Genomic DNA, 144,179 nt, shown 5'->3' with positions numbered 1-144,179 from the left:
TCAAACAAACAACATAATACAATCTTATTTTTGATCGCAATAAGTATTTTTACCAAGCAGGCCGAGAAGTGAAGCGGGGAAGCGACAGTTTACAATAGTGTTAGTAAAAAAAGAAGAATAAGAGGAAGGCAAACGAAGATGAGTGCGTTGTGCGTAACCGGAGTGCGTATGCCAACAAAGCAGTGACAGCCAATCAAAGTACACAAGTAGTAGCACTGCTGAGCACATTGGCAACTTCTAGCATTGGCAATGGCCCTCCAAAGCCAGAGTGCATCAAGTTGGGAAACATTTGGTTTTTTTCTTTCTTCGGCAGCATCTGCTCTCGGTGTGCGAAATCGAGGCGGTGACGCTGCCGCGAGTAAACAGCACAGCACAAGAACTATGATATGATAAAAGGGCTACTGTCATTTACAACAAAAACCCACAATGTAAGCCAAGGGAAAATGTGAAGCCGGTGGGAGAAACCCGAAACGAGCATGAAATTGTATTCCTTCAATCTGTATAGCCGTAGCCATGTAAGGTCTGAACTTTAACGTAATGTGTCCTGCTGCTGGGAGCGCTTAGACGAGCAAGGTCTCTTCAGCTGGCAGCAGTAGACCACTTGTACCATAGCTGTATATACAACGGGAGTGCAGCAGCACCCCCAATTCCACACAATACACAATACTGTGTGATCATCGCACCGATCAAACCAACAATAAGCCGAGCGCGAGTGAGAGAGAGAGTTTCATGAAATCGATGGTGCGTATTTCTACGATCGTAGCGCGTCGCCATCACAGCAGCAAACATCGTCATTTGAAGTATGTGAAAATAGGCCAAACTACTGCATGGTAGAAACCACCCCCCACCCCCAGCCCCTCACAAAACCCGCATCTGTTCCCGGTTCCGTCTCCGTCAACAACCAACTACAAACACGCAAGAGTTTTAAGGGTAAACATAGGGATGATTTTGTACAACAACAGCAGCAGCAAAAACAACAGGCTTTAGTTTACTACTATTTCATTCCGCAATGAACAATAAGCAGTATCGACTACCAGCCGACAGAATGTACAGAAAAACGGGAAACAGGTGGAAGAAGACGGTGTTGCGTTTGCGACACACACACAACACAAATGGCAAAAGCGAAGCACAATATGCGTATGATCATCGTTGTAGCTGTGAAACATGAACATACCGATATTTCCGATCACGCTCAAGTCACCAACAAACAAACCACAACCGGACTAAGACGACGAACCCAATCAAGACAACAGGGAACTTCGAGGTTCTCTGGGACCTAGGTTGATGCCTAGCAGGCCCAATAATGCGTACTAGACGCAATCGAGAGCAAATCAAGCAGAATCTCCAAACAAACAGAGAGAGAGAGAGAGAAAGAGAGAGAGAGAAAGAAAGAGAGAGAGATAGAAACATGAAACTCACCAAGCAATAGTCACAGTTCTCGACGAGTTGTCGAATTGTGAACCAGAAGGCAGTAGAGGGCTCCGTACCTCGACCGTGTATAGAACTAGAGCCACCCTTCCTTCCCGAAAACTACCCCACTCCCTTGATTCTTGTAATCCAATCCCAACTACCCACTTTTCCGTTGTATTGTCCGTACCGCTAGCAGCGATCGAGCCTTGTCGAGGATGTGATGTTTCTGTCGGCCAGTCAGCGTCGTAACTACAAACGCACAAACAATTGGAGGCAATTCGCAGTCGTTGACTCTACCGGTATATACAGGCAACGTACATATGGTTGTACAAAACAAAACAGAAAAGAAGAAGAATTACTCGCGCACACACACACACACACACACACACAAAGAGCGCGCAAAGAGATTTAAACCAACCGAATCCGGTGCATGAGACTATCGAATGGGAGTAGACTATTCTCATAAAACTTCAATAACTATATATAAATATACACAAACAAGCACAAATGCATATAAGCTTCCGGTGGCGTACTAGCGGCGGTGGAAATTCCGGGACGTTCGAGCAGGGTTTGAGATGGGCACCTCGAACTACACCAAACAAACAAGGGTATCAGATCCGCTCGACGGTTCGACTTCTCGCAGTGCGACCTACGCCACTGGGGGTGGAGAAGAGATAGGAAGAAGCAATGGGAAGCAGCTATGAGGCCAGTGCAAGACCAACAGCAAACAACAGCAACTGCTAGGTGCTGGCTGCTGGTTAACATACACTATCTGAATGATGGAAAAGCAAAACAATCGTTTTTTCAATGCCGGACATGAAGGGAGGATGAACATGACGGACAGCGCGCGGCTGAGAGTCCGAGAGTGAAGTTTAGTGGATGATCAAGCAAACCGATCATACTAGCGAAACAAACAACACACAACACAAAACACACCCATACACAGAGCAGAAAAATACACACCACACAAGCATACAGAAATAAATAGCTTCCCATCATCATCTTCATCTCGTGCCGAACACGGTACAGGTAACAGCCTAGCAGCGAAGACTAAAGTCGATCAAAGTCGTGGAAAAGGGGGCAGCACGAACTACTAGTAATGCTAGAGACAGAGCAGAACCGTAACCTACGGATGATTTCATTTTCAACTCACCTCCACCTTATTTAGCACCTTTCGCGGGGCTTTCCCACGCGGAAAATATTTGTCGGGATGCGCTTTACAAAACAATCCCAACACTGTGCGTGGTGAAGCGTTTATGAAGCGATCTAGAAAACCTCCTTTTCGTCCATTCGGAGCGACGCGCTTTATACCAGTTAATGTGTAACGGAAAAATCGAATCGAAGGGCGTGTTTCATGGCGATCATGTGTTTACATTCTTTCTTAGAAGAGGCCACGTTGCACCAAATTGCTAATAAGATACGATTCCATTTTACTTATGTTTTTGCAACATGAAAGCAGTTTGAATCGCGATGTTTATTGTTTAACCTTTCGTAAAACATTTCGTGAAATCTAAAATCTACCTCATATTAAGGATATATTTTTAAGCGAATGGCGATACAACGCCGACGAACGGATGTAGCAGCAAAAGTGAACTACTCAAAAACTACTAAAGCGATAGGCGCGAGAGGCGGCGCGACGAACGGCGATGTCATGGCGCCGCCAGCGTAATCCAAAAAAAAAGAACACATAAGAATGTTGTAAAGAAATTATATGGAACAATATTTTTAACAGAGCAAATACGAGAAAGGGAAAGAATCGCAACAACAGCAAAAATTCAAACACTACCAACATCAAGTACCAGATATTTGGAAGATTTTGAGAACGTATATAACAAACATTGAAATGCATTTCGACGGCTGAGTAGTTTACGGGGACTAAATTAATGCCAGATTTTGGACAGCGAGCGCTCGAAATTTAACGCGAGAGAGGGAGAAAGAGATATAAAGAGAGAGAGAGGAAGATTAGCATTACCTTCTGCAGCACGCTAGCATACTTTAGACACGTTTAGGCTTCGTTATACAAACTTCAAAAGCATCACGAAATACCAAAACAAAAAAAAAACAATCGAATTCGGTAACATTCATCTGAATCCGTTTAAAACGTTATTCGATCGGCAAGTGTTTACAAAAATTATGTAACTATCTGCATTATGAATCTGAAGATTATTAAGGAATAAGAATTGAAATGAAAAACCACTATCGGAATAAACTGAGTTCGATCGGTAACGAATTGGAACAATTCTTTTCTGGAAGATGTTTGGCAAACTTTCAGCTCGAAATTATACGACCAAAAAGAGCGTGCTGTGAAAGCTACTCGACAACAATGCGCACGAAAGCAGCTACTACAAGAGGAATCAGCTTTAGTTAATCAAACGCAACCACCCCTAGAAACAGGAATCCAAATTCATTACACAGTGCAATTCAACGCGAATCGGTAATCATATGATTTCAATGCAGTAATGGCGAACATCAGCACGGGCAAACATCAATGGGACGGCGAATGAATCAATAGAACAGAGAAGACAAACAAACCGCAAGAAACAAAAAAAAAACTATACCGAACAATCGTAACATACGTATACAAGCAACGTAAGTACAGCGTAATTGAGCAACTCTAGCGAAAATCGGAATTTTCAAAATGGGTTGTTTGGTTTAATGTTTAGTTGGACGGCAGCATGGGAACAAACATCCTCTCCAGTGGTACGTCACAGTTTTTCATAATTTAATACCGACCATATTCACAACAAAGTAACTAACAGAGAATGGCAATTGTCTAATTGTCACATTTTGGGCCGTCTGTTTGGAAACCATTATCACAAAGAAATACTTAATGTATATTATACTATATCTCTATAAACCTTTACCGGGCATTTGAAACAAACGGTGACGATTTTCGTTAGCATTATGTTTGTGGAAGAAGCGTTTAGGTTCATGATTAGATAGACTTTCGTTTATTACACACAACTACACACAAGAAATAAACAATTTGACAGCAACAAAAAGAAAAATACATGCAAAAGCAAGCAAGGCAATGAAACAAGAAAAATCAGTTCATTACATCATACGAAAACGGCAAACTGGTAACAATTCGCATACAGAAACAAATCGAAAAGAAACAAACAAAAAAACCAATAGCTAATGGCAGCGAGCAACAACAAGCAAATAGAAAAACCAAGTCTGTGGTGAGGTGCTTACAAGAGATGAACAATCAACAAGCTTACCCTTTTCGGTGACAACAACATCAACAAAACTAAACAACAACCACCAGGAGAAAAAAAGAGAGCAAGAAAGGAAAAATAAGCTAAAAGCGGTTCAAAATTATAGTCAAAATTCATACAAAAAAAAGGGCAAAATTTTAATGGAAGACGAAAAGTTGGAAAGCATTGATTATTGTTGATTTGCTCAGAACCAAAATTTTAACCAAAAGCAAAAAAAGGCAAAAATTACAGAAACGATAGCCAACGATGCAGTTAAAGAACAATCTCGCACGCTCCAGATAGATGCAATGTTGAAGAGGAGGTATCTCTTTCGGCTGTTGTTCAGGCTGATTTAAAAAAATATATATTCTTCAAAACAAAGTCAACACAATGTTGGCTAAATGTCTATTCGGACCTTGACAATATCAAACTTACGGAAAAATTCTTACAAATTTTGAATAATTAAGATATTTTTGTGAGAGTAACACAGATATCAGAGAGTTTCACAATAAATTTTACCTAAATATAGCTATAATCAGCTCAAAATATTCAATTAATTCGAAGTGTACCCGAAACTTAACTTCAAATTCAAAACTCCCTTCCTATATAAACTAATCTAACCGTTTCAAAGATCATCTCAGCATCACGGGGCACTATCTGGAAGCGTGCCTTGGACCAAGCGTAGGTACAGAAGGGGCTAAACTTTCGTTTCAAAACTTCCCGGTCTCTTGTTTAGGAGTATTCTAGGACAATATGAAAAAAGAACTAAAAACACACAAACAAAACAAAAATTTCATGCAGCAAAACAATGATAACAATAGAAAATCGAAGCTGAAGGGAGGCGAAGATAGACGATCAGCGCAAGAAGTGGCAGCAGCAGAAGGCAAAGAAGAAAATACGTTCTCGGCAATGTTTTTTGGGATTTCCGGTCTAAAATAAAGATATTAGAAGAAGCAGCAGCAGCAGCAGCAGCAAAAAATATCACGAAAAAAGTACAAGCTTATTTGAAGCACCTTCGCGCCTTATCTTTAAAGAAAAAAAAATAACACACTCACACACAAAATAAAATGTGAAACAAATCTTAAGAAAATGTAATTAAGAAAACAATTTTAAAAAGCGTCAAAGCATCAAACAGAATGGGACGGTAGCGGCGAACTATTCAGAGAAAAAACCAATACACGGTAACGAACGAAAGGCTAAATAATGTATGAACTGCGTGTGAGACAAAAAGAAACCAAAATTCAAACGAAGGCACAAGTCAGAGTGCTACAGTTTAAAACAGTAACTTTTGGGCATTAAAAAACAGTCAAGGACGAGCGCACACGAGCGAAACCTGCGCGTATTTGAAGATGAAAAAAAAAACAATTGTGTGTAATTTTACCAAAATCTGCCTTAACTTATATTTTCTTATATACAAAACGAAACAAAAAAAGGAAACAAACAAAAATTAAAATGTGAAATATTGCGGTTAGAAAACACAGAAACTCAATAAAATGCAAGAAACTGCGGCGAAAAAACAAAGAAACAGTAGTAGTTGAAGGGTTTGGTCGTAAAGAGGTTCGGAAACGGCGGAGCGAAAGTGAAGAAATTCTATATTGAAGGGAAGCATTGTAAAAAAAGGGAAACAAATTCAGGTCTCAAACGTGAGTAAGATTCATATTTTGACTACCTTAACGATGGGAAAGGAATACAGAAAAACATAAAGTAAACACGTGTTGTATGATGCTACGAAACAATAAGTGGTCAACACGGCCAGTACACATCGCAGCACGACATCTTTTTCAAAGGTGAGCTACAATTTCTCGAACAACAACAATGTAACACGTTCATCGCGTAACATGCGAACTGGTAATAGCACAAGCAATCTTTTACGGTGTTACTTTCGTTATTTCTCCTACAAAAGCAAAAAAAAAAACAAAAGTAAGAAACGTGATGAGTTCTTGTTTGGAAGAATTTACAAGACTTTGCTGTCAAAGTTTGGCACAGTGTAAACTCGATCGATTCGTTAATGGAAATGCAATAGCCGTAGTTATGAGCTGTACAGCATGAGCACCTGTTAGTGACGGGCTGCAGTCCTTCTCTTGCGAGCTGCACGCATCCATCGGTAGAGCGAGATTTGAATATTCCATCCCGGAAGCTATGAATTCATGTTAAGTAAAATGAGGAATTATTGAGAAATCGGAGCCAGTTACTCAAAAGTAGGGAAGGAAGCTACCTACGAAACCCACTGCACCCATGAGAGAGTCATGGGTGGTGAAATGAGCCCAAGAATAATGTAAAAACAAAACATGAAAATTAATGGAGCGGCCTTGAAGCTAAGGTCGACCATATCTGGCACCCCCCCAATATCCACCGGAACGATAATCTGGAAGGTTTTGTTTTTCCGTGTCCCTGGCGCCTGGCCGATGTGTGCCGCGGAAGGGCGTAGATTTATTTACAAAAGGACGTTCAGCGAAGAGCTTCCCCAAAACCATTTTAAAACACATTTTCCGAACGCCAGCCAACTGTGCAGAAAGCTTATTTCATTCGTGCTCGCAAAAGCTAACGCATCATAGCGATACGGGGAAAGGTAGACGAGTAGGGCAGAGCAAGGGCAGGCAATGTACGTTTTAATTTTCCTTACATCGTGGGATGTGTAGCATAATGTGTAAAGTTATTGGAAAAGGCATACAAAAACGAAACAGTCACGCGTGCCCGAATATGCTCACAGGCAAGTTTTCGACGGAAAAGTGCACGACAGAAGATGCACTCGTATGGAGGAAGATGCATCGAAGCGGTGCACAAGCAGCAAAAGCGAAGAGCGAAAGGTAGAATGCAAACAAAAATACACATGACTATTAAGAGATGAGAGCAAGAGGAAACCACACACACGTGTAAGAGGGAAACGAATTGAGAGAAAATAACAAAAAACCATTGTAATTTTATTCCTTAATAATGAAAAGTAAATCCCAAAGTAAGATAAATCAAATACTAGTAATTAGCAAGAAGAGAAGCGGAGAAGAGCAAAGAAGAGATGAGAAAAACCACATTACCAAAAACAAAACCAGAAGTAAAATTGCAACAACCAAAAAAAAAAACTAAACAGTCATGGTAGCGGTTATTTCTAAACTATTTAAAACTTTAGGCCAACGTTAGTGAGCAACAAGCAGCACCAAAGGAAGGCGGAAAACGAAAACATGGAGATCAAACAAAACTGAGCTGAACAAAAGGACAAAATCTTCACAAAACCACAACCCCCCAAAACCACAACCGGAACCCCAATTGCCATTGCAAGCAAGAAATTGTTGATTGCAATAGTCACCCAAAACTGGGCCATTATTGCCCAAGTGTATCGATTTCAGTTCCATTTCCGGCATACCGAGCCGACGGCCTGCGTCGCCCGAGACGCTCCCGAAGCGTCCAGTAGGGCGGTACAGGTTGGCGGCAAGTAACAGAGAGCGAAAGAGAGACGGGAGAGATGGGAGAGATAGAGATCGTCGATATAGTTTTCCTTTTACGTAGACTTTCGTTTCGGAGAAACTGGTTTTCGGTTAGTTATTGCATGTACCCACAAACAGGAACTACTAAATACTACTACTACTACTACTACCACTACCACACACAGGCAGCCGTGGGTCACCCAGCAGATGGGAGAGCAGCTAGCCGGAAACCATCATGGCGTCAAAAGCAACTTTTTAAAACGGGGGGCGCCCCTTCATTGCCCTCTGCTGCCGGTGACCCCTTCAAACAAGAGAAATAATATTTGAGATTTATGATTTACAGGATACTTAACTACAATCACGCATTCATCAATGCACACACACACACATCACAGACAAGGCACACACATACACTCCATAAACATGGCAATACAACGGGCGGGGGCTTCTTTCTGAGTGACGCCAAGAACTCAATATCCTGAGGACACTCGACTCACGCGCTCAGTCGAGTTGCTGATCTCGAGCGCTTGCTCGATCGATCCGTTGCGATCTTCAAGAGCCGTGTGAGTTTGGATATCTCGACAGGACGAAAGAAGGTGGCCTGCCTCTTTTTGTACTTAGTTAGTAACAATCCTAAGTTTGTACAACAGCAGTAGGAACCTTTTCGTTTCGTACTTTCGAAACACACAAGCGAACTCATATTTGAAAAACATTACGAATGTCCACCGGTACAACCGATTGTGAATCTTCCACTGATGCTCCTGATTCGATGGCACTGCGCACTATTTTGTACTGGATAACCCTGCGAAATGGTGGAGATCGGATCCTCAAACTTGTTCAAAATTTTAAAAAACAAAACAACAAATTGCAGTGAAAATCAAAGTAGGCCTTTTTTCATGCACCTCCACCACGAGATGGTGAACGCAATTTTTCGGACCACCAGTTTCTTGTTTGGCCATCATTAATGTGGTTCAGGTTCTCCAATGTAATGGTACTTGTATATTGGTAACCAGTTTGTGAATCTTCATCCACAAAATTGAGTATCACACTGTGCGCGAATGGATGGAATGGCCTGGCGTGTAAAAGTGTTTCGCGATGGATAAATTTAATTTTCTACAATCGATTCCTTGGAGAATCGATTCGTCTTTCTCACCGACCAAAAGTTGTTTCGGATGTACAGATCCACCAGCTCGCGCTTGTACCGACCATTTTTGGAAGTCGAACTATTTCTGGAAAAAGGCGTTGAAAATATATTGCAAAACATGGGTTGGCAACACACGGTGTGATAGCGGCTGAAAACCGAGCATAATTCATAATCGTTCTGGACGCATATTTTCAATATGAATGCAACCTTATCTATCACCATATCGCAATTCAAATACACACACACACACACACTCACACATACACCAAGACACCGTACACCAGGAAGGAAAAGCACATCAACAAAAAGGGGATTAAGTTGTGATCGTCGGGCGAGTAGCCGAGCATTCTCAAAACTGAAATAGCCACGTTTTTTAATCTCTGACATAATCCAAAACCGTTCTTACAATAGCAAACGAAGGCATTCAAAACAGAAATAAAAACGGAACATTTAGATATTTGAGTTTCTTTTTTGCAGTCTGCTGACGCCATCGCCTGCCGTTTTCGAATGGAGGCGCCTGGTAGTTCATGTTGTTGCTGTCGCGAACGCGTACAGCATGCAACAGAACAACCCACAAAAATGGCAAAGCAAACGTCAAACAGAAATTACATCCTTCTGGCGTAAAAATAAAACATCTTTTGGCGATACTAACGACGGTACGTTATGGCTGCAAACATCTACCAAAGACAAAACGAGGCGCGCTAAGACTACTTTACCACCATTTCGGTCAAACAGTTTGGCAATGGCGATGGACGAGAAATCTAAAAAAAATTAACACAACATACCAACACTGGGAATCAAAAACAAAAAAAAAACAAAAACAGACACGAAACTACCAATCAAGACACACGGTACACATGTACAACCATTTGGCACAACGGAAACGGAAACGGACGACGGAACAAAACAGTTTGGACAACAGCACGATAACAACGCGAAAATTTTTGCTAGCGCGCCCGAAAACATCAAACAAAAAACAAACAACAAACACATTTCAAACCGGCAATTCAAAAACATACACAACAACAAAAAAGGTAACACTTGGGCCACCACGTCCGATCTAAAGTGCCTTCAAAAAGAATAATAAAGTAATAATGTTGATTTTTACAAAAAGAAAAAAATGGAAAAGATAACTAATTAATAAGTTTTATATACGAAAAAAGAGAGTAAAAAATGAGTAAAAAAAAAAACTGCGACAATGATGGAGCAAATGAATACGACGAAATGCGGAAGCAGGAGGAAGAATAAACGGGCCCTTTAATAGACTTCTCGCCCCACCAAAGTGCTCGGCTACTCGGGCGCGATCTTGTGTAGTTTTTTTTCTGTTCCATTCTACCATCAGGAGAAGCATACAACGGGAATATACAACAGCAAACAAGAGTATAATACAACAGCAAACAACCACCACCACCACCACCACAATACAGAGTATACTGCTGCAGCAGAACGGCAACAGTAACAATAAAACAGCAAAGCCAATACAACAAGATGCAATAGAACTACAGGATCACTATTTTTTGTTTCGAACAAACCTCAACAAAGCACAAACCACAGCAGAAGACAAAGCAAAACAATGCAGAAGATAACAGTTTTTTGGAAAGCTCAAAACCGTGTTTAGAAAACGAAGGATGAAGGCGATGAACCCAAGGTGATGCCACTTTTTCGTGTATGAAGTAAGTAGCGCAAACAAGCAAATAATCAATAAAACAAAAATTACCAAAAAAAAAAGAAGATATCTACAGAAAACCTACAGGTGCGAGGCTATGGATAGTAACGGGCATGGGTAGCGAAGGAGGAAGACTAAATTTAAGTTTAATAATATATAATTCAGAACATGATGATGATAATATATCACACAAAAATGCAAAAGCAGCAAAGCAAATCATAAAACCTACACTGTTACGGAGCTGAAAAAGCTACAAAGGAAGCAGAAGAGAGAAAGATAAAGAAAAAGGCAGGAAGAGAAAATTAACAAAAAAAAACAATTAATACACTTATAAAGGTAAGAACTACTACCATGAGAAGATTAGCCTATCTAAAGAAAACCAAAATATCAACCAACAAACACACACGCATATGGAAGCAGCTGACGTCGATGTAACGATTTCGTGGGGAAGCAATGAAAACTGAAACCGGAACCCAGAACATGAACTCATGTGAGCGCGCACGGTTCAGATTTCGTTCTGGAGATGATTCAAGAGAGAATGAAGCAGAGAGCAGGAAAAGGGGGGCAAAAAATTAAACAAAACACACTAGTACGTAGTAAACTGTGGCAAGAAACACTGAGCATAAAAGCATACATCTAACGCATCAATTCAAGATGGCCATACTCTATGACAAAACAAGGGGATGAACATAAACCAAATATAAATCCCATTAACATGCAGCAAAACATGCAAACAAACAAAACCGTAATGAAATGTATTAAGATGCAAAACGAAGGAGATGAAGCGAAATGGGAAAAAATCTACCAAATTATCGTTTTTCAGTTTTGACAACACTTTTCTGTTGATACGTTTCGGGAATGATGTCTAGTTCCGTTTTATTTCGATGCCCGCGACACAGCCGTAAGTTTGTGCCGTGGTGTCGCGTATCGTATAGGTGACCACTACTGTCATGCTTTTCCTTTTTAACAAAGCAAACATTCGCAACAACGGTTTTAAGCGAAACAACAATTTATCCAATATGGAAAAGCAAACCAAACAAGAAAAAAAAACAAAGATAAATAAATAAAAACAAACACTTTACACAATACAAAGCTCTCACACACGCATATTCTTTAACATTAAGCAAAAACAAACCCCCCCCATTGCAGAATTGAAGAAGCAAATGCATTACTAATAAACAAGTAACAGAACTCAAAACCAATTAAGCAGAGGCATCCATCCTAGCAGAAGAAAATTTCCAAAAACTTATCACTAAACGAACATAACGAAAAAAAAAAATCATATATAAGCGAAGAGGTGTCAAAAGGGGCGCAAACTACTAAACACACACTATTGTTCTACTGAGGGACATCCACACGCACATCCACACCCACACAGAAACATGCAAGCAGTGGCTGAGATTGGGTACGGGGATAAGCAAACCAACTCCTAACCATGTTCCACAAAATGCTGCTTACTTGGGTATTGTCGCTGATGTTTCCATACCTTATACAACACTTTATGATCGTGCTTAGAGTGCGTAGCGCAAACGCTACTGATGTCCAGTTTAGCATGGTTTGACTGTATTTTTCCCAAGATTCCCCAACGACAAGACATCGGAAGAGGGACGAAACGAGCTCTTCCTCTTTTTTTTCGGGGGGCGCGTTCGTTCCCAGTTACGAAAACGCTTTAGTTACGAAACATTGCAAGAAACATCAGTTACCATCAGTACACTGAGGGTTCGGTGCGTTCCCGCAAGAGCTCGTGAGCTCGTGTACTATTTATCACAACCATGCGTATAGGTATATTCCTTCCGACTGACTGTGCAAGGCTAACAACGTGATTTCTGTTTGAAGCGAACCTACCGCTGTGTGATTGGTTGCGTTTCGGAGCCCGAACCAGCTGCAACCGAACGACACGTCACGCCAAGCAAGACAAGTGTTTGTAGAACCTTACAACAGCAGTACGCGTAGTATTAATCACAACATCGGGAAGGAAGGCACGACGAAAACATCATCCGCTGCATGACGGACAGTCTGAATTTTTAGGTTACATTTGATTCCCAATTCCAATTTCTCAAAGTACGCTAAGAAATATAATACAATGCAAGCACTCAAAGCAAACAACAAGAAAAAAAAAACCAACAGAAGAATAGCAGCCAACCTACATAAACTAAACGAAGCATGGAGTGAAATGGGAAATGCAAGTGGATGAAGGTGAAGCAAGCAGAAGAAAACGGAGGAAGAAAACACAATTTAACTATAAAACAGATAAACCCTAATACAGCACCAGTGCAGATGAAGCTAGGAGTATGAAACAAAAGTGGAAAACAAAATGCATAAAACAACCCCTTCCATCAACCGACCCAGTGAGCTTTGAGGCGAGCGGCCAGGTCTGGGGCCGGACAGGGTCATCAACTATTTTTTCTCGTAGATTTAAGTGATTGTATTGAAGCGTTTAACGGGCTTGGGGATGAGGTTGTTTGGGGGCTGCGATGCCGACCATGGCATCCAGCCACGGCAATTTTATGAGGTGTGTTCTACGGTTCCTACCGTTTCTCGATGGCGTTGTTTCACAAAGGAGCAGTACCTGTCCAAAATTCAACCCTTCCCGAGTGTCACTCACCTAGGGGGCCCCCGAGCACGGGGACTATTCGAGATTAGCAAATTTATGTCTGGATCGTATGTTTGGAGCTACGAACGAAATCTGCGCCTTTTTCGAGCGCGCGCTAGAAGTAAAGAAATTCAACACACGTTTGGGCGAACGTTTTTTCGAAATGTACACCTGCACTCTCCTGCAAGGATTTGTCTTGCGCTTCGCTGGGAAGAACGGACACCCGCGGACGGGCACACCGCATATGTATACTGCTTGGGGATTGAGCAAAACGGTTGTTCGTTGGCTCTTCGTAAGAAGGGCTCTGATCGTACAACACATTGGACTGATAATTGATGATTCCTACTACTTGCAACAGACTTCTAAAAACACGCACACAAACACGACCTCACCACATACACAAACACACACACACACACGCGGATCCTTCCGCCCAGCGGCCGAAGCCGCTGCGCCGTTCTCGGTCTGCGGTCGGTATGGAGGGGTATAAACTTATTTTTTGTAATCTAATTTTAATCACACAAACACACCACAAGCATATTGTATTTATTCTCTATTTAAATGCAGCAAAACAAAGCAAACAAAAAAAAATACGAAGAAACAAACATAATGAATGAATGAAAAAAAAAATAAATAAACACAAACTCACAGTAAATAGTATCGAAATAATCAGAGGTATTCAAAAATTATTTCTCAAGCAAGCAAAACGAAACCAACCAGCAGGACAGCAAAGAGATGCAAAGATACGCAACAACAACAAAAAAAAAGAACAACGTAATTTACCAATTCCAAATGACAAAACACTTAAGACAAACATGCAAAATGAATTAATTCACTAACTAACTAACTAACAGCAGCAAACAACAAAGAAGAATGGAAGTACATACGAAGATCATCAGCAGTAACTTGAAGTTTGATACCAATACCGATCAAATGAACCGAATCTGGAATATCCATAATTTTCAATTGAGGCAGAGCGTTTCTTGGTGGCACCAATTCCCCCCTCTGGGGATGGTGTCCTCACTGTGTACGGTTTTCCCGGGGTGGCCGTCGAGGGCCCCGGTTATGTTTGGGGCAAACATCCTGCCATCTGTTGGCCATTTCGCGATCGATCGCTCCGGTGCAAAAGAACCCGGGAAAGAAAACCCAAACAGGCCAGTGGCAGCAAGCACGTGCAATAGTATAGACGAAGAAAAATCAAAACAAATACTACATGTGAACTAACCACCATTCTCAATGCCACAGCAACCTTTCTCCGAAGGCAAAAACTAACGGAAACTGCACAAGAAACAATCCCAATAGTAATTACCAGCACCGCGAACGCGAATTCGATTATTACGTCCCTATTTGAGCTAACTGGTAACTCAAAATCTTCACCATACCTTCCCAAACAAAAAAGAAACCCCCAACACCACCACCACCTCCTTTTCATCATCAGTTTTATATCGTTTATTTCTGTCTGTCAATTTACACCCTTTTTCGGAAGCGTTAACAACCGTACAGAGCAAAAGCAAAAGATCCAAGTTTAAAACGTAACGTAAACTTTTGGCACAATTTTCGCGAATGATCAATTGGCTCCTAATGAAGCAGAAGGAGAAGAAGAAGAATAAAAAGCACAACTACACACACCCACACTAACACACATACACAAAGAAGAAGAAAAAACAAAATGGTGCAGAAGAACGCTGTTGCGAAACGAAACGAACGCGAAGGAAATTGTCTTATCCCTTACAGTGGATACCAGGGAGAGAGATAGAGATAACGTAAGAAAGAGAGATAGAGAGGGAGAGAGAGAGAACGGGAGGGTAGTGGGGTAAAGAAAACCCAACCCCTTCTTCCCTGCCCGTCTCCCATCAAAACCAAAGCCAACAATCCTAGCAAAACAAGGATACTTTCGGTACTTCTTGGGAGTTTCATTGTCCTTTTGGTTCTGTTTTTTCGCAATCCGTAGCCAACATAGTTGAGTTTGTCTTTTGTCGAATGTTTGGTGAGATTTCTGCCCAGACCGGATGGGTTTTTTTGAAGAATTGAGAGGATGGCGAACATCAACAACGAACACATGCACCTAGCAGAGGACCACATCCGGGGCCAGCAACACACGAAAAACCCGCAAAAGTCCCTTTGAACGCGTGGCTGGGTATGCGTGAATCCCACAACAACACAAACAGATAGCAAAACAACAACACTTCTACTTTGTAACCAATGCACAATAGACCAGAACGGACGCATCGGACGTCATCCACGGCAACGGATGGACGGTACGGTGCGGCATTTCTCAATAATTTCCTTATTTTCATCTCATTTGACTCTCCAACTCCGAACGAGTTCGACACATCAAATGTTGTCAAACAACGAACACACACACACACACACATGCGCACACTTACACAACCGCACCGGCACACAATCACACACACACAACAACCAATCCACACCGGCAGCAACAGCAGCAGCAGCAGCAACAACAGCAATTAGAACAGAACCTAATGTTGGGCCCTCCACACTACGGGGCGAGCCCAACAGCAACCAAAACAAGGAACAGAAACAACCCCCAATATGCATTACGGTGAAACAATAGTCAAACGTTCGGACAGGACAAAACCAATAAACCATACCACAATCTGTAAAATAGCGAACTCGAACCGGTTCCATACAAACCAAACCAAACCACCCCGCAGGCAGGCAGTCAGAACTGAACGAGTGTGGAGTTAGATGTACATACATTAAACACACCGTCTTTTGTTTCTCGGATCTTTGCGTTCGATTTACGCGGTTTTCAGTTTTCCATTAACCTACCGGCAGTCGAGGAGGACTGCCACAAGCAGCACAATAGCCCGGGCCCGGATTCATGGGCTCGGATACCCAAATACCTGCCGCCGGTTTTCCGCCATCGCTTTTGGTACGTCGCCCGCTCGCGTGTACAATGTTTTACAAATAATCTCGTCCGACGATTGGCGATGGCGCGAAGGAATGGCACTCACGTGGGTGCTGGCGGATTTATCGGTGGCGGTAGCAAAGATGTATTTTATGTTGAAATAGGATAAAGTACCTAACTAAACGAAACAAACAAAGCAAACAAAAGAGACAAAACGATGCGAGAGCCAAACAGTATACTTCAGCAGCACAGACGGCCAAGGACACTGAGAGAGGGCGAGATGTAGCGAGTGGCAAGGCAATGAAGCCTGGACAGGGTGCAAATAGCGAAGGATTTCACAGATGCACACACACACACACAGCACAGCAACAACAAAAAAAAAACAGTTGAAGAGATGATAGTTTTACCAGCAAAACAAATAGCAGAACTACGGAAGAGAACTTTTTCACAAGACCAGCAAGCAACAGCAACAGAACTTCCAAGAAACCGATAAGAACATACATAAGTAGTCGCAGCAGCATTGGGTCACACAGAAAACGTACACGGAGGACATATTACACAAAGCGGAGGAGAAGAACAAACAAACAAATTGCGAAACAAAACCGAAACATTTGTGCCAAAACTTTTCGATTGCAAAACACACAATACACAAACACCCAAAAACACACAAAAACACACACACAGTAATAAGCGGTAAAACTTAATTGTAAAACCCAACAGCTACATCCGCTGCAGCGCCTTCAGTGTGCTGAATCCAGCGGTACCACTACTACCACTACTACTAATACTACTACCACTACAGCTGTGTCAAGCAGATCAAACGCGCAACAGTATATTTAACAAGAAAACCAACCAACCAACCCAAAACACTTGGTAATAATGACACGCTTCACGTGCGAAAATTGCGCACAACCCACTTCTCCATTCCAGGGTTTTCCGTTTAATTTTCCCGTTTAAACACCCCGAATGGCGAATAAGTTTTGAATTTGGCACGCGCCACAGTGAGGGCGCTGCAGGTAAATCACACAACCAACTACTGGAACGTTTCAAGTTTTGCTCAGTTTTCTCGCGGACCCGGCAAGGTCGCGGAAACACTTGGACTTGGACACAGGGTTTAGGGATTTTGTTTTTCCGCGGCTTTTTGGGCGAACTCGGCGAACCTCTCGGACGGAAACGTGTGAACTTCACGCAGATCTCTTGCTTCCTTCACCGTCCATCGTACCGAAGGAAGGGTCCGGCAGGCGAGAGTTCCCCGAAACGCGGAGTTTCAGTTCAATTTTCACCATAAACACAGGCAGACAAGGCATGTAATCGAAAACAGCGGCAAACATCGAGTGTAGTAGGGCGGGGTAGGGCTTACCGCCCCATCCCTCCCCTTCACTACCTTGTGCGTTAGTGCACCGTACCCGTTCCGGCGCCGAGTGTGGCGAGAACACTCCTACTACCAGGCCGGTGCGCGGTTCCGTACGCACACTGTTCCCTATTTCATCGACTACTGGACAAAATTCTCAACATCACAATTGAGGCGAAATTTCCCGAATTTTTCGAGACGCACAGCTTTACCACAACGATCGGAATTCCGACATCCGTGTGGGAGCAAGTTTTCGGTTCTTTACGCGGAGGATCTCCTTACATCACATTACATCACGTAGAGAAAGAGCGGAAGTGAGATACACATATACTGAAGTGATCTGGTATCGATAATAAATTCCACAGTGCAACTAAGAGAACGCAAGCTGGACAGGCTGCCAGGTGTCCAAAACAACAACAACAGAACAAGACCACATTGGGGACCGAAGGGCAAGAGTTACATCACTACTATCAAGCAGCAAAAGAGCATGCAGCATCAAGACATACACAAGAAATAGATGGGTTGAAAGTATTACACTCCACCACGTAGATGCAGCAACAGCAGCAGCAGCAGCAGCAGCAGTAGTCACCAACAACATCACTGACACGCTGGTCTGCTGCATTCGGCAATAGAGCAAACAATAGCAAACGGTTAATTTTGTGCACCTCCATATAGGCGCTGACAGCGACGGGGCGTCTCTGGACGAGCGTCTCGACGAGGGGACACATCGAGGAGACGCCCGCGTGGCCAGCGTTTGACCTACCCAACCAAAGCAACAATAGACAGGTTAACAATAGTACACGGTTTACTCGAACACACTGTAACGACGACTGTAACAACCTTGGCACACCAACTGGCACGAGTACGAACACGAACAGAATTTTTTTCGGGAAGCGATGCGAAACCCTTTCGGACCACGAACCTTTGAGAACACTTTTCGGGAGAGTTAGCATAGCGAACATACCACAAACACACACACATATATTATAGGCAGAGCAAGACAGCAAACGGAACGGCACTCAATATCAATTTTGGATATTCCTAATGCGCAATTTATACACCTTGGCGTTGACAGGAAAAGCAAGAGAGACTAGTGAAGGGTGACGATTAAGTGTAAGATGCACAGCAGACGGAAAGCAGTACCATGTTTCGGTCATGAAGGAAGTAAACAAACCAACCAATACAAGCAAACGGAAGCGGAGGAAAATACTATTTCGAACCACCATTTTCACACACTTTCGTAATCTCGTTCACGCGGCATCGAGTTGTGTTTATCATTTATCATCATCATCATCATCATCATACTACAACAGTAGACAGTAGACGGAAGCGTTTCAGTTCAGCTTTTCAGTTCAGCATGGTTCAGGATAATCGTGAGCAGAAAGCATTTATTCGGGAAAGGACAACGACACCGAGGAGCGATAGAACATGATACCCTCAATATCACGGAGAACATCCTTCGAAGTAGGAACCATCGGGCGGACAACATCGCACGCCTGAATGTTCCGCATAAAACAAGCGACAAAAGTAGGAAAAATCTAAAACATCAGACGGACTGTAACAACATCATGCAGAGAGAAAAACAAAACAAACAAACAAACGAACGACGTAGCGGTTATGTTTTTGGAAATTTTTGGAAATATATAACTAATGAAATAAAACAAAACAGCGCAAACCAAATCACATCCACCGAACGATAGAACTGGGCAATAACGCAAAACGCAGCAAAATAGTCAAATCAACCGGGCAAAGTAACAAAAACGAACACAAAACAATGGATAAAATTAACCAAACAAAAGCGAACGACTTTACGTTGAACGTGTTTCGAAACTAAAACGAGTGCGAGAAAAAAAAAACTAACTTTTCGGGTCTGATTTGGAACGTTTAGCAATGTTTTCGATGTATTAGTTTGATAAAAAAATATAAAACAGAATGTTAAATTAATCTTTTTCGGTCCACAGATCTTGCCTATACATAGCGTAACACCTACGTGTATAGGACGAGGACTGGCACAAAAATGGTAGTAATTTCAAACGGGAGATTTAGACAATGGGAGATATTATCTGAGACAACAGCAAGATAAGCAATGGCATGAACAACTAATTGCGCTTACAAACCGAGCAAAAAAAGGAGATGCTAAAATCAATGTTTCGAACGACATGTAAACAACAGTCAAACGAAGACGGAATGAACTAGAGTAAGGATGCGTCGAACATCACAAAGCGAGCGAATCCGGCATCGAAATCGCCAGGCCGTTCCGGTACGTTATGCGGTGGAACGACACCTCCGAGACCTCTCGCTGCTAGCTGCATGGCAGTGTAGTATTTATCTAGGCATACAGCAAAATTTAATCATAATCAAGAACTCTCGAGAAACATTTTGGACAAAGCAAAACAAAAGGTGCGAGAAACGAAGCAGAAATCTCTGTATGAACAGGAGAAAAACCGGCCCCCACATTTAGGCTAGCACCAAGCGTAACTTGTAAAGAAAATGGTAACGAAATTTTACACTTTTAGGCATTTTGTAACGGAAGAGCGTTGTACATAAAAAGGGCACCGATAAACAAAATGGCCGGGGGTTCCAAAATAATCCGTACCGGGCAGAGCCTGGCACCCGAGCAAGGGGAAATTCTCTGCCGGAGTTCGTCAGCACATCCGCTACCAGCTCAGCTAAAACAGAGAGACAGACAGAATGATGCTACGTTTGGAGGTAAAAGTGAAAGAAGTTTTCATTGCATTCGACACAAAAAGCAAGAGAAAGAGAGAAAGAGAGAGAGAGCAAACAAAAACATCCAAAAATCGGAACAGTCATACCAAAATGTCCTGTGGCGGGACGGTATACCATACCAGAGGCTGAACGCGAAACTCACACACTCACATTGACGAAGGAAAATCCGCATCTCATAACCTTCACGGGGATGTCACGCGGACGCACCATTAAGAAGAAGAAAAAAACAACAACGGTGCAGCAGCAAATGTATTTACCGATTAAATTAAGCAAGCAACTTTTGATAGCCAAAAACAGCACGCCACACCTTCTCGAGATTATTGGAACAAGTTTCTAGTCCGAATGCAAGAAAAAGCGTTACAGAGGTCAGCTAATACAGGAGGGGCCGTAAATGAAAACGAAATAAGGAAAAAGAAAAAAACTCGACCCCCTTCTAAGGCCAAATCACACGTAGATATAAAAACTACTGAACTAGCAAGCTAGCGATGGAAGGATGAATGGTGACGTACAAAAAAAAAGACGACGATTTTGTGTTTGGTTTGTGTTTAGTTTTGTGCAAATCGCAACACAAAAAAAAAGAATACACACTGTAAATCGCAAAACACGCGTACGAGTTTTAGACGTATAAAACAAAACTAAAATAAAAAGAGAAACGGGTTTAAAAACGGACAAGCTATAGGCTAGAAGAGTTTTATAATGCTTGCGTTTGTTTTGATTTCGGTTTTTCATTAGTCGTAATCTTAAGTCAATCTTATTGTATAAATAAATCACACCAAAAAGTGGAAAAACTAAGCAAAAAACGAAGATGAGCAAAAATTGAACAAACTATCCGCGCACTGCACTGAAATCACGAACAAAAGAAAACAAACAAACAAGAAGGTAAAAAGTGACAAATGGAAAGCGAAAACGAGAGAGAAAACAAAAACGGAAGAAAGCAAAACACGAACTAGAAAAAAGTCACAAATTGCAACACACAGAGACAAACTCTAGAAAGAGAGAAAAAGAAAGAGGATGCAAAACACTGTTTCGGAGGCTAGAATGAAACCTTTTCTTGTTTTGGTTTTGGTTTCGGAACAAAAAAGGAAACAAACTATTAAAAAAATCACTAACTCCACTTTTGTAGTGCAGGAAGTAAACAAAACACTGTTCGGACTAGGAGGCACGCGAAGGTTTTATGGTTGGCAGCGAACTGGACCGACCGGCCAACGATTGTAAGTATTGCAACAATGGCTGAACGTTTCACGCAACTGCAACCAGAGAGAAAAAAAAACCAATGGGATCGAATATGTTAATGACATATATGTGTATAAACGAAAATGAAACACAAAAGCGAAAGCAAAACACGGAAACGAAAGTTTTATGTTTTTGTGCCACGCGGAATAAAAAGGACCGTCTCCAAATTTCTATCTAAATTTACGGTTAAAATTTAAGACGACTACTAAACCAATGCAAAACAATTATCGACGAGGTTGGAAGAACGAACGGCAAGAAGAGAAAGAGAAAGAGAGAGAAAGAGAGAGAAAACACTCTGAATCTAGTCTGATGCGAAAATAAAAAGCAAAGCGAAAGTAAGGAAACAAAAGTCCCGAAAACAAGAATATTGAGCGTTGTGGGAGAAAGGGGTTGGTACGGGAAGAAAAAATAAAACGAAACAATATTACCTTAAATTTAAATATGGATATGTCAGAGGAAGAAGGTCAAAAATGTAAAAACAAAGCTAAAACAAACACGAAAAAACGATACTAAATCTGTAAGATATTTAAGCGACTACACTAAGGTCGATTTTTAGAGGAAATGCATGACCTGCGGTTAGGAGATGGAAAAGAAACAAAAGAAGGAGAAAAAACGCACACTCACACGAGTCCCAAATTTAAGTGAAAAAGGAGATAACAAAACAAGAATACCAAATCTAGGAACAATGACGAAACGATCACGAGCAAACAAGTAGAAGAAAGAGAAAACATGCAAGGAGAAACAAACACAACACAACGGAAACGATCAAAGAAACAAACCCAAAAACGTTGACGGAGTGAGTGAACGTGTTTGCACAAACTGTACGATGTGGTTGACGCACATTAAAAACCGTTTCAATCCCTAACCGTAACCAACCGTGAACACGGACACACCCACACACATAAAACACTCTAACTAAAGGCACCGCCCGACGCCGGGCAGTAGCACGAAGAATACTGCAGAAATGGTATCAAAGCACAGTAAACGTACCGAAACCGTATTACGTGGGAAGGCACATGGCCGACGCTCGTCCGGCACTATGCTGCCGCGATCTGCCGAACTAAACGAAGCATAAGTAGTAGAGCAACACCATCTGGCAGCTGTGACAGTGCGAGCAGAACCGAACAGCTGAAGATCAAGAATACGAACGCCCAGTGATGTAAGCAACATGCACGGATGTAAGCAGAACTGCTTCAACGCAACAAAACGAACATAACATCTGACGAAGAGGGAAAACACAAGTGGTACTATTCATGTAATTATATACTTACGAAGAGGAAATAGGTAAGAGAGCAAAGGAAAACGCGTGAGCCGCATAAAAATGGGGAAAAGGGTGAAAGGTGAAAAACACTTAAGAAAAATTATAAGACAAAATCACACTAATTGAAAAAAAATCTACATTTTGCATAAACAAGAACACAAAAAAGGATATTTATGCTTATTATTTTATCTCTGTAACAAAGCGTGTCATTGTCCATACATGTTATTAGAAGTTTCAACTGTTTGGTGTAATAAAAATTAAAACTAATGAATAAAGAAAAGTAAAAATTATTAATAAACTCATGTACGTCTGTGGTGACTCGAACTGATGACATTCACTATCCTATCTTCACTTCAGGGTTTCACTTGGTAAGTAGCAATGGCGTGAAGATTATTGGTTGAGAAATTCATAACTGCTTTTATTGTACGAATGAACAATAAAACTAGATGTAGAAAAGTTCATTGAGTTCAACATGGAGGCGCATGGTGTTTCATAGAATACTTCCGTTTGTCTATGAACACGTGGGGATTAACATGGAGACGCCTGGTGTTTTATCGTGACTATCTTTATCAATCATCGAATTCGAGATGGACAGTATAATCATCACGCTATCTTATTAGACTATTCAATTAAAGTTTATTTAATTGTTGATTTTTCATTGGTGGGAAAATATGATGTGTTGATTAACACCAAAAGTATCCAGTCCCCTTGGCCGATTCCTCGAACAGAGTGGCGTTCTTATTTAAGAACTGAAGTTGGAGTGATTTTTTTGCTGAATTTCGTTCTTAAATACAGTAAACTATTTCTATGTTCAGCGATTACTGGGGAAAGAATGGAAAGAATAAAGGACTGAGGGCGTTGTTTTCAATATGTTATCAATACGATCCACACTGTCGGATGCTTATCTTTGTTCAGGATGCGAGGATTCTAAGGATCATTTAAGGGTGTGGGCACTATTTGGCTAATGTTTACAACACAATCTATGACATTTAATGATGTTGATGTACTCGTTGATCTAGTCTACTAGACGTAAATGGCGATATATGTATCCCTAGTCTATGTTTTAAATTATCTGTAGTGTGTGGTCTACATCAAACGTGGTCTTAAAAACGATACAGGCGTTTGCTATGCAACCTGTGTGATAAGTTTTCTGGAAACGAGACAAGAGTTATAGTTTTTATTACTGCAGCTAACTTCAATTGAAATACCATCATCAAACTTTATTGTCTAAGTGGTCTGTTACGAACGAATGAAAAATAAAAGTATATTGTTTTTGTGCTACATCAAAGTGGATAAAACAGGAAAGTGGTACAAATTGTTGCAACTACCAGGACGTCTAAATGTTCTCCTAGAGCAAGGAAACAGAAATTCTACGCGGGGTTTGCCCAAGAAGAGGAGCTCCAAAATGCAGTGAAGAGTGTGTGTGTGTGTGCGGTGCATCGTGTTTGAAAATGTGCATCACATAAAACAAAAATTGTTGCATGCTGCGTTTCTATTCACATGCGAAAACAGCTGCTGTAGAAGCGCAGTCGTTGTGCGAGACCGGTTCCACCGGTTGCTGTGCGAGAGAAAGAGAGACAGACACCCGCGCCGCCCCTCCTCATGCCTTCCACAACCCATCGATGGGCACAACAATCCTGCTGTTGAGCCTAAAAATGAGCCAATCATGAGCCAAAAATGAGCGTAGCGGAAATGAATCTTCCGCTCCGTGCTACCTTCACACGGCGGCGGGTTGAGGCGAAACCGAATGTGTGTGCAAGATAGCACGCAACAAGTGATGCATTTGTATGCAAGAAACCTGAAATGTTTCACGCCGTATGTTAGCAATTGGTATTGCATACATTTCAAGCAACATCATTTTCACATCAAGATTCAAGTTGCATACATGCAGGCGCACAACTTTTACGTCGGTAACGGTGTGATTTTCACATGACTGAATTGGTCAAATTATTTTTTTTAATTGCGAATAAAGTAAACCGGTGGTGGGTTTATTAATTTTATATAATTTGTTTTTCAGCATACAAGGCTTTCATCGTTTAATGTTTTATTATCTTCCAATAATTGTTCAAGCGTATAACAAATACTCTAGCGGTACATATTTATTAATTCTGCGTTCAAATAATGGGCAAATCACCACAAATGGTAACAGCGGGCTTTTCAAAACAGGAACACAATTGTAGAATTTTTTGATAACATTGTTATATGAATAAATCGTAAAAGATAAATAAGTAATTTTCTATGGGCAATTCAAGCAGTGGAGGATCAATCCCCTTGGTGGCCCAGGGCGGAGGGAAGGGGAACAATGAGGGGACTGACTTGAAATGAGACAAGCAGCGGCGGATCAAACGGAAGGCGGTTGCCTAGGACCTCGCTGTGTTGGGGTCCCCAAACAATTTGTGCCGATTGATTTGTGCAGTATTCGCCAGCTATTGCTATTGCGATACTCGTGGTGTGGTATTGTTTTCTCTCACCGATTGAACCGAATAAATGTCCTGCCTACGTGTTTCTGAACAGTATTGTGGTGGAGTATTGTGTTTAGTCTTTCGATTGTCACAATTTCTGCAAGTTTGCAAGCCGGTAATGATGTTATATCCGACACAATCTGTCAGTGTACTACGACATAGCTAGCATTGTCATAGAAAATGAATAAAATCTTTTTGCAATCATTAGAACTCTCTTTTCTGTTTGATTATTCATACCTCATGGTTCTTGGAATATCATTTCTTTTCTTTTATCCATCCCAAACTGTCCAAACACTTCATTATATCCCCGTGTAGAATACTGTTCAAACTACAATGTTGTAATCTCGGTAACATTTGCATCGTTGTTAGACTGGAATTGTTCTAAAATTTCCAATTCTAAATCCATATGGTTGAAGATCATCATCGCGAAATCGTTAATCTAAATAAAACAAACACGAAAAAATATACTTGAAGAAATCAAGTATGCATTGATATAAAAACGATGTATTCAGTGAAGAACCTATCATAGTAGTCTTGCTAAAACATTGTTGGCGATATCGTGCGTGCTGAAATCGGTCTCGATTTTTTGCATTGAAAACTCAGATTGTTTGAGAAAAATTAGTGAGTGCTTTGTGGTGTTGTAAACCTATAATTTGCTACTGACTATCAAATTGTGCATGAGGAGCACGTGGTGTATTTCATACTGATGTAAATGTGACGAAATGATCGCAAGTGTCTTCACAATGACCGCAGAGATCGGCCAAGTAATTCTTGGATTTCTTGACTCACGGACAACCGATCTCCACTTGAAGCATCAAATTTAATACGCGAAAATCAAGCGAACAATCGAAATTCACATTAACATTTGCAGGGCCAAGAGAGTTGCCCTCACCACAATGACCAGTTTGTCAAGCTCTGATACCAGGAGAGTATCCAACGCAGGAGGATGCTTTTTCCGTGATGATCGAGACAGAGAACTCACCAAAAATGACCAGTTTGCCAAGCTCTGATACCAGGGGAGCATTCAACGCAGGAGGATGCTTTTTCCTTATTGATCGAGACAGAGAACTCACCAAAAATGAACAGTTTGTCAAGCTCTGATACCAGGAGAGCATTCAACGCAGGAGGATATTTTTTTCCGTGTTGATCGAGACAGAGAACTCACCAAAAATGACCAGTTTGTCAAGCTCTGATACCAGGAGAGTATCCAACGCAGGAGGATGCTTTTTCCGTGATGATCGAGACAGAGAACTCACCAAAAATGACCAGTTTGCCAAGCTCTGATACCAGGGGAGCATTCAACGCAGGAGGATGCTTTTTCCTTATTGATCGAGACAGAGAACTCACCAAAAATGAACAGTTTGTCAAGCTCTGATACCAGGAGAGCATTCAACGCAGGAGGATATTTTTTTCCGTGTCGATCGAGACAGAGAACTCACCAAAAATGACCAGTTTGTCAAGCTCTGATACCAGGAGAGTATCCAACGCAGGAGGATGCTTTTTCCGTGATGATCGAGACAGAGAACTCACCAAAAATGACCAGTTTGCCAAGCTCTGATACCAGGGGAGCATTCAACGCAGGAGGATGCTTTTTCCTTATTGATCGAGACAGAGAACTCACCAAAAATGAACAGTTTGTCAAGCTCTGATACCAGGAGAGCATTCAACGCAGGAGGATATTTTTTTCCGTGTTGATCGAGACAGAGAACTCACCAAAAATGACCAGTTTGTCAAGCTCTGATACCAGGAGAGCATTCAACGCAGGAGGATGCTTTTTCCGTGTTTACCGAGACAGAGAACTCACCAAAAATGACCAGTTTGTCAAGCTCTGATACCAAGAGAACATCTAATGTAGGAGGATGCTTTTTTCCGTGTTGACCGAGACAGAGAACTCACCAAAAATGACCAGTTTGTCAAGCTCTGATACCAGGAGAGCATCCAACGCAGGAGGATGCTTTTTCCGTGTTGATCGAGACAGAGAACTCACCAAAAATGACCAGTTTGTCAAGCTCTGATACCAGGAGAGCATCCAACGCAGGAGGATGCTTTTTCCGTGTTGATCGAGACAGAGAACTCACCAAAAATGACCAGTTTGTCAAGCTCTGATACCAGGAGAGCATCCAACGCAGGAGGATGCTTTTTCCGTGTTGATCGAGACAGAGAACTCACCAAAAAAGATCAGTTTGTCAAGCTCTGATACCAGGAGAGCATCCAATGCAGGAGGATGCTTTTTCCGTGTTGGTCGTGACAGAGAACTCACCAAAACTGACCAATTTGTCAAGCTCTGATTCCAGGAGAGCATCCAGCGCAGGAGGATGCTTTTTTCCGTGTTGATCTAGACAGAGAACTCACCAAAAATGACCAGTTTGTCAAGCTCTGATACCAGGAGAGCATCCAACGCAGAAGGATGCTTTTTCCGTGTTTACCGAGACAGAGAACTCACCAAAAATGACCAGTTTGTCAAGCTCTGATACCAAGAGAACATCTAATGTAGGAGGATGCTTTTTTCCGTGTTGATCGAGACAGAGAACTCACCAAAAATGACCAGTTTGTCAAGCTCTGGTATCAGGAGAGCATCCAACGCAGGAGGATGCTTTTTCCGTGTTGATCGAGACAGAGAACTCACCAAAAATGACCAGTTTGTCAAGCTCTGATACCAGGAGAGCATCCAACGCAGGAGGATGCTTTTTCCGTGTTGATCGAGACAGAGAACTCACCAAAAAAGATCAGTTTGTCAAGCTCTGATACCAGGAGAGCATCCAATGCAGGAGGATGCTTTTTCCGGGTCAATCGAGACAGAGAACTCACCAAAAATGACCAGTTTGTCAAGCTCTGATACCATGAGAGCTTCCAACGCAGGAAGATGCTTTTTCCGTGTTGATCGAGACCGAGAACTCACCAAAAATGACCAATTTGTCAAGCTCTGATACAAGGTGAGCATTTAACGCAGGAGGATGCTTTTCCGTGTCGATCGAGACAGAGAACTCACCAAAAGTGACCAATTTGTCAAGCTCTGATACCAGGAGAGCATCCAACGCAGAAGGATGCTTTTTGCGTGTTGATCGAGACAGAGAACTCACCAAAAATGACCAGTTTGTCAAGCTCTGATAAAATGAGAGCTTCCAACGCAGGAGGATGCTTTTTCCGTATTGATCGAGACAGAGAACTCGCCAAAAATGACCAGTTTGTCAAGCTCTGATACCAGGAGAGCAGCCAGCGCAGGAGGATGCTTTTTCCGTGTTGATCGAGACAGAGAACTCACCAAAAACGATCAGTTTGTCAAGCTCTGATACCAGGAGAGCATCCAACGCAGGAGGATGCTTTTTCCGTGTTGATCGAGACAGAGAACTCACCAAAAATGACCAGTTTGTCAAGCTCTGATACCAGGAGAGCATCCAATGCAGGAGGATGCTTTTTCCGGGTTGATCGAGACAGAGAACTCACCAAAAATGACCAGTTTGTCAAGCTCTGATACCAGGAGAGCATCCAACGCAGGAGGATGCTTTTTCCGGGTCAATCGAGACAGAGAACTCACCAAAAATGACCAATTTGTCAAGCTCTGATACCAGGAGAGCATCCAACGCAGGAGGATGCTTTTTCCGTGTTGATCGAGACCGAGAACTCACCAAAAATGACCAATTTGTCAAGCTCTGATACCAGGAGAGCATCCAGCGCAGGAGGATGCTTTTTTCCGTGTCAATCGAGACAGAGAACTCACCAAAAATGACCAGTTTGTCAAGCTCTGATACCAGGAGAGCATCCAACGCAGGAGGATGCTTTTTCCGTGTTGATCGAGACAGAGAACTCACCAAAACTGACCAGTTTGTCAAGCTCTGATACCAGGAGAGTATCCAACGCAGGAGGATGCTTTTTCCGTGTCAATCGAGACAGAGAACTCGCCAAAAATGACCAGTTTGTCTAGCTTTGATACCAGGAGAGCATCCAACGCAAGAGGATGCTTTTTCCATGTTGGTCGTGACAGAGAACTCACCAAAACTGACCAATTTGTCAAGCTCTGATACCAGGAGAGTATCCAACGCAGGAGGATGCTTTTTCCGTGTCGATCGAGACAGAGAACTCACCAAAAATGACCAGTTTGTCAAGCTCTGATACCAGGAGAGCATCCAACGCAGAAGGATGTTTTTTCCGTGTTTACCGAGACAGAGAACTCACCAAAAATGACCAGTTTGTCAAGCTCTGATACCAGGAGAGCATCCAACGCAGGAGGATGCTTTTTCCGTGTTGATCGAGACAGAGAACTCACCAAAAATGACCAGTTTGTCAAGCTCTGATACCAGGAGAGCATCCAACGCAGGAGGATGCTTTTTCCGTGTTGATCGAGACAGAGAACTCACCAAAAATGACCAGTTTGTCAAGCTCTGATACCAGGAGAGCATCCAACGCAGGAGGATGCTTTTTCCGTGTTGATCGAGACAGAGAACTCACCAAAAATGACCAGTTTGTCAAGCTCTGATACCAGGAGAGCATCCAACGCAGGAGGATGCTTTTTCCGTGTTGATCGAGACAGAGAACTCACCAAAAAAGATCAGTTTGTCAAGCTCTGATACCAGGAGAGCATCCAATGCAGGAGGATGCTTTTTCCGTGTTGGTCGTGACAGAGAACTCACCAAAAATGACCAATTTGTCAAGCTCTGATTCCAGGAGAGCATCCAGCGCAGGAGGATGCTTTTTTCCGTGTTGATCGAGACAGAGAACTCACCAAAAATGACCAGTTTGTCAAGCTCTGATACCAGGAGAGCATCCAACGCAGAAGGATGCTTTTTCCGTGTTTACCGAGACAGAGAACTCACCAAAAATGACCAGTTTGTCAAGCTCTGATACCAAGAGAACATCTAATGTAGGAGGATGTTTTTTTCCGTGTTGATCGAGACAGAGAACTCACCAAAAATGACCAGTTTGTCAAGCTCTGATACCAGGAGAGCATCCAATGCAGGAGGATGCTTTTTCCGTGTTGGTCGTGACAGAGAACTCACCAAAACTGACCAATTTGTCAAGCTCTGATTCCAGGAGAGTATCCAACGCAGGAGGATGCTTTTTCCGTGTTGATCGAGACAGAGAACTCACCAAAAATGACCAGTTTGTTAAGCTCTGATACCAGGAGAGCATCCAACGCAGGAGGATGCTTTTTTCCGTGTTGATCGAGACAGAGAACTCACCAAAAATGACCAATTTGTCAAGCTCTGATACAAGGTGAGCATCAAACGCAGGAGGATACTTTATTCCGTGTTGATCGAGACAGAGAACTCACCAAAAATGACCGGTTTGTTAAGCTCTGATACCAGGAGAGCATCAAACGCAGGAGGATACTTTTTCCGTGTTGATCGAGACAGAGAACTCACCAAAAATGACCAGTTTGTCAAGCTCTGATACAAGGTGAGCATTCAACGCAGGAGGATGTTTTTTTCGTGTTGATCGAGACAGAGAACTCACCAAAAATGACCAGTTTGTCAAGCTCTGATACAAGGTGAGCATCAAACGCAGGAGGATGCTTTTTGCGTGTTGATCGAGACAGAGAACTCACCAAAACTGACCGGTTTGTTAAGCTCTGATACCAGGAGAGCATCAAACGCAGGAGGATGCTTTTTCCGTGTTGATCGAGACAGAGAACTCACCAAAAATGACCAGTTTGTCAAGCTCTGATACCAGGAGAGCATCCAACGCAGGAGGATGCTTTTTCCGTGTTGATTGAGACAGAGAACTCACCAAAAATGACCAGTTTGTCAAGCTCTGATACCAGGAGAGCATTCAACGCAGGAGGATGCTTTTTTCCGTGTTGACCGAGACAGAGAACTCACCAAAAATGACCAGTTTTTCAAGCTCTGATACCAGGAGAGTATCCAACGCAGGAGGATACTTTTTCCGTGTTGATCGAGACAGAGAACTCACCAAAAATGACCAGTTTGTCAAGCTCTGATACCAGGAGAGCATCCAACGTATGAGGATACTTTTTCCGTGTTGATCGAGACAGAGAACTCACCAAAAATGACCAGTTTGTCAAGCTCTGATACCAGGAGAACATCCATCGCAGGAGGATGTTTTTTTCGTGTTGATCGAGACAGAGAACTCACCAAAAATGACCAGTTTGTCAAGCTCTGATACAAGGTGAGCATCAAACGCAGGTGGATGCTTTTTCCGTGTTGATCGAGACAGAGAACTCACCAAAAATGACCAATTTGTCAAGCTCTGACACAAGGTGAGCATTCAACGCAGGAGGATGTTTTTTTCGTGTTGATCGAGACAGAGAACTCACCAAAAATGACCAATTTGTCAAGCTCTGATACAAGGTGAGCATCAAACGCAGGAGGATACTTTATTCCGTGTTGATCGAGACAGAGAACTCACCAAAAATGACCAATTTGTCAAGCTCTGACACAAGGTGAGCTTCCAACGCAGGATGATGCATTTTCCGTGTTGATCGAGACAGAGAACTCACCAAAAATGACCAGTTTGTCAAGCTCTGATACCAGGAGAGCATTCAACGCAGGAGGATGCTTTTTCCGTGTTGACCGTGACAGAGAACTCACCAAAAATGACCAGTTTGTCAAGCTCTGATACAAGGTGAGCATCAAACGCAGGAGGATGCTTTTTGCGTGTTGATCGAGACAGAGAACTCACCAAAAATGACCAGTTTGTCAAGCTCTGATACCAGGAGAGTACCCAACGCAGGAGGATGCTTTTTCCGTGTTGAACGAGACAGAGAACTCACCAAAAATGACCAGTTTGTCAAGCTCTGATACCAGGAGAGCATTCAACGCAGGAGGATGCTTTTTCCGTGTTGATCGAGACAGAGAACTCACCAAAAATGACCAGTTTGTTAAGCTCTGATACAAGGTGAGCATCAAACGCAGGAGGATACTTTATTCCGTGTTGATCGAGACAGAGAACTCACCAAAAATGACCAATTTGTCAAGCTCTGATACAAGGTGAGCATCAAACGCAGGAGGATGCTTTTTGCGTGTTGATCGAGACAGAGAACTCACCAAAAATGACCGGTTTGTTAAGCTCTGATACCAGGAGAGCATCAAACGCAGGAGGATGCTTTTTCCGTGTTGATCGAGACAGAGAACTCACCAAAAATGACCAGTTTGTCAAGCTCTGATACCATGAGAGCATCCAACGCAGGAGGATGCTTTTTCGTGTTGATCGAGACACAGAACTCATCAAAAATGACCGGTTTGTTAAGCTCTGATACCAGGAGAGCTTCCAACGCAGGAAGATGCTTTTTCCGTGTTGATCGAGACCGAGAACTCACCAAAAATGACCAGTTTGTCAAGCTCTGATACCAGGAGAGCATTCAACGTGGGAGGATTTTCCTGAGGAGCACATAGTCTGTTTCATACTGATGTAAATGTGCAAGTGTATATGTGATGAAATGATCGCAAGTGTCTTCACAATGACCGATTAGATCGGCCCAGTAATTCTTGGATTTCTTGACTCACAGACAACCTACCTAAAATTGGAGCATCTCACTTAATACACGAAAATCAAGCGAACGATCGAGATTCACATTAATATGTGCAGGGCCACGAGAGTTGGTAAAATGCTGACAAATTTTTCAAAATTGGCAACAAATTGGTGCTGGTCAACTGTGAAAACCACTATACGGTAGCCGCGCACACAATTGTTTTCAGATTTCCGATACCAGGAGAGTATGTTTTTCAAGAGGTGGAATAAATTTGCGCTGCAGGTGAAATAACCTGCAGCGTGGAATAAATTTGCCCATCACTATTGCATTGCATACTATCATACCCGTGAGAGCGTTCACTAGTTTATGGAAGATGGATGAAACGGAGAGCATCCTTCATTTCGCTCAAACTTTCCGTCGCCTGGTACGAAATTCCATATAAAACCAGCTGTTTTCAGATTTCCGATACCAGAAGAGCATCCACGGAAGAGGTAGCACCTAGTACAGCAAATTTGGTCGAAAACCGCCGTAAGGTATGCAATTTTTATACAATAACTTTCCCGTTTTTCGTTAAAAATTTCTTCGAAAACTACCAGTTTTCGAATGCATAATACCAGGAGAGCATCCACGGAAGAGGTAGCTCCTGGTACTGCGCCGGAAGGTATGCAATCAACTTGCAATGCAATGCGCCGTAAGGTATGCAATGTTTAAACACTAATTTTTCATACCAACCAGCTGTTTTCAGATTTCCGATACCAGGAGAGCATGTACTTCAAGAGGTGACCCTCAGCCACTCAGGCACTCATGAGTGACTGAGTGACCGGAACTCATGAGTGACCGGCACTCATGAGTGACCGGCACTCATGAGTGACCGGCACTCATGAGTGACCGGCACTCATGAGTGACCGGCACTCATGAGTGACCGGCACTCATGAGTGACTGGCACTCATGAGTGCCTGGGTGCCTGAGAGCTGTCAATTAGCCGTCGATTAGCCGTCGATTAGGCGTCAATTAGCCGTCAATTAGCCGTCGATTAGCCGTCAATTAGCCGTCCATTAGCCGTCAATTAGCCGTCAATTAGCCGTCGATTAGCCGTCAATTAGCCGTCGATTAGCCGTCAATTAGCCGTCAATTAGCCATCAATTAGCCGTCGATTAGCCGTCGATTAGGCGTTGATTAGCCGTCAATTAGCCGTCAATTAGCCGTCAATTAGGCGTCGATTAGCCGTCGTTTAGCCGTCGATTAGGCGTCGATTAGCCGTCAATTAGCCGTCAATTAGCCGTCAATTAGCCATCAATTAGCCGTCGATTAGCCGTCGTTTAGCCGTCGATTAGCCGTCGATTAGCCGTCAATTAGCCGTCAATTTGACGCTTAATCGACGGCTAATTGACGCCTAATCGACGGCTAAACGACGGCTAATCGACGCCTAATCGACGGCTTATCAACGTCTAATTGACGGCTAATCGGCGCCTAATCGACGGCTAATGGACGGCAAATGGACGGCTAATCGACGTCTAATCGACGGCTAATTGACGGCTAATTGACGGCTAATTGACGGCTAACAGACGGCTAATTGACGGCTTATCGACGCCTAATTGACGGCTAATTGACGGCTAATTGACGGCTAATTGATGGCTAATTGATGGCTAATTGACGGCTAATTGACGGCTAATTGACGGCTAATCGACGCCTAATCGACGGCTAAACGACGGCTAATCGACGGCTTATTGACGGCTAATTGACGGCTAATTGACGGCTAATCAACGCCTAATCGACGGCTAATCGACGGCTAATTGATGGCTAATTGACGGCTAATTGACGGCTAATCGACGGCTAATCGACGGCTAATTGACGGCTAATTGACGGCTAATGGACGGCTAATTGACGGCTAATCGACGGCTAATTGACGGCTAATTGACGCCTAATCGACGGCTAATCGACGGCTAATTGACAGCTCCCAGGCACTCATGAGTGCCAGTCACTCATGAGTGCCGGTCACTCATGAGTGCCGGTCACTCATGAGTGCCGGTCACTCATGAGTGCCGGTCACTCATGAGTGCCGGTCACTCATGAGTGCCGGTCACTCATGAGTTCCGGTCACTCAGTCACTCATGAGTGCCTGAGTGGCTGAGGGTCACCTCTTGAAGTACATGCTCTCCTGGTATCGGAAATCTGAAAACAGCTGGTTGGTATGAAAAATTAGTGTTTAAACATTGCATACCTTACGGCGCATTGCATTGCAAGTTGATTGCATACCTTCCGGCGCAGTACCAGGAGCTACCTCTTCCGTGGATGCTCTCCTGGTATTATGCATTCGAAAACTGGTAGTTTTCGAAGAAATTTTTAACGAAAAACGGGAAAGTTATTGTATAAAAATTGCATACCTTACGGCGGTTTTCGACCAAATTTGCTGTACTAGGTGCTACCTCTTCCGTGGATGCTCTTCTGGTATCGGAAATCTGAAAACAGCTGGTTTTATATGGAATTTCGTACCAGGCGACGGAAAGTTTGAGCGAAATGAAGGATGCTCTCCGTTTCATCCATCTTCCATAAACTAGTGAACGCTCTCACGGGTATGATAGTATGCAATGCAATAGTGATGGGCAAATTTATTCCACGCTGCAGGTTATTTCACCTGCAGCGCAAATTTATTCCACCTCTTGAAAAACATACTCTCCTGGTATCGGAAATCTGAAAACAATTGTGTGCGCGGCTACCGTATAGTGGTTTTCACAGTTGACCAGCACCAATTTGTTGCCAATTTTGACCAATTTGTCAGCATTTTACCAACTCTCGTGGCCCTGCACATATTAATGTGAATCTCGATCGTTCGCTTGATTTTCGTGTATTAAGTGAGATGCTCCAATTTTAGGTAGGTTGTCTGTGAGTCAAGAAATCCAAGAATTACTGGGCCGATCTAATCGGTCATTGTGAAGACACTTGCGATCATTTCATCACATATACACTTGCACATTTACATCAGTATGAAACAGACTATGTGCTCCTCAGGAAAATCCTCCTACGTTGAATGCTCTCCTGGTATCAGAGCTTGACAAACTAGTCATTTTTGGTGAGTTCTCTGTCTCGATCAATGCGTAAAAGCATCCTCCTGCGTTGAATGCTCTCCTGGTGTCAGAGCTTAACAAACCGGTCATTTTTGGTGAGTTCTCTGTCTCGATCGACACGGAAAAAGCATGCTCCTGCGTTTGATGCTCACCTTGTATCAGAGCTTGACAAACTGGTCATTTTCGGTGAGTTCTCTGTCTCGATCAATACGAAAAAGCATCCTCCTGCGTTGGATGCTCTCCTGGTATCAGAGCTTGACAAACTGGTCATTTTTGGTGAGTTCTCTGTCTCGATCAACACGGAAAAAAATATCCTCCTGCGTTGAATGCTCTCCTGGTATCAGAGCTTGACAAACTGGTCATTTTTGGTGAGTTCTCTGTCTCGATCAACACGGAAAAAGCATCCTCCTGCGTTGGAAGCTCACCTGGTATCAGAGCTGGAAAAACTGATCATTTTTGGTGAGTTCTCTGTCTCGATCAACACGGAAAAAGCATCCTCCTGCGATGGATGTTCTCCTGGTATAAGAGCTTGACAAACTGGTCATTTTTGGTGAGTTCTCTGTTTCGATCAACACGCAAAAAGCATTCTCCTGCGTTTGATGTTCTCCTGGTATCAGAGCTTGACAAACTGGTCATTTTTGGTGAGTTCTCTGTCTCGATCAACACGCAAAAAGCATTCTCCTGCGTTTGATGTTCTCCTGGTATAAGAGCTTGACAAACTGGTCATTTTTGGTGAGTTCTCTGTCTCGATCAATACGGAAAAAGCATCCTCCTGCGTTGGATACTCTCCTGGTATCAGAGCTTGACAAACTGGTCATTTTTGGTGAGTTCTCTGTCTCGATCAACACGGAAAAAGCATCCTCCTGCGTTGGAAGCTCACCTGTTATCAGAGCTGGAAAAACTGATCATTTTTGGTGAGTTCTCTGTCTCGATCAACACGGAAAAAGCATCCTCCTGCGTTGGATGCTCTCCTGGTATCAGAGCTTGACAAACCGGTCATTTTTGGTGAGTTCTCTGTCTCGATCAACACGGAAAATGCATCTACATACATTGGATGCTCTCCTGGTATCAGAGCTTGACAAACTGGTCATTTTTGGTGAGTTCTCTGTCTCGGTCAACACGGAAAAAGCATCCTCCTGCGTTGGATACTCTCCTGGTATCAGAGCTTGACAAACTGGTCATTTTTGGTGAGTTCTCTGTTTCGATCAACACGGAAAAAGCATCCTCCTGCGTTGGATGCTCTCCTGGTATCAGAGCTTGACAAACTGGTCATTTTTGGTGAGTTCTCTGTCTCGATCAACACGGAAAAAGCATCCTCCTGCGTTGGATACTCTCCTGGTATCAGAGCTTGACAAACTGGTCATTTTTGGTGAGTTCTCTGTCTCGATCAACACGGTAAAAGCATCCTCCTGCGTTGGATGCTCTCCTGGTATCAGAGCTTGACAAACTGGTCATTTTTGGTGAGTTCTCTGTCTCGGTCAACACGGAAAAAGCATCCTCCTGCGTTGGATGCTCTCCTGGTATCAAAGCTTGACAAACTGGTCATTTTTGGTGAGTTCTCTGTCTCGATCAACACGAAAAATGCATCCTCCTGCGTTGGATGCTCTCCTGGTATCAGAGCTTAACAAACTGGTCATTTTTGGTGAGTTCTCTGTTTCGATCAACACGGAAAAAGCATCCTCCTGCGTTGGATGCTCTCCTGGTATCAGAGCTTGACAAACTGGTCATTTTTGGTGAGTTCTCTGTCTCGATCAACACGGAAAATGCATCCTCCTGCGTTGGATACTCTCCTGGTATCAGAGCTTGACAAACTGGTCATTTTTGGTGAGTTCTCTGTTTCGATCAACACGGAAAAAGCATCCTCCTGCGTTGAATGCTCTCCTGGTATCAGAGCTTGACAAACTGGTCATTTTTGGTGAGTTCTCTGTCTCGATCAACACGGAAAAAGCATCCTCCTGCGTTGGATACTCTCCTGGTATCAGAGCTTGACAAACTGGTCATTTTTAATAAGTTCTCTGTCTCGATCAACACGGTAAAAGCATCCTCCTGCGTTGGATGCTCTCCTGGTATCAGAGCTTGACAAACTGGTCATTTTTGGTGAGTTCTCTGTCTCGATCAACACGGTAAAAGCATCCTCCTGCGTTGGATGCTCTCCTGGTATCAGAGCTTGACAAACTGGTCATTTTTGGTGAGTTCTCTGTCTCGGTCAACACGGAAAAAGCATCCTCCTGCGTTGGATGCTCTCCTGGTATCAGAGCTTGACAAACTGGTCATTTTTGGTGAGTTCTCTGTCTCGATCAACACGGAAAATGCATCCTCCTGCGTTGGATACTCTCCTGGTATCAGAGCTTGACAAACTGGTCATTTTTGGTGAGTTCTCTGTTTCGATCAACACGGAAAAAGCATCCTCCTGCGTTGGATGCTCTCCTGGTATCAGAGCTTGACAAACTGGTCATTTTTGGTGAGTTCTCTGTCTCGATCAACACGGAAAAAGCATCCTCCTGCGTTGGATACTCTCCTGGTATCAGAGCTTGACAAACTGGTCATTTTTAATAAGTTCTCTGTCTCGATCAACACGGTAAAAGCATCCTCCTGCGTTGGATGCTCTCCTGGTATCAGAGCTTGACAAACTGGTCATTTTTGGTGAGTTCTCTGTCTCGGTCAACACGGAAAAAGCATCCTCCTGCGTTGGATGCTCTCCTGGTATCAGAGCTTGACAAACTGGTCATTTTTGGTGAGTTCTCTGTCTCGATCAACACGGAAAAAGCATCCTCCTGCGTTGGATACTCTCCTGGTATCAGAGCTTGACAAACTGGTCATTTTTGGTGAGTTCTCTGTCTCGATCAACAGGGAAAAAGCATCCTCCTGCGTTGGATGCTCTCCTGGTATCAGAGCTTGACAGACTGGTCATTTTTAATAAGTTCTCTGTCTCGATCAACACGGTAAAAGCATCCTCCTGCGTTGGATGCTCTCCTGGTATCAGAGCTTGACAAACTGGTCATTTTTGGTGAGTTCTCTGTCTCGGTCAACACGGAAAAAGCATCCTCCTGCGTTGGATGCTCTCCTGGTATCAGAGCTTGACAAACTGGTCATTTTTGGTGAGTTCTCTGTCTCGATCAACACGGAAAAAGCATCCTCCTGCGTTGGATACTCTCCTGGTATCAGAGCTTGACAAACTGGTCATTTTTGGTGAGTTCTCTGTCTCGATCAACACGGAAAAAAGCATCCTCCTGCGATGGATGTTCTCCTGGTATCAGAGCTTGACAAACTGGTCATTTTTGGTGAGTTCTCTTTCTCGATCAACACGGAAAAAGTATCCTCATACGTTGGATGCTCTCCTGGTATCAGAGCTTGACAAACTGGTCATTTTTGGTGAGTTCTCTGTCTCGGTCAACACGGAAAAAAGCATCCTCCTGCGTTGGATGGTCTCCTGGTATCAGAGCTTGACAAACTGGTCATTTTTGGTGAGTTCTCTGTCTCAATCAACACGGAAAAAGCATCCTCCTGCGTTGGATACTCTCCTGGTATCAGAGCTTGACAAACTGGTCATTTTTGGTGAGTTCTCTGTCTCGATCAACACGGAAAATGCATCCTCCTGCGTTGGATGCTCTCCTGGTATCAGAGCTTGACAAACTGGTCATTTTTGGTGAGTTCTCTGTCTCGATCAACACAGAAAAAGCATCCTCCTGCGTTGGATACTCTCCTGGTATCAGAGCTTGACAAACTGGTCATTTTTGGTGAGGTCTCTGTCTCGATCAACACGGAAAAAGCATCCTCCTGCGTTGGATACTCTCCTGGTATCAGAGCTTGACAAACTGGTCATTTTTGGTGAGTTCTCTGTCTCGATCAACAGGGAAAAAGCATCCTCCTGCGTTGGATGCTCTCCTGGTATCAGAGCTTGACAAACTGGTCATTTTTGGTGAGTTCTCTGTCTCGATCAACACGGAAAAAGCATCCTCCTGCGTTGGATACTCTCCTGGTATCAGAGCTTGACAAACTGGTCATTTTTGGTGAGTTCTCTGTCTCGATCAACACGGAAAAAAGCATCCTCCTGCGTTGAATGCTCTCCTGGTATCAGAGCTTGACAAACTGGTCATTTTTGGTGAGTTCTCTGTCTCGATCAACACGGAAAAAGCATCCTCCTGCGTTGGATGCTCTCCTGGTATCAGAGCTTGACAAACTGGTCATTTTTGGTGAGTTCTCTGTCTCGATCAACACGGAAAAAGCATCCTCCTGCGTTGGAAGCTCTCCTGGTATCAGAGCTTGACAAATTGGTCATTTTTGGTGAGTTCTCTGTCTCGATCAACACGGAAAAAGCATCCTCCTGCGTTGAATGCTCTCCTGGTATCAGAGCTTGACAAACTGGTCATTTTTGGTGAGTTCTCTGTCTCGATCAACACGGAAAAAGCATCCTCCTGCGTTGGATGCTCTCCTGGTATCAGAGCTTGACCAACTGGTCATTTTTGGTGAGTTCTCTGTCTCGATCAACACGGAAAAAGCATCCTCCTGCATTGGATACTCTCCTGGTATCAGAGCTTGACAAACTGGTCATTTTTGGTGAGTTCTCTGTCTCGATCAACACGGAAAAAGCACCCTCCTGCGTTGGAAGCTCTCCTGGTATCAGAGCTTGACAAACTGGTCATTTTTGGTGAGTTCTCTGTCTCGATCAACACGGAAAAAGCATCCTCCTGCGTTGGATGCTCTCCTGGTATCAGAGCTTGACAAACTGGTCATTTTTGGTGAGTTCTCTGTCTCGGTCAACACGGAAAAAGCATCCTCCTGCGTTGAATGTTCTCCTGGTATCAGAGCTTGACAAACTGGTCATTTTTGGTGAGTTCTCTGTCTCGATCAACACGGAAAAAGCATCCTCCTGCGTTGGATGCTCTCCTGGTATCAGAGCTTGACAAACTGGTCATTTTTGGTGAGTTCTCTGTCTCGATTGACACGGAAAAAGCATCCTCCTGCGTTGAATGCTCTCCTGGTATCCGAGCTTGACAAACTGGTCATTTTTGGTGAGTTCTCTGTCTCGATCAATACGGAAAAAGCATCCTCCTGCGTTGGATACTCTCCTGGTATCAGAGCTTGACAAACTGGTCATTTTTGGTGAGTTCTCTGTCTCGATCAACAGGGAAAAAGCATTCTCCTGCGATGGATACTTTCCTGGTATCAGAGCTTGACAAACTGGTCATTTTTGGTGAGTTCTCTGTCTCGATCAACACGGAAAAAGCATCCTCCTGCGTTGGATACTCTCCTGGTATCAGAGCTTGACAAACTGGTCATTTTTGGTGAGTTCTCTGTCTCGGTCAACACGGAAAATGCATCCTCCTGCGTTGGATGCTCTCCTGGTATCAGAGCTTGACAAACTGGTCATTTTTGGTGAGGTCTCTGTCTCGATCAACACGGAAAAAGCATCCTCCTGCGTTGAATGTTCTCCTGGTATCAGAGCTTGACAAACTGGTCATTTTTGGTGAGTTCTCTGTCTCGATCAACACGGAAAAAGCATCCTCCTGCGTTGGATGCTCTCCTGGTATCAGAGCTTGACAAACTGGTCATTTTTGGTGAGTTCTCTGTCTCGATTGACACGGAAAAAGCATCCTCCTGCGTTGAATACTCTCCTGGTATCCGAGCTTGACAAACTGGTCATTTTTGGTGAGTTCTCTGTCTCGATCAATACGGAAAAAGCATCCTCCTGCGTTGGATACTCTCCTGGTATCAGAGCTTGACAAACTGGTCATTTTTGGTGAGTTCTCTGTCTCGATCAACACGGAAAAAGCATCCTCCTGCGTTGGATGCTCTCCTGGTATCAGAGCTTGACAAACTGGTCATTTTTGGTGAGTTCTCTGTCTCGGTCAACACGGAAAAAGCATCCTCCTGCGTTGAATGTTCTCCTGGTATCAGAGCTTGACAAACTGGTCATTTTTGGTGAGTTCTCTGTCTCGATCAACACGGAAAAAGCATCCTCCTGCGTTGGAAGCTCTCCTGGTATCAGAGCTTGACAAACTGGTCAGTTTTGGTGAGTTCTCTGTCTCGATCAACAGGGAAAAAGCATTCTCCTGCGATGGATACTCTCCTGGTATCAGAGCTTGACAAACTGGTCATTTTTGGTGAGTTCTCTGTTTCGTTCAACACGGAAAAAGCATCCTCCTGCGTTGAATGCTCTCTTGGTATCAGAGCTTGACAAACTGGTCAGTTTTGGTGAGTTCTCTGTCTCGATCAACAGGGAAAAAGCATTCTCCTGCGATGGATACTCTCCTGGTATCAGAGCTTGACAAACTGGTCATGTTTGGTGAGTTCTCTGTCTCGATCAACACGGAAAAAGCATCCTCATACGTTGGATGCTCTCCTGGTATCAGAGCTTGACAAACTGGTCATTTTTGGTGAGTTCTCTGTCTCGATCGACACGGAAAAAGCATCCTCCTGCGTTGGAAGCTCTCCTGGTATCAGAGCTTGACAAACTGGTCAGTTTTGGTGAGTTCTCTGTCTCGATCAATACAGAAAATGCATCCTCCTGCGTTGGATACTCTCGTGGTAACAGAGCTTGACAAACTGGTCATTTTTGGTGAGTTCTCTGTCTCGATCAACACGGAAAAAGCATCCTCCTGCGTTGGATGCTCTCCTGGTATCAGAGCTTGACAAACTGGTCATTTTTGGTGAGTTCTCTGTCTCGATCAACACGCAAAAAGCATCCTCCTGCGTTGAATGCTCTCCTGGTATCCGAGCTTGACAAACTGGTCATTTTTGGTGAGTTCTCTGTCTCGATCAACACGGAAAAAAGCATCCTCCTGCGTTGAATGCTCTCCTGGTATCCGAGCTTGACAAACTGGTCATTTTTGGTGAGTTCTCTGTCTCGATCAACACGGAAAAAAGCATCCTCCTGCGTTGAATGCTCTCCTGGTATCAGAGCTTGACAAACTGGTCATTTTTGGTGAGTTCTCTGTCTCGATCAACAGGGAAAAAGCATTCTCCTGCGATGGATACTCTCCTGGTATCAGAGCTTGACAAACTGGTCATTTTTGGTGAGTTCTCTGTCTCGATCAACACGGAAAAAGCATCCTCATACGTTGGATGCTCTCCTGGTATCAGAGCTTGACAAACTGGTCATTTTTGGTGAGTTCTCTGTCTCGATCGACACGGAAAAAGCATCCTCCTGCGTTGGAAGCTCTCCTGGTATCAGAGCTTGACAAACTGGTCATGTTTGGTGAGTTCTCTGTCTCGATCAACACGGAAAAAGCATCCTCATACGTTGGATGCTCTCCTGGTATCAGAGCTTGACAAACTGGTCATTTTTGGTGAGTTCTCTGTCTCGATCAACAGGGAAAAAGCATCCTCATACGTTTGATGCTCTCCTGGTATCAGAGCTTGACAAACTGGTCATTTTTGGTGAGTTCTCTGTCTCGATCGACACGGAAAAAGCATCCTCCTGCGTTGGAAGCTCTCCTGGTATCAGAGCTTGACAAACTGGTCAGTTTTGGTGAGTTCTCTGTCTCGATCAATACAGAAAATGCATCCTCCTGCGTTGGATACTCTCGTGGTAACAGAGCTTGACAAACTGGTCATTTTTGGTGAGTTCTCTGTCTCGATCAACACGGAAAAAGCATCCTCCTGCGTTGGGTACTCTCCTGGTATCAGAGCTTGACAAACTGGTCATTTTTGGTGAGTTCTCTGTCTCGATCAACACGCAAAAAGCATCCTCCTGCGTTGAATGCTCTCCTGGTATCCGAGCTTGACAAACTGGTCATTTTTGGTGAGTTCTCTGTCTCGATCAACACGGAAAAAAGCATCCTCCTGCGTTGAATGCTCTCCTGGTATCCGAGCTTGACAAACTGGTCATTTTTGGTGAGTTCTCTGTCTCGATCAACACGGAAAAAAGCATCCTCCTGCGTTGAATGCTCTCCTGGTATCAGAGCTTGACAAACTGGTCATTTTTGGTGAGTTCTCTGTCTCGATCAACAGGGAAAAAGCATCCTCATACGTTTGATGCTCTCCTGGTATCAGAGCTTGACAAACTGGTCATGTTTGGTGAGTTCTCTGTCTCGATCAACACGGAAAAAGCATCCTCATACGTTGGATGCTCTCCTGGTATCAGAGCTTGACAAACTGGTCATTTTTGGTGAGTTCTCTGTCTCGATCGACACGGAAAAAGCATCCTCCTGCGTTGGAAGCTCTCCTGGTATCAGAGCTTGACAAACTGGTCAGTTTTGGTGAGTTCTCTGTCTCGATCAATACAGAAAATGCATCCTCCTGCGTTGGATACTCTCCTGGTATCAGAGCTTGACAAACTGGTCAGTTTTGGTGAGTTCTCTGTCTCGATCAATACAGAAAATGCATCCTCCTGCGTTGGATACTCTCGTGGTAACAGAGCTTGACAAACTGGTCATTTTTGGTGAGTTCTCTGTCTCGATCAACACGGAAAAAGCATCCTCCTGCGTTGGATGCTCTCCTGGTATCAGAGCTTGACAAACTGGTCATTTTTGGTGAGTTCTCTGTCTCGATCAACACGCAAAAAGCATCCTCCTGCGTTGAATGCTCTCCTGGTATCCGAGCTTGACAAACTGGTCATTTTTGGTGAGTTCTCTGTCTCGATCAACACGGAAAAAAGCATCCTCCTGCGTTGAATGCTCTCCTGGTATCAGAGCTTGACAAACTGGTCATTTTTGGTGAGTTCTCTGTCTCGATCAACAGGGAAAAAGCATTCTCCTGCGATGGATACTCTCCTGGTATCAGAGCTTGACAAACTGGTCATTTTTGGTGAGTTCTCTGTTTCGTTCAACACGGAAAAAGCATCCTCCTGCGTTGAATGCTCTCTTGGTATCAGAGCTTGACAAACTGGTCATTTTTGGTGAGTTCTCTGTCTCGATCAACACGGAAAAAGCATCCTCATACGTTTGATGCTCTCCTGGTATCAGAGCTTGACAAACTGGTCATGTTTGGTGAGTTCTCTGTCTCGATCAACACGGAAAAAGCATCCTCATACGTTGGATGCTCTCCTGGTATCAGAGCTTGACAAACTGGTCATTTTTGGTGAGTTCTCTGTCTCGATCGACACGGAAAAAGCATCCTCCTGCGTTGGAAGCTCTCCTGGTATCAGAGCTTGACAAACTGGTCAGTTTTGGTGAGTTCTCTGTCTCGATCAATACAGAAAATGCATCCTCCTGCGTTGGATACTCTCGTGGTAACAGAGCTTGACAAACTGGTCATTTTTGGTGAGTTCTCTGTCTCGATCAACACGGAAAAAGCATCCTCCTGCGTTGGATGCTCTCCTGGTATCAGAGCTTGACAAACTGGTCATTTTTGGTGAGTTCTCTGTCTCGATCAACACGCAAAAAGCATCCTCCTGCGTTGAATGCTCTCCTGGTATCCGAGCTTGACAAACTGGTCATTTTTGGTGAGTTCTCTGTCTCGATCAACACGGAAAAAAGCATCCTCCTGCGTTGAATGCTCTCCTGGTATCAGAGCTTGACAAACTGGTCATTTTTGGTGAGTTCTCTGTCTCGATCAACACGGAAAAAGCATCCTCCTGCGTTGGATGCTCTCCTGGTATCAGAGCTTGACAAACTGGTCATTTTTGGTGAGTTCTCTGTCTCGATCAACACGGAAAAAGCATCCTCCTGCGTTGGAAGCTCTCCTGGTATCAGAGCTTGACAAATTGGTCATTTTTGGTGAGTTCTCTGTCTCGATCAACACGGAAAAAGCATCCTCCTGCGTTGAATGCTCTCCTGGTATCAGAGCTTGACAAACTGGTCATTTTTGGTGAGTTCTCTGTCTCGATCAACACGGAAAAAGCATCCTCCTGCGTTGGATGCTCTCCTGGTATCAGAGCTTGACCAACTGGTCATTTTTGGTGAGTTCTCTGTCTCGATCAACACGGAAAAAGCATCCTCCTGCATTGGATACTCTCCTGGTATCAGAGCTTGACAAACTGGTCATTTTTGGTGAGTTCTCTGTCTCGATCAACACGGAAAAAGCACCCTCCTGCGTTGGAAGCTCTCCTGGTATCAGAGCTTGACAAACTGGTCATTTTTGGTGAGTTCTCTGTCTCGATCAACACAGAAAAAGCATCCTCCTGCGTTGGATGCTCTCCTGGTATCAGAGCTTGACAAACTGGTCATTTTTGGTGAGTTCTCTGTCTCGGTCAACACGGAAAAAGCATCCTCCTGCGTTGAATGTTCTCCTGGTATCAGAGCTTGACAAACTGGTCATTTTTGGTGAGTTCTCTGTCTCGATCAACACGGAAAAAGCATCCTCCTGCGTTGGATGCTCTCCTGGTATCAGAGCTTGACAAACTGGTCATTTTTGGTGAGTTCTCTGTCTCGATTGACACGGAAAAAGCATCCTCCTGCGTTGAATGCTCTCCTGGTATCCGAGCTTGACAAACTGGTCATTTTTGGTGAGTTCTCTGTCTCGATCAATACGGAAAAAGCATCCTCCTGCGTTGGATACTCTCCTGGTATCAGAGCTTGACAAACTGGTCATTTTTGGTGAGTTCTCTGTCTCGATCAACAGGGAAAAAGCATTCTCCTGCGATGGATACTCTCCTGGTATCAGAGCTTGACAAACTGGTCATTTTTGGTGAGTTCTCTGTCTCGATCAACACAGAAAAAGCATCCTCCTGCGTTGGATACTCTCCTGGTATCAGAGCTTGACAAACTGGTCATTTTTGGTGAGTTCTCTGTCTCGATCAACACGGAAAATGCATCCTCCTGCGTTGGATGCTCTCCTGGTATCAGAGCTTGACAAACTGGTCATTTTTGGTGAGGTCTCTGTCTCGATCAACACGGAAAAAGCATCCTCCTGCGTTGATTGTTCTCCTGGTATCAGAGCTTGACAAACTGGTCATTTTTGGTGAGTTCTCTGTCTCGATCAACACGGAAAAAGCATCCTCCTGCGTTGGATGCTCTCCTGGTATCAGAGCTTGACAAACTGGTCATTTTTGGTGAGTTCTCTGTCTCGATTGACACGGAAAAAGCATCCTCCTGCGTTGAATACTCTCCTGGTATCCGAGCTTGACAAACTGGTCATTTTTGGTGAGTTCTCTGTCTCGATCAATACGGAAAAAGCATCCTCCTGCGTTGGATACTCTCCTGGTATCAGAGCTTGACAAACTGGTCATTTTTGGTGAGTTCTCTGTCTCGATCAACACGGAAAAAGCATCCTCCTGCGTTGGATGCTCTCCTGGTATCAGAGCTTGACAAACTGGTCATTTTTGGTGAGTTCTCTGTCTCGGTCAACACGGAAAAAGCATCCTCCTGCGTTGAATGTTCTCCTGGTATCAGAGCTTGACAAACTGGTCATTTTTGGTGAGTTCTCTGTCTCGATCAACACGGAAAAAGCATCCTCCTGCGTTGGATGCTCTCCTGGTATCAGAGCTTGACAAACTGGTCATTTTTGGTGAGTTCTCTGTCTCGATTGACACGGAAAAAGCATCCTCCTGCGTTGAATGCTCTCCTGGTATCCGAGCTTGACAAACTGGTCATTTTTGGTGAGTTCTCTGTCTCGATCAATACGGAAAAAGCATCCTCCTGCGTTGGATACTCTCCTGGTATCAGAGCTTGACAAACTGGTCATTTTTGGTGAGTTCTCTGTCTCGATCAACAGGGAAAAAGCATTCTCCTGCGATGGATACTCTCCTGGTATCAGAGCTTGACAAACTGGTCATTTTTGGTGAGTTCTCTGTTTCGTTCAACACGGAAAAAGCATCCTCCTGCGTTGAATGCTCTCTTGGTATCAGAGCTTGACAAACTGGTCATTTTTGGTGAGTTCTCTGTCTCGATCAACACGGAAAAAGCATCCTCATACGTTTGATGCTCTCCTGGTATCAGAGCTTGACAAACTGGTCATGTTTGGTGAGTTCTCTGTCTCGATCAACACGGAAAAAGCATCCTCATACGTTGGATGCTCTCCTGGTATCAGAGCTTGACAAACTGGTCATTTTTGGTGAGTTCTCTGTCTCGATCGACACGGAAAAAGCATCCTCCTGCGTTGGAAGCTCTCCTGGTATCAGAGCTTGACAAACTGGTCAGTTTTGGTGAGTTCTCTGTCTCGATTGACACGGAAAAAGCATCCTCCTGCGTTGAATGCTCTCCTGGTATCAGAGCTTGACAAATTGGTCATTTTTGGTGAGTTCTCTGTCTCGATCAACACGGAAAAAGCATCCTCCTGCGTTGAATGTTCTCCTGGTATCAGAGCTTGACAAACTGGTCATTTTTGGTGAGTTCTCTGTCTCGGTCAACACGGAAAAAGCATCCTCCTGCGTTGGATGGTCTCCTGGTATCAGAGCTTGACAAACTGGTCATTTTTGGTGAGTTCTCTGTCTCGATCAACACGGAAAAAGCATCCTCCTGCGTTGGATGCTCTCCTGGTATCAGAGCTTGACAAACTGGTCATTTTTGGTGAGTTCTCTGTCTCGATCAACACGGAAAAAGCATCCTCATACGTTGAATGCTCTCCTGGTATCAGAGCTTGACAAACTGGTAATTTTTAATGAGTTCTCTGTCTCGATCAACACGGAAAAAGCATCCTCCTGCGTTGGATGCTCTCCTGGTATCAGAGCTTGACAAACTGGTCATTTTTGGTGAGTTCTCTGTCTCGATCAACACGGAAAAAGCATCCTCCTGCATTGGATACTCTCCTGGTATCAGAGCTTGACAAACTGGTCATTTTTGGTGAGTTCTCTGTCTCGATCGACACGGAAAAAGCATCCTCCTGCGTTGGAAGCTCTCCTGGTATCAGAGCTTGACAAACTGGTCATTTTTGGTGAGTTCTCTGTCTCGATTGACACGGAAAAAGCATCCTCCTGCGTTGAATGTTCTCCTGGTATCAGAGCTTGACAAATTGGTCATTTTTGGTGAGTTCTCTGTCTCGATCGACACGGAAAAAGCATCCTCCTGCGTTGGAAGCTCTCCTGGTATCAGAGCTTGACAAACTGGTCATTTTTGGTGAGTTCTCTGTCTCGATTGACACGGAAAAAGCATCCTCCTGCGTTGAATGCTCTCCTGGTATCAGAGCTTGACAAACTGGTCATTTTTGGTGAGTTCTCTGTCTCGATCAACACGGAAAAAGCATCCTCCTGCATTGGATACTCTCCTGGTATCAGAGCTTGACAAACTGGTCATTTTTGGTGAGTTCTCTGTCTCGATCGACACGGAAAAAGCATCCTCCTGCGTTGGAAGCTCTCCTGGTATCAGAGCTTGACAAATTGGTCATTTTTGGTGAGTTCTCTGTCTCGATCGACACGGAAAAAGCATCCTCCTGCGTTGGAAGCTCTCCTGGTATCAGAGCTTGACAAACTGGTCATTTTTGGTGAGTTCTCTGTCTCGATTGACACGGAAAAAGCATCCTCCTGCGTTGAATGCTCTCCTGGTATCAGAGCTTGACAAACTGGTCATTTTTGGTGAGTTCTCTGTCTCGATCGACACGGAAAAAGCATCCTCCTGCGTTGAATGCTCTCCTGGTATCAGAGCTTGACAAACTGGTCATTTTTGGTGAGTTCTCTGTCTCGATCAACACGGAAAAAGCATCCTCCTGCGTTGGATGCTCTCCTGGTATCAGAGCTTGACAAACTGGTCATTTTTGGTGAGTTCTCTGTCTCGATCATCACGGAAAAAGCATCCTCCTGCGTTGAATGCTCTCCTGGTATCAGAGCTTGACAAATTGGTCATTTTTGGTGAGTTCTCTGTCTCGATCAACACGGAAAAAGCATCCTCCTGCGTTGAATGCTCTCCTGGTATCAGAGCTTGACAAACTGGTCATTTTTGGTGAGTTCTCTGTCTCGATCAACACGGAAAAAGCATCCTCCTGCGTTGGATGCTCTCCTGGTATCAGAGCTTGACCAACTGGTCATTTTTGGTGAGTTCTCTGTCTCGATCAACACGGAAAAAGCATCCTCCTGCATTGGATACTCTCCTGGTATCAGAGCTTGACAAACTGGTCATTTTTGGTGAGTTCTCTGTCTCGATTGACACGGAAAAAGCATCCTCCTGCGTTGAATGCTCTCCTGGTATCAGAGCTTGACAAATTGGTCATTTTTGGTGAGTTCTCTGTCTCGATCGACACGGAAAAAGCATCCTCCTGCGTTGGAAGCTCTCCTGGTATCAGAGCTTGACAAACTGGTCATTTTTGGTGAGTTCTCTGTCTCGATCAACACGGAAAAAGCATCCTCCTGCGTTGGATGCTCTCCTGGTATCAGAGCTTGACAAACTGGTCATTTTTGGTGAGTTCTCTGTCTCGATCATCACGGAAAAAGCATCCTCCTGCGTTGAATGCTCTCCTGGTATCAGAGCTTGACAAATTGGTCATTTTTGGTGAGTTCTCTGTCTCGATCAACACGGAAAAAGCATCCTCCTGCGTTGAATGCTCTCCTGGTATCAGAGCTTGACAAACTGGTCATTTTTGGTGAGTTCTCTGTCTCGATCAACACGGAAAAAGCATCCTCCTGCGTTGGATGCTCTCCTGGTATCAGAGCTTGACCAACTGGTCATTTTTGGTGAGTTCTCTGTCTCGATCAACACGGAAAAAGCATCCTCCTGCATTGGATACTCTCCTGGTATCAGAGCTTGACAAACTGGTCATTTTTGGTGAGTTCTCTGTCTCGATTGACACGGAAAAAGCATCCTCCTGCGTTGAATGCTCTCCTGGTATCAGAGCTTGACAAATTGGTCATTTTTGGTGAGTTCTCTGTCTCGATCAACACGGAAAAAGCATCCTCCTGCGTTGAATGCTCTCCTGGTATCAGAGCTTGACAAACTGGTCATTTTTGGTGAGTTCTCTGTCTCGATCAACACGGAAAAAGCATCCTCCTGCGTTGAATGCTCTCCTGGTATCAGAGCTTGACAAACTGGTCATTTTTGGTGAGTTCTCTGTCTCGATCAACACGGAAAAAGCATCCTCCTGCGTTGGATGCTCTCCTGGTATCAGAGCTTGACAAACTGGTCATTTTTGGTGAGTTCTCTGTCTCGATCAACACGGAAAAAGCATCCTCCTGCATTGGATACTCTCCTGGTATCAGAGCTTGACAAACTGGTCATTTTTGGTGAGTTCTCTGTCTCGATTGACACGGAAAAAGCATCCTCCTGCGTTGAATGCTCTCCTGGTATCAGAGCTTGACCAATTTTTTCATTTTTGGTGAGTTCTCTGTCTCGATCAACACGGAAAAAGCATCCTCCTGCGTTGGAAGCTCTCCTGGTATCAGAGCTTGACAAACTGGTCATTTTTGGTGAGTTCTCTGTCTCGATTGACACGGAAAAAGCATCCTCCTGCGTTGAATGCTCTCCTGGTATCAGAGCTTGACAAACTGGTCATTTTTGGTGAGTTCTCTGTCTCGATCAACACGGAAAAAGCATCCTCCTGCGTTGAATGCTCTCCTGGTATCAGAGCTTGACAAACTGGTCATTTTTGGTGAGTTCTCTGTCTCGATCAACACGGAAAAAGCATCCTCCTGCGTTGGATGCTCTCCTGGTATCAGAGCTTGACAAACTGGTCATTTTTGGTGAGTTCTCTGTCTCGATCATCACGGAAAAAGCATCCTCCTGCGTTGAATGCTCTCCTGGTATCAGAGCTTGACAAATTGGTCATTTTTGGTGAGTTCTCTGTCTCGATCAACACGGAAAAAGCATCCTCCTGCGTTGAATGCTCTCCTGGTATCAGAGCTTGACAAACTGGTCATTTTTGGTGAGTTCTCTGTCTCGATCAACACGGAAAAAGCATCCTCCTGCGTTGGATGCTCTCCTGGTATCAGAGCTTGACCAACTGGTCATTTTTGGTGAGTTCTCTGTCTCGATCAACACGGAAAATGCATCCTCCTGCATGGGATACTCTCCTGGTATCAGAGCTTGACAAACTGGTCATTTTTGGTGAGTTCTCTGTCTCGATCGACACGGAAAAAGCTTCCTCCTGCGTTGGAAGCTCTCCTGGTATCAGAGCTTGACAAACTGGTCATTTTTGGTGAGTTCTCTGTCTCGATTGACACGGAAAAAGCATCCTCCTGCGTTGAATGCTCTCCTGGTATCAGAGCTTGACAAATTGGTCATTTTTGGTGAGTTCTCTGTCTCGATCGACACGGAAAAAGCATCCTCCTGCGTTGGAAGCTCTCCTGGTATCAGAGCTTGACAAACTGGTCATTTTTGGTGAGTTCTCTGTCTCGATTGACACGGAAAAAGCATCCTCCTGCGTTGAATGCTCTCCTGGTATCAGAGCTTGACAAATTGGTCATTTTTGGTGAGTTCTCTGTCTCGATCAACTGGGAAAAAGCATCCTCCTGCGTTGGAAGCTCTCCTGGTATCAGAGCTTGACAAACTGGTCATTTTTGGTGAGTTCTCTGTCTCGATTAATACGGAAAAAGCATCCTCCTGCGTTGAATACTCTCCTGGTATCAGAGCTCGACAAACTGGTCATTTTTGGTGAGTTCTCTGTCTCGATCAACACGGAAAAAAGTATCCTCCTGCGTTGGATGGTCTCCTGGTATCAAAGCTTGACAAACTGGTCATTTTTGGTGAGTTCTCTGTCTCGATCAACACGAAAAAAGCATCCTACTGCGTTGAATGCTCTCCTGGTATCAGAGCTTGACAAACTGGTCATTTTTGGTGAGTTCTCTGTCTCGATCAACACGGAAAAAGCACCCTCATACGTTGGATGCTCTCCTGGTATCAGAGCTTGACAAACTGGTCATTTTTAATGAATTCTCTGTCTCGATCAACACGGAAAAAGCATCCTCCTGCGTTGAATGCTCTCCTGGTATCAGAGGTTGACAAACTGGTCATTTTTGGTGAGTTCTCTGTCTCGATTGACACGGAAAAAGCATCCTCCTGCGTTGGAAGCTCTCCTGGTATCAGAGCTTGACAAACTGGTCATTTTTGGTGAGTTCTCTGTCTCGATTGACACGGAAAAAGCATCCTCCTGCGTTGGATGCTCTCCTGGTATCAGAGCTTGACAAACTGGTCATTTTTGGTGAGTTCTCTGTCTCGATCAACACGGAAAAAGCATCCTCCTGCATTGGATACTCTCCTGGTATCAGAGCTTGACAAACTGGTCATTTTTGGTGAGTTCTCTGTCTCGATTGACACGGAAAAAGCATCCTCCTGCGTTGAATGCTCTCCTGGTATCAGAGCTTGACAAACTGGTCATTTTTGGTGAGTTCTCTGTCTCGATCGACACGGAAAAAGCATCCTCCTGCGTTGGAAGCTCTCCTGGTATCAGAGCTTGACAAACTAGTCATTTTTGGTGAGTTCTCTGTCTCGATTGACACGGAAAAAGCATCCTCCTGCGTTGAATGCTCTATTAGTATCAGAGCTTGACAAACTGGTCATTTTTGGTGAGTTCTCTGTTTCGATCAACACGGAAAATGCATCCTCCTGCGTTGGATGCTCTCCTGGTATCAGAGCTTGACAAACTGGTCATTTTTGGTGAGTTCTCTGTCTCGATCGACACGGAAAAAAGCATCCTCCTGCGTTGGATGGTCTCCTGGTATCAGAGCTTGACAAACTGGTCATTTTTGGTGAGTTCTCTGTCTCGATCAACACGAAAAATGCATCCTCCTGCGTTGGATGCTCTCCTGGTATCAGAGCTTGACAAACTGGTCATTTTTGGTGAGTTCTCTGTCTCGATTGACACGGAAAAAGCATCCTCCTGCGTTGAATGCTCTCCTGGTATCAGAGCTTGACAAACTGGTCATTTTTGGTGAGTTCTCTGTCTCGATTGACACGGAAAAAGCATCCTCCTGCGTTGGAAGCTCTCCTGGTATCAGAGCTTGACAAACTGGTCATTTTTGGTGAGTTCTCTGTCTCGATCGACACGGAAAAAGCATCCTCCTGCGTTGGATGCTCTCCTGGTATCAGAGCTTGACAAACTGGTCATTTTTGGTGAGTTCTCTGTTTCGATCAACACGGAAAATGCATCCTCCTGCGTTGGATGCTCTCCTGGTATCAGAGCTTGACAAACTAGTCATTTTTGGTGAGTTCTCTGTCTCGATCAACACGGAAAAAGCATCCTCCTGCGTTGGATACTCTCCTGGTATCAGAGCTTGACAAACTGGTCATTTTTGGTGAGTTCTCTGTCTCGATCAACACGGAAAAAGCATCCTCCTGCGTTGAATGCTCTCCTGGTATCAGAGCTTGACAAACTGGTCATTTTTGGTGAGTTCTCTGTTTCGATCAACACGGAAAATGCATCCTCCTGCGTTGGATGCTCTCCTGGTATCAGAGCTTGACAAACTGGTCATTTTTGGTGAGTTCTCTGTCTCGATCAACACGCAAAAAGCATCCTCCTGCGTTGGATACTCTCCTGGTATCAGAGTTTGACAAACTGGTCATTTTTGGTGAGTTCTCTGTCTCGGTCAACACGGAAAAAGCATCCTCCTGCGTTGAATGCTCTCCTGGTATCAGAGCTTGACAAACTGGTCATTTTTGGTGAGTTCTCTGTCTCGATCAACACGGAAAAAGCATTCTCCTGCGTTGAATGCTCACCTTGTATCAGAGCTTGACAAACTGGTCATTTTTGGTGAGTTCTCTGTCTCGATCAACACGGAAAAAGCATCCTCCTGCGTTGGATGCTCTCCTGGTATCAGAGCTTGACAAACTGGTCATTTTTTGTGAGTTCTCTGTCTCGATCAACACGGAAAAAGCATCCTCCTGCGTTGGATACTCTCCTGGTATCAGAGCTTGACAAACTGGTCATTTTTTGTGAGTTCTCTGTCTCGATCAACACGGAAAAAGCATCCTCCTACGTTGGATGCTCTCCTGGTATCAGAGCTTGACAAACCGGTCATTTTTGGTGAGTTCTCTGTCTCGATCAACACGGAAAAAGCATCCTCCTGCGTTGAATGCTCTCCTGGTATCAGAGCTTGACAAACTGGTCATTTTTGGTGAGTTCTCTGTCTCGATCAACACTGAAAAAAATATCCTCCTGCATTGGATACTCTCCTGGTATCAGAGCTTGACAAACTGGTCATTTTTGGTGAGTTCTCTGTCTCGATCAACACGGAAAAAGCATCCTCCTGCGTTGGATGCTCTCCTGGTATCAGAGCTTGACAAACTGGTCATTTTTGGTGAGTTCTCTGTCTCGATCAACACGGAAAAAAGTATCCTCCTGCGTTGAATGCTCTCCTGGTATCAGAGCTTGACAAATTGGTCATTTTTGGTGAGTTCTCTGTCTCGATCAACACGGAAAAAGCATCCTCCGGCGTTGGATGCTCTCCTGGTATCAGAGCTGGAAAAACTGATCATTTTTGGTGAGTTCTCTGTCTCGATCAACACGGAAAAAGCATCCTCCTACGTTGGAAGCTCTCCTGGTATCAGTGCTTGACGAACATTACCCATGCGCTAATCGTCCACTTAAGAAACTAAAGAAGCTCGTTTTAAGTTTACTTTACATGATACCTTGGCAATTCGATGTAATCTATTAAGAATAAGAATTCATATGTAAATTATTTATCAGTACTATCAGCACCAGCAACCTTTCTTTTGCGTAGTTGTCTTCTGTTCATTCTCATTATTTATTCATCTTTTTGACTTATTTTTTCTAAAACACAGATTTCAAGGTTCTAAAAAAATGACAAAAGTATAAGTACATTTGTTGGTAAAGTAGATTTAGTGAATAATTTTCAGTTGAACGAAGCTGGGAGTATATAGAACTTATATAGCTCTAGTGCTTACATACGCCTGTGAGACATGGACTTTCAAACTGATACGAAACCCTCTTAGCCGCGTTCGAGTGGAAGATGCTCGATGGAAGGTTTTTTGGCCTCGTATTTTTGGAAGGACAATGGAGCCGCTACAATGATGAGCTCTATGGGCTCAGGCACTCCGGTGGGCTTGTCACATCATGAGAATGACACCGGACGACCCTATCCAAAAAGCTGTTTTAGGTCGTCAGACAGAGGAGGCTTGGTAGGCTCAAAATAAGATAGAGGGATGCCGGCAAAGAAAATTTTGACCAATTCAGTCATGTGAAAATGACACTGTTACCGACGTAAAAGCTGTGCGCCTGCATGTATGCAACTTGAAGTTTGATGTGAAATATTTCAATCTGGGCTAATTAGTTTTTCACCATACATTCGCCCCGTGAAATTATTCATGCTGCAAGTAGTAAAGACACAGCAGGAACATGAATTATTTCAAAACCACCCTCGTGTTTAAAGCAGCGGTTCACAGCGCCCTTCAACTGCTTTGAAAACGTTTGCGTGAAGGGCCAAACTGATATGAAATAATGGCATGATGCTCCCTCCAGCAAGGCCGGAATAAGTGGTTGGTAGATGACTGCGATCGACTTCTGCAGCAGACCAAAATCGCGAATCGAAATAAGTCAGATAGTTGATGCACTCGTAGTAATATTATGCGTGAAGGTTGAGTTTGGTTGTCCATACTATTGAATTCTAGGAACTCGCACGGTTAAGCTTCAAGGCTTCCGATCTCTAAAGTGTTACCTGTTACTATTACAGGGTTAGCTTCAATTTGGATGATGTAAATGAGATGTGAATTCAATTGAAGACACTTCCATGAGAGTCCCGAGTTGCTTTATACCTCATAATATACTGAGTCGTATCTATGCCCTCATATATTCTATCCTGTTACCCTGGCTAACAGCTGAGTTCAATTGACATTAATTTCATCAATCGTTTGCACAATTCTGCTTCACTTTTTGTATCTCTTTGACATATCGGTTTTACTTTCTTTTCATCTATTTTGTGATAGATCTCCTACAATAATGCTTCCCCAATTGGATCTTCCAGCTTCTTTGTTTTTTAATATGTCGTTTACTATCATCACTAATTTACTGTCCTATTTACAATCCAAAAATCGCTTTTACAACTCGCAGCATAAGGCGCTTCCTAAGCGCGGTTTTCCAGATTTGTTTTGTATTAATTTTTTTTATCAATAAAAAGAAGCAAATGAAATGTTTTGCGTAAAATTAATGCTTATAGTGTGCCTCTCTTCACCTTATAAGTTAAAAACGATAAAGAGTTATTTTATTTTCGTTTCCGTCGAACTGTTACTTGGGAACTCTTTGCTCTACGCACACCACCGCACAGCATGCAGCGCTGAGGCTTTGGTGTAGCAAATGCATTTTCGCACTGTCCTCCACCCAGAGCAACACATGGGGTAAATTTAAATATTCGCCGTAACGTACAGTGTGTCGCTAAAAGCTTCAATTGCTAATTTGTTTACACTTGAAATAATAATTCACAAACCACCAATTGTTTGTTTGATCCATCAAAATGCACATCGTGCAGCAACAAACAGTGGCAGTAGAGCGATGGTGGTAGTAGTATCGTTACGCATAAAACTGTGTTGCAGCGGAGCTCGCGCCGTGTTGCAGTCTTTGCGCGAAACACCACAAAAAAAAACACAGGCAAACAAACAAACCAACACACAAAGTTCACACTGTTCGCGGACGCTGTTCGCGGACACTGTTCGCTCTCGCTTCCCCAGTCGGTGCTGTGTGCTGGCCGTTTAATGTTGGGGAGATAGTGATTTTTTGGCATTCGCCGTTTCGCGTACGCGCGTTATCTTCGCGAGCACAAGCAACCGCCGAAAGGTGAGACAAGGCAGACACAACTCTCGCACATGGCCGTACCCGGGGTGGTGCTCGGAATTTCGACCGGCGACCGTCGTCTGTAGTGCGTGCTGTTGGGTTCTAGTGCAGTCCCAGGGGAACAGGGTGCAGCAGCGAGGGAGGATATCAAAAACTTGTTGCGCACCCCGAACGTGGACGACGACCAAAACGTTTGGTCGTGTTGGACGGCGCTGTGTGCTGACCTACAACAACTTTCCTTTCCCGGCCCTTGCAACCGTTCAGATGCCAGTGAGCGGCGCTGTATGTATGCGTGCGTCCACCTGTATGTGTGCGTAATTGCACATTTATCAGCGCAATTCCGCGTAGCCGCTCGTACGCGAATCTGGTCTTTATCGCGAGCATTTGGCTCGTTGCCGTTGTTGGTTGGGGTTTTTGTAAGTGGTACCAACGAAAACACCCAGCGCGCCCTCCAAAGACCGTTCAAATCGTGACAAAAACAAACCAAACCAAACCAACGGGCGAACGGGATTGCGAAGGATGTAAAATGCATCCCGTACCGGTTCCGCTGTGAGTGCAGTTGACGTCGCAGTAGGCGCAGTGTTTCAAATAATGCCGTGCGCGAAATCGACCCCGCGCTTACATTCCGCATCACATACACACGGTTTTGCAGTGATAGTGTGAAAAAAAACAACAATAAAGCAATGGCGCACGCAAACAAACGTACTTTAAAGCCGTGGGTGAAGAAAAGGGCATTGCATTTACAGTGAGAATTTGATTATTCAACGCTTGCAACTGTGCTGCATCTTCGCAAAGCAAGTCTGCCGGTTTTGCACTTCACCTGCTCCGTTCCTCGTGGTTCTGTGTGGCATCAACGGCCTGAGAGACGGAAGCCAAATACCAAAGGGGGTTGTGCGGGAGGAGGAGGGGAGAGTGGAAAAAAGGGAAGCTTACAGAGAGGGGCTGTCCCTTCCCTTCCCTTCCCCGCCGACTCTCTCACTCCCGAGAACTTCGCAATGTCGTGCAGTGGTGTGCATCGAAGACGTTCGCTCGGTCGTTCAATAATAAAAAGTGCATCGAAACCGCACTGGGCTTCTCCACCAACCACCAAGTCTGCCAAACCACCCCTTTTGGTCGATGGGCAGCCCCTTCGGTAAAGGTGTTGTGTATGGGTCGCGCCACTTCACGCACACACGAGCGCGCTCCTTATAATTAATGCAACAATGTTGCTCCGTTTTCATTTGCTTCTCCTCTCCTCTCCCATGCCAGGCGGCGCGGCTCTCTGCCACCCTCTTATCCCCCCCACTCCACTCCACTCCACTCCCCTCCCACACACATACACACACCCACGTGCACAGTCGCGCTACCCTTAACCAGCGTGCGGATGCATTTCCCCGTTTTTTTGATGTAGTGGAGAACGTGTTGTCATGGTAGCGGTCGGTTTGGTGTATGCAAAGAAAAAAAAACACACACACATAGAGAGAGTGTGCTATCGCAGTATGCGTGTGTTGCGTGTATTGTGTGCAAAACAAAAAAAAACACATAAACGCGCGTTGCCCGATTGCGCTAGATGAGAAGCAGCAGATAAAGCGCCGTTTTGCGTTTTGCGGCCCCTAGAGCGGCCCGTAGTACCAAAATCAAAACAACAAAACATATGTTTTCGGAATGTTCCACACACACACACACCCCCCTCATGCCGACCCACGGGTGGGCGCTGTTGTGGCACGCAAACATGAGAGAAAACCGCCAAATATTGTCCGGCGGCATCCTCCGGTTGTAGCGCTTGATTGAATTTAGTGTGTGCGAAGGTGTGCCGATCGGGTGGCAACCACAATTGAATGAGTGTGAGGGGCTGTTGGTCACGACACGTGCGTTTTTATGGCCATTTTTTTTTGGGTGTGTGATAACGTTCATACGCAGTTGCATTGTTTTGTTGATGCACAAACTGTTATACAGCCGATTGATTCTGCAACTGTTATACATGTGACTTTGAAGATTTCTAGCAGGAAGCTCTGGAATGTGAAATTTGTTGGTGGATTCATTTGTGAAGAAATAAGACAATTTATAGTAAAATTTAATGAAATGTCTGTTGTGTTCTTATACAAGCTTTTGCTTACCACAAGTGACAATCAACAAAGTAATGGAGAGTTCTCACTTGGCGCAGGAATTCAAATATAATATTGCACAAGTTCTACAATATGTTGTATTTTTGATTATCTCACATTTTCTTTCCACACTTTTTAGATCCACACTTTTTACGTCAAATAATGATCGAAGGAATGGTGATTGCGTTGTGAAACCAATTAAATTAAAATTTTAATCATTTTTCTTCTATATTTGTGCCACGATTCTCGAATCTTCGTTATAGTAGAGTGGTGCTTTACATGCGAAAATATGATAGTTTCTTAATCAAATGTATTTACAACTGTTATACTGTTGTAACAAATTTTAGTTTTCCCAAGTTAAATTTTTAACATTTCTACCAAACTTGCCCTAAACATAATAAGATTAAAGAACGCATGTTTGAACGGTAAATTAATTCTCTGATTGCTATTTAATTAAAAAAAAATAACGAAATGCAATTTCCTAGTACAATATATTACATAACTGTTATATTGTACTATCAGCAATCATAATGGCGGCTTTTGTAACAATGCTTTTTCAAAGTATTTAAAATAATAATATTGATGAATATATTTTTCAGGATATTTAAAAAATTCTCTCACTATTTTGAGCAAGTTATGAAACATAATTTCCCCGTACAAAACTATTGCCGACTGTTATACAACGTTGCTCATGAGTACTAACGGGGGTTGAAACATTTTACCCCGGTAAAGTGCACTGTGTCCGAAAAACCCGCTATGATACACTTTCTGCTGTGAAACGTTCCTTCAGTTCGATGTACACATGTTACACCTTCATGCCAGTGTTACCAGTACCCGATGTGTGAGATTCTTAAAATCCTTGAAATGTGATCCTGTACCGAAGCGCACTTGTCCTTTCGCACTTGCACCCTGCCCTACCAAGGGATCTCCCTGGGTCTGGCGCGTGCATTGCGTACAGCCGCGCGCTTTGCCGTTGCCTCCTTCTGCCTTGATTTCTGAACTTGATATTGGCGCGCCACCTCGCCCAACCACCCTCATGCACGCCCACCACCCACATGCAAATAGGGGTTGTCGCATAAAGTATCCCTGAGAAGTAGTGCGACTGTGTGAGTGTTTGAGAAAGAGAAGGAACGACAAGTGAGAGCGAGAGAGTGAGAGCAGAGCTGATGTGTTTGAGTGTGTTGGTGGGGAGACGCGATCGTACATTCATACACGTGCTCGGTCGTCAGCAACGGTTGTGTCTGGAAGAAGGGCTTGCAAAAGGGCGTGAGGACGCGAAGGTGCACGCGAAAACTGTTCTCCACTAAACGTTTGCGTGTGTGTTTAGACGCGCCTGAACCGCGCGTACGCATACAAAAACCAAAGTGAACCCCGCGGACACCGCGGACACGACACACCGTGTCACACAGGCACAGTCGCGGTTGTTTTGAGTATGGGGCCGAACAAACGAACGAGAGAGAGCGAGCGAAACGTGCTCTCTGTTGGTGTGTGTGTGTCGGTGCCCGCGAGAGAGCGAGTGAGAACCCGCGAGGCGACGGGCAAGCGAGACGGACGATAGTGAGATTCGGGCTTCAACTCTGTTGCATTGCGTGTCGTCGATGCACTTGGCGAACTGCAGTTTGTTCCGCAGCATCGTTCCCATCGCATCGCGCAGTAGAGAGAGCCTGGGCCATTCGCGGTCGCAACACAAAACACTTCACCGTTTCGACGTTCGCCGTTTCCGGAACGCGTCCGACTCCGTGGTGTTGGTCAAAGTGTGCAGCAGTCGTAGAATAACCTAATCCTTTAAAAAAAGGGCGCAAATTCGGGCGAGTCCCTTGGAGTTGAAAAGAGTTGGAAAAGAGTTTGAAAAGCCGCCGGTAAAAAAGGGGCAAAGTGTTCGCCGCCAATCGAGGATCGCTGATCGCGGAGCGCGCGTGTGTGTCGTGTACGAAGTGTGTCGACTTTTCGAGTGAGTTCGGCTGCGAAAGAAGCTTCTTAAACCGCTGGCTGACGTGCTGAAAAAAAAAAAACAGTTTAAAACCCACAGAACAGCCACAATCGTTTGTGCGTAAACGGATCAACGCTTCAAAGACACCTTAATCCCAACATGAACATGACGCCTCACTGGTAGGCATTCCGAATAAATTCCGAGCGGTGTGTAAATACAGATAGTGGGGCAAAGTATTTGTTTTTTGTTAAACCTTTTCGCAAATAAAATTCGCATTGACGGGGACTGACAAAATAGATGAACATCGCGCCGCTAAACCCAACCGGACGAGACAAAGCGGTGGGCCGCAACTGTTGTGATAACGGGACGTGCGCGGTGGATGTGCACACGTGTACAAGGTTTTGATTCATCTCTTTTTTTCGGCCGCACTTTTCGGCACACCGCTGATAACGTTGCGGTGCGAATCCCGGTGCGAATCGGGCTAGAAAAGTAAATATTCACGATTCTCTGCAGGCACGATAAGAGAATTCGCGGTACGGTGAGATATTGTTATTCTTATTGACCGGTCGCGCGAAGGTGTGAAGAAGGAAGATAATCGATGCAACAGTCTTTTGATTGATTCCCGAATCCAGTGTGCGTGTGCTTGTGTGCGTGTGCTTGTGTGAGTGTATTTGGGGTGGAAGGAATCGCTGTATTTGGCGCACATTTCGGGCGAGCTTGAGGTGCATACAGAGCATAGGAAGAAACACCCAATTCCGCGTGCGTGGTTCCGGTGAATTGTGTGCATTGATGTGTCGCCCAGCAAACAGCCACGTGTGCAGTGTGATGTGTTGAAACTGGGAGCAAAAAGCTGGGTCGAAATCAACGTGTGTATCATTTTCGTTTTCCAACAGAGTGCCGCTGGTGCGATCGAGAGGTTTGTTCGAATGATTGTACTTGGGTGCAGTGGTGCAAAGCAAAGAAAAATAATACAAAACGGACGCCTTTAATGGCTGAATTAACGCGTGTGTTTGATGTTTGAGGAGAGATCATAAATGTTTTAAGAAAACAAATTGAAATACGAGTGTCTCTATCGCCAGTAAATGGTAAGTGCTGCTGTAAAGTTACTTTTTTCATATTAAATTCGATTCAGTCGAAGCTTACGATATATTATGATAGCTTATTGCTCTCGGGTTGTTTATCGTGTTCTTGACAAAAATGACATTGAATCCTTACTGGGTAGCTCCCCAAGAGCTGTGATTTCACCTCACCTCCAATGCTCAATTTCAAATAGTCGACGATCAGCTAAACCGCTGTTGCAGTCAAAACGACAAAAATTCATTGTAGAATATTCGCAAGGAAATTTAGACTCAAAGCTGAAAAATATATTAAACATCAGAAAAACGATCAAATGTAAAGCTTAATGTAAAATATTTATGAAATTCCTGAAGAGTTATTCTATTTTGCTAGAATATTTGGTAATGTTCATTATGATTGAAGTTTTCCTCGTTTTTGTGTAAAGTTCTAAAGTAAATCTTAAATAGTCAAAACAATATTTTCATTAAAATTCGGTTTTGTGCAATTTGCATGCTGATATACATTCTTTGTTATTGAAGTTGTTCAAATATAATATCGGATTGCTTTTGAACTTATTGAAAGTTTTTAGTTCTTATTATATCTTGAAGTTGTTTTAAAAATTGCCTAATCTTTTCATCTGATTTTATAATAAATGCAATAAAAAAAATTTAAATTTAATTTAAAATAGTTAGAACAATTTATAAGGTGTCTTTTATTTTCATACAAAGCAATAATTACTTCACCTTGTTCATTCTTTGCGAAGGGCGTTAAATTTCGTAAGGTTTTACTAACAATTATCCAACCAAACTAGAGTTCAATAAAAGCGAACTTAATGTGAACATTGAAAAAATTACAAATTTTACGACCAAATTCAAAACTTTACTAGCCATTTATTCAGATTTTTTCTTACCAAAATATTAATTTATATTGAAAATTCGTTGATATATAATTATTATTAAAGAAATTATTGTTTTAGCATCGATTCTTTTTTTTAAAAAATATAATAATCCTTCAAGTACTCCTAAGTACTTAAGCAGATTTTGCTTAAGAGAGATATTGTTACCTTAGCTTCAATTTTTATCATTTGTAGGCAAAAAATAATTAGGAATCAATATAGTAAATTAACGGCTTAATCTTGTCATGCGGAAAAAACAAAAATTGATCGCGATGGACGTGTTAAACGTGTCAAGTACCCTTAAAATAAACAACTTGTGAATTGAATGTTGAATTTGTAGTGTCTCGTTTGTTACCATAAATTAATGTTAATTGGTTAGCATACAATTTGGCTTACTTCTTTGTTTTTTTTCGGAATCCATCTCACAGGTCACCTGCAGCAACGCATCCATCGATACTACAACCAACCTTCCCGGTAGTCCGAGAACGATCGTACCCGAGTGGAAAGCGCATTGCATTCTGAAGAGAAAACCACGCGACTTCTATCCATAAGCTAACCAAACTCTTAACCTTGCCCATCTGCTTTGAACGGCGCCAAGGAAAGTAGTGTGGTGCAGAGCTCGATTTTATCACGCTTCTGTACGACATTTTCTCGAAAGGGACAATGCCACACACCATAGCCAACGATTCGCGTGAGCTCGAACTAGCTTCGGCAGGATTGTACATTGAGCAGGGCTCCAATTGTTGAGTCGCTGTGCCAATCGCCCGTCATAAGTGTCTGGGGAAGAAAGCAGGAGGTGCTCGAGAGTGACACACCGCGAGATCGAACGTTGAATTTATTGCATTGGTGGAGTGTAGCGGAGGCGAGTGTAGGGCGAGATAAGTAAGAGAAAGTGGTAGCGTAAGGGTTGTCGTTTGCACTAACGCCGTGTCCTGGGGAGATGCGGGGAGATGCATTAGCAGAGTGGAAGCTCCAGCGACATAAGTGAGGAAATAATAGGTGACACACAGAGAGACACTTTGGCGATTGTGATCGACTGGCGTAGGAGCGGCAAAGCATCAATAACCTTCTGTTCTTGCCATAGGGCAACCAATGCATGTGCAAGTGCACCGGTAAGGATCGGTACGAAACGGTCGCAAGTCGCGAAAAGGGAGCAGTAGAAAGCGCGAGGAATTAAAAGAGTCGAGGTAGGGCGAGGAAGGAAGAGATAGAGGGAGAGAGGGAGAGAGAGAGAGAGAGTAGGAGTGAAGAGGGGAAAGGAAGGAAGGCATTTGCGGCGGGTCACATCCCTGGAAGTAGCGCGGAACCACACGAGCGTGTGGTACAGTTCTCGATGGTGTCACAGGACCGTTGGGCGGAAGCAATGTCCGACTCCGGGTACGATTCGCGCACGGACGGCAACGGTGCGTCCAGCTCGTGCAACAACTCGCTCAACCCGCGGACACCGCCGAACTGCGCCCGTTGCCGCAACCACGGTCTGAAGATTGGGCTGAAGGGTCACAAGCGCTACTGCAAGTACCGCACCTGCCACTGCGAGAAGTGCTGCCTGACCGCCGAGCGACAGCGTGTGATGGCGTTGCAGACCGCACTGCGGCGTGCCCAGACGCAGGACGAGCAGCGGGCGTTGAACGAGGGCGAGGTACCACCCGAGCCGGTAGCTAACATTCACATACCAAAGCTGTCAGAGCTGAAAGACCTGAAGCATAATATGATTCATAATTCTCAGACGAGATCGTTTGATTGCGACTCCTCCACCGGATCGATGGCGTCCGCACCGGGGACCTCCAGCGTGCCCCTGACGATACACCGACGGTCGCCGGGAGTGCCGCACCATGTCGCCGAACCGCAGCATCTTGGAGGTAAGTCCGAAACAGCAGCCTCTTCCTGCTTTATTATTCACGAAAATGATTGAATGGATTCCACCGCGAGAAGATCTCCTTCTGCAGATGAACACGATCCAGCCCAAGATGGCTGATCGTTTCCTTCCATGATCCTCATGTTTGCTACCGTTGCTCTATTGTATGCGCATTTCTATGCAGCTCCCGTCACGCAAAGTCGATCTTGGTTCGAGCCTCACGCACATCCTATTGGTGCGGATATCGCCCCATTTCCCACGCGTTTGCACTACATTTCATCAGTGGCTGATGAACTGCTGCAACTCTCGAAACCTTCGCAACCCGGGCGCGCAACAAAAAGCAACTCGGAAATCCGTGCAGGACCGGTTTAATGGCTGTTTGATGGCTGATCAAACCTTCTTCCTCGTACGCACACACCGGGTTTCGTTCGTTAGTCAGCGACCTTTTCCCCTGCGCCCGGGGTTCGACATGCCACGTTTGCCGAGCGTTGGGGCACCGAAAGCCACTACGGTGCAACCTGCAAAGGCACCTGGCTCGGCGGAGGGTTTTCTGCTGCAGAGACGGTGTCGTTTCGTGCGTATCTCCCCGGCTATTCCTCATGATTAGCGTCGTGGTGCTGTTTACCTTTACGCCTCACTCCGTTCTGTCGATCCATCCATCCTTCTGGGATGGTGTGAGTGTGTTGGGGGGTTTGTTTTTTTTTTCCTGCCGTGTCCTCCCCACAAAACGAGCCCTTTTTTCGCATCGTATTACCATAATTATATTATTTAATTATCTACTTCTTTGCTGAAACTCCTTCTGCCCCTTACGGCTGGGCGGCTGCTGCTCGGCGTTGGTTCGGTTTGTTTTGCTTCCTTTCACGCTCTCGCCCGTGTTCTTTCCCTCCCCACTGGCACATTCCTTGCAGGACGCATCCTCGCATATTTCGACGGGTAGAACGTTCCCTTTTTTTCTGTTTTGTTTGGCACCGAGACGGTCACAAATCGAACGGGTTGGGACAAAATTGATCACAGAAAGTGTGTGGCGCTCGATGGTGGCGTTGTCGCAGCACTGGTTTCGACCGGGGCAAGCAAGCGGGATGGTGTGACAAATAATTGCCAACGGTATTCAGATGTAAAGGCCGGTAATGGGCACGCGGGAAATGGGCGGCCCGAGAACGTATGTTTCGCTTGTCGCGATCGGCAAGGCGGAACAATAAAAACATGAAACATTATCCTGTATTGGCCGTATTGGCGAAACAATAAGGCGCTCTAAGGGAAGCAAGCTACATTGAACTAGGACGCTGTTTATCCGGCATGGAATGTCTGTTTGGAATGGAGTCCGCTGGTGTCGGTGAAGAAGCGGGAAAACGTTCTTTTTTATTTTATTATTTGTTCCTATTTGCACAAGTGCAGACGCGAAACGTGTCATCCTTGGAGGATTGTTAGCCCGAGGAAAATGGCAATGGGAGGAGTCGTCCCAGAGTGTGCACGGGGACGGTACAGGAGGGGGTATCGCCAAATTGCTCTTAACTTTTCCACTTGTGCAATTATTACTTGTTATATCTTATTCCTCCCTCTCTCACTCTCAAATACTTCCTCCTCTGTTTCCTTCCTCCGGATGGAAGCTGCGTCCACAACGTCGCCAGCCCGCCATCGTTTCCGATAGTGGTTGTTGAAAGTGTAGCCAAAGATTACGTTTGCCCGTATGCTAAATAAAAGTTTGCACGCAATCCCGAAACACTTTGACGGCACGTTGTGTTCTCGTGTCGCTGCACGAGAGAACGATTAGCCGATCTTTCCGAGCATCGATCCTTGCTGCCCAATTGTACAAGCGCATTTTGCAGGAAGGAATAAGATGTGACCGTATGAGGAAACTCGCATAAAAACCCTTTCACACAAACGCACATGTTGCAAAGTAATCCAGTGTGGCTTGAGGTTGAAATGGGTTAGACGAATGTACAGGGTTTTGGAGTTGAAGTTGGTGCCATTTTTGGATTGTTTTCATGTTGAACTGTAATGTGTGAAGGTAATTCTGCAATATTTCCTGTTTTGTGGAACGTTTGGGAGTTGATTTTGCTGTTAACTTCAATTTCTTTTAATTCCTTTCGAATTTCTTTAATCTCAAGTTTAACTGGAAAGGAGGTTTAAGTAGAAGATCAGCAATTCTTCTCAATTTCCAGAACTTTTACTTTAACTTTAGCAAGTTGTCAAAGCAGAGCTAGATTTTGAATTCTTCACAAGTTCTACAATCATATCAACGAAATTCAATTGCCCTTTGCAAAGATAGATTTGGAAACGATCTCAAAATCTCAGTCCCCAACGTAAAGTTCATGTGGAAAGGAGGTTGATGTAGAAGATCTGAGATTCTTGCCAACTTCCAGAACTTTAGCAAGTTGTTTCTGCTGATCAAGTTGAACTAGAAGGAGTAGTGCTAGATCCAGAATTCTTGCCAATTTCTAGACATATCGCAAGATAAAATAGGTTGGATATGAAAGATGGATGAATTCTTAATCGCAGAGAATGCGAGATCTTCTTCTAATACAACTCAGAAACAGCTTCCAAACGTGCCACTAGATCTCGAAAACCCTGCAACACTCCCGTGTCGTTTTTTGTTCTAAAATACCACCACAGAATGATAAAAATGTCATTAGAAGCTTTCAATGGTGGCAACACACCCTTAAGACAAACCCGTTCCTGACGGTTCAAAGCTTCTGCGTTATGTATCGGCACACATGTATCGCAGATGTCTGCGTGTGGAGCACGATACAACAGGGAACAGACGGCACGGCGGACGGACCGTGTTGCAGAATGTGTCGCCAGGAAAGTTGTGTGCATTCTAGAACAGGTTTCGCGGAGGAAAGAATGTTTGCTAGTTCGCTCGCGGTTGATTGATTACGACGCGAACTATCATCGTTAATCATGCTTGGCCAGTCCATTTAGCATCGCCGAGATGACCCTTGCGCCCATTGACATGCGATTGCTAGCGATCGGCAGCATGGACCTGCAGCTCAGTCGCAGCTCCTTGAGCAATTGAGGCGCGATCGGTGAGTGTTTTGGAAGGAGCGCATGTGCCGAAACTCGGTAGCCAAACGGACCGTCGCACCGTCCTGTTCGTCCTGTCGAACCCGCTTATTAAGCGGCATTATCGTTCAGTTCATTAGCTGGCACGGTGATGGTGCGCATCAGCCACGTTAATGTCCTAAATGAGCGTTTATGATGGGCTGTGATACCTTCCACGTCCTGGTTGGGTGTGCATTTGTTTTGATTTCATTTCGAGAGGTGCTGGCTGCATCCTTTGGGGCAGCTTGTGGAGCCCTATCAAATGTCACATCCGTAACGAGGCGAGGTGTTTTACATTTATGTTGCTTTTTTTATTCCCGTGAACGCACTCGCCATTCGCCGCGTCTGTCCCGTCCGGTGTTGTACGATCATAACCGGTTTTAATTTTTGCTCTACCGACCGAGTTGCACATGTTACGTTTTTTTTTTGTGTGTGCTGTTGTTGTTGCTGCTGTGATATTGCTGTTCTTCACCATGACATCCACCAAGCGATTCGGTCACCCATTTCTCTTCCGTCAAATAATCGTGCCCGGCTGTGTGTGTGAGAAAAAGTGTGGTTTTGATGGGTCCGGTTACGGCGCACATAAATCCTTGCAGCAGCATAGGGGCCCCTACTTTGGCGAGGGGGGGTTTTTTGGCATGCACATTCGCCACAAACCACTCCCGAGATGGTGTTGATTGAGTCATTTACCATCACCGATAGAGATCTGGCCATGCCATTTGACGACACTTTTTGGCGTCCGTCCGTCGGAAGCTCATTTCACGGTGCGATGAAGACGAATGTGGTCGAAATGTGAGTGAGCAAAGCATCCCTTTTTGCTGCTGCTGCTGCTGGTGCTGCTGTGGTCAGTGTGAGTAGCATTAGCCTCTAGCTGATGTGGCCACGAAGGATGAATAGGAGCAGGCCGTTCTAAAGGTAATCCAACTCTGCAGCGACAAACAAGCAGCGTGTTTAATCCGATTGTGCTGTTGTTTCCGGTTTCTGCCCTCCAAACTTTCAACAGACAAGTAGCATTACCCTCCGTGAGGAACTTCTTTGGATGGCTCACCAGGCGTTTGTCGCAGTACCCTACATCAAAGGTCAATCCGGTGGTTTTGCTTCGCGTCCTTACCGTTCCGAAGTCGTTTAGCGATGTTTGACAGCGAGATGTAATTCTTTTGTGTATCCATTGACACCTCAAGAAAGACTTCTATGTCCAGGTATGAAGCAGTTCTATTGAAGATGATTAATATGTGGGGAAGAGTATCTCAACTCTTATCGCGGAAGAACTTGCCTTGAGTGTATTTCTTTTGCGTAGAAAACCTTTCAAATCGGCTACATAGACGCGTGAGTGAAGATATTTTTAACGATTTCACATTTACTGCTCTACTCCCTTAGCAAGAAGACGAAAGAGCACCACTTTGCAGCCACTAGCACATTCTGCGGACATCAGGCCCGCTGAGTAAGACATCTATGACGGATACCATTTGGAAGACGGAGCACATTGCGCGCAAAGATCATCTTTTGCTCACACCGATCACAGCGAAAGTGCCTTCTTCTTGTGGGCTTGTTTGGAACTGTTTGGACGTGTGACGTGCGGAATTTCGACTAATTAGAAAATTATTAATAGTCCGTAATGCGTTTCGCAGCACACACACACACAGACAGCTCGGGGCCCATATTTCCGGTGACAGGTTCGGGTTTTCCATTCATATGTGTCAAATGAGTGCCGTTGTCTTGCGTCCACTGGCGATGGCGCATCCTTGCCATGGTACCGAGGCTCCTGCGCTTATGCAATCGCGCATCATGCAGAGGGGTTTTTTTTTCCTCCAAATTAAAACGTAATTTAGCCTCTTCTCGCGCAACGGCGCATGATCGCACGGGATCTGGCGCAATTAAAGGCGCATTTGAATAATTTGATTATTGTATGCAAATCAAAGAAATTTGTCTTTGAAGGAAGGCATGACCAAAAGAAGGGGTCTGAGCGTGTCTTTTGGAGAGCGGGAAAAAAACAGGGTACAAAAGGTCGTCATCGGGGGGGAACTCGCGCAGAACTGGTTCTTCCGGGTTTGCGCGAGGACGAATCGTTACACGGTCTCGGATGTGGAATGTGTTGCCGGGAAGATTACAACACGGTGACACGAGATGGTTCCGGACAATACGCCGAAGGTGATTTTGTGTTGTTTTCCAGTTGTACACATCATCCGTTGATGAAGAATTGTAGTAAAGAACGCCGCTATAATGAACCACAAAACGCGGCGAGTTTGCGAGTTGGTCGCGCACCGAGGAAACTATCTCACAAAGGGCAAGTACACACTTCCTCATAATGGGAAGCTGGGTATGCGCAGTATTTTGGCAAGTCTGAATGGGGAAGCCAAACCGTTCGACATCTAGCGACGCATCTCATACACACACTGGCGATGCACTTTTGCCAGCCGGCTGGCCTGACACACGCGCGTCGATCACAGAGAAAAAGCATGCGGGGAAAAAAGGCTCGATCTGGCCGCGTTCGCTGTTTGGCAACTGGTTCAATTTCGCGCAATCCCCATCGGACGAAAATAATGCAGTGCCGAGTGCCGCCACCCGCTAATTTTAGCACCACGAGCCGCGAGAGCGCAACACTGTTGCGCCGAATGTCTATTTTCGTTCAATACCGCCGCCGCCAGGCCCCGCGCGCCTAATCCGCGTGCGTTTTGGCCACGCAGCGGGATGATGGCAAAGTCGCAAAATGTGCGCACTGCTTTGAGAAACTACACACCTCGCACTCAAGTCTCGTCCCTCCCACATCCAACCCTCATCTGGTTGCATTCCACCTCGTTGCACGTTGCACTCGATGTGTTGCACTTTCCGGTTCGTTACGTTTGACGTACGCGAGCGCGCGCGCGCGCGTCGCCTTCGCCCGCCATCGCTAAAGCGATCGATTATCCACCGGGACTGTGTGTTTGTTCTTTCTCCGTGGTTCTTTTCTTTCCATTTTCCACACCCACCCCTGTGAGACAGTCGCCAGGCAGCATGCAGCATGTGGTTAGCTGTGGTCAGTTTACACGTCCGACAATTTAAAACAAAAACACTCACACACACGGTGCGAAATGCGAATTACCATCACCGGTAAGGAAATGGGGAAGGATGAAAAAGTCACATCTTCCCCTTGTTCCCGGCGGGAGAATGACCACAATGGATGGACCGGTGGCGATGTTGCATGCGCTCCGTCGGCACGAAAGATGATTGATACATTCATATTCGTCGTTAGAGACCACCGCGCGCTGGCCATGCGGACGGATAGAGGACGGCAGACGGAATATGAGCATCGCGTCACGTCGCACTTAATCAACGCGTGTGTGCTATTTGTCTGCGGCACTTCCGCGTGGCCGCGCGTGGAGCGCTGGCTCGCAACAATGCGCAAGTGCTTTTCCCGAAACCGTTTCCTTTCCTAGCCCAACCGGGGTCCGGGGGGGGTTTTTGGGGACGTAGAACCATCCTGCTCTGCTCTTCCGCCATGGTCACATATCGCCTCGTGGCCAATGTTTGGCGTACACGGTGGAATGTGTTTATTTACGTTTTTCACGTAGCAGCTGTCCCTTCTGGTTTTGTTTTGCGGCAAAAAACGAGGACGAAATGGCCCAAAAAAAAAAACGCGCGAGCCACGAGCACTTGGAGCAGTGCAACTGGTGGTGTTTGTGGCTACTGGATGGACCGTCCCGATGGGCCGCAGAAACAAAATGGAATGAACAGAAGGAAATGCAATTTACAATTAAATTGATTCTTTCGCTAGACCAACGATGCTTGCAAAGTACGCGAATGTTTGTTGCACTGGATTGGCGTTTTGTCCATTCTGCGTTTCCAAATTGTTTATCGACGAGACGCGGTAGGTAGGTTCAATTTATGTGCTAAACGCGTGCGTCAGACAACGCACCAGCACGGCAAGGGGACATCTTTACCGTGAAAAATCAAGTTACGGCAACGATTGTCTCTTGAGACTTTGCTCATGTTCCAGGACACGGGAAACAATAACACTCATCATAATGTTTCAATTAAAGCCACACAAGGAACAACCGGTTGCGATTTGCGGAAATTCACACACGCGCCTAGACTCGTCTCACAGCCCATGTAGGGAGGGTCCTGTGAATGTTTTGTCTAGAATGTAAAGATGTTAATTTACAGCACTTCGCTAACGCTAGACATCTTCCGAGGGGTTTGAAATGTGCCTTCGCAATACTTATGTGTAATATCAGTGTCTTGATTACATCCGTTAGACATTAGTGGAGAATATGGGCATCGTGTAATTCCTGCCATTTTAACTAGAATATTTGATGACGATGATGTTCCAGCTTAGGAGTTCTTGGCAAGAACAGTAATGCGAAGATTACAGTTACCTTGAAGCCTTTCGATAACCCTGATACTAGATCTCATCGAATACCCTGAGCACTTCCAAAAGTTAAATAGTCAACTGACTCTAAGTAATTTGGAAGTCCCTAGTAGGCCCTGGGAAGACTTAGACAAAGAGTTGATACTACTTGCTAATACAATAAATGAGTTGGAGTGGAATTCTCTCAAGAAGTTTCTTATTTGAACAATAATTTTTTAGCTATTTCTGTTGTTCTTTTGCTATATTTTCCTGATGTACTTCGGCCTTCTTAACATTTTATACAATGTCTTCTCTCATTGCTGACTACCACTTTTGCAATGCTTATGAGATATTGTTCGATGATTCGAACCTCGATAGATGTCGATGACAGAAGAATAGAACACACGAAACGCGTGTCGTCTAGTAGGCTGAGATTAAAGTTCTCACCAGGCATCTCTGAGTGAAGCATAAATCGGTTAAACGCTAGCTCATTTCATCGACTGTCATCGATTGCAGGGGTACTGTTGGGGTTGGAATCAATAACAACCGTCTTATCGAGCAGGCGGCGATAGGATGAAGCACGGTGGTACGGTCTAGTTTCTTTGCACCCAATATGTTGTGCCGTTCTTCGTCTTGCCGGAAAGCAACCCCTTCAAACCAGCTCGACCAGCTCCGTTGATGGACAAGGCTGGCTTTCTGCTGTGCGCGTCGACGAGTGACGTTTGGAGCAGTGCCACGGGCAGAACTCGCCCAAGAATGAATGGGCTTTTGTTGGTGGTTTAGAACTGCTGCCGGTGCCGCGGTACTGTCAAACGGTTTGCACTAGCCTGGCATCGAAGGCGGTTCCTTCCTGCAGCATATCGCAACGGGCCAACGGAGCCCGATGCTGCATGGGATGAAGTCGCGCTTTTGCGCCTTCCTTTCCGGAGTGGAGCTAATGTTGAAGCTGCTGGAAGAGAAGAAGAGTGCCCATCACGGGCTGCGTCGAAAATCGAGCATAATTGTATGCTGTCTGATCTATTTCATTTCAGGTTTTTCGTTTTAGCCCCATTTTGCTCGGGTGGCAAGGCTTGTGGTGATCCTACAAGCCTACAGCCTCCCTCCCTCACTTGACATGGGCCCCACCGACAGCTGAAGGTGGGACCCTGGTAGGGAAGGTTGGTGACCCCGCGTACGACTAGTTTCTTCTCCTCGGCAGTAAAACCTTGAGACACGGGAGCAGCCTTAAACCGGCTTCCCTCCACGCTGCATTGCGGTGGTGCTGTTGCAACAAGACCAAAAACAAAACAACCGATCAGGGGGACTCCACCGTAATACTTCACGTTAGAGAGCCAGGAGCGGAGTTGTACTGTCAATGTGCCTGCGTCAAGCAACGAGGTGGCAGTGAAGAGTTCGGTTAAAAAGGTGTCCGCTGGCAGGATGGAAAGCCGCGGATGGGACGCAACCGGCAACATTGCGAATTCGGTCAACAATGTTGAGATGCTTTGCGGAAAGTTTAGTTACTTTTTGATTCTTTTTTAATCTTCCGCGTTTATCCGCACGGTCGGCCGGTTGCTCGATGTTGGGGCAGCGGTTCGGCACTCGGGTATGCACTCGAATCTTTGCGCGCGCAAAAATTTTTCAAACGTCACGGCATACCCTCATCAAGTGGCGGACTGTCCCGCAATTCACCTTGTTTTGCGGAACCCTGAAACGTGTCTGAAACGGCTCGGAGGGCGGTGAGTGAGCGTCTGGACATTGAGGAGGTGGGATACGGATTTATAAAATAAACAACAGCGAAAGGTACGCGGGCGAAGACGACGACGACGACGGGATTAAGGTCACGCTCAATGTTACGACTGTCGAAGGAGGCAGCAAATATACACCGGGGACTAGCAGGGAGATTATTTTCCTACATTAACCATTCTGCATCAGCGCTGGTTGGATGGTTCGAAAGCAATCACCTAGACCGGCAGACTTAACTGGAAGATGGTAATTTCGGTGATAAAACCAATTGCTGGCAAACTTTTTTACAGATCACTGATAGGAGATCTTAACGATGAGGGATAAGTATCTCCTGAGCTTAATATCCTTTTTGTGTCGTAACGGACATGCGAGATACATCGGGAAGTATCGTTTTGTATCTCCGGCTTGGGTCTCGAATAATTTGGAAAAAACCGACACACGGTGTGGCCAAACTAACGAATGCTAAGAGAACATCTTTCCTGGGAGGTGACCACTGCAGGTGGCATCACGGTGGCAAGAAACCGGACAAGTCAAAAGGTGGCGCTTAAGGTATTTCTTGAAATTAGTACCCATTTTGTTTATTTGTAATGCGTGTGTCTGTCGGACTGCTTTTTTTCTTCCCGCTGCTCTCGGTTGTTGCAATTTTGGGCAGAGAAAACGATGCTCCGTTCCGGTAGTATCAGCTGTAGATCCGTTTTTGCCGCGCCGAAACCCCATTTAATGGTGAACGATACACAGTGACCGCAGCCCGCGTCGTCTGGTCGTAATAATCGCGCAACCAATTATGTCGCACGGAACCGGAGGGATGCGTCCGGGCGGCGGGCGAAAGAAAGCCAGAACGCATGCATTGATGCATGAGCAATCAATCATCCGTTTGACTTCGCAATCGAGTTTCCGTGACACACGGGTGTCGCTGACGATCGCATGTTTTACAGGTCCGTGCAGCGCGCAGTCCGTCGCCGCTGTCTTAGCCCGAACATGCCATCGGCCAGCAATCAGTATAATTCGGTTTTAAAGTTAGCTTAGATTATCGAACACAAACGAACGCGAAATGTGTGCGTTGTCTCTCTCTCTCTCTTCCTTTTGTGTCGGTTACACTGCAACACACTGCACACTGTTTTTCCTTGACTGTTGCGATCTCTTATGTGACGGAAAATTATTGGAGCCATTCCAATACGAGAAGGTGAGCTGAGGGAAATAAACGTCATTGGTTGCGTGGCGAACCTTTAACATTTTGAGATGTTTTATGTTTATTTATTTGAAGTGAATAATAAATCTATTTTCTCCACGTTTACACAACCACAAACCGATTGTTGTAACACACACATTCCGTGCACGGTGCCAAAGATCTGCACTGCTTTGAGGGATGTTTGCCCACCGTTTGCTGCACTCCAAATTTGACTTCCAATGTAGCGATAATACCTCATCGTTACGATCATTAACCTTTGCGCCCGTATTATTCCACCACTGCCGCCAAACGCTGCGCTACGTTAAAAAGAACCGATCCAATATCACGTTCCTTTGCCGCTTCAAACACGGGCAACAAAAAAAACCCTCCAGCAAATCCTTAAACTATGCCGATGATTTTCGCCCGGAACCACACGCTGATCACCACGGACGACGCTGTTGTTCCTTGTGCTGTGTTGCACGAGCTTCTGTTCTGAGCTAGCACTGGAGGAACAGCAGCGAAACCCAGCCAGCACAGTCTAGTCTTAGTTGACAGGGAAGAAATGGCAGAAAAAAGAAGGTTAAAACGGTGCGCCGCAGCTCAAAAACTCCGGCGACCCGTTCTGGACACGGCAGAACTTCTGTCCAAAGGGAACAGGGGTGACTCAAAAACGGTATAGCTAATAAACCTGTTTTTACGATTTATTTTTCATTTTGCGCATTGATTCATTTCTTGCGATCGCGCGGCGCGGCGTGGCGTGTGGCGCTGGTTCTGGTGTTGCGGCGGGTCGCCCGATTTTCCGCGGCCACACTCACTCCCGCTCACACGCTCCTCTTCGGGAGGGGGAGGAAGGTCCGGGGGAATGGGGAAGGGAAGAACACCCTCTCGGGCGATTGTTGTATTTACCAATCGTGATGCATGATCAATGTTGTGCGGAGTATTTTATTTCTTGTAAGCAGCCTGCATGCAAGATCGGCTAGAGGTTTGGGTAAACATTTTCTCTGCTCGTGGTCGTGGAGAAAGGGCCCGCGTAATGTAAAGCGCGGACTCATTTGTGCTCAGTGTACGCGAACGGATGGGTTGAAGTACCACGAGTAATATAAACGATTTTGCGAACCGTCTTTACCGCACACAAACACTCACACTCATTCTGGCCGAAAAGGGGTAGAACTGGAGCACAGCGCTTTTCCACAGCGACCACAGGAGCGATATACGGTAAGGTAACGAAAGGCAGAATTGCTCTGCTAACCGTTGCATCACGATAGGATCGATGCTGAGGAGGGTCAAGTTCAGTTGGCTTACCAATGCATCATTGGAAGCCATCTTAAGTAAAAGATGGCTGATGGTTTACGGGTTTACTTTTGCTTTACCGAGAGTTCCTGCTTTTAACGCCGAGCTGCAGTTTATTCACGGAAACTATTTTAAGTTCAAACTATCAATAGTTGTAAAAGAAATACTTTTGAAAAATATTCGTAACAAAACGAACTTGGTGAAATAATTTTCAAATTGAGTTCTTGAACGTGTGATAAGAGAAATCCTTGAAGAATAAAACAGAAATTGGAAGATGATCACATGGATCAACTGCAATTGCAGTTTCTCTGCTGCCAGGTCGGTGTATTTCACGTCGTTTTTGAAGATGGTATTTTACCATCCTCCACAGCTCATTAAGTTCTGCGTGAATCATGTCTCGCTTCCTTCCCCATCGTTGGAGGCCTTCGCTTTAAAAGTTCCGCAGGATGCATGCTTGTTCGTGAGGGAAAATCGACACAAACACACCGATACGCACCGAACCCCGCAAGGCCTCTCGTCTTTTATTCGATTTTAAATGCCCCTAACTGCTCCAAACCGGCATCGGCTCTTATGAAAGAGGAACTGCGTACAACTCCCAGCGAACTGATCGGAAGCGAAACGGAATCATGATGGCCAGACATGGCATAATTTGCCATTTTTATCGTGTTTTGCGCATTAACCGTACAGAAAAAGCGGGAGTTGAGGTGTGTTTTTGTGGTTTTTTCGATGCTCTTCACTTCGACCCAACTTTTTGTTAAGGCATGCAAGCGGAATGTTACATTAACACTGGAAGCAACAGTTCACAGCCGCACTCGTGGAATGCCAGTGCCAGTGCAACTTCGGGTTGCAACCGAATAGAATTTCGATACCCGATAGGCGTGCGGTGCATATTAACGCCCCGGCGGGGAGTGTCCGTGAACTTTGGGTGATGTTTCCAGAAGACGGCCAGAACTTTGCTGAAAGGAGATCGATCAGTCGTCGTCGTCACCTCGGCGCAACCGGCTCATTAGGGCCCGCAATGTTTGTGACGCTGATGAGTTGACTTTAAATTAGCGATCGCTGAATCAATAGAAAGTTTGACACGATCTGCAAGACAAGCGAGGACAAATTAACACGTCCGTGCCTTTCTTGCGATCGTTCAAGCGTCAGTGCGCTAATGATTTGCTTCAAATTAATGAGGATAAAACAAATAGACGGTAATGACTTCGCTACCTATTTGTGTTTTGCTTTGCCGAGCTGCGTACTGTTGATGCAGTCGCCGTGAGGAGATGTCATGAATCGAAAAAAAAGTGTTCTACAAGATCATTGTTGTGTTGTTCCTTATATTATGGAAACTTGGTGGAAAACTTCTGGTGAATCCATCCTTTTAACCTCAGTAACGATTGAGACGCTGTGCAGCAATACTCCCCTTTATCATAAATCACAATCGTGAAAAGAGCGAGAGCATGATTGTAATACTTTCAATTTAAATAAAATACCATACCGGCCCTCATGTGAGTGTGACCTTGGGATATTCAGCGATGCGTGGCTCTGCAAGCGGTGGTGCCAGCACAAGCGCAGAAAATTGCCTTATCAAATAACAACCCCCCCCCTCCCTCCCCCCCTCCTCCACCAGCCCATTTTCCCCGTGAAGCGTCCGATCATTTTCATGCCTGAATCGGTTGGAAAACTTCTTCGCTGGAAAAGCGTTCCACTATTGCCATTCCCCCCCCGGATCAGCTCGCGCCTACCTCCGCGTCGGTCCGATCTTTTTTACCGGCGAATGGGGCTTATCGTCGTGTGTGTTGTTCGCGGGAAAGCCCATATCGTAATCGATATGCTTGTTAGGGCACCGTTTGGAGGCAAAGGGAGGCAAACGAATGCTCGAGTCGAAACCAACAAAACACTCACATGCTCCTCCGCCGACTGTGGGAAATGTAATGTACTGTGAAAGTGTGGCTGACTGGACTAAATGGAGGAAAAACAAACGATGGAAAAGCGCGAAAGGGAGCGACAGAGTGAGCGCCAAACCAAAGCGGGTTGCAGAAAGACGCAAAAGTGCTAGGTGTTGCCGCCGTTGTTCGTACTGTACGGTCGTGTCGCGGAAGGCGAGCAAACAGACGGCCGTACCTTCCCGGTTCTACGGCTGGCCAGCCCCAGTTCGAAGGGAAAAGAAGAGAAGGGACAAAAAAAAAGACCGCTTTCATAATGAAATGATAGACACGTGCACGTTTCCAGTTTCAAATCAATTTCACACTCGAAGTGAGAACAAACCAATGGCAATGGGTTCACTTTTTTCCACCATTTTTCCAGCGTTTTTCCACAGCTCTTGGCGAATTATTTGTTCACGCTGTAGTGTTGTTGTAGTTGACGTAGTGTGTGTGTGTTGCTGTGAAAAGAATTGCTAAAGTGTGGGCGCCTTTTTGCCCCCCACCCCCCGAAACACATTCGCTCACCCCAGTAAGCATTCGCAGTCGTCACGTCTCTCTAGCCATGGCATGGCCTGCTGCGAGTCTCGAAAACGATAACAAAATGCTGCGAGCCCCGGGGCCGACCATGACACTGACCTAGGACAATTAGAAACTGATTGACGGAAACGATATGCATCGAAAGCGAAGCGCAGTTTTTCCTTAAGGGGGAGGAGGGTGGTTTTTTTTGTTATCAGCCCAACTGTCCAGGACGATGTCTTTTAGTGGCCGGATTAGGGTGAATGTAGGTTATGGGCAGATGGGTGGCCGACGATGAAAGTAATGGCACTGGATCAGTGTGGCCAACAGACTGGTTTGGATTTAGCAGCACACACTCGGGTTGAGTTTTACTGTCCACGCTGACCTTCGGTTGCTGCACTTTCCTTCGCCCGTTTTTTTTCGGTTTCCATTTCCGGTGGTTGGGCGAAGATAATGAACATCAATTTCAAGAACGGCAATAATCGTAAAATGCAGGGAAATATTTCTTGATGCATTCCGACTGTCTTGAAATACGGCACCCAAGCGTACTCGAGGGTGAGAGCAAGCCAAAGGGTGGGGAGTGCGGCTAACGCAAGATGATTTGAAACTAGGGAACAGAGTGCCGCTACCACGTCCGGGTTTCGCTTTTCCACGTTACCAGCAACCGAGCAGCAACCAACCGAGCACGTAGCATCGAGATCTTCGATGTAAGAAAGGACGAAAACAAATGTAAACTCGCCCGGAACAATGCATCCTTTCCGTCTTCGTGTGTCGTGTGTTGGGTTGGATTGGCAAGCGTTGTTGGGGAGAATGTGCGAAGGTGGGCAGGAGTGAGTCTCCGCACATGCATGCGCCACAATCAATCCCTTACGCCTGGAGACCGGGATCAATCCGTTCTGGGCTGGCAGTGGTGCATCCTTTTTTTTTCTTCTCTCCTTCTGTTGTCCCTCCAGTTTTGTTTTATGATTAGAGAGCTTTTTCCGCTGCTGCATGTTGTCATGCTTTGTGCGCGATATTCTCTTGTCACCAAACTGCTTCTGTGCTGGTTTTTTTTTGTTTTTGATTCCGCTTGTACGGTCTTCCATACGGCTGGGAACGGGAATCATCTTCATTGGTTGGTTGTTTTTGTTATTCAACGACAGGTTTCCCTTCGGTGTATGTAGACCAGCATGTATTTTGCCAAGCAAGAGGATAACAAGAGCGCAGTAAAAACAATGCTTTTGATGCACAACAATCGCGACGGCACTCACACACAGCCACACGCATTCGATTCCACACGCAAGAAAAAGCGGCAAGGACCTTCGGTTGCGGTGGAAAAAGAAATTGGATGGTCGTAAATTTGGTTCGGCTAGGGAAACGCTTCCGCACACTGGAGTTCATTTACAGAACGGCACCCAGACGGACGACGGACATTGCAATGGGACGGAATTTTTCGCTACATAAAATTTATTCCCAGTTCTCGGTGCTGCGGCACAGTGAGATCAGGATACGGACCAAACGAACTGTGACGGAACATTCCTCATTACCGGCTGACCACTCTAATTGGTTCTACCCACCGCATGGCTCCGGGTGGTCTCAGTAGACCAACATTTAAATACCATTCCATCAGAGTCGCTCCCGTTGCTATGGAAATCAGGTACTTTAAGCGCCCCTGCATTATTGATCCACATCCACAGACAAACTACTCCGACTTAACTTAACCATGCGAAAAGTGATTTCGATCAGGACGAAATCTTGTCCAGACGAGAAATCCTCAACAAATACGAAAAACGGAACCTCGCCTACATCAATTTCGCCTCATATTTACTCTTACAAATGATCTCGGCTGGCTAGGCCGGCCTTTGGTGAAATATTAATGTTAAAGAATTCATTTTTAAATATGCAAATTTTAATTAATATTCTCCATTTTGCATCCCACCACCCCTCGCCGCTGGTCACGAAAACTAGCCACGTGTGTCGGGTGACGCTTTAGGCGTGGTGGTAGAAAGGTTTCCGACAACTGCGACGGCATGCGTTCGTCACGGTTCTGCAAAGGTCCTCGGATATGTTGCGCCTCGCATAAACAATGTGAGGTGAAGTTATTAGTGGTATTATTTACCAAGCACATTCAGCGCTCTCCGGTGGGTTGTGATAGACCGGGCTGGAAACTACGGAGCACTGTCCGGTTGTGACCAATCATTCTTTCCGCGTACTCTCCGCGTATCGAGCGGGATCCCCGCTCCTAAGGATGCTTTGGCCGTGCGCGGAAACCTTCCAGGAGATGGAGCGATGATGGACATAAAATATGCATCGCCCCTGCACGATATCATTAAACTCATTTCCTATCGGTTTGTTGGGGCCGATTTTCGAAAAACACTCAACGTCCTCGCTGGTGAGTTTGTACGTTTCAGACACGATTGGGGATGCGATTTATTAGGACCGTCCGCTTCATTGAGCTGTGATGGAAAAAATTGATAAGGAACTGTTTTTCCCGCTATAAGCAATCGCAGTTCCAGGTACGCCGGGAATGCCAACTCTCGCTTCAATAATGGTGGCTTTCTCTGTGACATCCAGCACGGTGCAGATGCAATGCGCGCCAGTTTTTCTTTTCGCTCACCAATCCTGTTGCATAAAGAAGTGCACTAATGAGTGCAAGGGTGTGTGTGTGTGCACACAGTAAGTCCTCGATGTGCATTACTTCAAGAGGGAGACAAACGCAGTACCTGGCCCTCCATGCATTTCTGGATGATATAATGCATCGCGACCGGAGGGAGGTTGAATGGGATCAGCGAAACCAGGAATTCTTCACCAACGATTCGCGGAAGGTTTTGATGAAGAGGTGATGAAATTGTGATGCAACGGGCTTGCCACCAACGCGGCAGAAGCGGTTTGTTTGGTAGTAAGTAAGTAATAGTACTGCGAGGCCCACAATGGGAAGGGAGGATTTTAGAAAAGTATTCCCCCGTGGTGGAACCACAGCAGCGTTACTTCATTCCACTTGACGGAAGCTAATGAGCAGAATCAGGTTGGTTCGCACACAACAGCGAACACACAAAAGCGAGCAAAAAACACGCACGTCCAAACAAAAACGCGACCGAGAAAAACAGCCCTTTTTCATCGGCGGTGGACGGAAAAACAGAGTCACCCGTTTCCGATGAGGGGGGAGAGAGGAGGTACCGGCAGTAAATAGCGGCAACGGTGAAACAGAAAAAAAAACAAAAGTCGTCCAGAGCAGAAACGAATCCAACAACAGCAACACGGAAAAATGTCAACGAGCTTCCACGGGAAAGGAACCGGAAAATTCTCCATCGATATAGCAACAGCTCTCTTCAGCACTCCACTGCCGAGGGAAAAGCGCACGACCGGGTGAAGTCCGGGTGAGAAAACCCGAGTGGAGGATGCGGAGGAGGCGGAGGCCAGCATAAATCGGAGCGAGGCATACATCAGCGTCAAGTTCAAGGACAATTGTCAACGCTTCCATCCACCCACCGCCATGTTGGGGGTGGTGGGTGGCGATCCAATGAACAAAAAAAAAACACAAAACGAAGCGTAACAGAAAAAAAAATCCCCGAGATATTCACCTCCGGAGTGGGTGCGCGAGTGAGGGGGGGGAGGGTCTCGGAAAAGTGTCTCGGATGTGGGAAAATCGGTTTACAGCTAGCCAGCCAGCCAGCCAGCCAGCCATGTGGGTCGTATCTGGGTTCTGGGTGTGCGTGCGTGCACATGCAACGTGTCTGCTCATCGTGCCGTCGTCGTCGTCGTCGTCGCCATAGACGCGTCGGTCGGGTCACCCATACACCGATGGTCCAAGGTTTGATCACGGACAGGAAAACATGTGGCTGCGAAGCGATTCGTGCCGGCTTTTCCACCCCCCTTTGGCGGCCCCCCGAAGTGCTCTCTCTCCGGCTCCCGGCTCCCGGTAGCACTGTTTGTTTGGGTACGAACGGTTGTTATGACGCGTTTTTCAGTCACCCCCTGGGCTCGCGCAACATTGTTGCTAACCGGCTCAACCCCGTGAAGTTGCCGTGCCAGGAGTGTCCTTGGTGTGTTTGAGTGTGTAAGAGTAAGTGGGAAAACTCTCGTCCTGCACGCTGGTGTTGGTGCTTGGGAAATAGGGGGAAATGCTGGCCAAAGAAAGCTGGCACGGCTTTATTCGCTCTCAGCTGTTAGCTCTGCTTCTCGCGCGACTGAAGGATGTCGCACCCACACAGGCGTGCGATCGCTCGCGCGAAATGTGCATCCGTGTGCATGTGTGTGCGGCGCATCGGGGACGCATGCGATGTGTGGAAGTTGTAAAATGCAAGATTGTTGCTGAGTGCAGTTCGAGCCAGTCGTGTCGCTTCACGCAATGCTGCAGGAAGTGTGTCGCCGCTGCCGAAAATTACGCGAAGCGTCCTAAAATTAGCCCATGACTGTGCGATGAATTTGCGCTGAATTATTGTGAGTTTTCCATAGCGGAATTTGGGTGCTTTTGATTCTGCTGCTTCAAAAAGTTCACTCATCTCCACGTTGGTGTCAATATAAAAGGGAAATTAAGAGACACGTCTGAGATTGTTTGTATTTCACCCTTAATTTACCTTCTTCCTTATTTACACCCTTTGCTGGTTTTAATGATGCGACCTCCTCAGATTAGACTCAGATTAAATACCTCAAGAGCAAGCTAAAAAATGGCCCTCCCTTTCGGAAAAAACTGCGATGAAGAAGCAAGCCAATAAATAACGAACTCATAACTCGTGTTAGTCTCTTAAATGATAGCCTAAACGTGCGTCCGTAACATAATGTGCCATAGAAGCCCAAAAAGCCCGGGAAAACGGCAAAAAAAGCAGCCAGATAAATTAAAGCCTCCCAGTCGCTTGCGAGTGTGTGTGATGATCGCTTCATTCGCCGCGGCGTAGCAGAGGTTGGGAAGAGATTGTTATAACATATAATTTGTGCTAATGGTTATGGGGTGGCTTTATTTATCATTACCCTAACAAATTGATAGATTTCATTGATTCACTTTTTTTTCCCCCACTTCTTCGGTTTGATCGATCGGCAGCTCTACTTCGAACGGTGTGCAACGATCGTCAGGTCCATAACTCAACCGATTGCGATGCTGCGATGGCTCGGCAAAAGGAAGTTGTAGCTTTTGCTGCCGTTTGCTGCTCCGTTTGACCCTGGCACTGGCGTTTTCCAAAGCCGCGAGCAAACATAAGCATACAAACAAACGCTCAACCAACTCAAGCCTTTCCACCTTCCAACCCAACAAGCTGTTCACACAAAGCGAACCGCGCGTGCGGCCAAATGCCGCAACTGTTGAATGCATGTCGTAAAATAAAAATTTATGATTGTAATTATCATCTCTCTTCTCTCGTCCCCACTTTTACGGGGTGTCGAGACACTCCGGTGGTAAAGCAAGGGTACAAGATCTTCGCGCGAAGACTGCATCACCATCTTTCCGCCAGGGGTGGCTTTTGCAAAACCACGAGCGTTAAGACAAAAGGTGAAGGAAATCAGTTCAGCTTCTCTTTTTCGCGGTTTGTAGCCAACAATGATAATACGTTTGCACTGCCATTGCGTCGTTTCCTCCTGGCCAATACGCACACACCCACCCTCCCATGGGTTCTTTAAAACAACCCATGCCTAGTCGCACTGTCTGTGGTGGATTTATTACCGGTGGCCGGTTGCAAGTAAGTTGCAGCAGCACTTTGGCTCCGGTGCGTTATGCCGCGCGAGCTCGCGTAGGTGTTACGTTACGGTACGGTTTGCCGTATCTGCTCGGCCCTCGGGTTTTGCATCCTTTTGGGATGATTGGAATGATTTCGCATCTTTTAATCAAATGGCGTCAGGGCTCTGGCGAAGCGGAACCTTATCTGGTTTGTCCGATTGTGTGCAGCACTTTAGATATAATTTGTGGCATGCTTTATCGCGGCACGACAATGTTTCGACTGCAGCACGCGCCCGTTGATGGTTTTGATGTACGCAAACAGAAGATATTGTCAGGGACTGGCTGATTGCACGGCGATGCTCGATGCTCCGTTACTAGGCGCTGTTTAATTGCACATTAAACGATTCTTTTAACGATTCTATACGAAAAAGAAAGTATGGATGGAGTAGATTAATGTTTGATGTCTTATCAAATCCAACTCGAGTTGTTGAAGTGTCTGGAAAAAAGGAAAAGTATTTCAAGCAGAATTCCCTTATACAAATTTCTCCGAGTTTAAAAATAGCTACAACTTTTTGGTTGTTTAAAAACCAAATTTAAAACAGAAAAATTTAACCAAAACACACCAACACGAAGCGAAACTACGACCTGCATCGTTCGACTGATCATTACGTTGGCGGTGTTCCCGAACTGATCATTATGATCGCAATCGGGGTTGATATGGGCATTGCATCGTTTGCCGACCAAATGGGTAGCAAAGTGGCTACCTTCCATTCGGCCATCAGTCACCAGCGTGGATCGCCGCTCTGCAGCTCTTTAGGTGGCATCCCCTCGGCCGGGTTAGATCAGGAACCTGGAGGACGGACCAGCGAGAGTGGTAACCATCAAATCGAGCAAATCGAGATGGATAATTTTCGATTATTACCGGGTACCGAGGCAAACGAAGGAAATGATATTGTTTTCCTCGTGCGGCGTTGTACGAGTGGCGTTTTGTTAGCTTGTTTTTATTCCGTGTTTATTCGCTGGGCTTTTGTTTTGCCTGCCCAAGAATTGGACGAAATCAGCAAGTTCGGGGTGGGGAAGCCATTCGTCAGGCATGGATGTTCGGGAGGGGGGTGCTTCACATGCTGCAATTCTTGCATCTTTCCGCTATATCAACTGGTAATTGCATGGTATGAACAGACCCCATCACACAACCAGTGCAGTGGAAGACGAACGTGTACCACCGACTTCCAAATGTCTGCCGCTCGCAGGCATTTCGCGCAGGCATTAATCGTCCCGGGAGATCGGCAAGATCACGGGACACACGGGACGCGGGAAGACATGATTGCTTCACGCCACACGGCGAACGGTCGCAGACGGTCTCGGCTGGACGTATCGGAATGCGGGCTCTGGGCGTGGCACACCCGGGGAAAAGCTGATAACTTTATGATGTGTCGAAGATGAGAAAATCATGACTGTTGTATTTTTATGTGTTTTTAAATAATACAATTGACGTTATGTTACCGGCGGTTTGGTACGGCTGCCGACTGGTCAAGAACGGCGATGGTGGCGGTGTACAATTTTTCCTTTAAACGAACGCTGCTCGACGGGGATGCGGTTTGTGGCCGGCACGATATTGTTTGGTGTGTTGTTGTTTTTTGGTTTTGTTTCTTTACTTCATGAAGGGGGAGCGTTGTTGTTTTATGTTTTGTTGAGCATAGCAAACTATTAACTCGGTTACTTTTGCGCTGATGAATAGTTAGGTCAAGCGTCATCGGTTTTTCGGACCAGGCAGATGTCAAATGCTTCGTTTCTTTCCCACCAGATGGCGGCAAAGTGTTTCTTCTGCTTGCAACAAACAGGAAACCTAAATATCTAGCACAGTGCATTTGCTGGAGCATGCGATACCGGGGCGTCGACGGAACGCAACTGCTCCGTTGCCGCATCTGCACTGACCCAGTCGGAGTGCCTTTCGCAATGCAGCTCGGAAAGTGTGATTTGCCACCCGAGCGAGCTTCTTTATAAATAGGAAGTCATTTCAATTCATTGATTGAATGGGTGAGTGACGTGAAATAATTGCATTCATTGCGGCTCGTGAGGGCATCTGCAACAGGAACACAGTACCAAGAGTGGTGATATTCGGTGGGCCGATTTGAATCTGTGGCCCGGCCCGGGGTGTACGGTGCTATTGCTCAATGTCATCACAAGTTGCGTGAACAACGCCAAATTGCAGCTCGTGAGCTGATTCTGAAAATACGCATTTTTCGACGCAATGACGATATAATCAGCCGTGTGTGTGTGTGTGGGAAGGCGATTTGACGTATCTGCGCCGCATCGCATCGCGTTTGTTTTGTAGCCAATTTCCCGGCCGATACTACAGGTGAACGCAATCGTATCAAAAGTCGTGCCTCAACCTCGCATCATGCCACGTCAATACTGTGTGCTGCGGACCCCGATTGCCAAAAAACGCGTATCGATATGTGGGATGGTAAGGAAGGGAATTGTGCATAGCATTTCTTAAATCGCTTTCTTGCAGCTCGGACGAGCGTCTAAGGGGCGCACGGGAGAAATTGGTTCGAAGAAAGTTGAATATTGCTCCAGTTTGCTATTTTCGAAGTTTATCTGGATCTTCAATAGTTGCTTGAGAATACACCTGTCCATGTCGGGGGTTTGGAGTTGAGAATTCCATCAAGAATTGCAATCAGATTATTCCTTAAACATTATCTGCCAAAAAAACAATCGTTTCTAACTACGCCATGCCCAACTTATTGGTCCGATACCGCGCTGTGTCGGTAACGGAAGCGGAAGAAAATGATCGATGCGCCGTGCAGAACAGCGCTGCATCGGCACTACCTTTGGGAAGAAACGTAGCGAATAAAGGATGCGAAAACAATACTAAACCCGAAGCACACACACAAAAAAACGAGTGGTGGATCTGCCCCGTGTGAGCTTGATTGGCAGGGGCGCCGGTATGAGCAACGGGAACGAGTTCCCAACATCATTATCATCATTACCGAAGTGATCGCGTCATTTATGATCTGCTAAAGTTATGACCATGGGGAGCAGAGGCAGATGAACATAAAAAAAGGGAAGAAATACCGGTGGTTTGGGCGTAGCCGTGCTCCCGAACGACCTCGAGAAATGCATAAATTGGACGACGGTCCAAAAACTCACGAGCAGATCACTCGGGGCCATCTCACGGTGTGCCGATACCGGTGCAAACATGGCATCTTCCCGAACCCCGGGTGGGGATCCGGGTGAAAGGGAAAGCGGCGCACGGCTGCGAAGAAGATAATGAAGCTGAACACCGTGGCCGTGCGCGGGTTACGAAGTCGGCTGGATAGGGAGGACAGGTATTGCAACTAAGGAAACAATTCTGAAGATTGATCGTGTGACGAACTCGGGCGCAGAAAAAAAAAGAGCGAGCGACTTGGAGAAGGTACCACTTGGGGCCACTCTCGGTGCATCGTCTCGTCCCCGTCCTGGGGGAGGGTAGTAAGGGGTGGAGGGGTAGGGGGGTAAAACCATTTGGATGGTGGCTGGAGGAGAACCGTTTCAAATCGCCACAAATCGATCAACGACTGTCGAAGGTTCGTCGCCTGTTGGAAGTGCGAGCTGGGGTGGAGGGTGGCCCTAGAGGATACTACCATTGTCTCACCTACCAGACTGGTGGTTGGCCTGGCCCGAAGCCCCGAAGCCGATCTGTTGGCACCGATACAGCATCAGCATAGGCGCAACACTGGCTTTTCGACGGCGTTTGGGGCAACAGGCAGGCAGCTTCTTTAAAAATTGATTTCAACCGCGAATTGCCGAGGCACTGCGGAGCCGGCGAAGCAAAACAAAGGCCTTCGCCAAGGGATCCAATAAAATCGACAAATGAACGATCGTTCGCCCGCAACCGGCGGAGTCACGGGCGGTGATCATGATGCACTGTGTATACTCAACCATAATCATCTTCGTCATCGCTCGCCACAGGAACGGGGTCGTCCTTTCCCCCGGGGGGAAGAAGTCCTCACAGGCAAACTGCTGGACACAAGGGGGTACTAATGCAGAATCAATCAACGGTGGGGAAAATCGGGGGAACCGAGTGGCCGATCGCGCTCGATAGTGCTCCCTAGAGACGCTCCCTACGTCTCGCACAGGCCGGCCGGCCGGTCTATTGAGCCGTTGCTGATGCATTGTGTGAATTATATAATTAATTTTCCTTCTTCCACCGGGCGGCGGCTCAATGGGTCGGCCGGGATGAAGGGTAACCCGACCCGGTGTGATCCACCGCGGCACCGAACCTTTATTACCGAGCGTCAATGAGCGTGTGTGAAAGCCCACTGTGCAGCTACACGACTGTGTGCGCCCCAACTGTCCCGCGGGCTGCGCCGTGATATGATCGCGCCAGGACCTCCTACCAGGGCGTGTGAGGTCTGTTTGTGCTAATCTGTCGGTCGAATATTTGCCACAATAGTCGGTAGCAGCCGTGACGAATCGGCGCCCCGATGGGTTTGGCTTTCGGTCTGGCTCTTCTGTGCGAATAATGTTTCGCTTCGTCATTCGTCGATGCGGTCAAGATCAAAGCGGACCGTTGCAACATCTTCACCAGGGGATGCGTTTCGGGCTTGAAGGTGACCCATTTTTTGTTTGGTGACCCTGTGATTTGGCATCTGCATTGATTTTTTGTTTCGTTGCTGCTGCTTCCCCATCTCAATACCGAGCTGGTCTTGATTAATATTGTTGATAAATAGTGTTGACTGCAAGGTGCATGCATTCTTTTGGAAGGAAAATTTAAATAGAACATCTGACAAGATTCTCACATTGCATAAAGGATTGTTCGATATAATAAAGAATGTTTTTTTGGTTGAACGCACTTTTACAAGGTCCCTTCATGGTCCAAGGAATGCATCTCAAAACCTTCAGCATTTGGTACTTGGGAAAAGTTAAATATTTTAATTTTCTACTAGGAAATATATTATTTTTATATTCTTTCTTAAATAGTTAAGATACACCCTGTTATTACTCTTTCTTATTCTTATTTATTACAAAACTCTGTTATGAAATGCTTACCCTTTTATCCATTTGCAAAGCCTGCTTAGCTGTTGTTCGCCGACCCAAACGGGAAAGGGATATCAACCCCATTGCATAAATTATGTATGAATTTTATTGATTGACTTTAAATCGTCGTTCGTGGCTGTGTGGTCGGGTGTGGTAGTGGTATTGGTCGCGCACCAAAGTACAAACGGTGGTACTTCGCAGCGACAATTGCAATACAAACTCGAACGAAGTTACCGAACCACCACGAGGGTGGTGATCGCTAATGGAAAAAGCAAAATCAAATACAAAAAGGAATCCTTCTAATTTCTTCCTACTGTTTTCCTGCCCAAAGGTGGGCCTAGGCGAGGTCATTTGGGGGCAAAAAGGAATGGAAAACAAGGGAAATGTTCAAAACGGGAGAAAACGAAAATAAAACCTCCGCAAAACCGTTGCGCGTGCAGTTGCAACAGGCGGACGAGCAAAAGCCAACCTGCCATCTCGTGTTCATCCGCACACGGGAGCTTTTGCGAATGGATAGAGGAGGATTAAGTGTTTGTGCCGAGTTTGTGCGCTGGGCTGACTTCGTGAAATTGATCTACATAGAAGTAGCTGCCTGTTGCTGCCGTATCGAAGCCAGGCTGACGTTGCTATCGGTAAGCTGTCGGCCCGTTAAACGCTCGTGTACCGTTTGCGATGCATTAATTAACGTACATACACGCGGGAGCCCTGAACCAGCCCCGTGTGCCGACCGACCGAACGGGAGGGGTTGGAAAAACCATTGACATTGGTAAATTTGCATACTGCCAGTGATAAAAGATGATAAACGCTCGTGGGGTGTATTGCATTTCCGATAAGCGTTTAACATCGGTTTAATTAGTCACAGAACTTGCTCAGCGCATGGTGCCGAATGTTGGGGTTCAATCTTGCAAAAAGTCGCCAAGATTTGACAACTCGTTGCTCGAAGACGCATGGCGCATGGCGAGTCTTCCAAGCTGATAAAGCGACTTAATCGCCGCCCCATCATTGTCTTGTTTCTGTGTGTCTGTGTGTGCCGCGGATGCAACGGTGGGTGGCATTGGATTCCAAACCCGGCATTGTGACTGGAGCTGCACACTAATCTTATCGCTTGATACGGGCGCCCTCTATTCTAGTCCACTGGGCACCCCGCTCGCGGCAACCTTTTCGATTTTGCCAACCGTCTGCAACCTTAAACGCACTGCTCGCTTCCGTAAGCGCATCGTTTTGTTTGCCGCCACCGTGTTACATTGTGTCTAAAGCCCCAGCCCCAGTAGCTCTGACGCGAACGGGCGAGCGAACGAACGAATGTCATTTAGTCGTGTCGTAGACGGGTTTTTCGGTTTACAGTGTCGGACTCTGACGTTACTCGACCAGGTCCACCGAGTTGGTGTTATCAGCTGGCGATTTTTGCCTGCATTTCATGCTGCGAGTGACCTCGACAAGGGATTTGCTATGTAAACATAACGTACGTGTATGGCTCGAGGTCTGCTATAGGAGCGCGGTCTTAGCGCGAATGTGTGCGTATGCTGGTGACTAGCTCAATGGAAATCACCCAACCCCACCATCTTAAGGGTGTTTGTGGAAATCTAAATGCGGAAGCGTTTTACCGACAGCCAGGCTGGGATTTTTATGGACTTAAAGCTCAATTCTCAATACGTTTAAAACCTCTAAATCTTGTACAATAAAACGGACAATTTTGCTGTTATACTGTTGCAAATCTTTCCTTCTGCTTGTCCGTTTTTTTTTGTTGGTCCTCCTATCGACACTCGGGGTTTATTTCCGCGAGCGGATCCGCTGCACACTAAAGAGCACGCAGAATAACGATAAGTGACAGTTGAATGTTCAGCTGTTCGCTGCCTCGCCTCGCTTGGGCCGTGTCTCACTCGATACGCTCGATACGCTTAGCAAGTCGACTAGAAGAAGAGTTTGGCTGGCGTAACATACGAACCAGTGCCAGACAACGACGACGACGACGACGACCGCCAACCGTTCCAGGAGTGACAAGTCACTTGCGTTCCGCTTCTAATTAAGCGAGGCCCACCGCGTAGCGACGGTGGGGCATACCTTTTCCTTGCAAGGCACTGTACCCATCACCCACCCACGACCAAATCCCTTCCGGGGGCCAGCGCGGGCAATGATTACCCACCAGCACCGACCAAACAACCGCGCGGAGCATGATTTTATCGATAGCAACTGTTTCAATAATCGACTTTAAATTGTCCTCTTGCTTGCCGCGGATCGATGTGGTTGTGTGTGTACCCTTTTCTGGGTGTTTTCTGCTTCATTTAATATAAGAGGCCCCCCCGTTTGCGCTGTTTTGTCGTTAAGTAACACGGTTTTGACAGTAAAAGCGAACGCACGGAAGCCAAAACAGTGTTTGCGGGGAGCGTTAAAATTGGGTTAGACACCGTGTGGAGGCGTAATGTGGGCAATCTGGAGCTGCAGCTGTAAAGCAAATCAAGTTATACTGCACGGAGCGGACGTTGAATCATATTCTCCCTGAGCAAAGGGGAATATTTTTGCGAACGTTGTTTGATATGAGATCACAAAAAGTTTGCATGACAAACGTCACTGAAAGCAGTAGGCCATGTTTACGAGAGAATTTTTCGCGATTAGATATCCGATTGTGGAAATGAACGAGAATGTTGGAATAATTAGACATGAGAGGAGATTCACCAAGCAGGAATTCGTTGTAGGAACTCTTTTGCAATCGGAGAAATCTATAAATCTATAAAATTTATCATAAAACCTCAACAAAAACGCTCTGCTTAAAGGCATCGCCTAGCAAACTAGTATCAGTAAGCAAGAATTAAAGTTTCTTCCCACCCAACAATGGTTACAATGTAGTAATGACGCTCCCTTTCGAAAAGTTTCTGACATCTCGTGGGAACCCCTTCATATTGGCAAACCCTTACGCTCCGGTCGGTCTCCAGGAATTCTCCCGTGTGCGTGCACGTTTCTGGGCGATTGACCACTTGCGAAACAATGTGCACAATGTTTTAAATGCATTAAAGTTTATAGAAAATTTAAGATGCTTTTTACCCCCAACCCAAGAATACAAGGAATTGTAACGCTCCTTCCGAAAGCCTATGCGGGGAACTCGGCGGAAGGATGTTGTCCTATGATTATGCTGTCAAGGGGAAACTCTGAGCCTGAAGTCGGCAACAAAGGCTAGGGGGGCTATGGGTGTATCCTCCATTTGCACCTCAATAGCGAGCGCAATTTAGTTAAATTAAGCGTATTCCTCTGGGAAGAAGCCGGTGGTGGAGTCGCCGGGGGAACAGTTGTAATGCATTGTCCGCACGGGTACGTACAAAACCCCCGATGGTTTGAATTGTAACAATCGTTGACCTAGGTCGGTGATGGTGGCTATTGTTTTTGGTCCGCTCCACCGGTGGGACGCCTTCATCGCCATCCGTCGTAGGTGGCCAGCCACGGTCACGGGCAGAACTGTTTTGTGGCGAATGTATGTTGCAACTTTTCAACCGAACGAACGCCCCCCCCCGCGTCCACTCGACACGGGGGCTGACTGACAAAAAACCGCATCCGCTGCACATTGTTTCTGTGCCCGGATTTGAGTGCAAAGTTCTGGCCCCTAAATTGCAGTGTCCTGGATGCATTCGCGATCGCGATACGTCCGAGGCGCTTGGGCAGGAGGTTTGCTGAACTATTTCACCAATATATCCGAGTGACCCGCGTTCTGGTACGTTTGAATTCCGTCCCCGGTATCAGCTGTCGTTGGAGTGTCCAAGGTTGGAACGGCGTTCGACAACAGCGATGTCCGTGTGTGTGTGGGGGTTGCGTTTTTTCGCGCCTCTTTGGAATGTGCATGGCATGTCACCACAACTGTCGACACAGATTCGCTCTACTGGAAATCGCTGGGCTAGCCGAGAGTGAGTGCGCCTAAGCTCACAGGAAGGAAGTGGCCGCGCGCGCGTTGTTCATCCCGAAACACAAAAAGCGGGCTCGGGTTTGAAAACTTTACTTCATGTTTTCACCACAGACAGATTGGCACAGGGTTAGGGAAAGCTGGACGAGACACACGGAGAAAGAGAGAGAGTCATCAGTAACGAGATGTGAGTCTGGGTTGCGTTCTAATGTGGGGCTTCCGCTGGCCGGAGAAAGGGGTTTGAAGAATAGCCGCTGTGAAAATTGGATTCGGAGCGGATGTTGACTGTTTGTGTGTTTGTCCATCCGCGGATAGTTGGAGAAAATATGCTCATCCATCCGTAGCCAGATACAGCGGGACTTCGCGCTGGATGTCCACAAACAGCAGTAGCGTAAAATGCACGCAACGGCACCATGATCCTGAGCCTTTTAGAAGGCTATTCAATTTCCCATTAAAGTCTTGTGGCGTAAATGACTTCCTCGTGTCGGAGGAGGCTTGGTTCACACAGGCCTCACACATATCGGAAATTCCCGCTTCGACATTCATAAAGACGTCTTTATCATCCGGTGCTCTGTGTCGGATAATGTTTTCTTTTCCCTTCAAACTGCCAAAGAAATTTCAAACATCGCAAAAAAAAAACAACGGGTAATAAAACACCCAAACGCACACTCATCAGTGACACCGCGACCAACCGAATGGAGGTACCGCGACTACTTTCCCAGCCATAAATCATCCACTTCAACCAGATTCGTGCCACCCCAGTGACACACGGACACACGTCTGGTGGCGATGTCTCGTCTCGATTTGTATGCCGCGCGCGGCAAGTTGCGCGTTGCGCGCACGAGAGAGACGCCGGGAAGGTAAATTAATTTACACTTGCATACAACGATGCACTTCATCCATCCCCATCCCCTCGGGGGGTGGTGTTGCATCGTCTATCCTTCGCTTCGCCAATGACGGCGATGCTGACGAACGTTGTCTGTACCGGTCCGGACGTAGATGACTGGTGACCGGCGTACGATACGATAAGCAGAGTGCTAGAATCATCATCATCATTGCACTGATCGACCACTCGGACAGATCCCCCACCCCCATCCCTCCCCTTGACCATCTTCATAGTTGAGTTGCAAACTGCGCCTTGCACTTTTCGATAGTAAGAAAATGTGAATAAAATTAGAAATCGAACTCACACACCCCGTCTTGGGGTTGTTTAGAAAAATGTGGTACCGATTCGGACCGATCGATGGTATTGGTGTGTGCGAAGGAAAAGTGTGAAGAAGTATTTGTAAGTGGTTCGGAGCGGCGCAACCTGAAGTGCAGTTGCAGGCGGTGGGCAAAAAACACTAACGGGAGGACGAAGTGTCGATGCAAAGCTTGCAAACTGCAACTGCCGGGTTCTCTCTGTCTGTTTGTTTTGTTTTGCGAAGGAAGAGGCCGGAAGAGTGTGTTGTGGGTGGCCGTTAAAGCAAAACAAGCCACCTCCTGTCCAACACCGCCACCGCAAATGCAACAAAAGATGGTCCTTCTCCAAACATTCCAAGATCACTCGTGTGCCACAGTCTTCAACTGTGACGCGTAGACCGTGGTGGTTGGTTTGGTGCAATCTGTACCCGGCACACTTCAATTCTCCATGGACATCTTCAACCCCCCCCCACTCCCCATTGCCTTGGACGGAAAGGCACATTTCACGTCCGTGCCCTGTGTAATGTCACAGTCGATCAGTCGGGCGGGTGAAACCGATTGAATCATAAATTGCACTTACGGAAGCACTTGCCCGACCCGATATGTGCCGCATTTTATTTTGTCCCCCACTGGTCCCCCCCTCCCCCTTCCCCCATCCATTTCGCGGGTGCATACATCTTTCGAGCGTACGAGAAGTGATGATGCAATCACCCCCGGACTTGGTGCTGGAGCGGGAGAGCGTGGAAAAGGCAAGTGCAGTGGCTGGTGGCTAAATGGCGCGTGCACCAACACCAACACCCGCTCTCTCGCACAGTCTGGTTGCAAAAAAGGCGTAAATTGTGCGGCGCGTGTATGATTCTTGGCGGCGTTTGCAACGACACGGAGACACGCCGGAGCGTTTTCCGCTGGCGCGAAGGAGGAAGGGCATGTGACTAGCTAATTTCTCACCCCAGCGTGAGCCAGCTTCTTCTAGCCGTGAAATTCACGATCCACGACACGCGGGCTTATTATTGACCGCGCCTGGAATGCGCCAGATGAATGTTTAGACAATTGTTTGCCTCTTCCTTTGCTTGTTTCCATTTCACCGTGGAGACGTGGATCAACGCGGGACTTTGTGCAACCGTGCGCTGAAGGTCAATCGGCGAAAAGGGGAGGGCGACCTCACATATTCCCTATCACCAACGACACCAACGGTCGCCGACAAAATCCTATTGATAGAAGAAAGCACTTGCGTAATTGTTGAACGTAGAACCAGAATGGGTGGCTCATGCGAATGGGAAGTGGTTGCTCTGCCATCGCGTTCTCTGCCATCGCGAGTGGAAAACAAAGCGAAAAAGTGCAGCCACGGAACGCTTTCGGCGGTATCGATGTCGCGCGGCACCACCAACATTGTGATGTGGCCGGAGGACTGCGAGGAAGATAAAATGTATGGCCGCAGGGTTGGCGCGTGCTGCTTTCGTGATCGCGCCTCACCTTCCGTTGCGCGGCGTGGGGAATGGGGTGGATCCGAAGGTCTCACCGGGCCCGGCCACCCCGGTTCGGCAGAAGAAAGTGACGCGAATGTGCCAACCGATGAAACCGAACCGAATCCTCCCCCTGTCCACACGGGTGTAGCACGGGGAAGGGGCCACGAAGTAAAGACCTGATAAGATGGCCTGCCTTGCACACACAGACTGACCCGTCCCCCGGCACAAGGGTTGCAGCAAGTGCAGGCAATGCTGTTGGTCTTTGTCTTCTTTTTCTTGTCGCAAACAGCAACATACTGGAATGTGTTGCGTGTAGTGATGTTAGGCACCACGACCGCGCTGGTGGTATTGGTCAGCTAATGGTGCGACCAAGCTGGTTGGAAGCGCTGTAAAAGGTAATCGTACCGAGGCGAGTGTGTGACTAAATATAGAGCACTTCCTGAGTTTACGCCAAGCGTCGGGCTGAAAAATGAACGGAACTGTCACACAGTGGGTTCGAACTGTGCGGGCCCTTCGGTCAAAAACACACGCTTGCCGACATACGGTGTCACGTGCGTCGATCCATCGGCAAAGTGTGGATTGGGTGGTTCCGCTCGTATCGTCCCGTGTTTTAATGGTTGATTTTCTTTATTTATTTTGTTGCTACATGCATGGCTCAACCAATTTCGGGCCGGTGAATGACTCGCGACGATTGTGCCCGTACGGCGATGATGAAAAGTAAATAACATTCTTTGAGTAAATAGTTGCAACCTGAAGCTAGTGCCAATTGCATGCCCTGCCATACACTCGTCTCGGTTCCCATCTCTCTCTCGGTCTGTTCGTGCTTGTGTATTTGTGTGGTAAATGTAAAAAGGGTGAATGTAAAAATAAAGTTCCTTAAGCAGTATTGAACGCCGATGAGTGTCGTCGGCGGGGATGCGCGCCGAGGTGAACAATCGGTCGTGACCACAACCGTTGTAGTGCAAAAAGGGGGTTGAAGAGGGATGGGGCCGATTTCGGTGAGCCTTGTTGTCGTTACGGTGCGACAGAAAACCAGGTTCGTTGCTGTGCGATTGTTTGTCCTTCGTTCTATGTGGCGTTCTACGGCGTCCCTTTTCTTGTTGAAAATTTTATCAATTAAATGGTTTTCACTTACCCTTCAAACTAATGTTTTCCTGTTTTATGTTTAATTTTCAGCTACTCATTCGTGTGTTTCACCAGAACCTGTTAATCTCCTACCTGGTAAGTAGCCACTTTTTGGAATTTAATTATTGGAATTCACCGCAAAATATCGAATATTAGGTCAACAAGTAAGTTTGACGTAAGTTTTCACCACCGGAAAATAACGAGTCAGAACTCACAGTGTCACATTTGTTGATCGGACAGCTGGTCTTATAATAGTAGCATGATATTTATGCATTCTTATATGCGTTATTTATTAGTTATTGTGGAGAAAATCCTGTCTGAAGTTTATCGTTTACTCTCGATAGCTTAGAGGACAAATTTTAAAATAATTTCAAAGATATGCCAAGTTCGATGAGTAACTAGTCGACACCGAATTGAATTGTTTACACATGGAGAGCCATGGTCTACATATGTAGAGGGCAGAAGGGGATCTTATATTACGAACTTCTTTCTAGAGACACGAGTCAGTAATGCTTCATCACGACAGTATTCTATCACATTTTGCTGCTTCAGTTAATACCTTTTTTAAGAATAGAGAATGGGAAATTCTACCACGCTCATCTTAAACTTGTGTTGTACAACTTGGAAATAGTGAGTAGCGATTACGAGTTTTTTCGATTGATTGATTGATTGAGAATTTTTTTTTATTGAGAGTTAGTCCCTTAATGAAAAATTCTGATTTCTTGGGCTCAAAAGATAAAAATTTGATTCTATTTTAAAATTTGCCATTCATAATTTATAATAGTTGTCATTTATCATGGACAGTCCTTGGAGTTAAAATTATATTACAATGAACCTTTGAAGAATATTAAAAACCCTGTAAACATAGTTCTACTCCCAATAAAATAAGTATTTAAATCATCTACATACATCAATTGCATCGAGAGAGCACTTTTTGCTAGCTCTATTACTCGGTTTCTATTAATCACCCACAATGCGTCCCCATTTGTGCAAATCAACAAACAGCTGCTTTTATGGGCACTGTGAAATCGAACTCAATAAATAACAGGACACAATCACCGACACCGTACTCCAAACTGTCCGCGAGATCTTTAATCATGCGAGACGCGGGTTTGCTTTCTTTGACCTTTGCGGGTTCTAAGGAAAGCGTTTCGTGTACCACCTCGGACCGTTGCTGACCGCCCGATTGCCGACCTATTTCGGGATGAATAGTAACGTCTGGAGTCTGGGGGGGGGGGAAAAAAACAGACGAGAAACACTACCGTCGATATGAGGACCGATTGGACAATATTGTTATTTATCGCCACATTCACTAACCGATAAAATTGTCCCAAATCGTAGCGAGAACATAATTCTTTCCCCCTGTTGCTGTTTGCCACACGTTCGCCAAGAATGTACTGCCATGTTACCGACCGATTTGCAGTACAATTGCGACCATTGAGCGACATTTGCCGCGCGTACACGCCCGTTGTGTCGCATGCATATCCGTTTCGGTGAAGGTGAAGGGTTTTCCCACCGCTTGCGCCGCGGGCCTCCTGACCAAGATACCATTCGCAAACATGCACGGCGTGCCGTGCCGGTTGGGGCGGCTATTCGGGCGGTCTAAGTGGACACAAACAGAACGATGGCATATTTGCAAAAACGATGTTGTTGCTCGATATCCAGAAGTACAAGCGTTTACAAAGGTAAACACGACTGCTACGATTGTGATGCCCGTGCATCGTTTTTTTTTTGCAATGCACACAGGGGTGTTAATCTTGCCACCTAAAACCCCCTCTTCGGTCTGGGAGCGCTGGGAAGCGGAAGATCGCGAAGATCGAACCGGTAGCCGGTGGTGTGAAAACGAATATAAAGCCGAGATAAAATATTGACAAACCGTCTAGCTGACCTAACGTCTAACCTAAGCACGCTGAAGACGAATGAAAGTAAAGAAATTACTGCGTCTTTTATAAACCAACCAAAGGGGAATCCATTTTTTTTTGAAGATGTTTTAGTGCAGATTTCTCTCTGACTCAAAAAAAAACACTAGATCTGTTTTTGCGAGGGAGATTATGACAGTGTGTCTGATGGCTAATTTGCAAACAATTTACATTCGACCATACAGTTCATTACGGATCAAAGTAAACAGTTCCCTTCCTTTTTTCCGTATGTTGCCTTTTTATTTGTTCTTGTTTGCTTTGCTCTCCGGGCGGTACTTTCGATCACACGTCAAAAAAACAAGCTTGGATAAGCGGCGCACGTGGTTAGGGGGTGTGAGAACCCCAGGGGAGCAGGGAATGGGGGGTGTGCAATAAAAAAGAATACAAAGAAGAAGTGGAGGAAAAAACACACAACCGAACAATATGCACCCCAAAAGAGGCAAAGGCAACAGAGTTGATGTAAAACTGGCCAGGGTTTGTGCAAAACTTTAGCCAACCGTACAGAAAACTCCTTACCGAGCGCGTCATGCAGCGAACCGCGCGCACGACCCCACGTATATGTGTGTGTGGGTGGGAGGGGGGGGAGGGGAGGAGAGGATGGAGGGAAATAACACCAATTCATGTCAATGTCACTGTCACTCAACCCCAACATGCGACTGCATCATGCGCGCGCGAGGTCCCCGCGCGCCGTTTGGGGATGATGCGTGCGTGTGTTTTTGTGTGTATGTGTGTATGCACAGTGCAATGATCAACTGATGCATAAATGGGGATGTGGAGGAAGGAGCGCCGGTACTTGATTTTCAGGAATCAATATTCCTCGCTGTCTGTCACAACCCCGCTTCCTGGTACGATTTAATAAATAAAACAAAACTCCCGGGTGAGAAAATGAGTGAAAAAGCGGCTGCAAGGCAAAATCCCAACTGCAATAACACAATAAAATAAAATAAATCCCTGCTGCAACCATTTTGATTTTTCTGATTTTTCTACATTGTAACCGAACCGCGCCTTGGTGGGGGTTGGGTAATCATTGTGAAGGGGGGCTGGGGGTGACGTTGCCCTAGCCCGGGTATGGGGAAGTGGAAACAAGTTCATTTTCTTTCGTCTTTTAAAAATGGATGCATCCACTTTTTCGTTCGACAGGTATAAAACCCGTTCTGGTCTTCTGGCAAACAAGAAGGTCAATTCTTCGGGTTTCCGGACGGGCGAGAAATTGCAATTGATCGGTGCTGTTACTGTGACCGCGAAGAAGATCGGGAAGAAGGGGAAAGTATTGAAGATGCATTTTCCAGTCCAGTGGGACTTTCTTATGGACAGGTTAGCAATTTTTTTCTTTTTTGTTTGTCCGATGATTAAATGCAACATTTTGTAGTACAGCGCGCTGATAGTGTTAAATGTGCGATCGACACCAGCCGCATCTGCCTGTGCGAAGAAAACGTGATCATTGTCAACTCCATTACACCGGACCGGTATGACGATCGTTCTCTATCGGGAAAGAAGATCTTCGGGACGTGGCTGCTTATGCTTGAGCATCAACCCTCCCCCCTCGGAGACCTGATGCTTCCCGGATAGATGATTGATGTGGGGAGATGAATATTGCCATTTGCTAGTGGAGAGTTGCATTTGATTGATTTTCCTTTGCACCTACACGCACCCGAAGTCCATCAAGCCGGTTCAAGGCGAGTTCTTGGGTGAGCTTTTGCTGTGAAATGGAATTTCACGCGTTCACGCGTGTCTATAGACCAAACGAACCCAAACAATATGCGGGCAGAAGAATTGTCCACAAGACATTATTGCACACGGGGAAAATGAGCTGAATGCGTGGAGACGGGGAGGCCTGCTGTCTCCAGAAATTAACTGCGTGTCGTTGATGACACACAACAAACCTTAACGAACCAGTTGATGAGGATGGTCCAAAGAACACACGGACAGATCCAGTTACCGAGGGCTGCGAATCCGAGGTAATGATTAGAATGTCCTCGACCGGTAGCAATTTCTTTCGATACAAGGAATTTTGTATGCAAAAACAAGTATTTGTGCATGACAGTTATTATGCAGTTGGTGTTGTGGTGAAAATGTTCCTGGAAAGCAGAAAGAAACTGCGCGCTGCGTAATATCAGGAAACCTAATACGCCACAGTGTACAGTGTTTGGACAAGTTAATTAAATTTCACCCAAGCGTATCAGCGGCACCGATTCCAACACGAGAAGGAAACTGGATCCGCCGTGTGGTGGTGTGTGTGAAAGTCCTTTCTGCAGGACATGCAGTTGTGCGTTCCAAAAAACCCAAACTCGAACCAGCGTAACTGAATCCATAAACTCTAAAAACGGGGGGATTTCCCGTGCTTCTCGCACGAGTCCAACGGCGTGGATGCGTTGTTATCTTGAGTCGTAAATCTTGAGCCACACACACTCACGGGTCAGTCATGGCCGAAAAACGGCAGCAAAATGCGGGAACTCGTGTGAAGGATGTGCTTCGGCACCTTCGCGCACAACCCACAGCCGGACGTCCGAATGTTTGGTGGGACCGGACTCCGAATGTTGGATGCTGCGGTCGTGTTCCTTTCGTTCGAATGGCATTTAGCAAGGGGGAAATGCAACAAGGCACAATGTTAATCACTCATCAGAAAAGACGAAACCGTTGCTGTTCCGCCCCGGTAGTTTACCCGACGGAGCCCGACGTTCTGCATGGTCGGGTGTCTCGGATCCCGCTGGGGACACATAAACAAGCAGACAAACAAACGGAACAAATTTCATTCTTCTTCTGCACCGGCAGATCTTTGCTCACGCGCGGCAACCCGTCATAAAACATGCAGTGTAAAGAAAGTTTCCCATCCCAGCTCTTGAATGCACCTTTGGGCCTCTTTGGGATGTTCTGGAGGTTTGGTGGAGTCCTGGTGTGGAGTATGCCGGATGCTGAGGGATTCTGGGACGCTACCGTTGTTAGGGACGGAATCGGTAAAACAATTTCCTAAATGTGGTCGACACAGCAACCGTTCGCACTTAACACGAGTTGTACCGTTTTTTCTCGCTTCTCTCGCAAATTGAGCGACTCCACACAGAGCTCCATTATACCAACCGGTACCGACGGAGGATTCCTTCAGGAGACTATTGTTAGCCTTCCTTTTCTGAGGCGAGTTGTCAAAGTATTTTATCTGCCGTACCAGTCGTGGTGCATATATCAACCTTCCAAACTGGCAGAGATATGATAGACGAGCAATGGAAAAATCCCCACCGAATGAGCCCAGCCCAGTTCAGGGGACTCAGGTGGGGGACTTGGGGGTTAGGGCATCTGACTAATGCACAGCCTGTCTCGAAAAAACCAGACCCGAAATGATTTGCATTCAGCTGCATCGTGCAAGATATGGGCCGGTGAGCATTTTGATTCCGATGGCAGACGAGTGGCCCCAAAACGATCAAAGAGTGCCATGCTCCGTGCGCTCCATGTGTTTTGGGGTTGTAAAACAAGCAACAAACAAATGTAAACAAATGTTGCTAAACAACAAACCCCGTGTCGAGTGGTTGCATTATTTGCGCTATATCATATCGGTGTGGAGGAACAACAAGGCGATAAAGCGACTCCTCTGTGGTGTAAATTATATTTCTTTATGAAGAATCGCACGGTACCTTCGGTGGTAGTTTTTTAAACAATAAAACCTCTCGCAAAAGCACCTTATTTTGACATCAAAAGTTGTAATGAGAAGCTAAGACTCGATCCAACCGATATGTTTGCACTATCAGCAACAATAAAGCGAACAATTCGCATTATGTACAGTGGTCGCCCCCTCGGGGGGTCAGTTACACTCGCTTGATTGAGGAGGCGAGAGATGTAAGCTGAGTGTGGCAACACCACACACGGGATCGGCGGCGCAATCAACGCAGAAATTACAGGCTTCCAGGGCTACCAATACGATCGTTCCAGCTGCCGACGTCCATCCGATGGTGCAAAAGCGCTCCGAGCGTTCCGATTGTTCTGGCCTGTTGTGCATCGTGGATGGAAGGGCTTTTTTTTATGTTTGCACTCCTCTTTCGTAGCATAAGGTGGCCTCCTGGTGGTGGTACCTTTTAGTACGGGGATCGCACTCATGGCTCGGAGCCTTCCCCGGTCCGGATGCACTTGTGAGCACTTAATTAAAATTAAACTAATTAAGAAAAGCTCGTCGTATAATTTTCACACCATAATCATTTTCGGACTACTGGTAATGAAATTAATATTTCATTCTATTTTATTATTAAGCGTTTTGCTACGTACGCTGCTACTGCTACTGCTGCTGCTTGTGTATGTTTGAGGGAAAGTGGGCTTAACCGTCGTTCCATTTCAGTTCGGGTATGTTTGGGGCTCTTTTTTATTTACGCCCAGCTCTTATGTTTCTTTGCCCACCACATTAGTGGAAGATTTACATACGCGCTTCAACGGATGTGTATGTGTTACGTTTAATCTCGGAGCAGCAACGGCTCGGGGTTGATCACAAGCGCAGTAGCAAACACGATCCGTCTATGGGGTCGCATGTGCAGATCGCTTTAGGTGCACAATTTATGGAGCCGGCTGTTTGGCAAGACGTTCTTACTTCCGCTTCCACCTAGATGATTACGGGGGCACCTTCGCACCCGCGGGTCGGCCAGTCACGGATGGAGACACATGAATGTTTCATTGAACTTCATTGGGGCGTAGTAGTAGCAGCAGCAGTGCCCAAACCGTGGACTGGTTTTTTCGTTGCCTAAACCTCCTGTCTCCGGAAAGTGACGAAGAAAAATGCAGCACGATTCTGCTGCATCGCTCTGGGGTCGCAACCCACACCCGGACCCCGGTTCCCTGTGTGAGGATAAACCGCGGCGAGGATCAGGCTTGGTATGTGTTTGAGTGTGGAGTACACATTGTTTGATGATTTATTTGCTGCTGCTGCTGTTCTGAATTTGGAGCGCGTAGAATCGAAGCTTAATGCTAATACAGGCGGCCGGACAGGCTGAGAGTGGAGGGCCAAAGATGCATGCGCCACGTTATGAATTATTCATCCTCACGTGATGATGTTACACATGAACTTTGCTTACCTTTGCGAGCGAGAAAGAGAGAGAATGAGTAAATGTGGTTGTTTTGAAATGAAGTTTACAAGTTAAATGTCAGGAGGATGTAAACTGCAGAAAGCCATCGACGGTGGGAAATGAAATGACTTCATTTGATCATTCGTCTGCACCCCCCAGGTACGCGAGAGAGTGTGTAATTATTGTTTCTTCGCTTTAATTGCAAAAAAACATGTACGATTGAGATTTGGCAAAAATATCCCTTTCGCCTATTTATCATCGGGCCCAAGTTTCCAGTAGGTGCTAAAAGGATAATGCCGCCATAATTAATACAGTTTCCACTGCGCAGTAATCAACGAGCGGGGCGACCTGCAAATGTGAAACGGTGGAAAATATTGCATGGTAATAAATTTTCCACCCTTGCATCGCTTTCCCCCACAACTCGCGTCCTGTGTGGAAGTTAATCGGACGCGGCTACTGACTGCCGAAATATGCCTTCGCTCTCCCGGGCGAAAGATGCGATAAAAAGTGCTAACGGCTCAATCGAAGTGGAGGCTTGACCCCGATGTACCACACCCATCCACAAGAAGAATGCATCCGAGCATCCGAGCACGGCATCCCCGGCAAGCCGTTGAAAATGATTTATCGGTCGGTATCGCCTTCCTTTCTACATTGAAGACACGGACTCGCGGAGGTTCTCTTACTGCTTCACCACCACTGCTTCAGCATAATGGCGAGCAAGTGCATCATTGCAAAGTGTGCATCCCTGGCCGGGAGGTTCTGCGGTTGAACAAATGCAGTTTGTTCCCAAATTAATTAGATCCGCTGCTAAACAATGTACTCCAGCAAAAACGGCCTAATGAGATCGCCCGAGATCGGGCGCGGGCGCACGCTCGCTCTACAATGGGCTGCAAATTGCCACTTTTTCTGCAAAAAAGCGGGGCCCTGTGACACACGGCACATGTTCGGGGTCGGGGTCGGAGGATGGTCATTAGTGGGCATGGATGGATAGTTGGCACACCGGTTGTCTAGCTTGTTGGTTGGGTTGGTCAGTAGTTGCTCATTTTCGACTACAATTCCGACTGGTCGTTCGCGGTCAGTGCGCACAAAAAATTGCTAATCGAACGCATCACGGCCCCAAATGCATCAGCAGCGATTGCCGGCGTTTACGATTGTTGGACGCCTCCGGGGTTAGACTAGCGAGCGCGAGGCGGCGACAGGAGGCATACACGATGATGTTGCTTTGGTTTTGACCGCGGGGAATTGGAAAGTGGCAAAACCAATTGTGCCGGTTGCATTTATGTGCTCCGCTAAATAGACCTGTGGTTCTGCAAGGATGAAACTTCACGCCATTAGGTGTGGATGTGGGCGATGCCGTGGAAGGGTGTATATAAATACACTCAAATATGAGTGCGTAGGTTGTTCAGCGTACAACAGCTAGAACAATGGTAATTGACGTGAAATTGACCGTTTGACGTACGATTCGAGTTTTGTTCGAGTTGCAGTTGAAGAATTAACTAATTTATTGAACATACATTATTGTTCTGTACAGAATGAACATACATTATTGTTCTTTTGACCAAGTAACAAAGTAATAACTCTCGAACGATGTTGAACGCCTAAGATATAACTTATTGAAGCTTAGTTTTGAAAACTTTTCAAATAATTATGCAGTGACAGGTTCTCGAGTTCAAAAATCAAATTCTGATAAAAAGCCTTATGTTTGATTATTGATAAATTTTTCCGATAAAAGCTCAAGCTTTTTCTCATAAAAGCTGATTTAAGTATCAACAAATTAACCAAAACAATTTAGAGATTAAAGGATGAGGGTTTTCAGTTCTTTAGTGATAGTGAGTTAAATCTTCAAACTGTTTATTTATAAACTAGAGAATGTTTACAGCGAAATATTTTATTTTTATTTTTTAAACTTAGTTATTGTTTAGCTCAGTTTTGTGTTTTTTAATCCGAGTACAGTTTATTTGAGTAATTTACAAATTGTGTATTTTGTGCTCCACGTGTTATCCTGAAAAACCACGCTTGCTTCTTTTTACTGACTTTTCTCACTGACTGATGTCATTCCAAACGTCAGACGGTGGTGACGTCTGGATACTTTAAAAAATTCGTTATGCCCTTTAAGAAGGCATAACGAACAGTTATTCTTCCTTGCTAGGCTTCTGTGTAAATTTAAGCAAAGTTTATCAACTACCCAGGTTCAATTTTAATAAGAAAATATTAAATGGTACGAAATGTTTAGCTAGTCAAGAAATATAAATGCTCAGAACGTATTTTAACAAATATCTTAACCATATTTAAATAAATGCGTTCCAGATTTAAACAATTATATAACTTAATCATTCTTGAATATTATTAAAGGTGACATTTCTTGAAATCATCATTTTTGCTTAATTAACTTTACATACTTTACTTCGCACACTGTAGCATATTTGGAATTAAGTAAATATTGTGCTGTGATGTTTCATCCCTTAATTTTCCCATTGTGATCGGGATTTGTAACAATGATCCAACGTGTCATTAATACCCGATAAAGCTGTCCCCCAAAGCGCGACAGTTAAACCTCTTGAAGCGGATTTTAAACCCACCACAGGTAAAACCCCTATCTCTGGGAGAAGAAACAATCAAAACCAATAAGCAAAAATGACAGAAAAAACCCACACACACAATTTGACATGTAAAAATGGATTTAAAAAACGTATGTACATGTGGTGTTGTTACCTTTCTTTGTGTGAATGATGTTGGGAAATCGCTGCCTAGGGCCAGCTACGGCCATCCACCTGGTCGTGTCGACGGATGTTCAATTTCGATTCAGTGAATGGATTTACTTCCGGGTGGAATGTGGCGTTTGAACTACCCGGGCGTCGAATTCTTTTTTGTTTTTGCTGGTGACACACGATTCACTCCCAAGAACGACTTGTAGTCGGCGGGAAATGAATTGTTGTTAGCACACAGCCCCGAAATGGGAAGCGAAGAACGAAAAGCTGGAGAATGCGATTCGGCAAAGTAAATTTACATATTCGACGATCGACGGCTGGTTTTCCCGCCCCATCCATCCGTGGGGAACAGAAGGAAATGACCAGCACCGGGCCTCATGTCCAACGCAATCGGTTGTCGGTTTCAGTTATGCCAGTTCAGGGGGAGACCCGGGCCCGGTCTTTTCCCGGGTGTCATCGTGTGTCTGAACGATGCATTTCCGATCGGAACCCGTTCGGAAAAATGGAGGGTTTGGGTTTGGGAGCGTGAAACAAAACAGCCGTTTGATGATTTGGAATTTCGCTCCGTTTCGGCCCGATTCGAGCGGCGGCGGAGGTTTGTTTTCATTTGCGCGCGGCATGGACTGTCACAAATTTATGCAAAATGTATTAAAGAATGACGTTCGAGTGATGGAATCAAATCGTGCCACCAGGACCCCAATGCTCGATGGTGTACGTTTGTGTATAGAAAGTGTATTGTTTAGAACAAGTCGCCCAGTCCAGCGGAAGCAACAAAACAAAACAACGAATTGTGTCAGCCATTTTCGGGCGTATCGTGTTTTGGGAAAAATTAAATCAAATAAATAATACCCCCTCCGCTCCGTTTGCCCTGCCGGTTTTTGCCACGCTAAGGTCTAAAAATTAAACACTTTGTTTAGAGTTCCGCTTGCAACTTTTTATGTTGCCCCGGGGCCTGGGAATACGTGTAGCACCACATCACCCGGTAGTAGTTGAAATTTATGATCGCAACAATGTTAATTTTTCGTTTGCGAACCCATTTATGAATAGCACTTGCTCGGGCGAGGGCATGGAAGTACAATTTGAATGTTTATAGCCTAAGCTGAGCGGCGTAAGAAAATGTCACCCGCGAAGAGGCAAGCGCTCGGTTCACGTTCACTGCCCACAGCTGCAAACCATTCAAACGCTTACGCGCAACCACTTTTTCCCAGCATCGAACCAGAACCAGAACGAAATATCGTTAATTTCCTTGAGGCGTGTCCTTGTTGCGCTCTGTAGCCTTCTGCGTGACGGTGCGTGTGGCGAGTGCGCGACCAGCTTACCGAAAAACCGCCGTACAATGTTGCAACGGCAATGCCAATGTGTAATCGATTCACTGCTGGTTCGGTGGTGCTGGAGTCGGCATTTCTATTAATGGTCGCGTCACGGTGCGAAAGACATTCTCAAGGAATGTGGTGTTCACAGGAAGTGTCAACTCGACAGCTCCGACAAACCGCCAAACTGGTGCCCGCTGCTTGCGGGTGTTAAGGGCCATCGTAAATGTCACAATGCCAGGATAGGGTATTTGTTTTCGTAAAATTTACGATTACCCTTTGCGAGCGGACGGAGACCGCTGTACTGTGCGCAGCATAACGCAAACAGAGAGCATAATTGTTATGATGAGACGATCCTTTCAAGGACCGGCCGGCTATTTGTAGTGTTGTGAGCGCTGTGAACACACCCAAAAACAGGCAAAACAGCTTAGAAGAGCCCAGAAAAAAAGAACTAATTAAGGAAAATACATTGTTGCAACCACTCGGGACTTAAAACACTTAAAGTCGTAGTCTACAATGTATGCAACTTTTGGGAAAGAATAAACAAAGAATGAAATAATAAACTGGATTTTTCTACAGAGCGCTAGATGAATGGAGTACATTATTTAAAAAAGAACACGAACCAACTATAAAATCTATCACGATATGCGCTGAATAAAAACTGTGCACACAAAGTAAAGTAACGATAATTACATTAATTCATCAGCGAAGAACACAATCAAGCGATGGTACCGTTCGATGGATGCAAACGTTCATCGCAGCAAGCCGCGCACCATGTTCAATTGGTGGAATTCATTAAGAATTACTAAATGATATCGACAGTACAGAAGGGGCAGCCTACTTTGTGCCTAACCGTACAACACTTCTCGTTTGCTTTGATGTGCTGTGGCCTTTTTTTTTTGGCATGCTGTGTTAGATCTTCCATAAAGCGCATTAGGATTGCCGAAAAGTTGTTGGTCCGAGTGCACATTGAATTTCAATTTCGGTAAAGATACGGTGCCCCTAGCACAGTTGTTGGTTCCAATCATGCTTTCCATATTTTTCACACCTCCGCGCGGCTGAATTTGTTGTCGTGCCGCGGCATGCCAGGTGTTGATAGGTGTTGATATATGCATCAAATAAACACTTCACGTGTGTTTTGCCAGGAACGTGCAGTGTGGCGCATTTCGGGGAAAAACAGGTTTGACAAACCAAAAACCTGATGACAGCACGCGAGCGAGAAACACGCGTTCCCAACCGTCCACCTCAATCAACACACACTCGCGAATATCGCTCTGACAATTCCGGGCGGATGACACAAAATGCGCTGCCACCTGCCACCCCCGGATGTCAACCCACGGGTTCATCTGCTTTTGCTTCCGGTAGTTTTGGGTCGAGTTGCTAATTTTCTGCGAATATCGAAACATCGATGGATGGAGTGGGTGCGTGTTTTTTTTTTTTTGTTGTGTTTTCGACTAAATGATGAGCACAACACGCTGGCCTGAACTTCATGCACGGCCACATCCAGCACGCGGTGTGGCGGTGTGGGTAAATAATAAAATTCAATTTAATTAAAATTGAAATTAAAACTGGAAATAATTACAAATAAATCATAATTATATCTGCGGTTAGATTGTGTGCAAGCTAATTATAAATCAATACCGGGTGGAACCGGGCCGCCCCATCATTAATGGTCAGATAATGCGGGAACCGTTCCTTTGCGATGGCACGGCACTTGGACGCGGACTCGGCGGCCCATACAATTTAACCACGCGGTGGCGATGTGGTTCGTTGTTCGGATGGTGACGATTGTTCGATTCGCGACGAGTGTGTGCTGTACTCGCTTTGATGTAGTACTTCAAACCGCCGGTGATCGGCGTGAAATCGGGTGGTAAACACAGTCCACCTTTCCCCCCCTTTTACGACTGAGCTTCGCTCTCTGATCCAATGTGTGAATCTTTAATTTTCCTTCATTATTGGGCGGTATTTTTTTTTTTGGTTTTGATTTCGGAAAATTGGGGGGTTGAATCGTCGAATCGCGGAAAATCATGTAACAGCATAATTACTGTTAATATGTGCGCAAATAAAAATGCCCATTCAGAGCCCCCCATGGAGCTCTGTTTGAAAATTGAATATGACAACCGTTCGGAGTGATCAACGAGCCGCCCCTGTTCCTTAACACACGCAAGTGCTTCCGGTTGATTGAGTTAATCGATTAACACTTGTGTGTTTGATTGGGATGAAATTGTGACATAATGCGCAGTCTTTATGTCCCCGCTTCGACAGACACATTTCTGGATGAGAGCAATTAGCTGCAGGAGGAGCGAGAACTCTTTTATTGTTGACATCACCAAGTTGTGACTTTGGCAAGTCTAGCCAAGGTTTTTGTTTGAATTCTCATACAAAGCAGCACTACTACTTCCATGTAGAGCAAATCAAACAAACTGAACTAAAAAGGGCTAGGTTTCAGGGTTACTCTTGTCGATCGGCTCAACGCGCTGCAGCAATCGCGCGCTGATAAGTCGTCAAGCGCCACTGGCATGCATCGTCGAATCTTCCGCACTAGCTAAACGACACGCACGGGGGCACGTATTGCAGAAACCGGGGCCGACCCAGGCGTGTCCCACGTCAAGTACGTCAGAGTAATGTGCGGTAGCCCTTGGGTTTGATAGTGGAAATACAAACTACAGCGTGCCCGTTATGCGATTGCAAGCCACTGCACTACCACTCCAGCAGTTTGCGTGGTACCGAGCCTAAAGCGCACCGAAATGAAGGTTCGGTACGCGACGAGACAAGACAAGACACAAAAACGACAGAAAAACAGCAACACGATCAAACTCGTGACACAAATAGCGCTGGTGCAAACGATTGGACCAGGCCTGCTGCGATGCATATCGCTCTAGTATATCGAGCGGTAGTAGTACGTGTTAGAATGTTGTTTCCCGTGTCGTGGTGCTTGGTGTGGTCAAACGAGGCAAAAATTCACCATTCGGATAAGGTAGCGGTGCGAAGATCACGCACCGCAAGATGAGACGCAGTAACCGTGCCAAATGGGAACCGTGCTTTATTCTACGATCTCACCGCTCGATCGCCGGTACCACCTTTAGGCCGGCTGAAAAGAGTGACGTTCCAGGAAGTAGCTCAGCAAAACACCTTCACGGGTGGAAGGCCACGCTAGGTTTCTGGCCACCGTAGCCTGTGCGGTCTCTATTGCACCGTCCGGAAGCGTCGTTTGCAGCTGCAACAGCAACCCGTTAAGCTGAAGGTATTCGAAACGTTACAGAATGCATTATTGGAATTGGAAGTACAATTTGTGTCCGGGGAGTACTGTCCCGGAGTACTTACCATCTGTTCCTCCGCCAGCGTATTTGTCTGAGCAGCGATGGACTGTACCAGGCTGTTCAATGTGCCCGCTCCAAGCGTGTCCACAACGTACGCGTAGTTCGCGCTCAGGAAGTTCATCAATGCTTGGGCTCCAGCGTGGCTCACCAGAACGGACGATAGAATGTAGTATCGCTCCTCCGCGTCGAAATCCACCTGCAATTCCCCACCAATCGCAATCAGCAGGTAGGCCTGCAGTTGTTCCGCGTCGGTGGCGCAGCCCAGCGCATTGATCAGCTTCGATCGTTCGCCCCGGTTGTCCGAACTCTGCAGCTTTGCGAACAGGTACTGGAAGGCATCCGAGGTGGCCGTACGCAGCCCATAGCAGTACACCACTTCCGACACATCCGGGTGGACGGGTTCCTCACCTTCCACTTCCCGTTCCAGCGCGAGGCGGGTGTCCGTGAGACAGGTTTCTATCTCCATCCGGCATGCCCAGCTGGATATCACCTGCCTGAGGTACTTGTCCAGCAACCTCTCGTCCGGTGCCACCGTGGAGACGCTGAGCGTTAGCAGCACATCACTAATCAGCGTGTCCACGAAGAGCTGATAGCGAACGTAATCCGACCGACCACGCATACGATTGTAGAAGTAGTTGAGGGCGCGGTTCGCTGCTTCCCATGGTGGATATTCCCGTTCGTGACGCAGGTACGTCATCAGATCGAGGGCAATCTCGAGATCCAATCGGTTCGATCGCGCCAAATGGAAGGCATCGTCGACGAGCTGCGCTCGACTGTGCATCGGAATGGAGGTGGTTTCCTCGGTCAGCGCACGGATCAGCATGTACCAGTTCGTGGCATCGTAGTTCACCCGATAGAATCCGGCCTGGTTAACGTTGGCCAACACCCACTCGTTGTCCGGCGTGCCGCTGGGTACGCGAATAGCCTTCGTGGTCATCCAGTGCCACTCGAGCGGTGCTTCTAGCGAGTCACCCTGCTCCAGGATCGTGTACGGGATCATCCAAAGGGTGGTGTCGTCGTTCACTATTCGGTTGGCGTAGAATCGATCCTGCGTCAGTATGATTTCTCCCCAGTACGAGCGTCGAAGCTCAAGCACGGGATAGCCAGGCTGATCGACCCAGCTCGTGACAAAGCTCTCCACGTCGATATGGTCGGGCAGCACGTCTGCACCGTTGACCACTTCCTGCATTGCCTCGATGAATTCTTCCGTCCCAACCGCTCCCAACGCGTTCCGTTCCACGTACAGCCTTATCACCTGCTGCCAGACCGATGCCGACAGAACCTGGCCGAACATCTGAAGTACCGAGCCGCCCTTCGAGTAGGCGACATTATCGAACAGGCTACCGATGGTGTAGAAGGTTGCGCCGCGGCTAAACGTCATGGGGCGCGTGCTTTCATCGGCGTCTGTGATGAGAACGCGCTGCAGTACTTGCACGTTGAACAAGTCACGATATTGGCGCTCCGGATAAGCCATATCGGCCGCCATGTACTCGTACAGCGTGGCAAAACCTTCGTTAAGCCACAGATAACTCCACCACTTGTTGGTGACCACGTTCCCAAACCATTGGTGCGCGTACTCGTGCGCTATGACGGTGGTGATCGCTGTTTGCGTCCGATAGGTCGTAACGCCCGGCTCGTACAGGAGGTACTCCTCACTGCGAATCAAAAGCAGAATCAATCGTCACTCATCGTCCAATGTCCGGCCGTCCGCTTTGCTTACCGATATTTGCACAATCCCCAGTTTTCCATGGCGCCCGCGGAAAATTGGGTGAGGGCTGTCTGATCCACCTTGGGCATGAAGGTGCTGTACGGCAGGCCCAGATACTCATCGAACACGCTCAATATGCGAACTCCAGCTTCCAGTGCGTATTGCGTTTGGTTGATTGCGTTCGGTCGAGCGTAAACGCGCTGGGCCGCCTCTGCGTTCTCGGTGTACAAGAAATCGGACACCATGAACGCCAGCAGGTAGACCGACATCGGTGGCGTTGTTTCGAACACCGTAACCACGTTACCGTCCAGATCTCTGAAAGGAAATCTTGTTAATCTCGCGCAGGAATTCTTGGAAACAATCACTATACCCAGCGATGGCCGATATTGGCATATTAGCTACAGCCTGATAGCTCGGATGATGTTTGATTTCCACACTGAACGTCGTCTTCAGGGCAGGCTCATCCAGACACGGGAAGGCCGAGCGAGCACTGATCGCCTGGAACTGGGTCGACGCGAGATACCTTCGCGCCCCGTTCTCGTCCCGATACGAGCTAATGTAGAACCCATCCTCATCGGTGCGCAGCTGACCTTCAAAATCTAAGCGCAAGATGTACTCGGCCGGAGCAAGTGCGCGGCGTATCGAGAAAATCGTAAACTCTCGCTCGCTATCTTCGGTGTAGCGCAGCGTTTCGAGAAAAGTAATGTTAGCGGCCTCGTCGGAAAAGTACAGCTCATTGGCCGTAATGCGCAGCCCGCGGTTGTGCACGTAGATGGTAGACGTTTGCCTCTGGATGTCCAAATGGATGTCCACACTGCCACTGTACGATCGGTTTCCGGTGTGGACCTGCGTTTCCACGTACAGCTTGTAATGCGTCGGCACGATATAAGTTGGCAGTCGGTAGCGTAGCTCTTGTGCTGAAGCCAACTTTACAGCTTCGTCATCGAGGCCACCGGCCAACTGAGACCACCTTTCTTGCGCCGGATGCACCGCAGCAACGGCGGTGTGTACTCCGGCTAGGATACCCACAACACCTAGTAACCAATGTATCAGCATGTCTGCTTGCGTTGTGCACGATTTTGGAACTGGAATACAATTTAAGTCGATCGAGTCGATTTTCGAGCTGGAGCCACCAGATTGTTTCCCTGCCCTGTCGGGTTGCGCCGATAAGGGAATTCGTTTTGGAAGTAGCATTTACGCGCGTCGTAAACCCCGTATCGCTCAGCTCTGCGCGATTACGATAAGAAGTGTATTAACTGTGCAACAACCATTTAATCCCTTAATTCCTATCGCTTGGACATATGCCAATTTGTGTGAGGGTTTTTTTGCGAGAGGTTTACATAATCAATTACGGGTTTGTTCATTGATTTTTACATCGGTGATTGTGCCTGCTTAATTGCATGCCATATTTGCGGATATGCTATCATGATCTTTAAATGCAAACTCATTGCCTACTATCAATGTTTATTATGGAATGTGAGCAATCGTATGTACTACTAAGATCAGGCGTTCGTAGATAAATTCTGCTTGGTATTAATGATTACAATATCAACACAAAAATGACCCTTGAGGTCAAAATTCAACAGAAATTCGATATCGAATCGCCTTATTCGTTAAAGATTTTTAAAGTCTTACATGAAAATCAGTGAAAGAGCTAATGTCTTGGAGAGAAGAGAAGCCCATCATAAAGGCACGATTCAATATTTGGTGTAAGAAAGCGTTCAATCAGCGTACTATTAGAGAACTTCTACAGAAAGGTCTAATTTGTTCTACTTATTGTTGTGTAAAACTTCTTTATTATGTACTACTTTTGCAATGAATCATATTAATTGGAAACATAAAAACATAACATAATAACACAACAAAGTGTGTTATCAAAGTCCCTTGAAGTCTGTTAAACAACTATAACAATTCTGTTCAGTGTTGTTCTATCATTTTCACATGTATGGTTTAACAATTGAACTGTGATTCAGTTTGTCAAGTAACTTATAAGTAAATAGTAATAACTTATGGACAAACAACAAGATTTGATTAGAAAAGCAAGACACCTTATCCTATATTTTTGGATTCATTTTTTGTTAAGTAAGGAAATTTATTATAGATTAGTGCTTTATTAGTAGCAGTAGTAGTTAGACTTAGTACTAAGGGGTGCTCGGTCTTCACACAACCTATCTCTCGTGGCAAGGACAGACTCACAGACTACGTGGTAAAATTCCGTCTGGTAAACCAGAAATGGTAGGCAATACTTAGAAGGTCGTTACGCCAAGAAGAGAGAGAGAGACTAATTAATTAGAACTATGATTCAATGATGAATGACATTTAAGGGTGATGTACTTTCTGGTAATTCTAAAATGTATTAGAATATATATTTGGTTCGAAATATTTGCAAATTGTTAGTAAAAGTCAATTTCTATTCCGGTAAATGCATCAACTGTAAGTAAGGAATTCATCTTAGCTTCTACTAAAAACAGATTTAGAGCTCTTTTTGCTTTAGGTAGAGGTCCTCCTTTTTAGTAAATCGAGGTCTTCCTGTTATTTACTTGAATTTATCTACATAGCAAAGGGCCCAAGGGCCACTCATGAGCGACTTACATAGAGAATATATTCTACGAAGCAAAACCCTTCCGACCAGAAGGAATGGAATGCATTTCGGTATTGCAACATGAAGCACTGGGCGTAGTTAGTGCACGTATCGCCCTCCCCAAAGGGTGTAAATCACATCCAACGGCGGACCGCGAGGGCTGAACCGTCGCTACGACGGCGCTTTAATTGCAACGTTATGTTCTGCCTGGTCTGTCTGCCATCGTTTTTTTGTGTAGTGCACAGTTAGTGCACAAACAATATGCAATAAAATGTTCAAAATGGCGAACAACCGGAAATGGATCGCGTGAGGCAAACCCATTCTAGCGACATCTTCTTTCGCATTTGGAATGACGGGCAAGCACGACGAGCGCCTCGGGAACAATCATGCCCTCCCCCCATGCCCGGAGGACATCGGTGCTGCAAGTTAAGATGGTGGCGGCGGAGAATTAATTAATATTACAGTATCCAATTGCTTGCGTAGTATTCCGAAACCTTCCGTGTACTACGTTATGTACTGTGGGCAAGCTATTTCTCTCCCTGTCTTCGACTCGAAGTCGGTTCGGGGTAGTAGGCTATGGTGTAACAAGATGTAACGATGCACCATGAAGCAGGAGATTGGGTGTTTGAATGACGTGAATCTAATCCGTGAATGGCTGTCGGCATCGAAATGTGGAAACCCCGTACAGAGAGCCCCCTTGCAAAAGAGAAAGGGCGAATAAATGTTTGTTGGCCCAAACCCCATCCGGTTATAGATTGGGGCAGAAGGCAACGGCAAAAGCACAGAAAAAAACAAAAGGGCTTGTGAAAATTAGTCACACCCTCCACCCCCGAGGGGGGTGTTTTGCTGGGGTTCGGGTGGGAGAGATAATGTTATGTGTCTAAAATGGTTAGATTCCACTTTTTCCATTGCGAAGGAAAACATCCATTCGCCGTTCGCCGTTCGCCGTTGCCGTTGTGGGGAACTGCCGGGATCGTGGAGTGTGTGTGATATGATGAAAAATGAATTACGGCCAAAGTGCTATAGTCTGCTGCCCGTGTACGCCTAACGACCCCGCAGGCCAATCCCTCTTTTTGTACGGTTATACATTTAATTTCACCCGGTGCCCGGTGCCCAGGTTAGCCGTGGTACGCGCGCGAGGCTTGTTTTACACGCTCGAGATAGAATAATGGCGCGCTGCACTTTTTTGCGCTTTATTTCTCCGTTCCAGCTCGCTGCACACAAACGGTGTTCACGGTGTGTTGCATTAACGCGCCTGGGAATAGAGGGGGGGGACCCCCAAATGCATGTATAATTCAGATTAGTAACAAAATGGTGGTGGGCCTCGGTGGGCCTGAAGACGAACCAGACCTAGAAGCGGACCGTTTTATATTCCCTCTTTGGGCTTTGGAAATGCTTTTCAAAATAAATGCCGTGTTTTTATGTTTATAGACAGTGGCAAAATAGTTACATCCAACCAATGCCTATAATTGAATGTGCCATTTCTACTGCCATCATCATCGATGGTCAAGCTCCGGACAAATCGTTATAGATCGTTTGGCTTTCTATTATTTGATGGCCAAAAAGCAAACACCACGCAATGCCGCACCTATTTAACTTCTCTATTTTGAAGTCATGATGATGTCATCGGGTGTTGCAACTTCTGTCATAAACCCAGCGCGTCGCAATTAGTTGCTGCAAAAGTGTGGCCATATTAATAGGAACGTTTACACCGTGGCGAAGGTCAATCTGCCATAAAAACGCGCTACAAACTAGCCAGAACCCTCTAGGGAGGGTCTAGTTTTGGGGGGCGAGTGATCATTTTTACGACCGTTCAGCTCGTAGTCGTCCTGATTCATCGCTCAATAGGCGCGGCCCATCCGGGGAAGGCCGCCCCCAGGCCATCCTGGCACCTGGAGCCTCCGGCAAAAGTGTATTTCGATCGTTAAAATCGATCGTAAAAGCGGATATTATGGCAACGTTTCTGTCGAAAGGTGCATCAGCAGTTGGAATGTTGCCATTTTACGAGGGCAGCTGTAATGTGCGGAATCCCACCCAACCCGCCAGCCAGTGTCATTAAACTTAAGCTAAAGTGTCGTCGCGTATCGAGGGTACCGGGGAATGGGAACCGATCGTTCGCAACGAACTCGCAAGGATATCAGTTGTATCGAATGACTTCGAACTTGTAGTGGGTTTTTGCTTTATATTTACCATCGTTATGAGACTGATTAGTGATCGTGATAATGAGACTCCGACTGACTGTGTATGGCGTAGTGGCGGTAGCCAATAACTGTCGCAAGTATGTGGCAAAAGGACGATGGGATCGTTTTGTTTATATCTTTCCAGTCAGTCCCAGGCGTGTGTGTGTGTGTGTGTGGAAGAACAGCCTTTGGCCTGTTTTTTTTTCGCAACCCAACCAACCAACAGATCGCCAACAGAACACGAGCGAGAGACTATTAAAAATCAATTTTCCAGCCTCGCGATCCTCGTGCGCACCGCAAATGGCGCTCCGCTAACGCGGTGCGATTAAAAACGAGTGAAAACAAAAAATAAAAACACTAATAAAAGCGCGATTAAAATGTCAGTGAGTGAGCGAGGCCGTGTTTTTTGTGTTGCATCTTCCCACTGTTGTGGAACTTCCCTGTTTTTTTTTGTTTTCTTCCTTAATTTCGTTAGCTCCGCTTTGCGCGGTTCAATGGCCGATACGCGGCTACTCTTTCGCTGTAACGAGCGCAAGTACCGCAGCATGTTGCAGGAAATCATGTACCGGCCGGCCGCATTCTGCATTTCTGCGGGCCCCGTGTGATCCGGGACGCAGTGGGACGAGATTCATTAGCCGCGGTAATCGGAAATTTGCGTGGTGACGTGGTAATTTGTAGTTTATTTATTTGTGATTGCTTTTGGAGAGCAGCAATAAAGAGTGGACGAAGCGTTATGTCAGGGAGAGGGATGCGCCGGATAATCTGATTTTCTTCCCGCAAGGGGGTCCATCCAACACTGGAGCAGCATTTTGTGTCACTTTGTAATATCGCATGGAATTAATTGTCAAGTGCGCATCGTATCGTGCTGTTGCGTACTTTAAAACATGTTTTCAGCCGTTGATGCTGGGAATCTTTCGATCGAGCATAATCCGCAACGATTCGCAATTCATCGTTATATCTTTTTATTGAATCTCTTTTTTGTCGTAACCGTCGTAACCGTCGAGTGTAGCGAGGTTGTGGTTTTATGTCCGCTCGGGATTCATCTTTCGACGCCGGAAGTCCTTAAGGACAATCTGTGTGTTCCGAACGCACCGAAACGTGCTTGAAAATATGCGCATTTCCATTTTTACGACTTCAACCAGAAATTCGGTTCGGTTTGCGCCGGTTCTCACCGGGCTGCCACGAGGTCACGGCGTCTGAAGGATGATGGCGGTTTGAAGGTTGAATAGATCCCCGGTCCCAAAACTAACTCCGTGAATCATCATCCGCAACCGCTGCCGAGAGTGCGAGCCCTGCCAGGGTGTCTGCGTCTGCGGCAGTAAAACATACTCGGTTTTACGAGCATTCGGAAAAGTTTTTCCCTATTTTCCTCGCTTCGATGTGGAACGGATTGGGTGTTCTTCCATCTCCTCGGTGGTGGTTTCTTCGGTGTCGAGCGCCTCTGGCGGTGCCTTGCGATGCCTTGTCGACTTCCGATCCTATTTCTCCTTCGGTAACCTTCCCGCCCCTTTCGTGCCATGGCTTGATTTATGTGTGTGTAGTTTTTGACGGAAACTAATAAGTATTGCTGTGAGGCGGTGGAGGTGGAGAACCAAGACGCGGTCAAAAGTCAAGCTTGCCGTACGCCGGCTCAATGGTCCGGTCATTGCTGGTAACTCGCCTGTAAAGTATCCCACAGCGAACGTTTCCAACCGAATGCATCCTATAAAGTGTACACGAGCTCAGCTGCAGCAACTCCCGGACAACATGTTACATGGAAGATGCGTTCGGTTGCATGTTCGCTTTTGATGAGACTTTAAAAAAATTTGGCTGATTTGTTAATATTTTTACGACTTTGTTTATGAAACAGTGTTCGTACAGATGTAAGCTTAATTTTGGGGGAATAGTATGATGCAGTACGAACTCGTACTCGCTGCCCTTTTCTGCATTTTGTTGCCCCTCGAAGCATTTTTGGCGCCGTCCGTCCGTTTGCATGCTGCATGGGGGAAACTGCTGATGATGCAAGGATGATTTCGTTCACGGACAACACGGAAGCACGATAAAGATGTTTGAATGTGCGCCATAAATCGGAGACGGTGGATGAAATGAATTGGAAATTGGTGGATTGTACATCGTGTGTGTGTGTATTTTCGGACAGAAACGCATATAAAATGCAGTTCCTGCGACCTGTGTGAGGGAGGAAAAGACTACTGAAAGAGTTCTGGAATGTTGGAAGACAATGTAACAACTATTAGGGCAGCTTTAAAGTCGTAATACTTTAAACTGAGCAAGTGTCACAGATCTAATTTGTCGTGCAACAGTGTGGACCGTTGAAACAAATTCCCACTCTGTGAGAATAATTCCTACGAACGTCTCCTAGCAGGGCTTCAGCTGCCATTCGGTTAGTTTTACATTTGTAGTTCCAATTTTCTCCAAGATGTAATAAAAACACTTCTAATGGTACGCTAACGACGTGTAGTTGCACTTGGACCACGCACTGCTCCGGGGCAATACCAACTGCGAATTCATTTCTGGCCGAGCTGTGGGGGGAGGTTTTATTTTATTTTTTAAACCCCATTCGTTGTGCCAATTGGCGATCTGTCAGTTTCGTTCGAACACTTGCAACGGCGCGCAAATGAGTGTAAAGCGTGAGTGAATTTCAATTCCCAAAGAGGTCCGGAGCTCGTCATAAAACACACTCCGTTGCCCTGCCGCTGCGATGCAGTCCGGCCCCGATCTTCTACCGTTCCTGATGCCATATCTAAAATCCACTCGTTAAACGCGAAACCACGAACCGCGATCGGCGTTGAAAGGGGTCGGCCGGTCGGCCGGGTATGCGCGAGCGTGCACAGGATCGTAAATTATAATATGATTTTTATTACATTTTAGCGTAGCATAAGCCGTGCGGCCGGCTGAGACGTTCGTAATTTGTTATAATGTTATGGCTCTTTCCATACGGGCATCCCCCCCCCAGCACCGACAGGGATGGCTGGCTGGCCCGGTTGATGTCGCTATTGTTATTTTTATATTTCCTTCCAGCTGAAGGAAACGTATCCGTCACTTTGTAGAATGGGAATCGCCCGTTCGGCAATAGCAACTCCCCGTGGCCATGCGTTGTATTTCGCGATAATTTCTACATCTTTTCCATCGTCATTATACTGTGCTGTTGTTGTCGTGTTTTTTTTTTTTTGGATTTCATTATTTTATTTTATTTTTACAATACTCATGTAGCGTGCGAGTGCAATTGCGAGTGCCTTGGTAAATGTTGAAAAGGGCTGCCAAGGAACCGTTTTTCATGCTGGAAGATTTGTATCAACGAATTGCTACGAAATAACTACGCCACAGCATAGACATCATGTGCGGGGCGAGGAAGAGGACGGATACAAAATTGCGGTTTTGTAGCTTTTATGATCCAATTAGCTCTCTAGAACAAGAACTGTACGTTGCGAACCAAAGGGGGAGGATTAACGGGGTAGGTACCCAGGTCCGGTTCGGTTGGCATGACCAGGCAACACCAAAAGCCGGTCGATGGAAATCGAATCAGCGGATATATGCGCTGGCACACACATGTGGCGAGTTTGCCTGCCTGTTCTGTGTTGCTTTTTGTTTTGTTTTGCGCAAGCAACATCGTACGCATGAGAAGTGTCATAAACCTGTGTATGCAATTTGCTTCACCGGGTTTCGTCACTGATCCCGCTGTAAATCAAACTTTAGTTGGGTTGTAAATGAAGTTGTTGCAGCGAAAAGGCATCTATATATGCAAATAAAGTTTTTCGCAGTTCGAAGACTTTTTTTCTCCTCGAGAAGAGACACATTCATGACCCTCGCGAAGGTCGACATACCGCCATAAAGCAACGGTCACTTTTTCTCACGAACATCATCTGGCTGACTGATGATTAAATATATATGTTTTATTTGTAAAAAGAGTATTATAAATATATCCTCTTCTTCAATCCTTGTTCGTTCTTATTTTGTTTTAATTTATACAACTTTTATTTCTTAATCTCAATCTAATAATGCCACACAAGAAGGTTCGAAGTTTTTATTCGCAGCGCGACATCATTACGGACGAACGGGTTTTTACGATGCTTTACCGCTATTACATTAGTCAGTGCAGTAGTTAAAGTTTTCCCGATGCTTTTACCCAATCATAAAGTGAGGTTATTATTTTCCACAAGCCCGTTCCGATTCCCAACCCGACTGTGTTGTGAGAATGCACCCAAAGAACGATTTTCCTTCTACGTCGTAGAAGGCTTTGCTCGTTCGCTGTTCCCTCCTTGGATCGTAGCACTCGGTGATTTTTCCAAACCCAACTGCTCGAGGCTTTCCATTGGTTCCATGGTTCGGTGTGGCATTGGGGTAAGTCCCACCGGTATGTTGTAATAGTGGCACGCTCGACGAAGATGGAAACCATTCCGGAATGGAAGGGAAAGAAAATAAGTAATCCCGAGTGCCTAGAGTGGTACGATCGCATCAAAGCTCCAGCGATTACTGGGGGGCTGTGCGACTAGATACATATGCATATAAAAACACACATAAATCAGCATGTTCGGGCGGCATCCAAAGGCAGTCCGGACCGGGACCAGAAAGAGCAAACTCGAGCATGTGCATAGGGCTTCTATGCCCCACGCTTACAATGCACCCACCAACGGCAACAGCATAAACCGAGCCACATGCTCCACGTGTGTGGGGTGGTAAGCATACTTCGATGCTCGCAAAGCATAATGCTAGCGCGAGAGCGAGACAGGGCCAGCGCGCGCAAAACATAAGACAGAGGCGGAGTCAGGCCCACCATTGGTTCGTGTGGAAGTTTGCACTGTTGTTCCCGCTCTGGCTGCAGCTTGCCCAACATAAATTACCAAATGCTCGCTCTCTCGCGCTCCGTCGCTCGCAGCTGAAGGGTTTTTCCCCACCTGCACACGTGGATTCCACCACTGGCGTTCCGACCGAGCACGTGTTCCACAGCCTTGCGAGGGACTATGGGCGAGCATCTAAGGAGGCGCAGCGCGGCAAACGTGGAAATCGTGTCGACATCGTTTTATGCTGCGGCCGCCAAAAAACCGAACATTTGCTCGCGGATTATTTTTTTTTGTGTGTCCATGTCTGATGCTGCCGCATAATGTTCACTCTCACTCTGCAGCACTCCGAGATTGCCTGCGTGGCATGGGAGCGAACGGCCCACAAACGTCCTTCTTTGCATCCTTCGGCATGCAGGGACGATCTGCTTGTGCCCACATCGCAATGTTACATCGCTTCTCGGGACACTTGGTAGCTTTGGCACCGGAAACCGTCAGGCGATTCAGGACGAAAGGATGAAACAGTATCTTCGGAGCCACGGGGATTGGTGTTTTTCCCCGAGAACGGACAAGCTTTCTCTTGCTTCCTTTGCAGGAAGAAGGAAACTCGCCGAACGAGTGAGAGTTTTCTTCCGGCGCTGTACCACGACGTCCGACATTCACCATTGGCCCGGGACATGCTCGGGTGTATTTTATTGCATGTTTCGCATTCGTCTGCACCGAGCGACGAGCTTTTCCGAGCAGCGGACAGTTTTATTTTTCCTTTTTCCTCTCCTTTTGTTCCCGCGCTTTTCCTCTGGCCTGGCCTTTTGGCTGCAGAAAGGACTGCAATGCGCGGTTACGAAAGGAAAACGGTTCGCGTTGAGGTTCCCATGCATGAAACAAGGATGTTTATGTTAGCGCGAATAATGCTGAGACACACGCACACCGCACGGCCAGCAAGATTAGTTCGTCCTGTGTGTTCTGTGAAAATTGGGAAAGTGTGGACGTTTGCTTTTTTAATGGCATTGCTCGTACGTTCGTTGCCATCGCGCCGTGTTATGGTGGCGTGTTTTTGCGACAAGTTCGGACAATCGGTACGGAGCACAAAGGAGTCATAGATGTGACAATCGTTTATGAACAACTACCGTATACCGGTACGCATAAAAGGACACCCAATGAAACTCACTGAAGAGATGCACGCGCTTTGTGCCGATGAAGACAAAGGAGCACAGTGGCGCGAGTTCGGAATTGGAAGAGGAACGGTTTTAAGAACGCTTCCAGTGCATTGTGCTTATTGAATGAACGTACCACAGTTCAGCTATTGTGTTTGAACGCCTATAACAACGGAAGATTCAATTTTTCAAAAATTTTACCAACCGAAGAGTGAAAAGAGACACAAATTTTTCTTTCCTTTAAAGACGGATTGTATAATTGTTAGTTTTAAGGTTGTTTAACATAACTGAATCATACTGCTACAGAGATTGTTGAAACACGATTGTGAATATTCCTTTTTCGATTCGATTTTTGACATTTAGTGAGGAATAAATCGTAACAAAATATAACTAAGAAATACTCTTATAAACTTTTCTCTTTATTTCTGACATTTAGTTACTTAAAGCGTTAGCTAAAAGTGTGGCTAAAGCTAAAAGATCGCAGTCGTTTTAGACATATTTCTTCAGTTATCTTCTGGATATCTAAAGAATGATTTATTTAAGAACAAATGGCAGAAAAGTTTATGATTCCGAAGAGACCAGATTTAAAGTTACGAATTCCAACGATCCACCAAACTTTAGTTTATTCTAGATCTGACTACATAAAGAAATCGAAATTGAATAGTACCTTTTTAATTTATTTTTGCTGTTGTCTTAATTTTTCAACATTGCTTAATCCATCCTCTGTATTTCTAATAATCCGAACAAGGTGGATCAGATTAAATATTTAATAACTTCGGAAAGAATCAGTTACATGACCTTTCTTAAGATTGTTAACTGTGATAATATTGAATCAATTTTGATCAAGGATAAAGAGAATTCAAAGTTATCATGAAACATGTAACTTTTATCGAGAATTTATAGCTTAAACACCCTAGTTCACAAACAATCAGTTAGCTTTTTTATGATAGATATTTTGAAACTTGTTGGATTACTAAACCTTTTAAGTAACAAATTCAAAACGATTAATAAGATGTTTTACCTAATCACGTACAAATGATATTACCTTTACAATCAAGAACAACAATTCTTCAAGTGAAATAAAATCTTAAATCAACACAGTGATCATTCGAATAAAATAATCATACAAAATTTGGAAGGAAAAAATCAAGCGAAAATGATTTTAGTTAAACCTAATAAATTTGTTGAACATACTACAATATTGTGTAAAACACATGTGCCTGGCCAGAGCCCTGCCAACCACCATGACATTACAGGCTATTTAGTTGTCATAGCTCAGAATGCAATGCAAATCCCCACCCAAATAAAACAAAGATTGATTAACATCCTGACGGGTCATGTACTTATAAATGCCGCCCATAAAATTAATCGGTACGGCCGCGCTCGATGAACAATGTACACGCGGGGTCTCCCATCTACGGCAGCAACATGTTGCCAATACAAGGTCGTCATACAGATGCCAGCGAAGCGCAGACCTCACGGTCCGTATTCGTGAGCAGGCATCGCGCCGGTCGGACGGGCGGAAATCGCAACGAAAAATAAAATAAAAATAATTGAATCAAACGGGGCTGGTGATAAACGATCCGATTGATTCGTTAGGCTGGCGTGTGTGTGTGTGTTACCCGATCCGTGGCCTTCCCGGTGCCCAGCGTTCGATCGGGCCACGTGCGTTCGGCAATCGAACCAGTCGGCCAGTCTTATCTGAGATTATACGAACGAGGTGACAGCTTAAAGAGAAAACCGGGTGATTATTTAAATTAGCACCGGCAAACGGCCTGTGAGACCGCTTGGTTCTGAGGCCTTTATGGAAGAAGAAAAAAACACGAGCCAAGGTAAGAAGCATAAAAACAACCGTGTTGCTTTTTTTTTCATCGGGAATAAGATCGGGCTCTCGTACCCTTTCGGTCAAACCCGGTGCCGGTGGAGCAATCACAGCATACGGAATATCGGAAGCTCGGATTTCAGCTGCTCACAAACCAGATGCACCCGCTCGGGGGCGTTGAGGCAATCGAAAGCAATCAACATCAATTAGCAAGTTTATTTGCTGCACACCGAGTGGGGATGTGTGTTCTTCCGCATATCTACAAATTGGCTGGATGTTCGCCTTTGCCGGTGGCAGTGGGGCGGCAGAAATGCAACTATGATTTATCGTCGACAATCATTTCCCATTACATTGCGCGAGGATCGTAAAATCAGCTCCGGAAAAGTGAGTCTGGGTGTGTGTGTGCAACTATCGAAAATCCATCTACCGACCGTGTGGTGCGCCATCGGTGAAGGTCGCGATGCACGTTCCTCTAACCTTGCTTAGTCATCCGGTAGCAGCCGCATGGGATGGCCGCACAAAAGGCCCAAAGGTATGGCACCGCAAATCGCTTCGCCCGATGACGATCGTTCGATTATGGTTTGTTTAGTCTGGATGAATAAAATATTGCTCAATTATTCAATTTATCGCCTTTTCCCTTACGGAACGCGCACGGGATACTCAGAGACTCCGCTTCTCCGGGGTCTTCGCATCCTTTTGCCCGTGTGTTTGTTGTTGTTTGTGGCGATGCTTGTTGATACGACGGTGCTGTTGATGCAAATGTGCATCATATCGCGAATGGAGCTGTTGCAGCATGGTTTTTGCGAATGGAAAATACATAATTGTACAAATAAATTTTTGGTCTCAACCGGTCTCAGGAGCTGTGAGGATGAGAGCAGTTTTGAATAAGTCAAGTTGAAGCTCACGATTTTATAAATTGAAGCGAATTGTTTCCGATTCTAGAATAAGGTAACAGCTGATGATTAACTGCCTGCTTGCTCATCGGCTGTTGCAAGTTGCGAGAAATTGCGTCTAATTTTTAACTCACAGAAACGATCGTTTTGTCATGATCAGCAAGTGAACGGTTGATATATCTCCCCCCCACCGTACCCAATGGATGGGGGGGGGGGGGGGGTATCGTTCTATTCGGTTGGTTTACTACATCACATTACACCATCGGCAATCCTCAAGTGGTGCCCTTTAGCGTACCTCGTTGTTCTAGCAAAATGCCAGAAATAGATAGGAAGATCGACAATGATCTATTGACTCTAGCCTCAATGCCGATGGAGGTGGGCTGCGTTTTCGGTGGATCCTGCACCGGCATATCGCCCGGTCCCGGTTTGCAGGATTGACACTTTGACAGCTCTCTGATGCAATACCATTTCCAGCCCGGATGAGACGAGGATCGCGAGCGAAATGCTCGAGTGGGAAGAAGCTTATTTCCACCAATCAAATGACAAACGGGCGTGCGTGCGTGTCAAGCGGTACGGGAAGGGAACGGCGAACGAAGGCATGAAGATAGTGTGCATACTGCTCGGAAGATTGAAGCTAAATTAAGCACAAGATTAGCATGACTGAAGTGACTTTTCAAAGTGTCAGAATGGCTGCACTCGCGCGCTAACTGGATGGATGCATCGGCCGCGTGTAGGGGCGCAATTTCGCCCGGTGAATGCAACGGGGCAAGGGAGGGTGGGCACAGCACACAGGAGGGGGAGCAGGCTTAAGGTTGCCCTCGCGGGCATTGAAGTCGATACCGCGGTTCCGTGCAGGCCGGGCCGGGGAGTAGTAGCGCTGTGTCGAGTGGTTGCAGCGATGATGACGAAGATGATGTTGCTTCTACTGCTGCTGCTGCTGCTGCTGATGATGATGATGATGATGATGATAATAGTGCAAATATAAAATAAATCTTCCGTAAGCTTTGTGCGGTGGAAGCGACACCTAAACCCCGGTGTGGAAGGAAGTAGCAGCAGCAGAAGGAGCGCCGCATGTTCCGTTCCGTTTTGCGTAGTGATTGATTATGGAATATTTATTATAGTGTCTTGTGTTTTGAAAAAGCAACTTCAAGTGTTGAATTTCTATACGCTTGTGGGATACGGGGATCGCACGGCACATATATGGGGGGGTCCGATGGTCCAGGTGCCGCGCTCCACCTCCGAGGGAATGATGATGTTATTGTGTGCACGTACTGTGATGGGAAAGTCATTTTTCACTGTACGGTCAAGTCGCGTATTCCAGTTCGTTCTTGGTAGGGGAACTGGGGAACGGCAAGGAAGCGGAAGATGGTGGGAAAAATTGAACAAAAAAAAAGAACACAGGCTAATGAACATCATCGTGTGTTCTCATTTGCAATCGCGATTGACACCTTCGATAAGCGGCTCATAATGACCCAACAGGGTGACGTTATTTCTATGCGGCGATAAGATTATAAACGGATACCCTTTCGGAAGCGAAGTTTGTAGCAGAGAGTACACCTAGAAATGCTCAGAAACCCCTCAGTTGGTAGGACAAAGAATTTCCATCCTCATTTTGAATTTCCCAGCAAGCTTTTTCAACCGAAAATGGAAACGGTTCTCTTCCCTCTTTTCCCAACCACTTTCATTCCAGACGATGAGCTAGTGAAGCGGGCCCAGTGGCTGCTGGAGAAGCTCGGTTACCCCTGGGAGATGATGCCCCTGATGTACGTCATACTGAAGAGCGCCGATGGCGATGTACAAAAAGCACACCAGCGGATCGACGAAGGTAAGCTGGCGATGATGGTGTCGTTCGACATCGCTTTCATCACCGTGTCAGACATCTACTGTGCCTAAAGACGAGCAGCAAGTACAGAGCGAAGGGCAAAGACAGGCGTGTTCTTAGCGTGCCATCCGGAGGACGAAACGAGTGCGAGTCCTCCGTCAACTACCTCAGAATCGTGGTTTGCTGTACAGAACAGGGTTCCAAATTGAAGATAAATTAAGCTAAGTCTACATATGGTCTAAAGGTTCCCGATTTTCCGGCTGCTCTTTAGACACCTTTTTCCGAGGACATTTGCTCGGTGTTGCTCGATCTTTGGTATTTGAGAAGTATTCCTAACAAACCTCAGCTAGGAAAGGCATCAGGAAAAAGGAAACATAGTTCGTCAGTTGTAGGATAAGGTCTTTGCTTTCCGTTTGAAGATGTGCTGCTTGCTCCTTCCTTCCAGGGAAGCGAGAAGCGAGAGCGGCACACGCATGTTCCATATACATGATTGCTTTGTTTTTTGGTTTCCACCATCCAAGTAGTGACCTTCAACAAGCCTTACCTTTCCATTCCATTTATGTTCAACACAGGTCAAGCGGTGGTCAACGAATACTCACGATTGCATAATCTGAACATGTTCGATGGCGTGGAGTTGCGCAACACCACCCGTCAGAGTGGATGATAAACTTTCCACCCTTCAGTCAGTCTTTATATATGTGCATGTGTGTGCGCGCGTGCGTGTGTGTGTGAGTGTGTGTGCCAACCTTGTGTCGCGGGGGGGTAGGTTGGTGAACCGAATTCGATAGTTCTGTGCTATTTTAATTGAAGCGTAAGCAAACGGATGCCGATAAGTTCAAAGTAGTGTTTAAGTAGAGTGGGCGCGCGCGCAGAGTCTGCAGCAGGCAGGAGAGCCGTCCCGGGAAGTGCCAGTCACTGTGCAGAGCAAGATCGCGCGAGGTGTCCTTTTAAATGGTTCTGTGACCAATGCAGTAAGCACACACAGTACGCCGTTTGTTGATTTGAGTTGTACAGATAGGAGCTAGGATCCGGCATGTTTGCCGCTATCCTCTAGAGCCTCTAGACTTGGCTAGCTCCGAACAGAGGTATCTTCACGATCGTGGGTATTCGACGGCACCCGCTTTCTCACATGCAATCAAAATCTCTCAATCACCACCCCCCGAAACTGTATCTATTCTTGTTTTGCGTTCTTTTCTATGTTTTTTTCGCGCGCCCGGCCATCGCTTCGCTCTCGGGCCGGAACAGTGTACATACGGTTTGAGGAGAACTTTGACCTGCAGCCGTTCTGGGGCTGTCACGTGTAGCTATACTTGTGAGATCGGGCTCCGGCGGTGTAAAGCTACTACTGCTGTCGTTGTTGTGCAGTGCGCAGTTTCGGATGCTTGCTCGCTTTTGCAGAAGACTCGAGACTCGGTGTCTTTCTTTTCTTGTGCCACCGACCCACCGACAATGCTGTGGTGTGTCGGGATGATACTGCTCGCAGCAAAGAGGGCAACAGTAATATGGAGTATATGGAATGTAGTAATAATGTGCGGCGCGACGTGGGCGCAAAGTGTTAGGATAGTTAAAGATGGCGGCGAAGGAGAGCAACACCTGTGTTCCACTAAGTAGCGAATAGTTTAGCGTAGTTTATCTTCACCAATCAACCTTCCAACCATCGTTCAACCAATACCTGAGTCAACGTCATCGTAATCGTGCCACAACTTAATGAAACAAAAAGAGACAAACACGGAAATTGGAGGAAACACACTGTACCGCGAAGTCGTAGGGACCACACCACGGTCCATGCCATCGTCATCTCCAATCAAACTGTACGGTAGTGTGCAAAGTGTATGCGTGTATGTGTGCGTGCGTGCGTGCGTGCGTGCGTGTGCAACGATTCAATTGTTAGAGAGTACAAATAGCGAAGCGAAGCGAATGTTTGGGTTTTCTTCGGCCAATTGGCCAACAGCTGCGTTCAGTGCGTCTCAGCGCCTGAATGTATGCTCCCCAGTGTGTCCCTGCCATCTCCAAAGGCGGGGACACAAGCACCATCAATCAATAACCTCTTGCTACATCGCCACCGCGGTGATCTAGCCCGGTATCTTTCGATATCCCTGACCTATTCCCCACTCTACAATCAATCAAAACCGTGCAGCCAAGGTATGGTAATCGCGACGGCTTCACCCCGAGCATCCCCGAGGGACGTTCAAGTGTGCGGGATGGCCAACGGTACTAATAGAATGTCTGCTTTCTTTCCATCCATCCCTTTCTCTTTCTGTGCGACGCAACCCAAGGTAAACGAACGATCAAGACGTACGAGGCGCTGGTCAAGTCTTCGCTGGATCCCAACAGCGATCGGCTGACGGAGGACGACGAGGACGAGAACATATCGGTGACCCGCACCAACTCCACCATCCGGTCACGGTCCAGCTCGCTGTCGCGGTCGCGATCGTGTTCGCGCCAGGCCGAGACGCCGCGGGCCGACGATCGGGCCCTGAACCTAGACACCAAATTCAAACCATCCACCAGCAGCAGTAGCACCGGCTGTGATCGTGACGACGGCGACTGCATCGCGTTCGATGACAGTGCGTCCGTGGTGCGGGGCCACGGGCCACGGCCAACCACCGGCAGCGGTGGCCGGTCACGCACCCATCACAAACGGTACACCCAGCCGGTGGACAGTGGCAGCGCGCCGGACCGATCGCCCGTGCCCGAGGAGGATCCCACCACCGTCTACGACAGTCTCGTGGAGGCGGCGAGCAAAAAGGCGCGCTCGTTCAGTCCGGCCCGGGAACCGGAAGATCTGCACACCTCGCACAAATCGCCGGAGCGGGACGAGAGCCACCAGAGCCAACCGTACGAAGCGTACCTGGAGTCGGTGCGGCGGAGTAAAAAGTCCTTCGCGCTCAAGGACGCAGGGGTGGAACCGGCCGAGGAGTGCTACGAGAAGGAGAAGGAACAGCGCATTCCTTACCCGGTGCCCAAGAGCACCTTCGAGCGGTTCGATCTGCTGAAGAAGCCGAACGGACTCGGGCTGCCGATGTACAAGTACAGCGGGCTCGAGACGAACAACTTCGCGCTACCGCTGCTGCTGCCCGGGCTGGAGGCGGTCAATCGGACGCTCTACTCGACGCACTTCCCGACCTCGCTTCTGCCGTCCAGCCTGTATCCGTCCGTCAGCAGCGAGTCCACGACCGTGCCGATGTTCCACACGCACTTTCTAGGGTATCAGCCGCCGTTGCAGTTGCCCCACGTTGATCACTTCTATCGGAAGGAGCAGCAGCAACAGCAGCAGCAACAGCAGCAGCAACAGCAGCAGGCATTGACCGAACCAAAGGAACCACAGACGTCCTCGTCGTCGCCCAGCAACAACCGCTTAACGCCACCGAAGGGTGCATTTTTCTACGCGAGTGCGGTAGAGAATTCGCTCTCTGCTCAGCAGGCTTCAATTGCTACCATCCACTAAGATTGTGCCGCTTTTCCCAAGGTGCAAGAGTGCTGCCAACCGCTGTTCGATAAGGTAAGTTCCGCTGATGGGTATTTTGGGTTTTTTTCGGAAAAATTGGACACCTTAATCCGTAGGAGACTTCACAGTGAACGAGGAGGAGTGTCGTCGGAGGAGTTGCGCTCGGGGCAGATTTTACTTCTGCCAGTATCGATCATCGCGCGCGCCAGTGCCGTGCTGAGTTTGCATTTCCATCAATCATTCACGGCCAAATCAAACGTTTAGTTATTGATATGGGCGAGGCGATACAAAACACAAAAAAAGTGCCACTGGTCCACACAGGACCCACCCCAATGTTGTACCTTCTCGCACCCTTTGTGTCCAGCCAACGGACACTAACCGGTACGAGGTATTTGCGAGGTATTCTAAATAAAAATAATCCATGCGGGCCCGGGCCGGCAAATAATTTATTTCCTATTTATATTTATTTTTAATCACCCCACAAATGGATGGGTCCGATGGGCGCACTAGCAGCAGCACCGGCTGCATTCGGTGCAACAGTGAAAGCAGTGGCAACGCTAATGCATAACGTTGTCGCTGGCCATTTTTCACTTCACTGGCAACCGTTTGCCAGCCCTTGGGGCGCTTTTTCCCTAGCACACAACGGCTTCACGGTGCAGAACAGAAAAGGGATGGAAGAGCGAGCAAAAAAAAAATCGCCACATCGAATCGTTGTTTCGATTATTCAAAATTTATACACAAAATATGCAACGTATTGGGTGCCCTCATCATTGGGCCCCGTGTCCCGATTTGCCGCTCACACGTCGGGGCAACAATCAATGTAATAATAGTGTGTGATGCCGCCGGTATTTCTACCCCAGCCCCAGCCCGAAGGGGTTGTTTTCCCGGCCAAAGAGGGAGAGTCCCGGTGCGCGCACGTATATGTGAGTGATGTGTTGTGGATCAGGAGGAGGACCATGCCACCGTCACGAGTGAAAGAACTGGAGACCTGCATTCGTCAAGCGGAAATAAACAAATCAAAACAATCCAACAACACCCCCGTGCCCCCCCGGTGCACCCAGCCTCCTTCGATAAATTGAAGCCTCCGTCGGGGGTTAGGTTTAGGCGCAAACTTCAGGCGTAGTAAATATGCATTTAAAACAGCGCAAGTGAGCGAGAACGAGTGCGATGCGGCGATCCGTTGACACCCGATATTCGCACGTTGGTTTGCTATTTTTATTCGCCTGCTTAACTCTCTTGTTGTGCGAGTCGGTAGTGGTCCACTCCACACCGTCAGACTCATCAGAAGAAGTGGGCAGTTTGGGGACCCACCGCCGCCGCCGCCGAAATAGCAAACATACAGGCGGGCGGTTTGGCAAGTTATGAATAAATTTAGTCCATTCGTTATCCACCGATGCATCATTAATGCCGGGAACTCAGAGTCGTGGCGGTCGCGCACACACGGTTGCCTGCCGATAGGTAAATAATACGATTTTTGCATTTCCACACTCGTCGTAACTAATTTTGTGGCACACTTCGGTGTGGAGTGTTTGATTAACCCTTCGATTGTGTCGAGTGGCGTTTCCGTGGCTTGCCGGAACAGTGCCCGGTGTCCGAATCAATAATAATGTGTTGGGTTCCAATTCTTGTCTATATCTCGGACAAGGTAATTAGGATACATTAACTAAAGGGGGGGGATGACTTCCATAACAGGCGAAGCATCTTTGGAGGGTAGTTGGAATTCCTGAAGTCTTCATGGTCTATTTAGTAGCTCCATTCGACCAAGTGAGTTGCAGCAATAGCTTTTAAACACCCCTTCAAGTGCGTCTGGCAAGATCGCACCAATTCACTTACACTTTGCAGCCGCGAGCACACTCGCATGATTGAAAGAGTCCACACTCGGGAATGCATTATGCATTGACGGAGGCGTTTTGTTGTTTCGTGTAGCGTGATGCAACACGGTACCGACCACTAGGAGGGTGAGTTTCAGACCCAGCAGATTTAACGATCATCGTAAAACGGTATTATACCGAGAGGCCCCTAGCAGCAAAAGGTAACAGTAACGCGCTTCTCCTCATCGTTTGTCCATCGCCGAGGTCGCTCGATGCATTAGGAAATAATATATATTCCAGGCAATAATAATTTTCTATTTTACTGCCTTTGCGGGGGTTGGGGGTGCGACAAGCGGGCGGGCCCGGTGTGCTGCAGCATCCCCCCACTCGGAAAACACGTTCCTCGGCTTATCGCGAATCTGGCAAATCTTTGCATCTTTTGATGATCGATTCTTTGGGGCAGGGGACATGCACCCGAGCCGTACACGACATTCCGGGACACGAACCCCGTGAAGGTGGGGGACATAGAATAACACTAGTTCGCTCTCGTCCGACCGACCGACTTGACGGCAGGCGGCTCCCGACAGAATGGTGGTGAGAAAAAGCGTCTTACAAGACGCGCTAAATGCAACTTTACTACGGTCGTAAAAATGGGTCGTAAATATCTGCCAACATATCCACCCATGGAGTCGCCATGGAACGTGTGATGGGACTGCACCGACCGGGCGGGCCGTGGAGAGTTCGCTTTTCCTGACGTCGCGAGATGTCTACGCGGGTTTTTTTTGCAAATTTTTATGCAAACATTTTCACTCACGGCTGAGTGCACTACTCGGTCGATGCACGTGGTCCAAAAACTATGCAATTCGATGCTGAACTGGCCGCATGGTCGCCAGATGACCAGTGGCGTACCTGGTCCAGCAGACGCTAATATGTCCACAATCGATATCGAAGTTTACGATTATCCGCCGATCGGTCGAGACACGCAAAGACACCCGTCCCCGGTCCCGGTCCCGGTAGTCGCTCGTCGAATTAGAGTTAGACTACGTTTTGCCGCCTGCAACATTGTCCCAACAGTGCCCCCACGGTAATAAAAGCTGGAGGACATCTTGCGAGCAGATAATTTACAAGCTACTTTGTATAATGAAAAACGCATTTAAAAAAAAAAAGAGCTACGCAAATTCTTCTCACTCCATCACCCGGGCATTGGTGGCCACGCCGGCACTAAACGAAACTGAATGCAAACGGAGCGCGCATTTCCGGGCGATCAAACTCATGATTATTGTAGTTGTTGGGCGGGCGAGCGATGCTGCCTTATGATGCACTCATGCCTCTTGGCCGGTTTTTCTGTACTTTGCCGGCGACTTTAGCTGCGGTTTTGTGCGCTCCCGTAGTGTGAAGCGGCGGCGAAATGGAGTGTGAGCTGTTTTCAAAACCTCAAATGTGTCCCCCGTGGATGGGATAAGGTTCCGTGCCGTCGTGTGGAGATAAGGGCGGAACCGTGGGGGACGCTGGGGATTTAGTCATAGCAAAACACTGCCGCCAGTTGGAACCGGTTCCTCGGCCCTGATCGGCCATTACGGGCTAGTGAATTTTACTAGTTTTCAGAGATAATTTTATGAGTTTCCATTTGAGGGAATTGCTTTTTTTTATTGCCTTCAACGAGCGGAGCACTCCTGGGGGGGGGGGTTGGGCGGGTGCTCTGTCTGTTTTAAAACATTCGTTCCTTTGTTCGAACGATCTGCGCGGAAGGTCTCCTGGTGGCAATATTGTGCCGATGCTGGCAAAATCTAAAGATGATGCATCAGATGCATACCCTCTCGTTGCTTCGGATGTTAGATGTGAAGATTCCAAGCATTTTACATCCGTACCCAACCCATCTTTACGGTGATTTTCGCTCCAAATGGCACCGCTCGGTGCAGTAATGTATTATTTGCCAATTAACCGTAGCCTGGTTTTTGCTTCCTCATTCTTCTCGCACCGAACAGATCGAACGGATTGGAGCCTCACAAGCAAATCATTCGTAAGCCCATAGATGCTACCTAGTCCTGGCTGTTACTGGTACCGCTGTTCGTGCTCCAGTTCCGTTCCTTAGCGTTGCATGAGACGAGAACTCTCGCCCTCCGAAAAAAAAAACCACAAACCAAGCCGACCGTTCGGGGCCACCGAGACACAGACACGGGAATGGGAGGAAAAATCAACCCCCGAAACGAAGCGGCACCCGTAAGTTGTGTTGTTTAAATTAAATCTTCACCAACACCACCACCACCACCACCGTTTAAGCAATGGGAATGGACGTGTGCTGTGGCTAGCAGCAAGAAGCAGATTATTGATATTTTTCGATCGTGCAACGAAGGTCTACACTGTGATACAAAATGTTGTGTACAGGATAAATAATAGAACTTTTGTGTTTTGAAGCAAAAAACAATGAGGAACCACCCACAAGAAAAACACACACACACAAATAAGAAGATTAATGTAAAAAAAATAGCGAAGAGATGATTGTGAATGGTTTCGTTTATGGGTGCATGTGCAGTATGCATGTGGCCACATGTAAGAGATGTAGAATTATTACTGTCTATAAAGAAAAACTTAAAGAGAAAAAAAAACCGCAAAGCAAGAGCGAAAAGGATAAGCTAAAACCAAACCTTCATATAACGAATTGCGCCCTGTTGTTTTTTGTTCTGTTTGCTTTGTGTCATTTTTTCACTCTGACGTCCACCAAATTTCCCACCCAAAATTCGAAACCGACAACTAACAGTATAGTGTAGCGAAGTATTGTTTTTTCCGATAGAATTGTCCTCGGCACACAACACAGCAGTTTGCGCAACAAAAATGCAAAGAAAAATCTCACAAAACGAAACTCATCATCGGCAGAATGCGAAAACAAAAAAACAACAAACAAAAATCTACAGCGCCCAGCAGTGGCCGCAAAATGATTAGTTACTTGTTACTACCTTTCTTTACCGTTTAATAGCGAATAGAAAAATGGGAACTGTAGGGCGAACCGATCCGTTCATCTCCCATGGAAGATGAAGATGGTTTTTTTGTGCCGTGAACGCGAAGGAAGAGAACAAAATGGCTAGTAATGAATCGAATTGTGATACGCGCGCGTGTACGGCAGCATATTGTTCAATGTTAGCTTAATAGTTTGTTGGTCATGATCATGATGGGGACGATCATGAAGGTATTCGGCACACCGCTGGAGATAGAGTTTTCCATCTGTTTTTCTTTTGCGTTTGTTTGTTTGAGAAAGGAATTGTGTGTCCTTTGTCTACTAGATTCAAGCTGATGCTGCTTTGATTTCGATTAATTTCCTTTTTTACTCGTAAGCGCGCGCGCACACTCGCACCCACCCCAAACACACACACACACACGCCTCGGCACACGATCGTACAACGTTTTTTTACGGAAGAAGTTTTAAACTGTGCTAAGTTTGATTGGTTATAGAGTTACGTTTTATTGTGCTAAGTTTAGCGTTTAGGAATGTGTTTATCGTCGTTATGTTTCATGCGACACGAGCCGCCACACGAAAGTCAGTCGAAGCATAGCCACCAAAAACGGATGCTACAGTCGAATTTAAACATTAAAACAAGCGGGCGGGAGAAAACAAACACAAACACACATACATAATTGCATGTAAGGAAAGGCAAAACGTGCCGGCGCACACGAAATGGATGCAAGTGTACAGATGAGAAGATGAGTTGAAAGGTGTAATGTTCCATTAAAAAAAAAAAAAACACGCAAAAAACTACAGTAATAAAAGGAAGATGAAAGGAGATGAAAGCGGCAGATAAATGCAACTATTTTACGCCATCAAGCGCGATGTAAAGGATGTGGAATGGAAGAGCATACAATATTAGCTTAAACTCTTTCTCCATTTAAAACAGCAGAACAGAAAACACAATTACGAAGCAGTACTTTGAACCATTTGATACATTGGTCAGTCGTCAGTCACTAAGAATGCATCTATGTAAAAGGAAAAACAAACATCCCCCCTTAATGCTGTTCACACAGACACTTACATGCGTATATTTTCTCATAAAGCAAAAAGTGGGCGCAAAAAGAGAGGCCCACCGTTAGGCCTAACACATTTCGGCACCGTCTCGCTTTGCTAAAGATCCTCCTGCTCCTGTAAATTATAGCCCCCCACACTTACACACAATCGTGAGCAACAACAAAAAAAACGATCAAAATCAAAATCAAATGCAAGTTTACATCGCACCACCTTTATAGCCACCCAACTAACTGCAACTTATTTAACTCAACATATAGCGAAGAAAAAAAGGCCCTCCATAGTTGAAAATGAGCGGGCAGGGGCAAGAGTCAACAGAGGGTGCGATGAGGAGTCAAAGTCAACCGTGCAGTTGTACATAACAGAAGAATAAAACAACATGTACATATTGAGCCGTGTATCAATATGCAAGCATAACTCGTCAGGAGGTGAAGCAACAAAACACGTGTATTGTTTGCCTGTTTGTAGGATCGCAGCAAGCAATGCAGCAACATTTGAAGTTAAAAAAAACAACGCGTACTCCCACGTGCTCCTTTTAGCCCTTCCTTTACCAGAACCGTGGTAAGAATGTGTTAGTAGTTTAAGCAGGCGCGGGCGACAGCAACAAAATGCAAATCAAGATAAGTGTGGCTCTATGGTGGCGATGCAAAATACATAAACCGAAACCGAGAATGTAATCTATTGATTTGAACCCCAGGGCCGATGGTTACGGCCTGTAAGATTACGGCAAACATACATGCAAAGAGGAAGAAATAAACATGGAACAAAATAAACAAAAAAGAAGCAAAACCGTAAATAAATTATTACTATTATTACAAGAACCTTTTAATGTGTTGGCTGCTATTTTGTTGGTTTAATTGTTTCAAGGATTTTCCGAGATGTTCGAAGAAAGAAATTGGGCAACCATCGTGGAAACTCACGCTGAACTTTGGCATCAAAACAACGTTTTAATTACCGGTCGTATCGGTGGCTTTATTGCGTTTCATTTTGGGGATCCTTTTCCACTCGATTCACTTTTCCCCGATCCGGAAGGGCAAATTAAGTTGGCTACTTTAGGGTGGAAGTTTTAAAATGTTTCCACCGTCTGTTGTGTATGGGAGGAAGCTTTTGTCTCTGTAGCTGTCATCGAGAGCTCGCTGTTGTTGCGCTCTAAGTTCATCGGTTGTTGTATCAGACGTGGCATTCTGCAAGGACCTGATGGGATGAGACAACGCTGAGAACAGTTTAAACCTCCGTACCACCGCAGTCAGTGTTGCAGTCCGCAGCGGAGCAGATAGGTAGGTAGTTGTTTCTAGTTTTGTGCTTAGCAGCATCAAGCCAGCAATCATGATTGCCGTATTCGTGATGCAGTACATCCGTGGTACGTAAAAAAGGGAAAGCCATAAATGCGACAAGAAAAGAGGCAGCGAAAACAAAAACCACATACTGCTCTGCCGAGTCCTGGGCGATGCAAAGATGCCGCGTGCTGAACTTCGGTACGGAACGTATTCGGAATTGGGATACGGGGTTTTTCAGGTTTTTCGTGCCGTTTGCAACCCCGTAATCATCCCCGTTGGCCCACCACGGCGGTAGATGCGGGCGAGAGATCGTGGTCATGCACGAACCACCAGAACGTGTGTTGCGAGAGAATGTTTGCTGTGAAATGGGAAGCAACGATACGCTTTCAGCACGATGGGGCACTACGATAAGACACTCACCACCCAACCACCCCCTTCGACCCCACTTTCTCCCACCCAATAACCGGCAATCGATTGTACCGGAGTAAACATAAATGCTCATCAAGAAAGCTGAACGCTTGAGTAGCTGAACCGACTATCTTGGCTGGAGCTGCACCCGAAGGAGCAAATCTAAAACCGTCGAACGGAGGAACACATGACCGAACTTTTAGTGAAACTCATTTTCCCGCGCAGTGCCACGTACCACGGTGCTTTTGTTCGAGCGTTCAAGCAACGAAAATTTCATTTGGACTTATCGCTAAAACTCGTTGCCATGGTATCGCGAAACGATACACGGAAACGTGACGGAGTACAGGTGTATAGCGAGTGCAAAAGCAAATGGAGCCGTTTGATGAGTCAACCGAAACAAAAAAAAGCGAACAAATACTCCTCACACCTAATCTAAACACAGCCATCGTAATCCTCCGTGATGTTTTATGCAGCAAAGTTTACGAGAGGCTATCTGCTTCGGATCGTATAGCCGAAGCAATTCGCGGAGCGCTGTTGTGCTGACAGGTAAATCTTCCAAAATGGTCTTTATACTGCGGAAGACTCCAGGTGGAAAGACACCCAATTACAGGAATCGGTCAATGGATGGATTAAATTATCAACATAACAAGATCATGTTCCCTGGAGACGTGATCTACTGAAGAGTTGCAGTCATGAAATGTCATTTCATTTTGATGACTTGGAATTCGACAGAATTCGATGGATGATTCCATGGTGTAATAAAATTAGCTCGAGCCCTTTACATGTGGAAGAAATTAAACATTATTTTACACAAAAGTAATAAAAAACTAACTTTGTTTCAGTGGTTCAATTTGATGTTATATTAAATGAAGATTGAGTACTCGTACTTTATTCTCTTCATTCTTTCTTAATTTTTTTAAACAATTAATTCTTCAAAGATTCACTTATTTTTTATGTGTTCTTCACATCAAGCGAATTTCAAATCCTTTTGACATTGCTTTGAGGTCCGTTTAGATTATTATTTAAAAAAACATGTGCAAATATTACAACTCGAAACATTTAGTTATTATTTTTTCTCTTGCATCCTCATCTTTTAACAATTTCTTATAATTTAATTCCATTTCACAGTAACTGATTTTGAAAATCCTTTGATTGATCTTTATTTAGTTAAAATTGTAAGAGTTATGAGAAAATTATTTTAAGTTCTATTTGCTAGTGTTATTTTTCTAAGAACTTTATACCATTTTGTTAAAATATTTCTTTTAAAAAATCTCTTTTGAATGAAATCACTATCATGTTTCATGTAATGATGTCCTCTGCCGGAGGAGTTCGATTTCAACGCCTTGTAATATGACATTCTTTTAAATTTCCACCAAAAACGAACATAAAGACAAACTTCCTGCGCTTCGAACATTTCCAAATTTCCGTAAAATCACGATACCGCTCTTCCTTTATCAAATATTTTGAAATTACTAATCCAATATTCAACTCTAACAAGCACTTTTCCTCCGTTTGCAGATACTTTTCCATGCTTGATTATATTCTCGCACGATTAGTCATGCATTGGAAATTAGATTATTCGCACATGCTTCATGCTACACAATATAATTACTTTTCGTCCGCTTTTTTTGCCGCCACCCAGCTAATAAAACGTTTTATAATCTATACTTAATGCTGATCATACATCATCGATGTAACGTGTGGGGGGGGGGCTGTTTTCCTTCAGCAAACATTACGCTCGCTCGCCCACCCCTTTGATTGGACGTAAGATCGAGCCAACCCGATCCCGAGCCAAACAGCGTTCGGATGGTTTAGGGATTACCGTCCACCGAAACAACCACACGCAGTGGGGCAGCCCTGCCATCATCATCATCAAAAGGCTAATCACTCAAAAGAGGCCAAGAGTAAACGCTGCATTACCATCCATCCTGGCGCTGCTATTAAGTTTCATCGGTCACCACACACACACACAGTACACAGCACAGTAATCTTCATTGATCACCGCGAAATTAAACATCGGCCGGTCGGTGAGAAACGATCGTGAAGCATGAAGCATTATCGGGGGCGGATATCATATTCCCAATCGATTTTATTCAAATTCTTAAATAACATTTATCTTCACTACTAGCTGATGCATCGCCACCCGGCCTCACCTACTGCTTTTGCCTCACTAATTTATCGCAGTAGCGTAGGACTGCATTATTCCCCCTGTGCTGCTTTATTTGATGCACCGATGCATCCCCAATCGCGGGAGAAAGAGAACCAACGGGTCTAAAACGACAAAAAAAACCCCCAACGGACCAGTCCGTTTTGATCCCGTCCGGTTGAAAATAGATTACATTATTTGTGTTTCATTTTGTGGAGTGTGTGTGTGTGGCTGTGTGGATGTAGTTTGCCTTAAATTGTTTTATAATTACTCTTCTGCGACAAACCGACCATAATGTGGTGCCGTTAGAGTGGGGAGTGGGGAGGGATGGGGTGCTGACAGACGCGGATAATCCGATGTCCTCTGGCGATTTGCAATGGTGTGTCACTGGACACAACGGATCAAGCGATGTAGTTCCATCACCGGTTAGAATAGACCGACTGTCATGCATCCATTTTTCCAGCCATCCGATCGGACCTAATAGAAAGAAGAGAAGAAAAAAACCCGACCCGGGAAATGTCACACTTTTTTGGGGTTCTTTTCCGTGCAAAACATTCCGCCCCGTGTGGGTTGGAAGGAAAACAAAAACCGATTCATTTCAATACGCTTTTCCACCGACGCGTAACACAAGGGCAATCAAACTGCAACTCAACGCCCGTTTGCCGTGGATGGAAAAGGTGTGAAAATTGTTCAATCTTCAGCCGGTTTCGCTACATCTCGAAACCGTTCCGTTCGAACGGTGGACGTCAATCGGCCCCCTGGTGGTCTCTTTCCGGTGGCGGACGCTTTTTCTTCCGTTTCGCCACTCTTAAACGCTTCCAATATTTGTGTTTAATTATTCGAACGGAATCCTCCGCGACAGCGCTTCCAGTCGCCAGCGCGGGTGCGTGTGTGCGAATGGTGGTCGTAATTATGTTGTGATTGTCATTGTCACCCGATGCGCGATAAACAATCTACCTACAATTTATGCACCCAGCGGAGAGGACCCACCACCAACGCCCAACCCTGCCCAACTTGCATCTGTTTTCAAAGCGGATGCACGGAATTTGCAAAACGGCGTGGTGGAAAACGAAGCAAAAAAGAAACCAAATGGGATGCTCCGTGATGCTGTTAAAAACACGGGCCACCTGACCACCCACCGCCCCCGCACCAATGGGCGCCACACAGAAGCGCAGTGGAAATGTACGTTTAAATATATATATTTTTTGCTGGCCCTATCTCCGATCAGCTATCCTGCGGCTTCCTCCTGGGGCTACACGGTGCACGGTCTAACGCATCCGGCGAACGTTGGTTTGTTTCCAATGTTGCAGTTGCATGCACACGGGGCTCGGACAAAAAATCACTTACTTCCACTCGAGCGCCAGCGCTTCAATGTGGACAAACGGAAACATATTCCCTTTCCCCGACACCGTATGGCCTCGGGGACCGTATGGGCCTGTCAGTCCCAGGATCAGGGACTCTGCCGGTCCGGTACGCGGTGGTATTCGTTCGCGCAACTCATCGCCCGGAACTGGGAACTCTCGATGACAGATGGTGCTCGAACGTGAACTGTAAAACTGGTCGTCCCCAAACACACGGCCCACGCTGCAGCGAGCCGAGCGAGGATAAAGCGAGGATAAAAAATCTAAATAAAAACACCACACGAGGCGCTTGAGATATAAAAACACCAACCAGCCCCAGCGCCAGCGAAACAAAACAGTTGCCGGCCACAAATTGTAGTACTAACTAAATCCAATCCAAATAATTATATTTCAATTGTTTATGAACGGCACACTGTGCAAAGGATCTCCGGGCCGGAAAGAGTCCGTCTCAGTTCGGTCGGCCGGTCCTGTCCGCTGTCCGGTGTCGCTTGATGCTGCTGACCAACATAATCAACGTATCCTTTGTGGTGGGATTCCGGGATTCCGGTAAGCCCCCCAGCAAGCGTTTTTCGGTTTTGGTTTTACTGGCTGAAATACGCCTGGTGACAATTGGATGGTAAATGCCAAACCATTTCCCACACACACACACACACATATAGACAAGCACACGTGCAGGAGCGTTCAATGCGTACTGCGATCACAGTGGGCGATGGTTTTGAACATCAACGTAATTGGTCAAATTTTATTTGATCGCTGTAACGAATAATTAAAAACAATCATTTACAAAAGCAATTATTGTGGGAACACTATTTTCCCTTTAAAGAATGATGATTCATTTCACGATCATTCTGATGCTTTCTTTAAGGTAACGGTCTTAAAATGTTTTTTTTTCTTGATTTCTAGGATAATAAGGAAATATTAACTATTTTTTTGGTTATTTTCTTAATCAAACAGTAAAAATACGCTATGTTTGAAGAGTTTCTGTGAAGTAGGTTTAGTGTATTCCCTAGAAGTACAGGAAGATAGTTAACCTGG

General features: G+C 45.9%; 2 protein-coding genes and 1 long non-coding RNA gene across 4 annotated transcripts; 2 read left to right on the top strand and 1 right to left on the bottom strand.

Moving 5' to 3' along the window:
* The first annotated feature begins 57,276 nt into the window (after positions 1-57,276).
* On the top strand, positions 57,277-63,874 carry LOC128298414 (uncharacterized). The gene is made up of 3 exons (XR_008287265.1): positions 57,277-57,354; positions 62,259-62,450; positions 63,745-63,874. It is a non-coding gene; the product is annotated as an uncharacterized LOC128298414 (long non-coding RNA).
* Positions 63,875-64,013: 139 nt separating this feature from the next.
* On the top strand, positions 64,014-137,688 carry LOC128296889 (uncharacterized). 2 transcript variants are annotated; one of them, XM_053032408.1, is made up of 6 exons: positions 64,014-64,970; positions 65,043-65,175; positions 97,505-97,549; positions 128,550-128,684; positions 130,958-132,183; positions 135,926-137,688. In XM_053032408.1, exons 1-5 carry the CDS (start codon positions 64,650-64,652, stop codon positions 132,127-132,129), a joined length of 1,806 nt encoding a protein of 601 aa, XP_052888368.1. In that variant the 5' UTR covers positions 64,014-64,649; the 3' UTR covers positions 132,130-132,183; positions 135,926-137,688. The 2 variants fall into 2 exon arrangements, with proteins under 2 accessions (XP_052888368.1, XP_052888367.1); XM_053032407.1 differs by having other exon boundaries at positions 64,014-65,175.
* On the bottom strand, positions 111,509-114,510 carry LOC128296888 (aminopeptidase N-like). The gene is made up of 4 exons (XM_053032405.1): positions 113,825-114,510; positions 113,467-113,769; positions 111,751-113,401; positions 111,509-111,664 (listed from the first exon to the last, which is right to left on the bottom strand). The coding sequence occupies exons 1-4, from the start codon at positions 114,508-114,510 to the stop codon at positions 111,509-111,511; spliced, it is 2,796 nt and encodes a 931-aa protein (XP_052888365.1).
* Positions 137,689-144,179: the final 6,491 nt, after the last annotated feature.

Source organism: Anopheles moucheti, chromosome 2 (assembly GCF_943734755.1).
Source record: "Anopheles moucheti chromosome 2, idAnoMoucSN_F20_07, whole genome shotgun sequence".
Classification (NCBI taxonomy): Eukaryota; Metazoa; Arthropoda; class Insecta; order Diptera; family Culicidae; genus Anopheles; species Anopheles moucheti.
The sequence above is the reverse complement of the archived record's forward strand: the minus strand, read 5'-3'. Positions and strand labels throughout refer to the sequence as shown.

What these genes read in the sequence shown, in the direction of transcription:
- LOC128296888 (XM_053032405.1), bottom strand. Translation starts at nt 114,510, where the DNA reads ATGCTGATACATTGGTTACTAGGTGTTGTGGGTATCCTAGCCGGAGTA. An exon ending in TGGGGATTGTGCAAATATCG is followed by an intron (nt 113,402 to 113,466) that starts GTAAGCAAAGCG and finishes TTTGATTCGCAG; the next exon opens with TGAGGAGTACCTCCTGTACG. An exon ending in CGCTGGCGGAGGAACAGATG is followed by an intron (nt 111,665 to 111,750) that starts GTAAGTACTCCG and finishes GAATACCTTCAG; the next exon opens with CTTAACGGGTTGCTGTTGCA.
- LOC128296889 (XM_053032407.1), top strand. Translation starts at nt 64,650, where the DNA reads ATGGTGTCACAGGACCGTTGGGCGGAAGCAATGTCCGACTCCGGGTAC. An exon ending in ACCTGTTAATCTCCTACCTG is followed by an intron (nt 97,550 to 128,549) that starts GTAAGTAGCCAC and finishes CTTTCATTCCAG; the next exon opens with ACGATGAGCTAGTGAAGCGG. An exon ending in ACACCAGCGGATCGACGAAG is followed by an intron (nt 128,685 to 130,957) that starts GTAAGCTGGCGA and finishes ACGCAACCCAAG; the next exon opens with GTAAACGAACGATCAAGACG.